The 144,179-nt window shown below is 31.2% G+C and overlaps 14 protein-coding genes and 2 long non-coding RNA genes across 21 annotated transcripts in view; 11 read left to right on the top strand and 5 right to left on the bottom strand.

Annotated features, from left to right (window-relative positions):
• LOC135953752 (motile sperm domain-containing protein 2-like) overlaps positions 1 to 868 on the top strand; it is a 36,603-nt gene extending 35,735 nt beyond the window's left edge. Inside the window, exon 7 of the mRNA XM_065503737.1 lies at positions 659 to 868. Within this exon, the coding sequence (XP_065359809.1) occupies positions 659 to 868 (210 nt within the window). The remainder of the gene's footprint in view (positions 1 to 658) is intronic.
• LOC135953753 (uncharacterized) lies at positions 782 to 1,617 on the top strand. Its single transcript, XM_065503738.1, has one exon. It carries the CDS (start codon positions 962 to 964, stop codon positions 1,331 to 1,333), a length of 372 nt encoding a protein of 123 aa, XP_065359810.1. The 5' UTR covers positions 782 to 961; the 3' UTR covers positions 1,334 to 1,617.
• Positions 1,618 to 5,105: 3,488 nt separating this feature from the next.
• Positions 5,106 to 7,906, bottom strand: Rcc1 (Regulator of chromosome condensation 1). The gene is made up of 2 exons (XM_065503408.1): positions 7,555 to 7,906; positions 5,106 to 7,475 (listed from the first exon to the last, which is right to left on the bottom strand). Exon 2 carries the CDS (start codon positions 7,440 to 7,442, stop codon positions 5,865 to 5,867), a length of 1,578 nt encoding a protein of 525 aa, XP_065359480.1. The 5' UTR covers positions 7,443 to 7,475; positions 7,555 to 7,906; the 3' UTR covers positions 5,106 to 5,864.
• A 2,334-nt stretch (positions 7,907 to 10,240) lies between these two features.
• Positions 10,241 to 12,650, top strand: LOC135955923 (uncharacterized). Its single transcript, XR_010576316.1, has 2 exons — positions 10,241 to 10,376; positions 12,314 to 12,650. It is a non-coding gene; the product is annotated as an uncharacterized LOC135955923 (long non-coding RNA).
• Positions 12,651 to 15,291: 2,641 nt separating this feature from the next.
• LOC135954480 (uncharacterized) lies at positions 15,292 to 21,335 on the top strand. Of its 2 annotated transcripts, none has more exons than XR_010576260.1 (3): positions 15,292 to 15,415; positions 19,937 to 20,240; positions 20,753 to 21,335. It is a non-coding gene; the product is annotated as an uncharacterized LOC135954480 (long non-coding RNA). The 2 variants fall into 2 exon arrangements; XR_010576261.1 differs by lacking the exon at positions 15,292 to 15,415 and adding an exon at positions 15,440 to 15,659.
• Positions 21,336 to 27,491: 6,156 nt separating this feature from the next.
• CTCF lies at positions 27,492 to 31,579 on the top strand. Its single transcript, XM_065505404.1, has 6 exons — positions 27,492 to 27,681; positions 27,924 to 28,224; positions 28,287 to 29,229; positions 30,214 to 31,070; positions 31,137 to 31,186; positions 31,253 to 31,579. The coding sequence occupies exons 2-6, from the start codon at positions 27,924 to 27,926 to the stop codon at positions 31,322 to 31,324; spliced, it is 2,223 nt and encodes a 740-aa protein (XP_065361476.1). The 5' UTR covers positions 27,492 to 27,681; the 3' UTR covers positions 31,325 to 31,579.
• Positions 31,580 to 69,284: 37,705 nt separating this feature from the next.
• Cralbp (Cellular retinaldehyde binding protein) lies at positions 69,285 to 70,508 on the top strand. Its single transcript, XM_065504054.1, has one exon. It carries the CDS (start codon positions 69,323 to 69,325, stop codon positions 70,295 to 70,297), a length of 975 nt encoding a protein of 324 aa, XP_065360126.1. The 5' UTR covers positions 69,285 to 69,322; the 3' UTR covers positions 70,298 to 70,508.
• Positions 70,509 to 73,849: 3,341 nt separating this feature from the next.
• Positions 73,850 to 82,030, bottom strand: LOC135954882 (peptidoglycan-recognition protein 3). Its single transcript, XM_065505125.1, has 5 exons — positions 81,967 to 82,030; positions 77,734 to 78,087; positions 74,626 to 74,807; positions 74,412 to 74,556; positions 73,850 to 74,339 (listed from the first exon to the last, which is right to left on the bottom strand). The coding sequence occupies exons 1-5, from the start codon at positions 81,971 to 81,973 to the stop codon at positions 74,134 to 74,136; spliced, it is 894 nt and encodes a 297-aa protein (XP_065361197.1). The 5' UTR covers positions 81,974 to 82,030; the 3' UTR covers positions 73,850 to 74,133.
• Positions 82,031 to 84,644: 2,614 nt separating this feature from the next.
• On the top strand, positions 84,645 to 87,234 carry LOC135954646 (uncharacterized). Its single transcript, XM_065504856.1, has 3 exons — positions 84,645 to 84,862; positions 84,923 to 85,109; positions 86,612 to 87,234. The coding sequence occupies exons 1-3, from the start codon at positions 84,840 to 84,842 to the stop codon at positions 87,182 to 87,184; spliced, it is 783 nt and encodes a 260-aa protein (XP_065360928.1). The 5' UTR covers positions 84,645 to 84,839; the 3' UTR covers positions 87,185 to 87,234.
• Positions 87,235 to 87,558: 324 nt separating this feature from the next.
• Pmi (Transmembrane protein Pmi) lies at positions 87,559 to 90,456 on the bottom strand. 2 transcript variants are annotated; one of them, XM_065504718.1, is made up of 3 exons: positions 90,273 to 90,456; positions 89,389 to 89,722; positions 87,559 to 88,653 (listed from the first exon to the last, which is right to left on the bottom strand). In XM_065504718.1, the coding sequence occupies exons 1-3, from the start codon at positions 90,293 to 90,295 to the stop codon at positions 88,489 to 88,491; spliced, it is 522 nt and encodes a 173-aa protein (XP_065360790.1). In that variant the 5' UTR covers positions 90,296 to 90,456; the 3' UTR covers positions 87,559 to 88,488. The 2 variants fall into 2 exon arrangements, with proteins under 2 accessions (XP_065360790.1, XP_065360789.1); XM_065504717.1 differs by having other exon boundaries at positions 89,383 to 89,722; positions 90,273 to 90,455.
• Positions 90,457 to 92,019: 1,563 nt separating this feature from the next.
• Positions 92,020 to 95,890, top strand: Sc2 (trans-2,3-enoyl-CoA reductase Sc2). Its single transcript, XM_065504786.1, has 5 exons — positions 92,020 to 92,179; positions 92,239 to 92,600; positions 93,004 to 93,220; positions 95,171 to 95,286; positions 95,370 to 95,890. The coding sequence occupies exons 1-5, from the start codon at positions 92,174 to 92,176 to the stop codon at positions 95,572 to 95,574; spliced, it is 906 nt and encodes a 301-aa protein (XP_065360858.1). The 5' UTR covers positions 92,020 to 92,173; the 3' UTR covers positions 95,575 to 95,890.
• Positions 95,891 to 99,204: 3,314 nt separating this feature from the next.
• Positions 99,205 to 100,116, top strand: LOC135955152 (uncharacterized). Its single transcript, XM_065505462.1, has 4 exons — positions 99,205 to 99,388; positions 99,454 to 99,571; positions 99,632 to 99,909; positions 99,977 to 100,116. Exons 1-4 carry the CDS (start codon positions 99,365 to 99,367, stop codon positions 100,076 to 100,078), a joined length of 522 nt encoding a protein of 173 aa, XP_065361534.1. The 5' UTR covers positions 99,205 to 99,364; the 3' UTR covers positions 100,079 to 100,116.
• Positions 100,117 to 101,517: 1,401 nt separating this feature from the next.
• LOC135955151 (myosin-11) lies at positions 101,518 to 104,220 on the bottom strand. The gene has a single exon (XM_065505460.1). It carries the CDS (start codon positions 104,138 to 104,140, stop codon positions 102,044 to 102,046), a length of 2,097 nt encoding a protein of 698 aa, XP_065361532.1. The 5' UTR covers positions 104,141 to 104,220; the 3' UTR covers positions 101,518 to 102,043.
• A 1,893-nt stretch (positions 104,221 to 106,113) lies between these two features.
• smid (nuclear valosin-containing protein-like smid) lies at positions 106,114 to 116,663 on the top strand. 4 transcript variants are annotated; one of them, XM_065503136.1, is made up of 11 exons: positions 106,114 to 106,261; positions 106,506 to 106,629; positions 106,707 to 106,795; positions 108,963 to 109,158; positions 109,228 to 109,470; positions 109,546 to 109,910; positions 109,980 to 110,485; positions 110,541 to 111,381; positions 111,449 to 111,778; positions 111,852 to 112,076; positions 116,145 to 116,663. In XM_065503136.1, exons 1-11 carry the CDS (start codon positions 106,205 to 106,207, stop codon positions 116,220 to 116,222), a joined length of 3,054 nt encoding a protein of 1,017 aa, XP_065359208.1. In that variant the 5' UTR covers positions 106,114 to 106,204; the 3' UTR covers positions 116,223 to 116,663. The 4 variants fall into 4 exon arrangements, with proteins under 4 accessions (XP_065359208.1, XP_065359207.1, XP_065359206.1 ...); XM_065503135.1 differs by having other exon boundaries at positions 109,225 to 109,470; XM_065503134.1 differs by having other exon boundaries at positions 109,228 to 109,910.
• Positions 116,547 to 122,713, bottom strand: LOC135953309 (carboxypeptidase B1). The gene is made up of 3 exons (XM_065503137.1): positions 121,989 to 122,713; positions 117,300 to 117,559; positions 116,547 to 117,203 (listed from the first exon to the last, which is right to left on the bottom strand). Exons 1-3 carry the CDS (start codon positions 122,658 to 122,660, stop codon positions 116,693 to 116,695), a joined length of 1,443 nt encoding a protein of 480 aa, XP_065359209.1. The 5' UTR covers positions 122,661 to 122,713; the 3' UTR covers positions 116,547 to 116,692.
• Positions 122,714 to 132,217: 9,504 nt separating this feature from the next.
• LOC135955478 (uncharacterized) lies at positions 132,218 to 132,913 on the top strand. Its single transcript, XM_065505827.1, has 2 exons — positions 132,218 to 132,431; positions 132,489 to 132,913. The coding sequence occupies exons 1-2, from the start codon at positions 132,299 to 132,301 to the stop codon at positions 132,911 to 132,913; spliced, it is 558 nt and encodes a 185-aa protein (XP_065361899.1). The 5' UTR covers positions 132,218 to 132,298.
• The last annotated feature ends 11,266 nt before the right edge of the window (positions 132,914 to 144,179 follow it).

Here is a 144,179-nt window from a genome sequence, read left to right as displayed (position 1 = left end):
TTTTTCGATTATTGCTGGTCGTATGTCACGAATAACATGAACAATGTTGTTTTCCAAGGCGCCAATTGTTGCTGGTTTATCAGCATAAACCAATGAATTCATGTGGTCCCACTTGAAATAATCGAGAGGTGTCAAATCGCCCGACCTTGGAGGCCAATTGCCAGGTCCATTTATCGAAAACATGTTATCGCCAAATTTCAATGAATCGATGGTTGCGGTCGCCATGGACCATATTTTCAAACAAAAAAAAATCATTGATCATGGTACGGTAACGATCTACATTGACCGTAACGCGAACTCCGACTGTCTACCGATTTTTGTGAAGATCGGTACATAATGGAAAATAACCTATCACATTAATTTCTTAAATATATTGGCATCATAATCATAGTCCCATCAAATAAAATAATAAAATTTCCGAATTTCATATTAACGGCCATAAATGAACCAAATATTTTTAATAGACGAAATTTTCTAAAAAGAAATCTCTGGCTGCTTGCGGAGGTACCTGGTTGTCAATGAAAAACGTTTAAAGATTAGTTTAATCTTTATTCAATATTGCCTAAAATTAATTGTGAAGAGAAATATTACAAATTAAAAAAAAAAAACTATTTTATAAATCATTTTTTAAAACACGTTTCTTTTCCCTATTTTACAGCTGTCCGAAGAAACACGACGTTTGGAGAAACAACTTAGGAACACACAAATCTTACAACTAGCCACCCTAATAATTGTCATCATACTGTCGGCGGCTGTTATTTATCTGCTAAAATTACAATTGTGCAACGATGATGGTTGCTTGAACAAGGAGGAGGCAGCAAACAATGTTGACTTTGGCTCATGTGCCAAAGGCAAAGCAGATCTATAATATTTACTTACGAAATGCAATCTGACCAAACAACGTCTTCTTAATGCCGCTGCAGCTGCCACAACCAAATGTCGCCACTTTAAAGCTGCCAACATGCACAAACTGATCAAACAATGCCAGTGTCCAGATGGCTATGTTGCCACACGCATAATGGAAGATGATGGTGATGGCGCCGGCGGCGGCGGTGGTGGCATATTAATGGACAATAACTTCAATTTTGATATGCAGTGCAAGAAAGATGGTGGTGTTTTGGGAGGCGGTTATTTGCTTGGTCTCATCGCATTCGCACGTAAATTTGCCCGTTGTATTCTAACGCTAACAATGCTCATTGGCATTGTTTGTGTAACATTTTATTTTTGTTCCATGTCCCGTGAATCCCCCTCGGCCATAACAACAACCAGTGCTTTGGTGCATGTGACCGAAGCCGAGTATACAATAACATCATTAAATTGGGATTCACCCTAACAAGGCGTTAAGAAACAAAACAGGGCAAATGTGGAGGAAGTCAACAAAATAAGAATTTAGAAATGAGAATTGTGAAAAAAAAAGAAATCCTTTAGAGACATAGAAACTGTGTTGTGTATGTGTATATTGAAGTACTGCAGTTTAGTTGGTAATTATTTCTTATTATCCCTTTTTGAAACGTTTTAAGTTCACATTGTACTCTAAATGTAAATAATATTATTTTTTTTTTTAGTTTTTATGCAATAATATTTATTAATAAAAAACATGATTAAAATTGTCGTCTATTTTTAGAGCATTTTGTTTTTATACAATATAATTCAACTACAATACTTTAATGTTTCCTTATCTCCTTGAGCCTTTTTTTTAATAAAATATAAAATAATTTCCCTCTTTCCTCTCCTTATAGTTTTTGTTTAACTATAGTTTATTATTTGTAAACTACTACTACGATTTCCTAATATGTAATTGAATTTGTTCGTTTTGCGGGTTTGTAATTATAAAGAAAAAAATCTCGCTTCAATTATTGTAACAGAAAAAATTAAATATTCTATTGTTTAAATACTTACATACATATTATATAAACTTATAAAATAAGAAATTACAAAATATGTTTAAATAATTTGCCTACATAATGGTTCAATCATTATTTATTTTCCTTTCGTTTAATTTAACTTTAAAATAAAAAAACAAAACAAATTTTTAAACTCCGTCTTCGAAAATTCTTATGTACACATCTATTCGCGTTTAGAAAGAGGTAAGGACAATTGTTACAACTTTATTATTTAACTTTCAGGAAAGTCGTAACCACAATGCGCAACTATTTTTTGCAAAATTATGTTTCCTAGTATGATGGGATAACACTAATCCCCATTAACACGAAGTCCGGTTATGCCTTAACTAATAGTTATACTATCGGTTAAAATTATTTTTGTATGAAAACTGTCAGTATAACTATTAGTTAAAACATAACCAGACTTCGTGTTACTGGGGGTAAATCGTGTAGCATAGGCTCGGAAGTTTGTATATGCAAAATTCCAATTTCTAATATTTGTAAATTTGGTTAAAGAAAACTGAATTTGTTAAAATTTTAAAATAAGGTTTTCTTTTGCAGTATTATAAGGGAAATCTGGGAGAATAAAAAAAGACCAAAACGTCTCACAATTTAGCCGTACTTGCGTTTGGAGTTCTGCGTATTTTAGGAAAATAAACGACTAATAGTTTTTACTCTTGTACAATTGTAATGAAATTGTTGCCTACAATATGACAATTCTAACCATTTAATTATTGAATTTTAGAATAAATAACACAAAATTAAATTTTATTTAAAAAACATTTTTTATTCGTAAGATCTATACTTGGCATATGACCACCCCAGCTGTTCTTGATTATGCGCATTCTGGACGTCCAATTTTTGCCCACTTTTTCGAAGATTGCTGGCCGTATGTCACGAATAACAAAGTTGGCTCAAAGGCGTCAGTTGTTGCTAGTTTAGCGGCGTAAACCAGTAACTTCACGTGGCCCCACTGGAAATAAAAATGAGATGTCAAATCCCACGACCTTGGAGACCCATTAACAGGTCCATTTCTCGAAATCATGTTATCGCCAAATTTTGATTTGGATCAATGTCATCCATATTTTCGAACAAAAAATCATTGACCAGCTCCCGTTACGGTCAATGTAGATTGTTACCTAACCAGCCCCCGTTATGGTCAATGTAGATTGTTACCTAACCAATCTACATTGACCATAATGCTCCGGCTTATTTTTTGAAGAAATAAATTCCGATGTTGCGGTGCAATTTTCTTGATGTAGGGTCTGTTGTGAATAGGTCTCACTCTATAGGCGGAAATTTTGTTTATTAAAAACCCCGTTAAGCTAAAAATAAATCTCATCGCTGAAGACAATTTTGCGATAAAACTATCGTCCATAAGTTTCGCGAACCGATGACTGATTTTTAAAGTGAATTTGGATAATTTGGTAGCGTTGTTCAAGCCTTAATCAATTCACGATGATTTGCCAGAGTATACTGATCATAAATATCTAAAAGAGAGCGCAGTATGACTGTTAACACTTCGTTAGTACTATCGGTCTTAAAAAAAAACACCCTATATATGTATGTAGGATTTTAATGAAACTTTTGAAAACAATTTCACTAATTTTATTGTTGACCATAAGGTGCATTGTGATTCCCTTCAAGAGTCCGATAAAAAGTATGCATTTCCTGAATAAGGGGGACAAGAAGAAGAGAAAGAAGAAGAAAGGTAATGTCTTTGAGATAGCTAAAGAAGAAACAAAAGGAAAAATCCAAATCTGCATAAAGATGAAAAAGTGGTTACGGATTTGAATTCACTGTAGAATATTCTTTAAATAGCCAACCTATTCCCCTGATAAAACCTAGTATGTTACTCCCAAGATCATCTAGAAATCTGTCTCGGGCAGCTGCACATAATGTGCTCTACTGTCTCCAACTCCTCTACATCCTCTACAAATACTGTGTGCTATTATCCCATTTTAGTGTTTTGGCTGGCTTTGCATTCAGTTTTGACCAAAAGGCCTTGGTCGCTTGAGAATCCATCCAACTATTTAAGGATTAGTTGGTGAAGTCACGGAATCTTCAAATATTAGCCTGTAGTTGTGACAAATCGGAGGTCTTACTCACCGTTCCCTAGTACCATGGTCTAGATCTGAGCAATGTCTAACCTAATTTTTGATATAGGATCCGAGGAAAAGACCTAAGCTCTCTTTTGAGAAAAAATGCCCATTTTAAAAAAAGTAAAAAAAAAGTTTTTGATTTTGGAAAAAAAAAAACTTCAAAATTTTTTTTTTTTTTTTTAATTTTTATTCGAAAGATTGAAGATAGCTATCTAAACTACATATTTGGGATACATTTTGCCAAAATGTCAACTCAGAGAGTTCTTGACCGGACTAACCTTGGTGTAAATTTCATTCCAATCGGAAGACATCGGTTTCAAAATTTTGTTCACTTGACATGAAATCCCACATATTTTTTCACCCAAATTTTTTTTACAAAAATATTTTTCAATCTTTTTCATAAAGTATATTTTAGTGAAGGGCATATAAAATTCGGCACAGCCTAATATAGCTCTCTTACTTGTTATTAATGAAATACTATAAAAGAAAAATTCTTAAGACTTTTGACCTAAATATATTTGAGGGATTCAAACGGTCTGCTATTATGTCGTATTGTTATTTATAAATTCTTGTGTTGCAAACAAAAAAAGTGTTATAATATGACAAACTAATAAACATAGTTCAAAAAGTCTTATTATTATTAGTTCACAACATTTTTGTTTGAAACCCAACAAAAAATTGTTTAAACTAAAAATTTATTTTATGACATTATGACAATACGAGCTAATAGGAGACCGTTTGAATCCCCCAATTGTAAAAGTTTTCATTGTATTGCCAACCACTGTATATTTTCTCGGTATCTATCCAAAGAATCCACAATGGGTATATTTAAAACAAGGAAATCTTTTCGAATTCCAATTATGAATAAAAAATTCCGCGGGAGTTTGTTCCCGAGGAATTTTTATTCATAATTGGGCTGAATGTTTTTAGCTTAGCCTACATTTTCGTTTTCGGATTGAGTTACGCAGTAACCGCCCAGGGCATGTTCTTTTACATGCTGTTTTTACTATTTTTACTAGCTTTCAAAATGTTCAATACCAAAAATATTGGAAAAATAGTAAATCAATTCTCCTTTTTCATCACCGATTTAAAAACCAATTAGATGTACACACATATAACATTTATTTTCAAACAATTTATTTTATTTCATCAAATCAAAAGGAGCAAAAATGTACACATGAAACGTGTATTGAATGCATATAAACTACATAAGAAATAAGATAAACTTAAAATTTAAATAGAAAGAGTCGTTTTAAGTAGCAATAGTTTTTATTTCAATACTTCAAAAAAAACTAAAGACGAAAATATTCAGCAAACAAAAGTTGCAAAAATATATAAAAAAAACAAATAAACAAACAAGAATTATAGGAAATGTTTCAGGAAAAGTTTGAAGAAGTTTAGGAAACAAAAAGCCAACAAACTTATACACAAACAACAAATTAAACATAAAAACAAGAGGAGATACGGTCTAGGTTGGTTTTATTTTGGATTTAAAAACAAGTTACAAAAGGTTCAATTTGTTTGAGGGTTAAAGTTTCTTTTAAAAAATGAAATACAAAATTACATACTATTTCAAAATGAAAAACCAAAGGATGATTTTGCATAAGCAAAAGTAAAACAAGTTTGATAATTAATAATAGTATGTATGTGTAAACACAAGTTGAGGTAAATCAATTCTTACAATCTCTTAATCAAATTTAATTTTAAATTTACAGATTAGATTGTGGTTAAAAACGTAACAAAACGAGTTATACAGGGGATTTGTTAAAGGATGATACTAGTAGTTAGTTAAAAAAAAAAGTTCAATAGCTACTTAAGTCGTATTATTTTGTATTAATAGTAGTAATTGTTACTGTGATGATTTGGTGTTTTAAATAACTTATTTTTTCTTGCGTCCTCTTTTAGCTGGTGGTGGTACTGCTGCTGAGGTCTTTGAATCTTCTTCTTTTTTATCGTCATCTGTCACATTTGATTTTGCATCATCCTCTGATGTTTTATCGCCATTTGTTGTGACCTTTGTTTCTTCTGCTTCCGGCTCTTCGGCAATATCTTCTTCCTTTGCAGTCTCTACTACTATATTTTTAGTAGAAGCTTCTTTAGCCGACTTTTTCTTGTCTTTTGTAGCAGGTTTCTCTGGTTTTTCTGTTTCCTTTTCCTTAACTTCTTCGAAGGCTGGTTGAGTTTCATCCTCCACTAAAAATATACTATGCTGGCCACCACTTGCTGCTCTTATAATACGTTTTCCTTCCGTCTGTTTGCTAACAATCAACACCGGCTCCAGAGCATCATCTTCAGATCCTGTGCCCAATTGATGATTCGAACCCATACCCCAGGAGTACAATTTTCCATCCTCGGTAAGGGCAAACGATTGAGCTTCACCGCACGAAACACTGATTATGTTTTTGCCTTTCAAGCTTGCTACGGGCTGCAAGTCGGTAATATCTTCTGGCACAGATCCCAAGCCAAGACGGCCATAATCCTTTCTACCAATTACATACACCGAGCCATCTTCCTTAAGTACTAATGTGTGATGTTGGCCACCAGCAATCTGTTTAACATTTTCAAATTTCGTATTAATGGGTTTGATAATGGTCGACATGTCTTTGGCGTAGGCCAATTGTTTGTAATTATTCAAACCAAATGCCCAGATGTTGCCAGTCTGCGATTCCCTTAAGAATGTACAATAGTTGGTGGCCCATATGGCTTCCATGCGTTTACCGCGTTTAACGATCACCAGACCGGGAAGCAACAATTCTGTTTTACCTCTGCGTCCCTCGCCGGAGGCTGATCTTAAGGAAACTCTACCAAGTTGTCCTTGTTCTGCACAGCCTACAGTATACACTTTGCCCTGGCAAGTTAAGATTACTAAGTGATCAGCTCCCGAGGCAATGTCACAGCATGTCAAACCGGGCAAAACGTCGATGGGTAAACGTTTGTTGCCCTCCAATGTCAAACCCATGTTGCCGTGCGAATCGCGGAATGAACCCCAGGCAAAAACTCGGCCATCTTCTAATAAACATGCTGAATGTGAATCGCCGGCCGAGATCTTCAACACTTTGCCGGGTAAATCTATGAGCCGAGGTTCAAATTCGGAGCCTTCTTCACTGCTGTCTCGGCCAAGAGCACCTTCATCATTGCAACCAAAGGAATAAACGCTACCATCAAGTGTCAATACCAAATTGTGCATGCCACCCGCCTTGACATCTACCACATTGGTGATTTTATCTATCAAAGCCGGTCTTTTGCGTTCAAATTTGGAATCGTCATCCCCCAAACCCAGTTGGCCCATGTCGCCCTGGCCACAAACTAAAGCCCGCCCCACAACACGTGGTCTCTCTGGCAAAGGCAATTGAAACGATAATCTTTGCATCTTTGATTTTGGCGCTTCATTTTCACCTTTATTATTGTTGTCGACATCTGTGGAATCAGCTTTTCTTCTTACAGCAAGGCGTGGCATTATGAATGTGTTTTTATATTTATTTTAATAAATCTAAAAAAAAATGCAACAAAATTAGCAACTATTCACGCAAATTTTCACTTTAATTTGTTAAACACAATCTACTACTCACCAACAATCTTTTTTAAAACTCTTCTGGTTATCTCTGTTCTTTTTCGTTTGTTCGCCTGAATCTTGAACTTATTGCTGTTTCACAACTTTAGCTTGTTTTTTCGGGGGAATTTTCTGTCGCGTAATATTTTTGGATGCAACTGCTTTCGTTGCAGTGTGTTAGCTTCGCAATCTGATTTCTTAATGATGCTTCGGAAAATATCTCAGCAGAATTATTTAATTTTTACCTTTTCTGTGCACAAACAAATTTTGTATGTTCAACTATTTCTTCCTTGTTTCTTCTTTCTACCTGCTTTCAAGAATAAATCGTGCGCGGGAAAAAGACCGGTGTGTGAAATGTGCACAAAAAATGCAGCTGTCAATTTATGTAAGCAAATGTTGCCAGATCGGCTGAATGCGTACAAAAAACATTAAAGAAAATGTCAAACAATTATCAATGCATGAGCGTAGCTATCCGAAAGATAAGAAGGGGGTTTGTTTAACAACTATAAAGTATAATAAATATAATAGATGTGGCTATGGTATTGCATAACTGTCCGGACTATACTATCTTAATTCTTTTATATTCAATGTAAGACTAATTTTATATAAAATATTCATATTTGTTCTTTATTTTTTACGTGTATTATTCGTTTCTAAACTTGGTTGAAATTAGCATCACTGTTTGAACGTGCCTACCAGACTTGTAGATTTGTTTTCAAAGCAAGGACAAAGTGATGAAAGACTTTAACCGTTAATTTCTTTGGAGAACAGGGGCTATTACGTTTTAAAATATTTCCTGAATTTTTCGAGAAGAAATAATTTACATATAATAATAATGTTGTATTTATTAACGAAATGTGATAAAACATTTTTTAATCTACTCATATTTTACATTTTGAAATGTCAAAAACTTGTTTTTAAAATTTGTTATAACCCCCTGTCTATACCTGATAAATTTTTATCATGATAAACGTCAAAATGTTTATCAAGATAAAAAAATATCAGGTATAGTCTACATTTATTAGTAATATTGCTTCGTTATGACAAAATTGTTAGTGCTTTTGCTCAGACAACTTTGTCTTGACAACAAACGTCATTAATTGTTATGATAAATATTTGTCAAGTATGGACAGGGAGTAAGAGTAAAAAGATCATTTTATAACATGGCAGAACAAGCAAGGTACAATTATTATAAAGTACGTTCTCAATTATACATTCCCTATAACATCAAACAAAAGAAAATTAGAAAAAACAAAACGAAATGTCTAAGTCAAAAATAAATTAATTAAACAAATGTTTGTGTATTTACTTTTTTTCGTGAAATATTCAATTCAAATTAAATTTTTTCCAAATAAATATGTGTTAGTTTTAATATAACGTGCAAAACATTGCGAAAACAAAATAAAAAGTGATGAGAGTAAATGCGTTATTTGACGTTGTAGGGGTAAATATTGAAAACTCTCCCTAATAATTGTACCTGGTTGGTTCTACCATGATTTTATAATTAAAAAAGTGATTTTTTGTCACCGCTTTAAAGTGCGTAAAATATTTGAAAGTGCTAGAAAAACCTATTTAATTTTAAAAAGTGCGTTTTTGTGAATTTTTTTGACAGTTTAGAAGGTTTTACACAAGGCGTATATGTTTGCATTTGTTACAGCACAGCTGATTATAGAAATAGCATGCAATAATGTCAAACTCCATATATAACAAGGCGAATTTATAAACAAAGTGGTGTCCAAGGCGAATTTATATACAAGGTGGTGTCCAAGGCGTATTTAACAAGGTGACAGCAGTGGCGAATTGAAATAAATACAGGCGAATTCACTTATTTTTTATATATAGAGTTTCACATACGGACGTACGGGCTAATATTTTTTATATATGTAGTTTGACATTTGTGCGTGCTATTTCTATAATCAGCTGTGCTGCCGATGGCACCTTATTAAATGCACCTTGGTGGTGTCGGTGGCGAATTCAGGAAAATACGAGCGAATAAATACGCCTTGGGTAGGTCTTCTGTCAAACTATGTTTATGTTTACATTTGTTATTGTAAATAACATAGGCGCATAGTTTTTAATAGCTTTATAAGCCTTTTAATTAATTACAGTATATATCGATCAAAATATTATCGACATTTTGTTTTCTGTACAGTTAGTTATGATTTATGAATATGCGCCATAGTAATATTTTAATTTTAGATTTTGACATTTGTTCTTCATTTTAATGAAACAAAATGCTTGTTGTTTTTGCATTGTTGTATTTGTTGCCGGGACGCACTCACCAAGGTGCATTTCAAGGTGCATTTAATAAGGTGCCATCGGCAGCACAGCTGATTATAGAAATAACTCGCACAAATGTCAAACTACATATATAAAAAATATTCGCCCGTACGTCCGTATGTCAAACTCTATATATAAAAAATAAGTGAATTCGCCTGTATTTATTTCAATTCGCCACTGCTGTCACCTTGTTAAATACGCCTTGGTGCATTTAATGTGTCATCGGGAGCACAGCTGATTATAGAAATAACACGATAATGTCAAACTACACATATAAAAAATATTCGCCGGTATCCATTTATGTCAAACTCCATATAAAAAAATTAGTGAATTCGCCTGTATTTATTTCAATTCGGCACTGCTGTCACCTTGTTAAATACGCCTTGGCACTCACCTTGTTAATACGCCTTGCTGTGTATGTTTATAAAAACATTTAGGAAAAAATATTAAAATCATTTGTTTCGTATGTACATTAATCCGCGATCAATAATATGGAGTAATTCATTGCGTGATAATTATTCAGTAAATTAATTGAAACTTATTTCTTTGCAAATTTTAATCGTACGTATGATTAATACATACATAAATACTATTGCGGTATTTCTATTGGTTATGGTTTTCTTCGAAACATTTAACATTAAAAGTTATTTAGTCATTTCTAAGAAAAGCAATTATGTATATTAGGGTGAGCCAATTTGTTAGGACAAAAATTTGTCGATATGTATTGTGCAATCGATTTTTCGATAGCTTTTGGCATGAAAACACTAGAGTTCTATAAGTCGATTGTTCGAACAATCGGCTTTCTCCTGAAAAAAGTCGATCAATTGATTATGTTATCTCGATAAGTCGAAAGTAGTCGACTTTTTCTGAAATTTGATCGAAAATTATTTTTTTGATATGTCGTAGTGGAAATTTTTTTTCCTCATGCTAAAAGCTATCGAAAAACCGTTGGCACAATATCGATTGCTAAATCGCCCCACCCTAATGTACATACATACACTGCATTCAAATGCACTGCTTTTAAAGAGTTTCAATCTTTTCTCGATTAGTGCAATTAATATTAAATATTATGAGTAACTTTAGTTAAAGCTGTATTTTGTAAGTTAATATACACAAATATCTGAAGATCCTAAACAAAAAAAATTAACTAGACGAAAAACAAAAGCAAAAGGCCGGTATAACGAATCTCATGAGTGCACTTTAACGAAAATCCCATATAACGTACAACCAATTTTTTAACATTAACTACCATGGCGTAATGATTATATTACACCATGTTAACTACCTTAACATATAACGAATGTTTAAAAAAATGTTGTGCTCGATATAACCCTAGGTCTCCACGTAGCTATTTTTATTGCTAAGCAATAAGCGTCAGTTCAGTTGTCATTAATGCAAAATTTCTTCTTTCTATGATTAAGTGCGTTTAATTCATACATATTTAATTACCAAAAGTAAAAAAGAAATTAGTGAAAAAATCATTCAACACAAAATATAAACGAAATAAACATCAGTTTTTCATAGAACTTCTCGCGTTGAAAATTTTGTATTTGTGACGAACGTTTTCTCCACCTAAAGCAATCACCAATCGCTGTGCTGTTGTTCTGCCGACGTTATTTTTTGTGTTTAGCAATAAAAATTGCTATGTGGAGACATAGGGTTAAGCAATATGGCAATTTGCCGTCTACACTCGCAAATTTCACTGACGCAATCTAATTTGACAATTGCAGCAATAAATATTGCTACGTGGTGACCTGGGGTTATATAATGTTTAACATTGACAATTATATTAAGCTATCAAGAATTATGTGTATACCCTGGTGGAAAAGGAGTTTTATCGTTGATTTCTCGACTAGAGGAATAAACACATTCCAGTTAATTGAATTGCTATAAAAACCAGAGTCATTGAAATACCTTGTGCAGAACTAACATATGTAACTAATGAGCGACACGGAATGTGACGACTGTTCATGCAATGATTGTGGCGATTGCGGTTGTGTGGGTGAGGCTGGAGACGTGGTGGATTATTGCTGTATTATTGATTGTTGCTATTGTCTAACATCCTCAACTAATACTACAAATTATAATACTACCAACGATAAAACTCCCGAGGATAATAAAGCTGATACAATCTGTGTGGCCTTAGTTATATCAATTCTATTGGTAACAGTTTTTATAGTTCTTTTTAGTCTTCAGCATAATCCAATTGTAGGCACGTAACATTATCCATAAATATAAATGTTTTTGCGGTAAGATTTTATATTTGTACATCCTTTCTGAATAAAAGCATTTAGACAACAATTGAATGGAATTTAAACACTTTTAATTGAACAAAATATTTGGCCAAAGTAATTTTATGTTCGACTTAAGAAAATAAACCCAAGGGTTAAGACTTAATTAAACTACATATGTAGTTTAATATTCTCAAAAATATATGTATACATATGTATCTAAATATGCACCCCAGGAATTATTATGTAAAATCTTTGTCTTTCTAGCAAAAAAATAATTGTTGCTCAAAATGTCGGATTGTGGATGCGATAGTGGCGGGGGATTTGACACAGTGTGTGATGTTGGCGGTGGTCACGATAGTGGTACTTGTGACACAGTGTGTGATGTTGGTGGCGATAGTGGTAATTGTCATAGTTATGATAATACAGGTACCGATAGTAGATCCAGTGATATTGCCAGCAATAATGATACCACCATTCATCACTTTCACAACGATAACACTTATGAATTACCTCCGAATCATATGGATTATTTTCACAATTTAAACGATAACTCATATTATGAAAGTAGTCCTAAATCAGATAAATGTAATCCCTGGATCAATTGTTTTGCAGCGTTTCTTTTATTTTTAATGGTTATGGGAATAATTGTATTTTTAATCAAAAACGATCAGGCATTTTAAATGACAATAAAATAATATACATACATACAAATTAAATTAGTTTTCTGAAATATGTGTGATCACATTAAAAAATCAAAATATTGGCCTAGTTACTAACGATTTTAGATATTTTGAGTTTTTATATAAAAAAATCGATTTTTGTTCACAAATATAAGTGATCACAAATCGAGCTTCTTTTCTTGATTAAAAGCTTATTGGCCAAGTTATTAGCGAATTTAGATATTTTGAGTTTTTATATAAAAAAAATCGATTTTTGGGACGAAATAAAGTGATCACCAAGGCGAATTTATATACAAGGTGGTGTCGGTGGAGAATTCAGGCAAATACGAGCGAATTCATGCATTTTTTATATATGGAGTTTGACATTCGAAACAATGAATGGTTTTGAATGTCAAACTCCATACAGTGACGGACAATACAATAGAATCTCTACATATGAATTTGATTAAAGCGGTAAAACTACAAAATTTGATTTTAAAATTTGTTCATTATATATTAATGCTCATAACGTAAACAATAAATAGAAAAAAATAAAATAAAAAAATAACACATTCTTATGTTAAAAACGATGTCAAATCTAAAAGACTAAATAAAATATGCGACATTCAAATAGAATCAGTCTTAAAATCAATGCGTATTTAACAAGGTGACAGCAGTGGCGAATTGAAATAAATACAGGCGAATTCACTTATTTTTTATATATAGAGTTTGACATACGGGCGTACGGGCGAATATTTTTTATATATGTAGTTTGACATTTGTGCGTACTATTTCTATAATCAGCTGTGCTGCCGATGGCACCTTATTAAATGCACCTTGCTTAAAATGATTTAAAATAAAAAATCATCATAAGAATTCGTTGTTTTCTTAATATTTTGTTACATATCAATTATTTCTAATAACAGCATCAAATCTTTTGGGGATTGAATTTAACAAACTTTCGCATGTAGATCGGGAAATTGCATACCATATTTGCTGAATTTTTTGCCAAAGTTCTTCCTTGTTTTTCAATTTTTCAGGTCCGAGTTTGTCTTTTACTATTTTCCATAGGATTTAAGTCTAGTTATTGAGATGGCCATTCCATAACATGAATTTTGTTATATAAAAACCATTTTTTGGCAAGACCTCACGTGTGCTTTGGGTCATTATCTTGCTGGAAGAGCCATTTTAAGGGCATATTGCACTCTGCATGTGGCTTTATAACATTCTCCAAAATATTTACATACAAGTGCTTATCCATATTTTCTTTAATCCAATAAATTGGACCAACGCAATACCAAGAAAAGCATCCCCATATAATAATATTTGCCCAACCATGTTTAAACGTTTTTGGTTTTTGCCATTTTTTGGACGTCTAACCCATGTCGTATCATCACTACCAATTAAATTAATGGTCGTTTCGTCCGTCCACTACACATTTTGCAACTTTTTTATATTTTCTGGCCCACACCAATCCTTATGATTGCTCCTGGTTTTAAATGAAATATTGGTAGTGATTCTATTGTAATGTCCGTCACTGTATATAAAAAATTAATGAATTCGCTCGTATTTTCCTGAATTCGCCACCGACACCACCAAGGTGTATTTAATAAGGTGCCATCGGCAGCACAGCTGATTATAGAAATAGCTCGCACAAATGTCAAACTACATATATAAAAAATATTCGCCCGTACGCCCGTATTTCAAACTCTATATATAAAAAATAAGTGAATTCGCCTGTATTTATTTCAATTCGCCACTGCTGTCACCTTGTTAAATACGCCTTGGACACCACCTTGTATATAAATTCGCCTTGGTGATCGCAGATCGAGGTCCTCTTCTTGATTAAACGCATATTGGCCAAGTTATTAGCGAATTTAGATATTTTGAGTTTTTATATAAAAAAATCGATTTTTGGGACGAAATATAAGTGATCACAGATCGAGGTCCTTTTCTTGATTAAACGCTTATTGGCCAAGTTATTATCTAATTTAGATATTTTGAGTTTTTATATAAAAAAATTATTTTTGTTCAGAAATATGAGTGATGATCACCTTTACTTACTTTTAAACAATTTAAATATGAAATATCGATTTTAAATTGTATGTTCTGGTTTTATTAATTGTCTGTGTCAACTGTTTATTAAGGCACTGTCAAGGCAAATTTATAGAAGGTGACGACAGAACAAATACAACATGTACAAAAACAACAGATACTTTGTTTTTGTTAAAAGATAATTAAACTATCAAAATTGCCTGCTGTTATTTTTGCTTTTGGGTTTGTTGTATATTTCACCACAACAAACACAAGTGCAAGGTGCATTTAATAAGGTGTCATCGGGAGCAGGGCACACTTAATTTTTTTTTTAATTTTTTTTGATAATTTTGAGATTTTTTTTGTGTAAAATTAAATCTCTGTTCCGGCAACACTGGATATTTAATTGAAAGCAGCATTCATTAGATGGTATCACGAGACCAGTTGATTATTGTTTATATATTGAATTAGTCCCAGGTACTGTCAAAATCCATATAAATAAAAACATTTAAGAAAAAATGCTATTATTAGCCCCCTTTGTCCGGTATGCATATTAATTCACAAAGTAAAACTTTACAATCAGTAGTATACAGTAATTCAATGCGCCATAATAATAATTCAGCAAATTAATTGAAACAAGTTTTCAATATTTTTTTTTTTGTAAATTTTAAATGTACGTATGATTAATACATACATAAATACTACTACGGTATTTCTATTGGTTATTAGTTTTTTTTTTCAAAACAATTAATATTAAAAGTTATTTCGTCATTTCTAAGAAACGTAATTATGTACATACTACACTGCATTCAAATGCATTGCTTTCAAATAGTTTCAGTCTTTTCTGGTTTGGTGCATCTAATAAGACACAGAATATAAAATATTTTGAGTGAATTTTGTTAAAGCTGCATTTTTTTGTAAGTTAATATCTGAAGATAGTATTGTGTGAAAATGTTAATACATTTATTTTGTGTGGTTACAAAGGGGTGCAAACGACGATTTATACATAAAGTCTTCCATGGTATTCTCCATGTCCAATTCTAACTGTGATTTCAATTCTCTATATTATCTATATACATACAGTCAAGGAAAAAAGTCTAAATACACTTTACGATTTTGAAGTTTTAGAGAATTAGTGGCGAAAATTAAAAAAAGATGTTATAGCAATATTTAAAGTATTCAATATTAAGACTGAAGTAAAAAAGAATATGAAACAAATTTAACATAGAAATTATTGGGGAAAACATAATAATTAGCGGGAAAAAATTCTACATACAACGTAGTATCTTCTAACATCAAATATAATATTTAAAACAAAGAAAAGAAAATAACAGTTAGTTTTGTTGATTTATTTAAATTTACAAGCATTACAATTATTAAAGTGATAATTAAAGATTTATTTGAATTTTTATCCTTGAAAATGGCAAATTGAAAAGAGATTCATATTCCAGCTCGGAATATGGTCGTAAATCTCCGAAACGAAAATAAATCTTATGGAAAAATTGCTAAGACAACAAAATTAATTCGGCTACCGTACAGATGATCATAAAAAAATATAATAACACCAATAGAGCCGAAAATAAGCCAATATCTGGCAGACCTAAGAAGCTTTCGAGACATGATGTTACCAGTATTTTGAAAGTAGTGAACCAACCAGGATCCGAAAATAACCGCCCCAAAATTGGCAGAACAGATCGAAAAATGTTCCAATAACATTGTTACTCCAAGATTTTACATGACAATGGATTTAGTAGCAGAACAGCAGCGAAGAATCCTAAACATTGGCTTGAGTTTGCTAAAGCTCATATGGACAAGGGTATGGATTTTTGGAATCGTGTTATATTTACCGACGAAAGTAAGTATAATATTTTCGTAAGTGATGTCAGATGGTTTGGGGTGCCATGGCGTAACCTGGAGTGGCTCGTTTGGTTTTTGTCGAGCGTAACATGGACCGCTATCAATATAAAAACATATTGGAACATATTGGATAGTTTGGGCCTGGGAAATCAATGGATTTTCCAGCAAGGTAATGACCGTAAGCATACTGCGCACGTTGTTCGAGATTGGCTTCTTTATTATGCCCAAAGACTGCTATATTAACCACCCCAGTCTCCAGAATTAAGCCCAATAGAGCACATATGGGACGTGTTATTTTATTTCTTTTCTTTGCAAGTCCTATAAATTGTGTTAATTTTCAACTCTTTTGTTTTGTTTACATTTGCAACAATATGTTTTAAACATATTTTTATGTTGGACATTTTTTGTCCAGTAAAAACTATAATTTTCTCTATCTACGAACTGTCACTTTTAACACTCTCTTGCTCTCTCGTTACAAGTTTTTAAAAGTAAACGAACGGAATCCCGTGATAATTTGTACAAATTATTACAAATTATCAAGTACGCGAACACAACTATAAACATTTTTTTTAATATTCTTCACGAACTATCTAAAACCCCTAAATCATAGGGTGTATGTAGACTTTTTTCCTTGACTGTATATACAAATGTAATGGTCCATTTATGTAATGGCATTACGTAAGAACGGCTAGAGCTTTTTGGCTGATTTTTTTTTAAGAAAAAAAATTCAAAAATTCCTGGTAAAACTCTGAAATTTTAAATTTTTTAATTTAATTCACTTCTCATTTTTTTAATAAGACACATTTTTTTCACATCTCATTTTTTAAGTCGGTATGTGAAAAATTTAGGAAAACTAAAAGAGCTAAATTTAACTGCCTCCCTTTTACAAGTTTTTTATAAAATATATGTATGTATAATAGGGTGGGTCGATTTTTTTCATGAAAAATCGTATAGTAGAAACGCAATCTACGGAAAATTCTAAGAAATTTTTCCCAAGAAACCATAGTCCTAAAATCAAATCCTATCTTGCGCATTTTGAGCTTGAAATTTATTATAAAACTAGTTTTCTAAAGAAAATAGTTCACCGAGTATTTTTAAAAACATTTTTCGACGAGTTTTTTTTATAGATGAATTTTCTATATAAATTTCTTTTTTAATAAATTTGAGATCTAAGCACTCACAATTTGTATAAAGCCAGCTTGTGCGAATTACACACAAAACATTTAAAGAAAGGGGTCTTAGAAACACTTAAGTTTAAACTGGCTTCATGCTACATTACATAGAATGTATAAATTAACCAATAGACTTCTGGTCTCGACATTGTATTAGCTAAATGACTGGGTCTTCTCCAAAAAATAAAAAAAAATTAAAGAGAGCTATATTCGGCTGTACTGAATCTTAAATGCTCTGCACCAAATTATATTTTAAAATAAAAATTTTAAATATTTTTAAGTAAGCAAAAATAAAAAAAAATTAAATTTTCATTTAACAAAAAAAATTTAATTTATTATTGAATAAAATTTGATGGCAAACTAATTTTTTTCAAAATTTATTTTTTAATAGTGACAAAAAAATATTTTTCCCGATTTTGACGCATTGTAATCCGACTTACTATTGCGTTATATACGTCGTTGCAAAGGTCTTTGGAAATGTCTATCATTAGATATCCATATTGTCTATATTAATGACATAGTAATCCATAGTAACAAATTTTAGGGTAAACATAAAAAGTGTTTTATCTTGTTGCCTACGTTCTGCACAGTACTGTACATATTTTTTATTAAATAAATTAAAAGTTAAGTTAATAAACTAAAATAAACGATACAACAGAACCGTATTGTTGAAGTCATTTTTTGTTATGTCTGATTGTATCTTTGAAATGATGTAAATAACTGAATACAGTAATTAATAGAAATACATACAGATTGCCTATTTGCGACAAAAGCGTCATAACTTAATAAACAATTTATAGAATAAAATTTATTTGAATATTTGTAGAGATTTAATAACATTGAACCTATTGGTTCAAAAGATTTGTATAGTTTTTTAGCGAATCTTTAAGCAAATTCACAGAAAACAAGTAAGAGTGTTATATTCGGCTGTGCCGACTCATGTATACCCACCATCAATATGTGACAATAAAATATTTTTCTGATATAAAAGTTGGTTGAAAACTCGTTTATGTCCAATATCATCACGATATTAATTATTATAAGACAATTATGAATTTTCAAGTCATTTTCTAATGGGGACCTTCTATGGGAATTAGGGACAAATGTTAGCCGATTTTGACATACTTTACTGTATAATTTTAGAGTACTTATAGCTAAGGTGTGCAAAATTGTATCAGGATTGCATCATAATCAACATATTTATAGCTGCTCTAACAGTTTTCTAGGGGGACTTTTGTATGGGGCTTAGGTGAACTCATGGACCGATATTGCCCATTTTCAATACCAAACAAACCTTAGCAACAGAAAGTATTTGTGGAAAATTTCATGTTTTCAACAGACAGACGGACGGAAGGACATACAGTGGTGGCCACGAATTTAAGACAAAAATTGTTTTCTAAATTCCACGTGATTGTCAATTATTTTTTCAAATATTTCCACAAATATGTATGCATGAGGACTGTTTTAACACACAAGTGTGTTTTATTCGACTGTGTCAATTCATACATATTCACCACGAACACATAAAATTGTTCTACAACTTGACCAAAAAAATTTTTTTTTAAATAAACATATTTTCTCACATTTATATCATTATATTTTTATTATTATAAAATATTCGGACCAAATTTCGTATTTTTAGTTCCATTAGTTTTGTTCATATCATGTTATTAACAGCGGATGTTCGCTGAGGTGGGTCAACGTATTTCCACATATCTTTGTCCATATATGTTTTACCGATTTTTCCAAACATTTTTCAGAAACTACAAACATTAATAATAAATTTCATACCCTTGAGGTCCTTTTATTTTGGCTCTATCGCACTTAAAATTCAGTTGATGAAAAAAATTCAAGTATTTGTCTTAAATTGGTGGCCACCACTGTATATATTCTTTTGTGGGTCTGCGATGAATATTTCGTTGTGTTCCAAACGCAATGACAAAATCAATATACCCCATCTTTTTTGATGGTGGGTATAAATACTGGTCTGAATGATTTTAGCGCTGGTAATATTTTGTAAAGCTCAGTTCAGAAAATTCAAATTTTGAGTTATATCACTCTTGTCGCAAATGAGTGATATGTAAAAAACTGAAAATGTATAATAATGGAAGGGAACATCATCAGTAAATATTATTTTATGAACTATTTAAATGATATTTTCCCAGAACTAACATACCTAATGAGCGATATCGAATGTGGCGACTGTTCATGCTGCATTGATTGTGGAGATTGCGGTTATGTGGGTGAAGCTGGAGACATGGCTAATTGCTGTATTGAATGTTGCTTTTGTCTAACATCCTCAAATAATACTACAAATTATAATACTCCCAATGACAAAACTTCCGAGGATAATAAAACTGATACAAACTGTGTGGTATTAGTTATATCAATTCTATTGGCAACAGTTTGTATAGTTGTTGTTACAGTCGTCAGCATAACCCACTTGTAGGCATATTACAGTATCCATATGTATGTATATTACTGCTACCCTTAGGGCATTGTTACACGTTCAGTATATATTGACAGCGATCCAGTATCGCTATATTTATTGAAAATTAAACAAATATGAAAGTAAAATATTTTACTAAATAATAATACATATTTAAATAATAGTTTGAAATTCGGATCGTAGATCACGCTATAAATATTAAACGTTTAGCATACTTCGTGATATCATCTCGCGATTCGTTGGTTTTCTAATCAACGAGCTATCAAAGCAGCTCAAAAATAATGTAAATACTGACGCGATAAACATTGAACAATCAATCCATTAAAATGGATCGCGATCCAAATATCACAATATATATTAAACGTGTAGCAGTGCCCTTAAAGCCTTTCTGAATAAAAGGATTTAAACAATTCAAAATTGATATTTAGAACTGAAACCCAAGGATTAAGTCTGAGTTATACTAATATATTAATTAATATTACATATTCATACATACTCATTGAATTGTTATGCAAAATCTTTGTATTTTTAGCAAAGGAATAATCGTCGCTCAATATGGATGGAGGATGCGATAGTGGCGGTGGATTTGATAGCGGCGGCTGTGACACAGTGTGTGATGTCGGTGGTGGTGGCGATAGTGGTACTTGTCATAGTTATGATAATACGGGTACCGATAGTAGAACTTGTGATATTACCAGCAATAATGATTCTATCAATTACCACTTTCACAACGATAGATCCTGTGAATTACCAAATAATATGGATAATGTGCATTATTTAAACAATTATAGTTCTAAACCAAAAGAATCCCTTTGCGGTTTATGCTGTATTGGAACATTTCTAATATTCTTTTTTGTAGTTGTGGTGGCAATTATAGTTTTAATCGCTACTAATGTTTAATCGCTACTAACTAATACTGTACTAATAACGGTGGTAAGCCCTTCCCTCCATTATATATATAAAAAAACTGTTATTTAGAAATTAATAAGTTTTTAAAATCTTATTTATACATATTACAAAGTAATACTTACATATATATCTATTATATTATTTTTAAACATTTTATATTATTTTTATACTAATTGTTTTTTATAATAAATTATGCGTTTAAATTATTTTTGTATTTTAATTATTTTTAAATATGAAAAGGTAATTAAGGTTATGTAATCTATCAGGCCTGTCAGAGAATTCCATTCCGTATTTTGCTTCTTCACGAAAATTTCTTTCGGAATGAAACCACTTTCAGTTTTCAATGTGGAATTAATTTTTCTTTGTAGTTATTTGTTTTTCCAAAATATGTAATCAATTTCTGTACCAAAAACTTCACTTTTGTTTTAATATAAAAAAACGCTGACAAAATAAAATCAGAAATACGGAATTATTAAATATTTTTGGAATAAATAAATTACACGGAATCTGAAGATCGTAATGCGAAATGGATCAGAATAAAAACTACGGAATTGAAACCATTCCGAACAAAATGTGTGACAGGCCTGTATATATGCATATAAAAATTAAATGGTCCATGTATGTAATAGCATCACGTGAGAACGGCTAGAGCGATTTGACTGACTTTTTTCTCGAGAACCCCCCCATGGTCGCATTCTTAATTGTATATATCGTCCCCTTAATAAAACAATAGTGTATAATTTTTTTTGGCATTTCGAAATAATTGAGTTTAAAATATTTGTGTTAGTAGACATCTAGAACAAAAGTAACATTTCAATTGATCTTTTGACTTTGATAATTGTGTATATGCACACTATTGTTTTATTGAGGTGACGATATGTACATATGTTTTTAATCGTGCAATGGCTCATATTTAAATAAAATCTTTCGAAAAATTAAAATGGTTTTTTTGAGGTATCCTTTGTTCTATACTAAACGGATTACTTAAAAAAATATATGAAGGCTTCAAAGGAATAAAGCGTGCTAATGATGGGTAAAAATATCAATTAAGTGCAAGTATATCCGAAAATGATAATTTAAAATAAAAATCGATAAATAAAGAAAAAATTCAGAATATGTAACAATTTCAAACTGAAATTATAGCGCGTGGAGACCCAATGTATAATAACTTGACTTCACAAGGATTACAACCGAGTGTTTACAATCCTTTGAATAGAACAGCCCAATCGCCAGATCTCAATCCCATAGAAAACCTATGGGAAATTATAGATCGCAAAATACGGACTAAAAATTATTATACGAAGGTTGCGTTTAAAGGGGAATGGCAAAATATTTCAAAGGAGGCAATTGAATCTTTAATTGATTTAATAACTTCGACAATGTGAAGCAGTAATAGAAAACCAGGACTAAAAAACGGACTAAAAATTATTATACGAAGGTTGCGTTTAAAGGAGAATGGCGAAATATTTCAAAGGAGGCAATTGAATCTTTAATTGGTTTAATAACATCGACAATGTCAAGCAGTAATAAAAAACCAGGGATACCCAACAAAATACAGAGTCGCTAAAAGGGCCAGACAATTTTTGTAAAAATTATACTTAAATTTCCATTACGGTTTAAGTAACCGAACTTTTGTTATTCCGAATAAAATAGTACAGACAATTTTTGTAAAAATTATACTTAAATTTCCATTACGGTTTAAGAAACCGAACTTTTGTCATTCAGAATAAAATAGTACAGACAATTTTATTTTGAATGACAAGAGTTCGGTTGCTTAAACGGGAATTTTTCTGTATCAACTGATTTTCTCTTCTTATCGAACAAATCTATGGATAGAATAAAATCATTCGATTAGCAATAAATCACAACTGTTCAGAAATAATACTCTCAATTTAAGAAGAATGCTATAAAGAAATTCGCGAAATATGAACCCTAGTTAGAATCTTTAAAGTGAAAGATTTTGTTTTCTAAATTTTAACAAAAAAAAAATTTTTTTCGAGAAAAACTTTTTTTTTTAAATTTTAAATTAATTTATAGCATCTCTTTCTGTATGTGCAGTTAATCGATTGTAAGAATATTATCGATATAATTTTGAATCCGTACTCACATCACTAAATGTGTGTACAGGGTTATTTTTAAAATTAAACAAACGCAAAGTTTACTAGTTTTCTCTTTCTCACACATTGTGTGAGTGAATATGAGCACATAGACTGTTGGGATTAAAAACTTGAGCGGTTAATTATTACATATACAAATTTAATAATACTACGGTTTTAATAGCAATTATACTTTATACTTAAACAATTCTATTTAAAAATATTGCTTGTGTTATACATAAGTTTATAGAAAAAAAATATTTTATGAAAAATATATACTATATGAATAAATAAAAAAGAAATGTCGGAAGATAATGAAACTATATTTGAAAATCCGGAGACGTTTAATTACATAAACTATGTCATGTCGGTTCAAAATTCCAATAATTATCATTGCATTGATGACATTGTTGACTATGATTTTTATTATACACGCAAGGAACAGGAGCAAATTGGTTGCTTAAAGTGTATTGTTTATATTATCATAATAATAATTGTAATTTATACGATCATCTTTATATGTGAAATTAGTAAAATTTGGAAATAAATCCTTACATATGAAATAATTGAGTGAACTTTTCTTTATTAATTTTATAAATGCTTTGCTTGTTATGTTTAAATTTTAATATTATTTTGCGGTTAATATACTTCATATTGTGGTGTGGTATTTAATAATAAATTAAAATTATTTGCATACATATAGTATACAATTAAACAATAATTTTGTTGCTATATATTTTGTTCTCTATATTCAAAAAATACACAAATTAATTATTACATTACATATAATTTTTAATACCAATAGTATTGAATATAGTTAATACTAGAGATTTTTGATTCGAAAAGTTTACAATTGAATACTTCGGATTAATTTGCTATTAATACATTTATGGTTTAAAACACAACAACTATTATAACATATTAGGACATTATAACAATATGACTAATAGCAGACCATGTGAATACCCCAAATGTTTTGAATGGACCCAAGTGAGCTGCTTGAGGAGCAGCAGCGCATGGAACCTAACATAATGAGTTCTAATTGACAGAAAAAAGTTAGATACCACAGGAAAACGTTACATAAAAATTGACAAGTTATCGTAGGAACATAATTGCGCCGTATGAAAGTAAAAGCGTACGAAGTATGAATGTTCTCAAATTAGAACGTTTACAAGTAATTCTTTGGTTTACAATTTATAGGGTCTAATTAGTCAACAACATTTCATGGTATACCCAACAACATGCAACATTTTCTTCTCCATAACTCGATCCTACCTCTGACAACAAAAAACATAAGAGATTTGCGCAACTAAATTGCCCATAATGAAAGGGGTCTTACTTAAAAAGTCTAATATTCGATAAGTCTATTTTTTTATTTTTAAATAAAATGTCTCGGCGGAAAGTGATTTGACTCCAAGGATGAAATCATCTCACAAAAAAACCTTTTTGGATAACCTTGAAAATCTTTTTTGGGAAGGGATAAACAAATTGGAGAAACGTTGGAAAAGTGCATAGAGCTCAAAGGAGACTATGTTAAAATGTTTGGTGATTCCAGTGTAACCATTAACTATCCATTTAACTATGTCCATCAGTTTGTGTAAAGGTAGGTTCACACATGGCAAATATTTGATCAAAAAAGCGTAACCACTTTTTTTAGTACAAATTTGTTTGACGTGTTTACTCTTACAAGAGTTTTGTAAGATCAAACAGCATCAAATAAAATAAAACAAATTTTTTTGTTTTGAATCATCCAAAGTAAAATAAGTTTTTTTAAATAAATAAAAGAATTCCAATGTATTTTATTTAGTGGTTACGTCTTTTTCGTCAAAAATTTGTCATGTGTGTCCCTACCTTAAAACTCTAGCAAATCCAAAATAGACGACCTAATTCTTGGTATTGAAAATCAGAATTTAGTTATAGGTACTTTGTGATTTAGTTATGTCTGTCTGTGTAAAATACTCGCAAGTCCTGAAGCTTCCTGTTATAAAACTGACTGCTACTCACCTGATTTTATTTAATACAAAATGTATTATTTAATTAGAACAAATTTATTTAAATAACTTTCAGTTTTTTTTATTATTTTCAATTTACATAATTGAAATGTCAACAAACAGTAAACAACATTTTGACAGTTTCAAACACAAAAATCACGCCTTTTCGAAAACATCTAAAGCCTACTATTCAAAAATATTAAAAAGTCGAAAAGCAGACTCTTTAGAAATCGAAGAAAGTCGAAATGTTTCAACCAATGCATATTTAAACTAGGGTTCTATAAGTCGAATGTTCGAACCAGAAAAAAGTCGAACTATTGATTATGTTAACTCAAAAGCCGAACAGTCGAAAATAGTCGATAAAAGTCGACTTTATAGATAGTTAAAAAAATATTTAATTGCAAAAATTTACTAAAACTATTGCAATTTGGTACACTTGCATTTTTTTTGTAGTGTACGCTAATATATGTAAATAATAAATAAATGTTTATAAAATAAAGCATTTTTTCTACATAAAGTTCTTACAACATTCTTCTAACTATTATTTATTTATTTATTTATTTATTTATTTATTTAATTCAAAAAAGATGCCGCAAGCCCATAGGGCCTAATTGGCTAGACTACAATACAATATATTTTTATTTAATTCATTAAATGTAATTATGTATATATAATATATTAACAAAAACTTAAACTAAATAGGAATACCTGAAATTTACACATACTTATTAGGTCTCTAAAACGAATGAATGAAATGAAGATATTAGGATAGCAAATAAGATGGCAAAAAAGTAATAAAACTACTATGAAACAAAATCCTAAATCAAAAAAAGAAATATCGAATTATAAAAGGAAAATGGAAATACAATCTAGGATCGTTTTAGCAGATTTCTTTGTCATCACATTCAAGATTATCGATATCAAAATTTTTATTTTTTTTCAAAAATAGAGTTACCATACATAAAGACATAAATGAGTAACAGAAAACATAAATATGCTGACTTCATAATCGCTGCATTGCAAACAGCCAATGTATTATGAATTCGATAAAAATATATTCTTAAAGGCCACTACAGAATGAGAGAATCTACGATCCTGGTAAGGAATAACCGTATTCCACAACCGAGTAATATGTATACTAAATGATCTGGCCATAATCAATGAAGTATGTACCGGACAGATTAAAGAGTGTGTTCGATTAGATATGGCAAAGTTAAATTTACTCAATAAGTAATCAGGCTTACCATATTTTATAGTTTTGTAAAAGAAAATCATTTGCCTCAATTGAACATACTTATCGAAACTACAACCTAGTAAATCCAAATAATATTGCGAAACATGATCACCAATACGAAGACCATATATGTAACGGATTACTTTATTGAAACACATTCTTAATCTTTCCATATTAATATTGGAAGTGCAGGAATAAACCTCAAGGCCATAAATTATCAATGGTAAACACAAAGACAAGGCAACACGTCGTTTTACCGACAAAGGCAAATAAAAAGCAATACTATATAACCTCCTTAATATCCAAGATATACGAGAAATCACAAAATTGATTTGATTATTATATGTTAACTTATCATCCAATATAAAACCAAGCGTTTTATAATGAGGAACTATTTCTAATAACTCATTATCAAGAACAATATTCAAAACAATGGGGTGTTTAGAAAATACCATAACTTTGCCTTGATAAATTTAATTTTTATTGCTAAACATTACAAAAGGCGCATCAATAAATGTATTTTTTACAAGAAATTTTAAAAAGTTGAAAAAAGTCGAAAGTTGGAAAAGTCGACTTTTAAAAAAACGGAAAAAGTCGAAAGGTGGACTTTTTGTATCAGCTATAGATCCCTATTTTAAACACCTTGGAACTCTAGGACCCATTTTCTCAATCTCTGATTAGCCTTGATGTAGATTTTGTAAACAATTCTTTAACCCAAATTTTTGTTGAATCTGGCATCTCCAATTTTGTCACTAGTCAGAGTTGCATTTAAGTGGAGTATAGAGTCAGTGGTGGTAGCTTTTTTGTTAAATTGCACTAAAAGTGTGCAATTTAAATCAAAGTAATAAATAGCTATACAAATTATTGTTTATTAATGTAGTGACCACAATTTTTTTTCGATTTGTTTTAAAATTAAAATGAACTTCTAAAATTAATTTCACAATCACGGCAATTAATGGAAAATCGCTAAATTATCATCACTGTTTAAGAGAAAAGGGGAAATTTTATTGAATATGCGCCATCTTGCAACGATATCTATAAACGCTGTTGTACTGAAAATATTTTTTTGTGTGTCATTTAATAGCTCTGACGGAAAAAGTCCATAGTGTAAAAATAATAATTGTATAGTAAATTAAATTGGCAGAAATTGCCAAGCTGCAAAAATTAAACACAACATTTAATAAACAATTGTTAATACATTAATATTTATAAACCATACACCTAATTTAAGGTATAAAATAATTAGCAAAATCAATAGAGAGACATCGTCAATTCGTGTTTTGTTGTTTTATTTAGCAAAGAACAAAAATTATGTATACGTCGATTGTCCGCATGGTGTCGCATTCTGTTTTGTCGGGGGAAGAGTTAAACAAAACAATTGATACGACATCTGGGAGCAATGTGTTGTCATGACTGTCTGACAAACATTTTTTTAAATTCAAATTTGAATTTTGTTTCGTTTTTTTTTTCCAGATGACATCCATTGCCAATGATCAGGACTATTTTCAAACATATATGGAAAAATTAGACGACGATGAAGATGAGGCGATAGATAATGAAACAATTCAAGTAGACATGGCAGAGAATGATTGTGTAGATGAGGAGAACGATGTAAAGCATAATGGTACTATCATTATGGATGCTGATGGCAACTATTATTTTGAAACATCGGAAAAAATGGTTAAGTTGGAGCCTTTAAAAAAAGTATCAGAGTATCCTGGGAAAAAGATTGCTGCAACAGTAACCGCTTCATCAAATAAGCGCAAAATTACAGGTAAGGAAAATATAAATGGTAAATTGGTATAGAAATAATTGATTTTTTTTTTTAAATTCCAGTACAAGATGCACCCGTTACCAGGAAGAAATCGAAATTTGCAGCCACTATTAATAAAGCAATAAAGAATGAAGAAATTGTGGTAAAACCTGTGAATGAAACAATTACCTCTGAAAACGGTTATAAAGATGAAGTGTACGAGTTCGATGAAAACGAACAGGATGTAGATGATCCTAGTGAAGAGGCTGATGCCGATTATGAGTCCAAGGGTTTATTGAAAAAAATTAAAAAGACCAAAGGAAATGAGCCACAATCGTTTGCATGTATGTTATGTCCTTATCAGTCTGGCAAAAAGTTCTTGCTGTCCAGACATTTGAAAACACACTCCGATGATCGTCCCTATAAATGTGCGGTATGCGAAAGAGGCTTCAAAACGAACGCCTCGCTATTGAATCATCGTAATACACATTTGGGCCTTAAGCCGCACGCATGCAAGGATTGCGATATGGCCTTCACTACCTCTGGAGAGTTGGTGCGACATGTGCGATATCGTCATACTCACATAAAACCCCACAAATGTAGCGAATGCGATTACAGCAGTGTAGAAATGAGTAAATTACGGCGTCATATGCGCTGTCACACCGGTGAACGGCCCTATCAATGTCCCCATTGTACATATGCCTCACCCGATACCTTCAAACTTAAGCGGCATATGCGTATACACACAGGCGAGAAGCCATATGAATGTGATATTTGTCATGCTCGTTTTACCCAGTCAAATTCTCTGAAACATCATCGTCTTATACATTCTGTCAACGAAAAACCTGTTTTTCAATGTCATCTATGTCCGACGACTTGTGGGCGTAAAACTGATTTACGTCTGCATATAAAGAAATTACACAGTTCTGATCAGCCAATAACCTGTAAACGTTGTGGCAAAGATTTGCCCGATCGTTATTCGTATAAGATGCATCTGAAGACACACGAGGGTGAAAAATGTTATCGGTAAGTTATAACTTCGTTTTAATAATTATTTAAGGAAATGGAATATTTGAAACAGCACTCAAAATTATTTTTATACCCTTCGCCATGAGTGGTAATTATACAGCCATTATAAAGCCAATTATAGGCCATTGTGTAGTTAACAACACAAAAAAGTCAGATTGGGACCATGAGTGGATCTCGAGATATTGGACATTTAGTAAAATCCATATCTTTGTAATTAGTTTTCCAATTTTTATAAACATAGGCCAATTTTTATAACCATTGATTACGCCTTAAATATGTTTAAAATATTGATAAGTTATCCGGCCTTAGTCATATGAAACGCAGTCAATTTACTGAGTATAAAACGAAAATTTGGATTTGTATTAACAAAAATTAAATCAATCAATCAAAGGATGAATGAATTTTTTTAATAAATGAATTATATTCAAATAATTGAAGCTAAAGAATTTGTTATGTTGGGAATGGTTATATGGAATGAATTTCTAAAATGTTTAATACTGAATAAAGATTTTAGTGCATTAAGCTTAAATTTAATTAAATAATTCAAAGTTCTGATATAAGATTCGTCACAGCCGAATATAGAACTCTTACTTGTTTTTGTTACTATTAGTAAATAAAAGTATATCTGCCCAATCATGAATAAAAAAATCCGCGGGAGTATTTACCCTCTTCCAATTTTAAACACTGAATTTTAATAGGAAAATGGAAAAAAACTGCCGCGGATTTTTTATTCAGGATTGGGCTGATTGTATTGTCAATCACTAAATATCGCGCTTTAAGTTTCTCGTGCAATTTAGTAGATATTCTTGTTCTTATAACAGCATAGACTTAGTTGCTAATTTAAAAAATATTGGTCGAAGTGTATTGTTTATCCTCTAGCATAGATAGTGTAGGCTATAAAAAGAAAGAAGGATGCTGCTTTTTCATAAAATTGTTAACGAACTGTTTTCTTTTTCACTACTTACATTTGTATGCTCACAGTTGTGAATATTGTCCATATGCCTCAATTTCGCAGCGGCACCTGGAATCGCACATGTTTATACATTTGGATGCCAAGCCATATGTATGTGAGATTTGTCTAAATCGTTTTCGACAGAAAGCACTGCTAAATCGTCATATAAAAATTTATCATACGGAAAATTATGAACGGCCACAACAACGCAAAAAAGATCACAAATGTCCACATTGCAATAAAATGTTTGCATTCAATGGGAATCTTATGCGGCATATGGAAATCCATGATCCCTCATCACGATTGTTTGAAAAGAAAGCAGAGTTGAAAATTGGACGCATGAAACGAGTTCAGCCGGATGGTAGCGTTGTAACAGTGCCAAAGAATGTACCGAATTTGTTCAAGAATTGTGATGACTACATGTATGAAGAAACTGGGGAACAACAACAAGTTGACGATGAGGAAATACCAGAAGAGGTATATGAGGAAGAAGAAGAAGAAGGAGAGTACACTGAAGACAATATTCAATATGTGTATGATGAATTGGAAGCTGATGAGTATGAAGAACAGGAAGAATACGAAGAGCAGCTGGAGGAAGGAAGTGATGAAATAAGCTCTATAGATGTTAAAATGGAAAAAATAGAAACAATTGTTTCACCGCAGCCAGCACTTAAGCAATCCACAACCGTTAAGGCTGAAGACAATGAGGCTGCCGAAGACTTCTCTTTGGAAGTACATGATGATCAAGGTTTTATGGTTATAGAAGTTCTACCAGAAGAAGATGATGAACAACCACAGCAAGTTGTACAACAGGTACAGCCACAGCCATCTCTAGTTAGATCTACAGCTATTAATAAAAAGGCTAAAAAAGACACAACAGTTATAAGTATGTTTTAAAAAGGTTTTATTTAAAAAAATCCTTTTTAATCTTTATTTTTTTCATATGTTTTAGAGTCGCAAAAAATCGCACAACCTTTAATTTCAGATTATTTTGGATTTGATGTAAGTTTTTAGTTCTTATTATTTTGTTGCTTTAACCATATTTTCTCATTTCTAATTCTTTTTAAGGTTGACGAAGAAGATGAGGACTTAGAACCCAAGGGAGCTATTAAAATATTGGATATGATTGAACAAGAGTAAATTGTTTGTTTCAATTGCAGTGTTTTTTCTTCTAATTACATACGTTTTGTTATAGTCTCAGGTTTTATTTATTAACGATTCAATATGGTTTTTAGTAATAAAAATTAATAAATGTGTGTCTAATACTCTTAAGCTTCAATATTTTTTATTTAATTTGTTTATAATTGAAACATTATATACATATAACGATGATAATCATTATTTGATCATTTCTACTATTATTTGAAATAAAAAGATTTAAATACCAGCATAAAATTGTTTTAATGGTTTGAATTTTGGGTTTACAGTTTAGCTTGCAACTTAACAAGACCTTAAATATCATGGTTTCTCCCTTAATACAATCAGGGTATCCATCTATACGGATGGGTCCAAAAAGGGGGATAGAGTGGGCGGTGGTGTATACATTCCTGAATTTGGGATAAGAATGTCCTTTAGACTCCCAAATGGATGCAGCATTCTTCAGGCAGAGGTATCGGTCATTAGGAGAGCGGCCAACTGGCTCAGATATTACAGGGTATCTGACAGAGATATCCGTATATATGACTGACTGCAAAGCCGCAATCCAATTGTGATTGGTGTTTATACAACATCGAATATAGTCCAGGAATGCCGGACATCCTTAAAAGAGATGGCGAGACATTCGACATTTGTACTCACTTGGGCACGTGGACACAGGGATAATGAAGGCAATTGTATTGCTGATAACTTGGCGGGAATAGGAGCCTCGATGTCGGAAGACGAAATAGACTTGCAAGCAACGGATAACTTGCCCAAACAAGGTGGAGTAATGAATCCACCTGTTCCATTACGAGAATGATATGGCCTGCGTTGGACTGTAAACGCACGTCGTATCTACTTCGCTTACAACAAATACGACTTAGCAATATGGTGGCGATGATCACCGGGCATTGCACTTTCGGTTCCCATGCTGCAAGACTTATGCTACCTCATCACGACTTCTGCAGAAGTTGTCAGAATGAGGAGTAGGAAAAGACCATCCTAAACTTCTTTTGTAATTGTACGGCACTGGGTGATCTATGTGCCAGGCTTTTAGGTGAGCGATCCTTTAGTAACCTCTCCGTGTTATTTGAGAAGGAACTAAGGTGTATAGATGCCTTTATTAGGGAAACCAGGTGGTTGATAAAGTGGTAATAACTGGTCCGATTCAAAAATGATGTATGAACAAATCATTGAGGAAGACATAGGCTTTAAGAAAATTAAATTTGTGACCACGCTGTTAAAATACAAGGCAATACAGTGTGTCAAAGTCGACCACCTCCGGTTAGGAAAACTATACAGCTTGTAACTTATACAAATATGGACAGATTTCAATGAATAAAATGAAATCGAGCCGGTAGTTTACACGATTCAGATTTAATAACCCTTTTTTGCGATTGACCACGCTGTGTGTCGCCATGATGCCTGTATGATTTCCCCCCACTCGCGATTTTCCGGGCATCACTCGACGCATTTTCCTTACCGACAATCCATTTTCAGTTAGTCGATGGAAATCTAGAGACGTTTTGAAGAATTCAGCTAAAATACGCGAAGTTTAGGCGGTAATTACTTACGGATTGAAGAAAGACAGATGAATGCGGAAATTATAGAGGTCTTAAAATTATCTGGTTAGTTTAGTTTGGAATGGGTGTGCACTTCCACTCGGAGACCATAAGGTCCTTTGTAATTTCCCTTCAAGAGTCCTATAGAAAAAAATGTATGCCCTTCCTGATAGAGGGGTTCATGAAGAAAAGAAAGAAGAAGAAAGGTAGTGGTTTAGAGTTAGCAAAAGGAGAAACAAAAAGAAAAATCCAAATCTGCATAAAGAGGAAATATTGGTTATGGATTATAGAATATCCTTTAAATAGCCAACATATTCTCCTGATAAAACCTAGTTCATCTAGAAATCAGTTATCTAGCCATTTAAATCAATGCCTCCGTAGTGTCGGGCAGTTGCACATAATGTGCTCTACTGTCTCAAACTCCTCTACATCCCCACAAAAATCCTGTGTGCTATTATCCCATTTACCTATGAAGGCCCAAATTGAGCAGTAGCCAGTTATCACTCCTACCAGAATTCTGAGACCCAATTAGTGTTTTGGTTGCCTTTGAATCTAGTTTTGGCCAAAAGGCCTTGGACATCTGACAATCCGGCCTTTTATTCCAGGATTGCTTGGTGGAGACAAGGTATCTTTCAAATATTAGCCTGTAGTAGTGACAAATCGAAGGTTACTCAACGCTCTTACCATGGTCTAGATCTGAGCCATATCTGGCCAGTTCGTCTGCTACCTCATTTCCCTATATGTTACAGCGCCCTGGTACCCAAAACGATCTGATTGAGTAGTGAGTAGTACTAAGCTAGAATGTATTAAATGACATTTTAAAGCTTTAAGTGCCGCCTGACTGTTCACATAAATTGTCACTAGAGACCCCTCTGTGACGTGTGCTTTTATGAACTCTGTGGCTTTCCAGATCGCGAAGATCTCTTCCTGGAAGACGCAGAGTCCATCTTGGATACATCAACAGTTCGGATCCAATCCATTCAGCCCTACTGGGGAACTCTACTGAGGGTGAGACACGGAATTTAAATGTTGCGACCCTATGATCAGAGATTCCCGTGGGAATAATGTCCTGACCGATATGACCTAACTCATACAATATCCTAGTGTTACCTACCCGCCTAAGTAAGTTCCTTGCCGCAATATAGTTCTCAATGGGTAGTAGATTTAAGATTATATCCAATGCCGCCTGTTGGTTGCTGCCAATGGCATTGTTGAGTATAATCCTATAACTACGTTTCCTCATTGCCTCCTCCACACTATACTGATCCAATTTACCATACTTGGTCGCAAACCCCAATTCATGGAAATGGAGTTTACCTGCATGTATTGTAGGAATTAAGGCCCTTCTTTAATCGCTTGTGTGTATTTTCCATGATAATTTGCTATTCAGGAAGGTCCCTAGATACTTGGCTCCCCTGATTAAATCAGCTCAATGCCGCATAATTTCGGCTAATTGAAACTCTCGACCATCTAGTATGTATAGATCCAATTTACCATACTTGGTAGCAAACCCCAATTCTTGGCAATGGAGTTTCTGCATGTATAGTAGAAATTAAGGTTCTTCTTTAATCTCTTCTGTGTATTTTCCATGATAATTTGCTTTTAAAGAAGTTCCCTAAACACTTGGTCCCCTTGATAAAATCAGCTCAACGCCATCTAATTTCGGCATATTGAAACTCGCCACCCTCTTCTTCTTTGCCTATGATGATGGATCACCAAGCGCTTCCTGCATGATGTCACTGATAGTGGAGAGAAACTTTCCCCAGTTTGTCCGCCTAGGATCCCTAAAGGGTGCCCTTGCAGACGGCTCAAAATTCAAGGTGAAGGTAATACGACTATGATTCGAAAAAGAACAGTTCGTGTATACCCTCCAATCTCTAACGAAATTATTCAGCCTTATCATGTAAGGCGTAGTCGTTTTACGACAACGACAGTTTCGTACTAGATTAAAGAAATTATTCAACCTGTTTCATTAATCTAGTACGAAACTGTCGTTGTCGTAAAACGTCTACGCCTTACATGATAAGGCTGATTATTACGGATCGTCAGTGGCATATCTATAACCGCTTGCCTATATTTGTTCCTGAACTTGAGCGTATTGCCGTTGTTACAAATTACAATATTATTAACAGTTATAATCAAGGTTGGCAACCGATACCGTTAAAAATACCGATACCGATTAAATACCGTTTAAAATTGAGTACCGGCATTGATACCGTTACCGAAATAATTATTTCGGTAAAATATCGGTATTCATATACCGTTTCCTCTAATACCGGTTCATACCGGTATCAATGCCGTTATCATAACGGTATCAATACCTTTATCATACCGGAATCAATTGCAAATCAATACCGGTATCATACCGGCATTATAATTAAATTTTGCAAAAGTGGTTACAATTATATACATAACTAGCTGTCCCGGCAAACGTTGTTCTGCAATAGGTCACACAAAGTTTGAAGACTCCAGATATGCAATAATAAATTTCTACTTTGTATGGGAGGTGCCATGCCCATTGTACTTATATAGGTCAATTGTGAATCTAAACCATCCAGAGACCCACTAAAACACACAGAACAAATTTCATCTAAATCGGCCCAGCCGTTAAGGAGGAGTTCAGTTACTAACACACGTACAGAAGAATTATATATATTGTTACGTTTTAACCTTTTCAAAACGCTGGTTTATTTCCTTTAAATAAACCGGATACTTTTGATTGCAAATAAAAGCCGTTTAGTAGTTTGAAAATTGTAACAACTCTTTATTTCTTTAAATGTACAACAACAACAGAATTAAATAGCCACTCAATGTTTTTTTTATACACGTTATAAATTCTCAGAATTACAGACACAATTTATAATGTACACGAATTTACTTGAAAAACACAACACACTTTAAGGCACTTAGATGATGTTTATTCGAAAAGCGTCTCTGATCAACTCACTCACGACTGCAACCTCTGCCACTATTTATAACACTGCATTACCATCTAGAAAGCTCTTTAACTGTCAAAGTTCGAATATTCTAGATCATACGCCATCTGTGGTGTACTTTCTACAATGTTCTTTAACTGAATATTCGAATACAGCGTTGCCAACTTACGATCAAATCAACTGAAAGCTTTTATTTAACAATGCCCACAGATATGTTACAGTCTGCCATTACAGCACTGTTATTTGAAAGCATTATGCTACTTTTAAATCAGCCCTTAAAATCGTTATATTTGAATTCAAGTACAATTTCGTAACAATATAAAGATTTAACAATTTTGTTGCTAGTAGAAAATATTATTTGAACCTTGACGACAGGGAAGGCAAAATTATTACGAATTATTACTTTCTTCATAATATGTATTTGATTTTCAATAGTAACTTGATACACCCGACACGAAAAAGATCGAGAAAAATTAAAAAAAAACAAGTAAGAGTGCTATATTCGGCTGTGCCTAATTATACTTCAAAATTTTAAATATTTTTAGGTAAAAAAAATTAAATTTTTTTCCAGTTATTTTAAATTTTTTTTTTTAAATTTAATTTTTTTTTTTTTAAATTTAAAATTTTTTTTTTAAATTTTAAAATTTTTTTTTATTGTTTTTTCAATTTTTTTTGTGAAAAAAAAAATTCGGGTTAAAATTTTTTATTTCCGATTTTGACCCATTGTAGGTCCATCTTACTATGGTCTTATGTAAGTCGTTGCAAATGTCTTTGAAATATCTATCATTAGATATCCATATTGTCTATATTAATGTCTTAGTAATCCAGATATTATAGGTCAAAAATCGAGGTTGTCTTGGTTTTTTCCTCATATCTCAGCCATTTGTGGACCGATTTTGCTGATTTTAAATATCAAAATTCTCGAAAGCATGTCTGACAGAATTATTGAAGATTTGGATCCTGAAGATATCTGGGGTCTTCAGAAAATTGATTTCAACAGACAGACGGACATGGCTTAATCGACTCCGCTATCTATAAGGATCCAGAATATATATACTTTATAGGGTCGGAAATGAAAAATGTAGAAATTACAAACGGAATGACAAACTTATATATACCCTTCTCACGATGGTGAGAAGGGTATATATAAGTTGCGTACATGTAAGCGTATTTTTTGTAGATCTTCTCAAGGACTATTTTGGATTTTTGGCGATTTTTTTTTTATAAATTTAAGACCCGAGGTGATCAAATTTGAGGGGCTACGCACTGGCCCCCATTAGCGCTAGGAAGCTGAACAAATGTAAATCAACTCGAAAACACCTCAGCTCCCATCATGTGAAACTTCGTAACAATATTTCCAATAGTTCCCTATGGATCGGTCCATAATTAGTCATAGTTCCCATATAATGTTTTTGCTCATTTACTTAGTGTATGGTATTATATGGACCATATATATTTCGATTTTTTAATCATTTTGTTATGTAATTTTAATACCGGTATAAATACCGATATATTAGTTTTATACCGGTATACCGATACCGATATAATTTAAATATCGTTACCGATACCGAAATAATAATAAAATTAATACTAATACCGATACCTTTATTCGTTTCGGTTGCCAATCTTGGTTATAATAATCAACTTATTGGACATTCTGCTCGGTGAATGGGTACGTCAACAAACAAAATTGTCGAATTTGGGACGATACCAATCTATATAGACAATATGGATATCAAAATCGGAAAAAATATTTTTTAACCCGAATTTTTTTTTCACCAAAAGTTTTTTTTCGCTAAAAATTAAAAAAAAATTTAAAAAACAAAAAAAAAATTTAAAAAAAACAATTCGAAATATTTTTTTTCCAAAAGATGAAAAAACAATTTTGAAAAAAAATAAATTTTGCTTATCGCAAAATATTTAAAATTTGTATTTTGAAGTATAATTTGGTGAAGGGTGTATACTAGGGTGGGTCAATTTTTTTGACTACTAAGCATATAGCAAATTCCTAATCTACGGAAAATTCTAAGAACATTTCCAGAAGAAACCATGGTTCTAAAATCAAAATCGAGCTTCCGGTTTTTTACGAGAAGATTTGGAGCTCAAGACCTCTTTTGCTAGGAGACCTCGGGTATGTTCAAATAATCAAATAATTGATAGCTACGAGATGTTATATGTAGTACTCGACGAGAAGATTCTATATATATGTAATTTTTTTGAAATCGGAACACAAACGAAGAAATATTATTATTTTTAAAATTGAACATACCCGAGGTCTCCTAGCAAAAGAGGTCTTGAGCTCCAAATCTTCTCGTAAAAAACCGGAAGCTCGATTTTGATTTTAGAACCATGGTTTCTTCTGAAAAAGTTCATAGAATTTTCCGTAGATTACGAATTTGCTATACGCTTTACCACGTTTTTTGGGCCCGAACAAATTGACCCACCCTAGTGTATAAGATTCTTTTACTTGTTTTAATTTCGTTGGTACAATTTGAGATTTTTATTTATCATCTCTGATATCAGAGTAAAAGAGTCTGCATAAAATATAAGAGAATTGAGGTAAATTAACATAAACAGTTTTTATGATCATACATATTTATGTAACTCTCTTTTAATGTTGAATAATACAAACAAATCTATGAAGTTGTGCTTGTTTAGTTTATACATATGTTTTAAATCTAAGTTTAGATTTATTTGCATTAACCCAAAAAGCCTGGTTTGTCTCGAATTGACTTGCCGTGGATTGGCTTTACCAATAAACAAACAAACAGATAAACAATCGTGCCCTAATGAGTGGGGTAGTACGAGTTTGTATGCTGGTATTTATGTACATAGTATGTATAAATGAATGTAGTATATAGTACCAGTTGTATGGTATGACTTTTAAAGTTTAGAAGAAGAAATACCATAGTTTTTGTCTGGAATCACCAAACAAGCAAAACATACATTAGACGTGTGATATTGTGGTTTTCTACCATTCAGCATCAAGCTACCGTACGGTTAAGTTTAAACGTCTTGGCCGTTTCTTCTTGAATTGTTTTTTTTTCTGGCGGTGTTGAAAATACAATCTTAAATTGAAAACTTTTAAGCAATAAACTACCTATATAAAAAGTTTAAGTAAAATATAATTGACTTAAACAAAAAATAATTATTTTTTTTCTGTTAATAGTTGTTGTGGTTAAACAGAAACAACAAAACTCCGCAAGGTAGGTTAAAGAAAACAAAAATAAATTTATTCAAAATTGATAAAAAAAAGAGACAAGAAATTAAAAAAAAAAAAACTTCAAAGTGTTGAATGGTGATTTTAAACAAATAATTTTAGTTCAACTGTGTGATAAAATTTAAAATATATGAATGAATGACTAAATGAATGCAAAACATCAGATACATTTAATTACAAATCATCATAAAGATGATTGATTATATACAAATATTTTCATAAAATATAAACCCGTAATAATTCGCACAAAGTTTGCTAATTTTAAATATTTAATGCATACAAATTTTCTGTTTCAAAAAAATCGTGATTTAACATTTAGTTTCAAAATGAAAATGGATTTTTCAATACATTTTTAAATGGACGGAAGTCCTTCAATCCTGTAATTCCACATAGCATTTAAATTAGTGCATAATTTATTTGAGAATAAATATGAATTCATGTTAAAATAATCAGACAAATTCCAGTGCGTATCCACGGGAGTGAAATAAGGGAAATCCCACCTCCAAAACCATTTTAATATAAAAAAAGGAAAAAAGAAAAATTGTAAAATAAATTTTTATTTATTTTTCCCCCCAAATGGTTGACCTCGACTTTGACCTGGTCAAATTTGTAATAATTTTAGATCATTTTTTATTGAAATTAATGCAAACATTTACTGTGTCGATTCCAGCTAAGTCAACATTTTTCAAAATTAATAAAGGACTTAAGAATTTCTATTGCGAATTCTGTTATGTAACAAGTAAGAGAGCTATATTCGGCTGTCCGAATCTTATATACCCTTCACCAAATTATACTTCAAAATAAAAATTTTAAATATTTTTAGGTAAACAAAATTTTTGTTTTTTCCAAATATGTTTTCTTCATTTTTTGTAAAAAAATTTTTTACATTTAAATTTTTTTTTTTAAATTTTAAATTTTTTTTTTTAAATTTAAAATATTTTTTTTAAATTTTAAATTTTTTTTTTTGTATTTTAATTTTTTTTTAATTTTTATCGAAAAAAAACTTTTGGCGAAAAAAAATTCGGGTTAAAAAATATTTTTTCCGATTTGGATCCATTATAGGTCCAACTTACTATGGTCTTATATACGTCATTGCAGAGGTCTTTGAAATATCTATCATTAGATATCCATATTGTCTATATTAATGACTTAGTAATCCAGATATAGGTCAAAAATCGAGGTTGTCCTGGTTTTTTCCTTATATCTCAGCTATTTGTTGATTTCTTTATTTTACATAGCAACCGAGCCGGAAGATATTGATGTATGAATCATGTATGTAAGTTATTTGGGGGCTTCGGAAAGTTGATTTCAACAGACAGACGGACGGACAGACAGACGGACATGGATTAATCGACTCCGATATCTATAAGGATCTATAGATTTTTATTCTATAGAATATATAGGTGCCTATTATGAACTAAATTCGATTTTCGACTGCAGTCGAAATAGCTGATCGAACAAATACTCATTTGGTATTATGTCGCACTTTCGTTGCTTACAACCTTAGAACTGCATAAAATTAACGAAAATATTTCAGTTAGTGGTATTTAGTCCACCAAAAACAAATAAAATTACAAATTCTTGCATTTTCAACAATATTTTTAATTTTATTTGAAGTGTCGAAAGCAAAATTGTGTTCGTTGAAAAATTCGATGCACAACGAAATTTTCGACAGCGATGCCAACTTATAATAAGAATTTTACATTCGATAGACGATATTCGATAGCCAACGAATATCGTTTGTCGAATGCAACTCATAATAGGGGCCATATACTTTATATGGTCGGAAAATTATATTGTTGAAATTACAAACGGAATGACAAACTTATATATACCCTTCTCATACTTTTAACAGCCAAAACATTTCGCTACTTTCTGCCTAAAGTCTGTTAATGTGTATGAAATATTAAAAATTTTCGGAAAATATATTAGTGCTTTTATTAAATAATTAAATAACATTTTTAAATTTCTAACTCGTGGTGGTGCTTAAGACATAATGTACTTTTTTAATTATGAAATATTAACAGGTGTTAATAAACTCATTTTATTATGTACACTAAATTAAAACATTTTGTTTTTAATAACAAAATAGTCTAAGGTCAGGGTCAAAATAACTTTGGTTTATCAAATATTTTAGTTGAAAAGAAGAATGGTACACATTTACAAAAAGGTAACAAGGTCAATTTTATTATTCTGAATTTTAAACTGCATGTTCTGTTAATAAAATCTTTGGTTTTATAAGGAGCCTGGGCCTGTTGTGGCTAAGGGCTTTACAAAAGATTATATCGTTAGCTAAGTGCGCAAAAGGTTATGAAAATTAAGATTTTAATACAAAACGCAATTTTTCATTTCCCGGGAAATTGGTATTAATTTTGAAATTTCCCGAAATTCTTGCCTAGAACAAATTAAAATCTTCTTCGTTAAAAATCTACAACATGTCTTAGATTTTAAAATGTAATTGGATACGAATAAAAAGGTCCAATCAAAATTTAATATAAAGAGATAAACTGACACGATTTCTAAAACTGGTTATATACAAACCTGTCACCATTTGTCATTTGTATCGGAATGGCTTCAATTTCCATTAGATTTTGTTCTACCTTCGTTAGATTCCAATTAATTCTGTTAATTTGCAAAGAATTTATATTTTATTTTTTTTTTAATTATGAATTGGCAATGTTTTGCTTATTAAGTCAAAAATTAAATAAAAATGTTAATTAAAACTTGAAGAAAATCCAACAATATTAAACAAAATTCAATTCCACGGAAGGTGTTTTATTCCAAACATTTTCGTTTTACTCTTTGTGACTAAAATAATTCCACTTTAGATCGGAATAAAATTCTGTGACAGCTCTGAACATTCACGAGTTTTTGGAATAATTTGAATAATGAACTTGTTATTGCTGTATTTGGGTTAAATATTTTTTGTTGTATGAATCTTCTGCATTTGTTATGGGGCATCTTTTAGTGAAAGTGAAGTTCAAAAAACATCACATAAAATAAAACTATGGAAAATAATTCCGGGAATTCTCGCACTATGTCCAGCGATTTCGGGATTGAAAATTTTGTGTAAAAGCTCTACTCCTGATTTACAAAAGATACTAAAATGGAATTAGAATAAAATTAATTGTTAAAGAAGAAAACGATTCAAATGGAATATTTCATTCGAGGGCATCTAAATTTAGATCCTACTATCAACAAATATTTCCTTTAGTCTTGTTTCGTTAATAAAACTACAAAAATCCGTATAATGCCAATAAATGGTATTACAAGAAGTAATGGTATAAATTGCATCAGAATGTGTTCTAAATTTTCCAAACAAGTTTATCATCGTTTAACAGTAGTCCGCCAATACTATGACGTAAGTAGTGCAGTGCCAGAATTTAGCATTTTAACTCATTACTTGGCAATGAAAGTTATTGCTGGGTGTGTAATTTCATTTGGTTGTATTTTATTGATTTGTTTTATAAGAAAATTTCGAAATATTATATATTTTTATGCCGATTTTAATGAAACTTGCACAAGTTTTTCAGGCTTTTTGCATGTGCTCTTAAGGGTTAATTTTAATTTTTGCACCTTAATATACCTTAAAGTCTAACATTTACAATAACAGTACTAAAATCGAAATTAAGAGCACTTGGCGTCTAAATTAAACTCATTTTTGCAGTGTTATTGTAAATGTTAGACCTTAAGGTATATTAAGGTGCAAAAATGGAAATTAACCCTTAATAGCACTTGCAAAAAGTCTGAAAAACTTACCCTGATTATAACTGTTGTGAGCACTATCAACTTCAAATTTTCTTTTCTACAATTTTGAGAAATGAATGACAGTAAAATTATTAAAAATTTAAAGTCACGTATTCTTTTAATCATTTTAATGAAGAAGAATACCGTAAAAGTAGCTCATATTCAGTCATATAAGAAAAACAAGTAAGAGAGCTATATTTGGCTGAAGGTGCAGAATCTTATATACCCTTCACCAAATTATACTTTAAAATAAAAATTTTAAATATTTTTAGGTAAACAAAATTAATTTTTTTCCCAAAGTTGTTTTTTCAATTTTTGAAAAAAAAAATTTCGAATTGAGTTTTTAATTTTTTAAATTTTAAAATTTTTTTTTGTTTTTTCAATTTTTTTTAATATTTAGCGAAAAAAAAATTTTGATGAAAAAGAAAATTCGGGTTAAAAAATATTTTTTCGATTTTGACCCATTGTAGGTCCAACTTACTATGGTCTTATATACGTCATTGCAAAGGTCTTTGTAATATCTATCATTAGATATAAATATTGTCTACATTAATGACTTAGTAATCCAGATATACATAAGTCAAAAAAACGAGATTGTCCTGGTTTTTTCCTTATATCTCAGCCATTTGTGGACCGATTTTCTCGATTTTAAATAGCAGAGATATTGATGTATGAATCGTGTATGTAAGTTATTTGGGGACATCGGGAAGTTGATTTCAACAGACAGACGGACATGGCTTAATCGACTCCGCTATCTATAAGGATCACAAATATATATACATTATAGAGTCGGAAATGAAAAATGTAGAAATTACAAACGGAATGACAAACTTATATATACCCTTCTCACGAAGGTGAAGGGTATAATAAAGAATGATTTAATAAAATATAGGTAATAATAAATAAAAATAATAAGAATACAAAGAACAACTTAGATTGATGATGACCCACATAAATAATTTTAAATATGTACGTTTATTATATGTTACAAAATTTATAAAATCATTAACCATTTCCAAACAAGATTTAATTAAAAACAATATATTTGGTTAAAATCATATAGCACGGTTCAAAAAGATCTATATACAAATGTCTGTAATTCGCAATCTATTAATAATCATAAAAAAACACAAAAAATATTAAATATGTTTTTAACTATAATGATTTGTTATTGTTTATACATAGTAAATACATGTTACAGGTATTTAATACGCCAGTAGGGTTAAATTAAAATAACTGAACCAAGGCTTTAGGGTAAATTCCCAAAAAATATATGTATGTAAACATGTGTGTATATAATGTATATAAAAACAATAATGGCAATAAACATACTTAAATCATTACATATTTACTTATTGAGTTATATACTGCTACATACGTTTATACATACATACTTATGGAAAAAGAGATACAAAACAATTAAAACAGTTTTACGAAAAATAAAACGCTTCATATACATATGTTTTATAATTGTTAAGTCATTTATGCAATTGTTACATATAAAAGATTCATAGACTCATATGAAATATTATTTAAAATAAATAGTAAGTACTACATATGATCTACAGTGTCGATCACAAGTATATGGCTCAAACATATTGTTACTGCAGTAATATTTGCTTACAACGAACACTAAGTAATTTCCGTACCGAAATAACATATGGATTAATGAACATGTTTCCCAATAAATAGATTTACTAAGACAGGAAGTTTTAAATATTCGCTCTATGGTACAACTAAATGGTATCAAACCGAAAACGGTTTACATAAGGGCCTAATAGGGTTCAAATTTGTACCGTTTGTATGAGACAAATTTGCCAAATACAGTACTATATATTGTTCCTTTTTCAACAATTTTTCACATTCAAAGTCTTATTTAACTTTTATAAGCATTTAAGTAATTTCTTCTTTTATTCGCACATTTACACTTATTTCTAACTGACTGTAAAGCAGATACTGTCTTATTTATATATTGATTCCTATGGTTCCAAGTTGGAACAAAGGGTCGTAACGAAATTCTTCAATCGGGTTCTGTCCTGTGCCATTAGTTTTATTTCAGACCAAGTATTTCCTGTTCCGCTAATTTCGGATTCTAGTTGCCTTCTTCAAGTGTTAGCCGGTCTACCTCTTCTTCTGCTGCCTTGAGGGTTCCAATCAATTGCCATCTTTGATATATCATCATGAGGTCTTCTAAAAATATAGCCAACCCAGCTCCATTTCCTCTTTGCAATTTCTATGCGGATTGGTGTTTCGCCTGCTCTTTGCCAGAGGTCTCTGATGGAAACTACGTTCGTCCAAAATATTCGCAATATTTTTAGCAAGTAACGGTTAATAAATACTTGCAGGGATTGTATTTCGCTTGCAGTAGAGTTCCAGGACTCACATCCATATAGCAGGGTGGAGCGAACATTTGAGGAGAAAAGGCGGAGCTAAGCATTCATATGTATTTGTGGTGACTTCCATACTCTTTGTAATGCCTCAAATGATTGTTTTGCCTTTCCTATGTCTTATTTACCATCGCCTTATTTAAACACCTAATTCTTCAATCTAGTTTCTCTTCCCCATAACTAGATATATTAAGAACATATGTATTATTGAAAACTCGCTGTAGGGTAATACCAAACGGTTATTTAAAAAAAGCCTTAAATTCTTCAGGTTGGTACCGTTTGTTGGACAATGTTAGCAAATACAAAACTATATTTTATAGCTTATTCAGTACTTATTATCACGTATTATGAAGTTCGTTTCTTCGTTTCAAACTTAAATAAATACAGACATAGTCTCCGATAAACCCATTAAAACTTTTAATCAAAGAACCACAAAATTATTTAAAAATCCTGTTTTTCAAATCCTGATTTTAGATATAAATTTCTCAATCTCCTTGTGGATCAAGACTGGTACTATAAAATCATTCACACTTTATTTTAGTAGCATAATAAACTTCAATGAACTCAGCCCTATTAATGTCCCTATTTTATGTGTTTTCAACTTCAAGGTTCTTTGAAATAAAAATACAAGTGTTAACACCATTAATGGCGAACGCGACCAAATTGTCCTATATTAAGATTCAGCAAGGGATATGTAATTGATAGAGACAATATAGCATCAGGGTCGGTTTTGGACACAGAGATGTCAAATTTGACATTTCAAAAATTCTAAATCAGATGATAGGGCAGTTCTCTTAAAAAGGGATAGCAAATATTTTGTACTACAATATCAGTGATGTGTTAAAGCAAAACGCTATACACAACGCGAATATGGTAGACAAAGTAATGTAATCAAAACAAGGAAATAAGCAAAACAAAACGATGAAAAGGGCAGTTTATAAAGAAAGAGACAAATAGAAAACGAGATTATTTTCTGTCTCGTGACGCCTCTGTATACTTTGTGGTTTTGGATATGGGAGATTGGTGTACCGATTACTTGTTCGTTTTTTCTCTAGTACAATTCAACTTAATTAGACAACATGGATTACTGTGTTGACATGTATGTTCTTATAGAAAGAGATATGGTAACATTATCTTACTTATAGTATCAACGCCAGTAATTGGGTTCCCAAGGGCACAACATACTTATATCGGTGATTACAGAACAATGCACCCTGGGCCAACTTACCAGAAGAATGGCTCTCGACTAAAATTATTACTGAATGAGTTGTCCGAATGAGGAAGGCGAGGAAACGGTGTCAGATTTAAGACACCTCCGATTTTAGACATATCAACTGATTCGCAATGGAATCATATGGGTTCTACGGCTATGATGTGACTGACCGGGTGCTTCCGTAGTCAAGTAAAAATAATTCATGTGTTTTTCCGATTATTTCCAAATCATTGGCGATGAAAATCTGTACTTTGGATTCTGATAGAGAATTTATTAAATCTATTATAACTCTACCTTTTAAAAACAATCCTAAGCCTGCTTTTACACAGGGCAAGTTTACTTGAAGCAAGTCTCATCGATTCCCTTTTAAACTTGCTCGTCTGTTTACACACAGCAAGTCTGTGAGCAATTTTGTATGTCAAAACCTAATAGACGCCATATTGAAAATGAGAAAACAAAAGAAATTTGAAGAGACTTGCCAGTAAAAGCAAGTGTGTACCCTTCTTCTTTCTTCTTGCCACTCTCTCCTATAAACTCTAGACTTGCGCAAGAAAAATTGCCCTGTGTAAAAGCAGACTAACAAAAATACATTAAATTACTTTGAATCCATTTTTTGGGGAGATTTTCACTAATTAATTGAAAAACTAACAAATTCAGAACCTCAGTGAGAAATCAAACTTAAAACCTACTATCTGATTGGGACATTATTTAAAAAGTTTTGCTCTTCACTATTTGCTCCAACTGACAAAGTGCACAACCCAAACATACGATGTACATATGTATAGTGTAGTGTAAATGTTTTACTGAACATTTTTAATGACACAGATGAACAGTGAAACGTAACTTGACTAGAGACTTACATACATACGAGTTCATACATCTGTAATTCAGTTAGCTGTCTTCGTCTGTCTTGTAACCATCATATAACTAAATTTTCATTTATTTAAGAAAGAAAACTGTCTATACGTACTATTATGAGCATTTACTAGTACATACGAATAAGACAATATTTATTTAGTTTTGGCTAAATTAGCAATTTTAACTTGCAACATATTCGTGCCATAAAATGTTTTATAACTGAATTTTCTTTTAACTTTTTCGTAGAAAACATTAAAATATTTTTGTTTTTTAGTATGGAAACATTTAGGAAACTATGCTGCTTATTTAAGATTTTATACAAAACTTTAAATATACAAAGAGTGACAATACAATGGAAACTTTTTTGAAAACTATGGCCCTAATTTTGTATATCACGTCACCAAAGTGATATTTATGTGGAAAGCAAAAACAAAATTTCAAAAATTTTAAAAATTTGTTTTTGTTTTATATACAAAATATTCAAATTATGAAAGGCAAAATCAACGCTTGAATTTTAGTGCGTTTGTTCTGTTCAGAATTTGTATATAAAACAAAAACAAATTTTTAAAATTTTTGAAATTTTCACTTTGGTGACGTGATTTCGCAATTTTAGTTTTGAAAAGCATAATATTTAAAAAAATATATATATGGGAGGAAGATTCATAAAACTACTCCAAAGAAAGGTAATTTAATGCAATTTAAAATTCCCCAAAATGAGGTTATCAATAATCTAAAATTGGAAATTATTTCTCGAACTATTAGCCGCAGGACAAATGGGTCAGTTCTTGGTTGCAAGGGATATCCAACACAATACTGAGCATTTTGTCAAAGCATATTATATAAATCAAAGTTGGCTACCGTTACTGAAATAACTGTAATAACCGTTATCGATCTAATCCAAAAGAGTGTTACCGTTACCTTTTAATCGTTTTGAATCGGTAGCCAACTTTGGGTATATGGCTTAAAAATGAGGGATTTTTTTATTTAAATTTTTAGCTTTTACTTTGAAACATTTATACAATATAAATTCATTCAAAGTATTGGCCATTGTTAGCTATGACCTTTTCAGATCTTTCTGGCAACATATGGATTCCGAGCCAAAGGAACTGCTCATCTTTTGAGGCTAAGTACGAATCAAGCCAATTTCGAATACTCTGTTTCATATTGAAGCGTATCCCACAGAGAGCATTCTGCTTCAATCGAAAAAAATAGTATTTTGACGGAACAAGTTCTGGACTATATAGCGGATGAGGCAAAACTTCCCAACCATTTCATTCTAAATACTTTTTAACAGGTATTGCAACATGTAGCCGAGTGTTGTCATGATGGACTATTACGGTTTCATGCGAATCGGTTGCGTTCTGTACAGGTTCCCTGTGATGGTCTGGTCAGATTTCAGCAGCTCATAATAGATAGGACTCTTTTGATCCCACCAGATCTTACCGCCATGGATATTTGCTTTTGGTATCGATTCAGCTGGTTGGTCGGGCTTCACATATGATCTATTGCGCTTTGGGTTTTCGAAATGGATCCATTTTTCATCGCAAGTAATAATTCGGTGCAAAAATGATTTTCTTTTATAGCGTTCAAACATCATTTCGGACATGCAAAATCTTCCTCCAAGGTCTCTCGGCTTCAATTCGTATGATACCCAATTCCCCTGCTTTTGGATGAATCCTGCTGCTCGAAAACGTTTTAAAATTGCTGCTTGAGTAGCTTGTTTACACTATAATGTTCAATAACTAATTGAGAATAAATGACAGATAGGTATCCTTCAAAATGACATTTAAGTTATTAAAAATAAAACCCGGGTTCAAAGATTCACCATCTACATATTCTACAGTTATACACTCAATATTTTAATATCCTACAATATGTCCCAAAGCAGACATATTGAATTGAGCTAAAACTAGAGTTTTTCACAGGAATTCCCCGGACGAGAAATCCTGGAAATTTCCCAAAATTTTCAATCCCGAAATCCCGGGAATTAGTTTTTTTGTGGAGATTTTTGAACTTGACATTCAAAAAATGCTCCAAAACAAATGCGTACGATAAAAAAAATATTTTACCAAAATAGACCAATAACAAGTTCATTATTCAAATTATTCCAAAAACTTGTGAATATTCAGGGCTGTCACAGAATTCTATTCCGATCGAAACTAAACCTATTTTAGTATTTTGCCTTTAATTTCACCTTTCGTGATAAGAAAATAAGAAAAACGTTGCCAATTCGAAATTAAAACATTTATTTTTTGCGAATTAATTGGAATCTAAGGAAGGTAGAACAAAATCTAATGGAAATTGATGCCATTCCGAGACAAATGACAAATGGTGACAGGTTGTATATAACCATAATTAGAAATCGGGTCAGTTTATCTCTTTATATTAAATGTTTATTGGAATTTTTTAATTGTATCCAATTACATTTTAAAACCAAAGACATTTTTTAGCTTTTTAACGAAGTCTACATTCATAAAATTAAATAAATTTTTCTTGGCGGGAATTCCGGGAAAAGAAACGATTTTTTATATAACATATAAGTATTTACACTAATTTACTTATGTTTTGAGTTGTTGCTTTCATTCTTTCAAACCAGACTTTTGGGCTTTCTAACGACCTTTTCACTCAAGGCTTTTAAATTATTAAATTAAACTTTATCGCTATTAAATGTTAATTAACAATTCATAAACAAGATATAACTAAATAAAAACTGATAAACGTACATATTACATTATATTATTTAATTTGTTTGTTGGTTAATAATCATGAATTCTCATAATAACCATAACACATTAATGGCAATTAACATACCAACTTACCAGCATAATTTTCTTGTATTTAGATACCATTAGACCCAACATACACATGAATATCCAAATATATTTACATACATACATATTTTTGACCTATGAAGTGTGCATCATAAACCTGATTAAAGGGCTTTAAATACAAGACCTCACAGACATAATGTTTTAATTGTATTTTTATTTAAAAAAACATTTTTTTTAAAACAAAACACACAAAATTGTTAAAACAAATGCAGTTTTATAAACATAAATATGTATGAAATAGTATATAATGAACTTACATACATTAACATATATCATATAGACAAATATTGCTCAATTCTCTAATAAAGACTGGTTGTTTGGACTCTATGTTTCAGGTTAATATTTATTAAAAAAATCTTAACTCTTTTATCTATTTACCACTGCCGGTAGTTATGTACGTAATATACCTTACATTAGTGGTAAAATAAAAACAAAATCATAAAGTTTCTTCTAATGTTTGCCAATGATTCAGAAATATTTGAATGTCCACAGTTTGTTTTTCATAGCTCCGTCCGTCATTGATTATAAAGTTAAACTCTGTTAGACATGGCATGTCGTAAAACAAAATGAAAATAACGAAAACTTGTTTTACGTTAAATGTAAAAAAATATATGTATGAACATTGTATGTAGTTTTTCTTGCATTTTAGGCTTGATGCTTAAACACAGTTTCAATATTTATTTCTATTTTACATTATGCACTCGAAAAAATCATGTTAGTAAAAGATACGTGAAATTATGCTATGACCTTTTCCCATCTTTCTGGCAACATATGGATTTCGAGCCAAAAGAACTGCTCGTCTTTTGAGGCGAAGAATGAATCATGCCAATTTCGGATACTCAGTTCCAAAGTGAAGCGTATTCCAGAGAGAGCGATCTGCATCAATCGAAACAAATAGTAGTTGGCCGGGGCAAGGTCTGGACTATAAGGCGGGTGAGGCGAAACTTACCAATTACTTCATTATAAATAGTTTTTATCTGGTAGTGCAACATGTGACCGAGTTTTGTCAGTTTGAATATTACGGTTTCATGTCTGGCCGCATATTATGGGCTCAAAATAGATACGACCCTTTTGCTCCCAACAAATACAAAGAATTACCTTAGCGCCATGGATGTTTGGCTTTGGTGTCGACGCTTCGAGTTATCATAGTGAATTGATTTTTTATTGCAAGTATCATTACGGTTCAAAAATTTGACTTTCAAGGTCTCTCGGCTTCAATTCGAATGGTTCCCGATTTCCCTGCTTTTGAATGAATCCAAAAGCAAGGAAATGAATCAAACGTTTTGCAATTGCTGCTTGAGTAGCTCCCAATGATTTAGCAAGGTCTTGTAATGCCTCTAATACTTGGTCTGCATACTTTTTTGGCTGGCCTGGGCGATCCGTGTCAATATCACTACTTCTGAACCGCAAAAAACATTTCTCGCACGTTGAAACATTCACCATTGGTGAGCAATTGGTTTTGTCGACGCCAAATTTGAATGTCTTATTTGTGTGTTACAAATGTTCACCCATCACTGCTTCTTAAATTGCATTTGAATTCATCCGAAAAGTGAACAGTATTCCATTTCTGTATTGACCGGTTTAAATGTTCTTATAAAAGCCGTACAGTTTTTTTAAAAATAAGAAGATTTTTTCGCGGGACGATAGCATTCAAGACCAGCCTCATTTGCCCAGTGGCTAAAAGTTTGAGAACTAATTTCCAATTTTAGTTTATTGATAACATCATGGGGTTTGTCAAGTTTGGGAATTTCATAAACTTGGAGTAATTTGACGAGGTCTTTCTCTTACGATTTTTTTTTAGAATTTTCGAAACTGCTGATTTATTAATTGAATACATTATTATTTTGGTTTTAAAATTTTCACAAATCTTGAGTCTTGTCTTTTTGAAAAAACTTTCGAAACAAGTTACAAAAATAAATTATAAAACTAAAATAACAATTGAAATAACTATAAAACATCATGATGTTTTTTACATAATTTTCTTTCTTGCAGGAGTTTAAAAGTTTCCATTGTTTTGTCACTTTCTATAAATGTATTTTTGTTAAACTTTAACGCAATGAAATTTATTATATTTGAATAGATAACCTAGTATATATGAATTGATCTTAAGAATATACTATTTGGTTTTGAAAATTGAAATTACGGAATAAGTTTTAAAAAAAGTTTCCATTGTCATTCACTATATGATCGAACATTGGTAATTTCGGTTGCAAATCTGCCATTACATTTAGTCAAGGCATATTAATAAGGTTATGTGATCACTTTATTAATATGCCTTGATCAGTTTTTCTTAATTATCCGTGGTTTAATGTTGGCCTTCTGTCAAACTTTGTTTATGTTTACATTTGTTATTGTAAATAACAATATTTTAATTCGCCTTGATTTTGACATTTCTTCTACATTTAATCAAAAACAAAATGCCTGTTGTTTTTGCATTGTTGTATTTGTTGCCGCGACTCACTCACTTTGTTACCTCTTTCAGCCACGCTTTTTTATACCCTTCACCATCGTGAGAAGGGTATATATAAGTTTGTCATTCCGTTTGTAATTTCTACATTTTTCATTTCCGACCCTATAAAGTATATATATTCTGGATCCTTATAGATAGCGGAGTCGATTAAGCCATGTCCGTCTGTCTGTTGAAATCAATTTTCTGAAGACCCCAGATATCTTCTGGATCCAAATTTTCAATAATTCTGTCAGACATGCTTTCGAGAATTTTGCTATTTAAATTCAGCAAAATCGGTCCACAAATGGCTGAGATATGAGGAAAAAACCAAGACAACCTCGATTTTTTACCTATTTTTGACCTATATCTGGATTACTAAGACATTAATATAGACAATATGGATATCTAATGTTAGATATTTCAAAGACATTTGCAACGACGTATATAAGACCATAGTAAGTTGGACCTACAATGATCGGAAAAAAAACCCGAATTTTTTTTTCACAAAATAAAAGTTGAAAAAACAAAAAAAAAATTTTTAAATTTAAAAAATTTAAAATAACAATCGAAAAAATTTTTTTCCAAAAAATTAAAAAAACAACTGGAAAAAAAATTAAATTTTGTTTACCTTAAAATATTTAAAATTTTGAAGTATAATTTGGTGAAGGGTATATAAGATTCGGCACAGCCGAATATAGCACTCTTACTTTTTTTTTGTGTATAAGTTTAAAATCAAAACAATTGCATTTTTACTTTAATCAAGGTTAGTTTATTATAAAAAGTAAGAAAAAATTAATCAAAACATGAAAAAACCACCCCATTCCAAGGTTTTTTGTGGAGTGAAGTGGTTAGTTTACTAACCACCGTGGCGGTTGGCATCAAAAATAACTAGATAAACAAACATTTTTATTTCGTATACATTTTTTTTAAATGGAATATTTTAGACTAAATTTTCTGACCAAACAACCGAAATATCAAATTAACACTGAATTCGATGAACAATAAACACTATGTGGTTTTTTTTATTGAATGCGTGAAAGTCTCTTAAAAAAACAGATTTTTACAATATTTTCAAATTAATATATTTATATAACCAGAGCACCCTGACGGCAAAGTTTTACAAAAAATCATAAACGATGACTTAAAAAAATATAATTGTTTAGCAAAATGTCAATAGATGACAATAAACTCTGTTTTAAAGACCATAGAAAATGTGGTTAGTAAACTAACCACCAAACCGCAAAGAGTTAATACGCCTTGCCTTTAGTGTTAAACTACAGAAAATCATGCAGTTTGTCTGAATTAATATAGTAGTTTGTCCAAAATACATTTTATTACATGAAAGCAAACAAATATAACAAATTCTATCTCGTGATTAGGTTTAATTGGATAGACTTATGTAATTAACTTTGTTTACGACTATTTCTTAAATGTTTTAATTAATTCTTCAAAGTATTTGTTTACAGTTTATGAAATCAATGTTCTTCTATTTCTTCTACGTCTTCTTTCTATAAGAAACTCATGACGAAAGTCATTCCACAACTTCGGTGAATTAAATCCTGATTAAATAAATCTAACTTACGATTCGTCATATAACTACTTACATTATTTGGTTTCAAATTTGAAAATAACGCAAAAACCATTTAAATTAATATCTACCTGTATATGTAAATGATAACGTAATATGTATTTAAACAGCTGAAAATCTCCCACAACTTTTACAATAATTTATTCAAACCTGTATACCAAGTAAAATGTATACATAATTTATTAACATATTATAACAAAAGCCACAATAAATGGTTATATTATAAATATATGGATAAATATTAAAGAAAGATGTTAGTTATGTACATATATGTAAATAGATTAAATTAAAACGATAGTTAATGTTTACATATTTTTTTAAAAACTTCATTGAACTTGAAAACTTTTATTTAAAATATAAACCTTTAATAAATATAAATTATTATATTATTAACCTTGTCAAAGTTGTAAAAATTATTTTCGCTTGTATCAAACCGTTTTTATGAGTGTAATAATTCAAATTTATTGTTTTCTCACGCTCAGATGTAGTTAACAGTAAATTAATTAACAGTTTAATTGCAAAATTTTCAAACAATTTTGCATAATAAAAATTATATGTTGGAAGTGATGGTTTTGCGAAATAGGCATATAAACTATATAATTTGTATACCCTACATTATCATGTTAATATGTTAAGATATATGAGTTAAAATTTAAACCAAATTAGATCTCAAAATATGGTGAATATCAGTCACAATTGGTCATATTAATTCGAAAGAAAACAGTTTTGTATTGCATTGTAGGAGGTCACGGACCCCCCGTGACTTTTTGAATGAAACACAGATTTTTGGATAAAAACTCATTTTATTTTTCAACCTAGTCTACTTTGAGATCTATAAAATTTGTCCAATGTTTCTCCAATTTTTTTATCTCATCTCAAAAATAAGATGTGTCGAGGTGATCAAAATAGTTTTTTGTTTGTGAAATGATTTCATCGTTGTAGTTAAATCTCTTTCCACAGGTCCATTTCTTTAGGTTTGGAAACAGGAAATAGTCCCTCGGGGCTGAATCCGAATGAGGGAGCAATTCGTAGTCTAATTCATGGATTTTTTCCATGGAAACTGCATCCTTGCATTGTCATGGTGAAGAAGAATTTTTATCTTGGCCAAATTCGGTAGTTTTTTCAAATCCTCATTAAATCGACGCAAAAAGCCCAATTCGGGGCTAAATCCGGAGAATAGGACGGATGAGGGAGCAATTGGTAGCCTAATTCATGGATTTTTGCCATGGAAACTGCACCCTTGCATTGTCATGGTGAAGAAGAACTTTTATATTGGCCAAATGCGGTCGTTTTTTCAAATCCTCATTAAATCGACGCAAAAAGCCCAATTCATGGCCTTCGGGGCTAAATCCGGAGAATAGAACGGATGAGGAGCAATTGGTAGCCTAATTCATGGATTTTTGCCATGGAAACTGCACCCTTGCATTGTCATGGTGAAGAAGAACTTTTATATTGGCCAAATGAGGTCGTTGTTTTTCAAATCCTCATTAAATCGACCATATAACTTGGCATAATATTCGCCATTGATTGTTTTACACTTCTGCGTGCATGCCAAAAAAACGGTCGCCATGATATTATTTGCTAACAACCCCATCTTGGTCTTATTTGGAGCCGATTCACAACGAGAAACCCACTACTTTGACTCCTGTTTGGTCTCTGGTATGTTATGGTGGTTCCACTTTTCGTCCACAGTTACGAAATGGCGCAAAAACTCCTCCAAATTGCGTTTGAATAACGCCAAACAGTCCTGTGAAGTAGTCATACGATTGCGTTTGTGGTCGATTGAGAGCTTTATCATACCCAAGAGATCATTCAAAATTTAAACCACTGAGGCATGTGAGATGGCAATGGTTTCTACAATCTTTCGAACTTTCAATCTCCGATCGGCCAAAACCATATCGTGATTTTTTTTCAATTGTTTCGGATTTAGAGACCTCAACTGGGTATCGGCATCCTCCGTGCTTGTACGACCACAACGAAATTCAGTAAACCACTTTTTAGCATTGAAATTCAGAGTTCCCATAGTAATTATTAAGATTAGCCTTGGTTTGAGTGATGATTTTTTTCCGCAGGTACCATTCTAGGGTGTTGGCAATTGAAAAAATTTAATCGTCACACATTTTTATAATTTTGTCCAGCTAGATTTTGATATTGGAACCACAATGAATCGAAATGTCCATTTAGGGTCTTGAGAGCGCCCCGCTATAAGTATATAGGGTCACTTTTATCGCTATCTTCTCATGAAAACGAAACGATCATAGCAAGTTTGATCCGCTTGATCTTGACAAGTTCATCTGATTTTTCGTTTACTGAGAACTAATTCATGGATTTGGCAATCACTGATCATCACTGACTAACTTAGACATAATGTTACTTCTAGGTAAGGTCATTAAATACCCTGGCTATTGATGTTTAAACAAATTTCTTGGTAACTTTGGCTGTCGCGTAAATTTGTTAAAATCGTCTCTTAGTCTGTAATAATTTGCAAAAGACTGATCGTCACAGTAAAGATCACTTTTGCAAATATCATTAAATTAATATGTGGAAAAAAGAGGTTCCGCTTATTTTGACAAATATGTGAAGGGACCTACATATTTAACGGCTTTGAAATTCAAGTTCATATGAGTTTGATGACTTGCCAAATATTCTAATATTACATACAGTATTATTCCTAATTCCAATATTCTTCAAAGCTTCATCAACATCACCTTATAACTATAAAACCTAGTGTATTAACTAGTTTTTCACTAGGTTTTCTTGCGATTTAAACTATGACTACGTAAATTGCGTTATACGACTGCCAATTTTGTATGTGGTTTTTGTATTGCAAATTACGTTATTATTATTTTGTATTTTTTGTGTGGTATTAAACTCGTTTCTAAGCAAACATTTTTGCGTTGTTTGTTTACACTTTTTATTCAGTTAAACAAATATCGAAAGTTCTTTTATTTCTGGTTTTCGAAATCAACTATGTAACTAATTTGGTCATAGACAAAATGAAATATGTTGTAATTTATTTAGTTTCTTTTTGTAACATTAATTTTTCGTGAATTTTTACATGGAATAGTTTGCAGAATTGTTTATAATAAGTATTTACGTAATACATTTAATTTGTTATGTACAAATTTGGCAAATAAAATGAAACTTCCGCCTTTGATTTAAGAAAACAACATTTTGCCAATGATGATACATTCCTTATAGGGCACATCAAAATATTCTATGATAATAACTACTTAGTATACTTAATCTACAGTTAATTATTCAAAAAATATATTTAAACACATAATAAGAGATAGTTTTGTATAGGAAAATTATGTTAATATAACAATAGAAGTTTTAGAAACCTCTCTCCTTATTGGGAATATAGGGGTTAGTATAAAAACATAACAATTAAATAAATACGTAGTTGATAGTATGTTTGATATTAATCATAACATTGTAAAATATTCTTTGAATGTATTATATTAGACGCTTTTAGAGAGTAATATTAATACAAATTAATAGGTTGTTTATAAGAGTAGGTGGGTGCCACGTGGCTAATGTATAATTCATGTCAATCTTGGCTTCTGGTTTCTGAACTCCTCTAGCAGTACATTTTTTCCACAAAACTTTTAATGCACAGTGGGGAATTTTCGAAAAAAATTCCAAATAAATTTTCAATTTCTAAACAGATAGTCAAAGTTTAATCAAATATTAATACTATAGACATATCGTGGTGGGCGTTATAATAACCAAAAGTAGGGCCATTGCTTAGGAAGCTCTGAAAATAAATATTTGTCGACTTTCTAGCTATAAAAATTTCGAATATAATAATCTTCTGTATAAAATAGATTTCAAATCCACCTTCAACAGGACAAAAAAGTTGGTACACAATGATGTAGCGAAATATTAAAATAAAAATATAAAGATTTGTTTAAAAAAAATATCTTAAGCTTAAATAAATATCAAAATAACAATTTTAAATATAGTTAATAAAAGCTAAAAGCTAAACCAATAGCCTTGTGATCGGTCCGCGTTATAGCTATATAAGGTTTCTTCTCTCGTTATCATTTCATGAAATCGAAAGGATCAATTCAAAATCTGTTTTACGTAGTAGGTAAAGTAAATCGTTAACTATTAGCTATTTCGTAGACACACATTTATATACCCTACACCACCATAGTGAGGAGGGTATATTGGGTTAGTGCTGATGTTTGTAACATGCAAAAATATTGTCCCAACACATATCTCAGGATCACTTTCGATGAAACGATGTCCGCCTGTCCGTCCGTCCATGTAAGTCTTGTAATGAATCTACATGTCGCAATTTCAAAGGTAATTCGATAAAAATTTCTAGCCCCCATACAACTGCGATATCTGAAAATTAAGCTCTCATAAATATCTTAGTTATATAGATATCCAAACCAAATTCAGCACAAATATGTTTAATATAAGCCGAACTCGCACCACCAAATTGTGTGAAGATATGTCCATAATTAGTCGTAGCTTCCATATAAGGTCCACTTCCGGAAATCATTTAACGAGTATAGATTTCTTAAAAATGTTGGTATCCAACACAAATAGGTTTCATATATACAGAAGACATGTCAACTAATTTTATGGCGATCGGTCCATAATTAGTCATAGCTTACATATTTTTTTATTTTTATTTTATTAATATTATATAATACAATAAATGACACTATATAATAAAGTTGGATGCGAGTTCTGGTAGCTGTGACCTTCGACTCCACTGATTATAATATAAATAGCTTACATATAAGTTTTAAAAGAAATCTGTTTATAATCATCTTCTCGGTGTAGGGTATCATATGGTCTGACCTCACCTACTATACCTTCTTAATTGTTATAATTATATCCAGCTAGATATGAGATTGGAGCCACAGTGATCAGATATACAAATTTGGGGCCTTGTGATCAATTCCGTTATGGTATGGTTTTAAAATCTACTGAAGTTATATAATGTTTCTTATTGTTCCTGGAAACACTTGGTTTTTTCAATAGACTTAAAACATTCTCTTAAAAATTTAATAATTGAAATTGTGAATAGTTATCACAATTTATTTTAACATGTTTTAGGAAAGGTGCAGAAAGGTGAAGATTTCCTCAGGGTACTGTTGCCGGTTGAGGTGTAAAACACAATAAGATGTAAACTTTAATTAGGATACGTTTTTATTGAAAAACTAATGAAAAAGATACAAAAAGTAAGAAAATATGTTTTACTTTCTACGAAGATACTCATATGCAGATATTCAAATGAAGATCGCATTTAGCATATTTTGAACCATCTTTTTCGCCTAAAAAGTGGTCGATATTGTCATAACGGACGTCATTAACTGGATGTTTTGCTCTTTCGCCAACTTTTGAACTTTCTGGATGTGGATCTTCTTCTGGAGTACCAACTGATCATGAGTCAATATCTGCCATTCCTATCATTTTTTTTATTTAACAAAAAATATAACAAAAAAGTAAAAAAACTATGAAATATAAACGCCGATAAATTTAGCCGCCGATAAATTTAGCCGCAACCCGCAACAGTGCCCTGAGGCACCCCTTAGTTTTTGCGTTCTCAACACGCTTTTAGTTAATTTGTTTAACATTATCAAATGCATAGAATGAAGAAAGAATATCTTACCTTTAAAAAAAAATCGAATAGATCGGGCGACTAAAAAAAAGTTAATAAAACATTGATTTAAAAAAAAAATCACACACAACATTTGATTTTGTTGATGAAAGGTGGAAGTGGAATGGAAAAGGGTACTCTGTTTCATGTACATGAAGTTTTTGTTACGTATGTCATTAACATTTATTCCTTCTGTACAGAAATGTCAAAAACTGAAAAGCAAAAACCTCACTGTGTGGACACGAATGCAGTTTCAAAAGAGAATTTAAAAATGTTTTACAGTGTGGACCGGGACTTATGCGTTCGGCGCATTGAGAAATATTAGAACATTATGATAATATGACATGATAGGATTTGACATGTGAATCGACCAATTATGTATATTAATATTAAAAATGTCAATATAATTGATTTTTCCAATGTTCCATAAATCGCACGATTTTGTACATTTATTTACTCGAAAGTAAAACCATTCGATTTACAGAACACTAAATATGTGAATTCGTTTTAAAAACGTTGGTCGAATTCGGTTTACAGAGAAGGAGGGATTGTTTCCCTTAATTATACGTTTTTTATTTAAAAAAAAAACCTTAAAGTATTGAGTAGTATTGAGGCAATACTTGAAAAGTATTGAGCAGTATCTAGTATTGAAAAGTAAGTAGCTTAGTGTATAATCTGGAAGAATTTGAATATTCTTTTAGTGTTCTACTGAAATGAAACATCCCAAATAAACACACATGTGTATATAAATGGGTTAGGAAGTCATTAGGGTTTGTATATAGTTAAGTAGGCAGCAGAAATATTTAAGCGATATATCATTAAGTAGCGACGCTAAATATTAAAATATAAGAAATTTCCAACTGTAACCATTATCTTTATTCTACAATATGACGTTAAAACTTTAATTTCCAAAACAAACAAACAAATATTTGCATAATTTTTTTTTGCCAAAAGGCACACTGATTAACCACAAAAATTTAAATATATAAATAATGCATGAGACAGGCAGGCATACACCCTTTTACAACCAAACTATATTAATATAAAGACATTTTATTTCTTTGGAGAAGATGATCTCAAAAATAAGTAAAAAACGACTTTTGTGGACAATGACCTTCTTGCATACAACAATAAATAGTTAATAATTTATTTATACACAAAAAATATACTTAAATACATATTTATTTTGTATTATTTATTTATGCATTCATTCCATTGTCTTGAAACAACAACAAATTAGTCAGTGTTACATTGATAAAAATTAATAAAAATATTAATTCAAGAAATTGTCTTAAAATTAAAATACTTTTAAATACAATACTATAAGTAGTATAGTATAAAATCAATTGTTTATTGACTCGATAACCGGTGAATGACTGGCTGATTATTTAAAAAGTGATTCTTTTTTTTTTTGAAGATTATGCATTTTCTGTTTTGGTTTCTGTTTAAAAATAATATTAAAATTAAATCTTTCAATGATTTTATGTAAAATAAAAAACAATTCATTGTTGGTTGGGTCTTCTTTTTTTCATCTTCTGTAGGTTAATTAACATGGTTTGTACTAAATTCAAAACAGATCGCTTAAATTCATCTAAGATCTTGAACCAAAATTTATTTATTTTAAATTTTTTTTTAATAACTATAGCACCATGCCTTTATTTTGTTTAGTTTTGAATACATTTAAATAATCATATCTATGTAATTCTCAAAATGTGTAAGACTGTGCTAGTGCCAGTGCTAGTATGTGTAGGTTAAGGTAAAAGAAAGAAGTTTAACCGAATAGTTTGTCTTAAATAAAAAAAAATTTAAATAAATTTTAGGTTTTTTATGTTATTGCTCATGTTTTTGGTGCTGTTTATATTGTCTCTATGTTGTGCAATCTTCCCATTCCAAAAAACAAAAAGATTTTTGGCTTTAATTTGTTTTTTCTTATAAATAAAACAAATACAGCTTTTTTGGTAGTTTTTAACATCTTTATGGACAATTGCGGTGCGCATACATCAATTGGAACAAAAAAAAAATAAAAAATACAGTCACTGGATGAGCTGTAAGAACGCCGATTGAAAAATGTTATATTTGTAATTAGCTCCTGTTTTTTAAAAGCAATTTTTTATAACCAGTAGGTTTGTCATATAAATAAAACAAAATATTCGAATAAACGAGTAAAAAATATATTTTTTATTCGAATAAATAAAATTTTTAATTTAGAATAAAAAATCATTCGATCAATAACTAGATTAACTAGTTTTAACGTACTCAATGCGACTTCCGGATAGGCAAGTTTTTCAGGCCGATATGTTGGTGATCAGGTGAACATGTATAGATCTATGCTAAAGGAACATTAATGGAAATACTTTTTGGCAGCATTTCTATATATATAAAAATGAAATGGTCCATATATGTAATGTCATCACGTGAGAACGGCTGGAGCGATTTGGCTGATATTTTTTTATGCCATTCGAAATTTTCAGGAGATGGTTTGTAAAGAAAAAAATAAATAAAATACGGAAATTCTTTTTTTTGTGAGACCAGTCAACTGTAATAAAAAAGCTCCCTAAAGTATGCAGTACAAATTTAGATATTTTATTTGCAAATAAATAAGAAGAGGCTGGTGTGAGTGGGTTGGAGAAACTTGAAGAACTAACATTAGTAAATGCTACCGTGCGAAGCCGGGGCGATCAATTAGTTGTCTTATAAAAACTTATACCACTGCTTCAGACTTTGTCAGTAGGGTTAACATTCGAATAAAAATTGTTGGAATAATCAAGGAAAAATATATCTTTTATTCGAATGAATGACATTTTTCAATTTATTATAATAATTTTTTCGATCAATAATTGTCGATCAATCGAATAGTCGAATAAATTCATTTTAAAGTTAAAATTAAATAAAACAATAGTTTATACAAACAACAATTTGGACAAAACTATCTCAAAGAAACAAGACCAAGTTTATTACTTTGAAAATTTTATTAGAAACGAATTTATATTCATTTTCCAATTGACTTTATATTAACACACCAAGATCACCATGACTAAAGTATCTGCCATAGAGTTAGAAGGATTCTCCAACAATATATGTAGATTAGAGCGACTCACTTCGTATGGAGAGACAAAAACTGATTTTGTTACCCTCCTCAAAATAAACCTTGGTTTGTTTTAGGATATCTCCACAAATATTTTGTTTCTAAGTAGTTCGTGAGCTGGACCGTTAAATTCTAAGGCGATCGAGCTATGTCTGTCTGTTGAATACACGATAGGGCTAGAGAGAAGTACCAGGGTGATGAAATGTTCCCCAAATATTCTTTGTTGATAGCAAAGGTTCCGTCCGTCTTTTAAAAACAATTAAACCAGGATTTAGGCCCTATTCTGGTTTCTAGACATTTTGTTGAACTGGTAAAATGTTGTGGATCATATATGAAACACTTTGTTCGGACTTACCACTATACATATGTATTTTGTTCCCGATAACATTTAAATGCATGAATGCAAGGTGAAATTTATCACTGATATTTTCTAGGAATTGAAAATACAAAATTATCCAAATAAATGTTTTTATACAAAATGCACAAATGTCGGTGCCTGTATTATATTGGTGGTAGGTAAATAAGAATCGACACAGCCGAATATAAGACTCTAACTTGTTTCAATCATCCATTAACACAGAATCCCTTTAATATAATTCAGAAAACTTTTTTTATATTCACAAATCGCAGTCCAAATAGATCGCTTCCATATAAGATTTTTCCATAATAATTACTTCAACGATTATAAATTATCCCGGATCTAAGAAATGTTGAAATCGGAAAAATTTCAGCACAACTAAGTTTTAAATCAATAGACCTAAATATTATGGGGATCGGTGAAATATAAGGAAAACTACCTTAGCTCTAAAAAATCTCGTAGATCTAAAATTCGGTTTATATTAACTTGGTAAATAGGCCTCTAATTCCAATATAACGCATATTTTTAAAATCTATTTATCATATAAAATACCTTAAAAATCTATTTAACATGTTTACGACATTTAAGTGGATATCGTATTGAAGTATTTGAAGTATAATTTGGTGAAGGGTATATAAGATTTGGCACAGCCGAATAATAGTAATCTGGATCTTTTATAAAGACATGGCAATAATTTTGTTTACGCCAAAAACAACACTTAGCGATTTTCCTAATTTCCCTGTTCCTCAATATATACTAATGCAGAATGCTTTGTGTTGCAGTATAATTCCACTTGTCATTACGTACTAAATTAAACGCCAAGGGTCGTAAATACTTCTTTTCGCGAGAGATACAAATCTAACTCTGAATTGTGTACATCGATATCCTAATCCTATTTTTCCTTATGGTAAGAATCCACCTTCCAAATAATTTAATAAATAATTAGAAAAATTCCTAATCCTTTGGATTTATTCATTTCTTTCGTTTCATATTGTTTGTTAAATTATTCTGAGTACAAAATCTAAACGATTTTGTTTCGGCTCAGAGAGTTTGAACATCTCTTCCAATTATCCAGCCTTTTCCCCCTTCACCCAGCTTTTCAGCTCAACAAATTTGAATAGTAATCGTGGATCTTTAATAAGGACAATTAAAGGCAATAATAGTTATCATGGATCTTTTATAGAGAAAATTAAAGACAATAACCGTGGATATTTTATATACAATTTGTTTGTGTCCAATTTCATTACAATATTAATTATTATAAGACAACTATGAATGTTCAAGTCCTTTTCTCAGGGGAACCTTGATAAACAGTAATCGGGAGGACATTTGTATGGGTTTTCAACATACAGACAGAGGGAAGGACATAGATAGATAATCTTAGAATCTTGTGAGGGAGGACCCAGGATATATATACTTTTTAGTTCTACGACCAATATTTCGATATGTTACAAACGGAATGACAAAATCAATATTCCCCTCATCTTTTTTGATGCTGGCTATAAAAATCCCATCACTGTTTAACATAACTTTTCTGAAACTTTAAATTTTACGCAGAGCCATAGAGGGCCATCTTACAGATTTGGGTACTATCTATAAACATTTCAAATAATAGATAGTTCAAAGTACAGTTTTGAACCAGTTTATTTATTTATTTGAAATTTACATCTGTCACTGTGCTAATGGTCATACCCAACAACTGCAAGCAAAGGGTTTTTAACACCTTTTTTTTTATTTCTTACTTAAAGATATTTGTTGCTACTTTGCTACCGCGGTACAATCAGACAATCGCATCAAACAATTGAGATGACGGACAAATACTTTGACCGTTTGTTTGCAGTTGCTATTGTTTTTCCATTATTGGGCGGTCAGGTATTTAGTGTCTGCATAAATTCAGTGCAAACAAAAACATGAAAAAAAAAACAAATCAAAACAAAAAATTTATCTGCTCTGCCATAAAATGTGTTGAACTTGAACTAATTTGAAATTGCCGTGTTATTATGAGCCAGCAGCAAGCGGCAAGCAGTTGGTAGCTGTGAGTAGTAGTACGAGTATCTTCAGTATTTAACTATTTGATGAATTCGTCAGTTGTATTCATACGTCTGTTAATTAAAAGTGCGTGTCTTGCAATAAATTTTAAAACTGAGTGCTTTAAACTCCACTTTTTTTTCTTAAATATTACTAACTGTGTTTTGGTTTGTCTGTTTCTATTTTAATAGTGTAGAAAACAAGTGTTTGATGAAAAAAAAAACGACAATTTGTTAATTTATGAAATTTACTTGTAGTATATAATGTAAACATCTCCATTGAGGCGAATTTAATTTCGGGCTCAATTGAACTTTAAATTTTATTATTACTTTTGGGTTTTTCGTTTTTGCTAATATTTAACTTTATTTTTTTTGTTTAAATGATGTGTAAATAATTGCTTAATTTTTTCGGGGTTTCATTAACAAATTTCAAAAATTATTTTTAGTATTAACTACAAGGGTAAAACTTTATGTATAACAGAAATTAAATAGCTTTATGAGAGATTTAGGTTTTGGAGCCTTTTTAATAAATGTTAAGATGTAAAAGTTTTTTCAGAATTTCTCAAGATCAAATCTAAATAATTCAAAAAATGTGTGTATAAGTGCGAGTGAAAACAGTTCTGACAGATCGATCATCAAAATACCTATCATTTGATAATCTGACACATGACACTTTAGGGTCCATTACAAACAAAACAAAAGTTCTTGAACTTCATTCAAGCCTTTCATTTGAATAGAATTCATTGATTGAAAATATTGGTCGTAGAACCAAAAAGTATATATATTAGGCAGGGTCGATTTGTATGGACGATCAAAAAGTAAAAAATCGTATAGCAGAAACGCAATCTACGGAAAATTCTAAGAAAGTTTCCTCAAGAAACTATAGGTCTAAAATCAAATCCTATCTTGCGCATTTCGTTTTTTATCCAATAAAAAAAAACTATTAAAAAAATTGGATAAAAGAAGAAATGCGCAATATATTTAGACCTATGGTTTCTTGGGGAAAATTTCTTAGAATTTTCCGTAGAATGCGTTTCTGCTATACGATTTTTCGTGAAAAAATTCGACCCACCCTAATATATATCCTGGGTTCTTATAAGATTCTAAGAAGATCTATAAAACTTGCTTATGTCCAATTTCTTCCCGATATTATTTATTATAAGACAATTATGAATGTTCAAGTCATTTTCTGAGGATGACATTTGTATGGGGGGAAATCATGGACAGATATTGCCCATTTTAAATACCATTGGTTTGGGTCCTATAATTTTTTCAGCAGACAGACAGAAAACGTTTGAAACGTAATGAAAAAATCAATATACCCCCATCTTTTTTGATGGTTGGTTTAACAAGTAAGGCAGTATAGCCCCACCATGTCGTGTATGAAATCTTATCAAAATATGATCATAATTGCGACCGGTACTTTGTGCACAAGTTTACATAAACAGCCAGGCAGACGGAAAGTGATTCCGAGTCGATCGGTATACTTTGAGGTAGGTGTTAACTAGGCTTCCTACACGGGAAAAATTTCCGGGAATTCCGATATTCATGACCAAATTTGTTGATAAATCAATTATTTTCACAATAGAAAAATTCGGTCATTAAGAATGAATCAAATTTTATGTTTTAAATGGAATTATTAAGATGCCTAACACTACAACTTTTAAGGATATTAATATTTAGAGAAAATAATAACAAATTTATATTTCGAAACAAATTTGGTATGTTTTAAAGATTTAACATAGTCGAAATTCTTAATTTGTATACCCTTCACCTTCGTGAGAAGGGTACCTATTAGGGTATTCATTCGACTAATGATCGTTCGATTAATCGAATAATTTTTTACGAATAATTGTTCGAACAATTTAAAAATGGCGAATAAATGTGCATATATATTTAAAGTTATTAAATTGCTTAAAATTGTTCATAATTTCAAATTTAAATAAGTAATAATGACTCACAAAAATTGTATTGTTTCTGAAATTCGACAAATACCTAAAGACAAATGGACTTTCCATCACTGTAGATGAGTGTTCCGATAGTTCCTTCTATAAATATATAAATATTACTGCAAGAAGTTACAATTCTAAAAACAAATCTTTCAACATTTTTAACTTAGGACTTGAACCAATGAAAATAAAAGGTACGGAATAAAATATTTGTTATTTAGCTGGCGAAATATTAGAAGAATCGCAAATAATAATCAAAATATTAACTTAGATTAAAGTGGAGTTGAATGTGATGGAGAATGCTATTTTGAAACGGTCGCCGAAAGTGATATTGAGGATGACATTTGTAATGATTACATTGAAATAGATTTAATAAATCGAATGATAAACACAAGAAAAGCATGGAGTTCGTCTTATACATGATTTTGAACATCGTTGAAGATCTTTGTCTAACATGGTAATAAACTTTTTGAGTATTTGTAAATGCATCAATCATGCACTGCCTGACTTCAAATTAGACACGTTCTCTGACAATGATATCAAACTTTGGACAGATTCCCTTAATTGTGTAATTCCCCAAGACCACTTTATTAAGCAAAGATTCGGCAACGTCGATAGAGCCTGATGTATAATGGGTTTGCTAGATAATTGTTTTGTAGATTGTTCGGGAGTTAATCTGATCAGAATATTTCTGTTCGAATGTTTTTTAACATTATCAATACTTGAATTGTTAACTTTAACGTTATTTTTTGTTTTTCTTTAACAATAAAAAACCTACATCAAAACTTCATTCTTTACTTTTTTAAAAAAAATTTAAATTATTCGAATAATTCGATTTATTTTAAACGTGTGATCGAATTATTCGAACAAGTTAAAATCTCTTATTGGAATTATTTGTTTTATTCGAACAAGAGAACAATCGAATAATTCGAATACCCTAGTATATATATTCTGGATCCTTATAGATAGCGGAGTCGATTAAGCCATGTCCGTATGTCTGTCTGTCCGTTTGTCTGTCTGTTGAAATCAATTTTCTGAAGACCCCAGATATCTTCGGGATCCAAATCTTCAATAATTCTGTCAGACATGCTTTCGAGAAGTTTGCTATTTAAAATCAGCAAAATCGGTCCACAAATGGCTGAGATATGAGGAAAAAACCAAGACATCCTCGATTTTTGACCTAGTATATCTGGATTACTAAGTCATTAATATAGACAATATGGATATCTTATGATAGACATTTCAAAGACCTTTGCAATGACGTATATAAAACCATAGTAAGTTGGACCTACAATGAGTCAAAATCGGAAAAAATATCTTTTAACCCGATTTTTTTTTCGCTAAATTAAAAAACAGAAATAAAATTTTAAATTTAAAAAAGAATTCGAAGAATGTTTTTTTCCAAAAAATTAAAAAACTGCAAAAAAAATATTGTTTACCTAAAAATATTTAAAATTTTTATTTTGAAGTATAATTTGGTGAAGGGTATATAACATTCGGCACACCCGAATATAGCTCTCTTACTTGTTTTAATTAAATTTTATACCGATTAAAACTACGAGTGTGTATTAAATTAGAAACCCTTAAAAAGGTTGGACCAACTTCTTTTAAAATCCTGGTAAAATTATTAGCGAACAACCTCCCCCCTATGGTGGTGTCGGGCACATTACATTTGAATTGAAGAAAAATTGCAATACATCAATATATTTTTAAAGCTTTTTAGGATTTGAATGATTCAAAAGAAATTAATTCCAAAATGAATGAATTCTCAAAGGAAATAATTCAACACATTTGAAGTATTAAGGAAACAAGCCTATGAATAAATTCGCAATGAATTTTGGAATGGTTAAGAGACGTAATTAAATTTATTTTGAAAATTTAATTAAGAATTAATACTTCCAAAACTCTGTTTACATTGCACGCATGAATTTTAATGTTTGTCCCAGAAACTAGTAATTTTTATTCGCCGGTATTTCTTTCGCTAGAAACAAATTTTCTGTTTTTCTAAAAATAAAGCAGCAGAGGAATATTAGTAAAAGATTTTAATATTAAGATTGAAGAGCTGCGTATTTAAAAATATACTTACATATTAAATAATGTTAACCAAAATGTTTATTTTTCCAGATTCTTAAATTCTTCATTTCTGAACATACTCACAAACACTCAATATGAAGCAAACTGTCGATCAAAATGAAGCTGTCCTATCTGAGGCTCTACTTAAGGTGGCGAAACGTGAATTGCGCGAAGATAAATGTACACGCGAACAAAGTCTGGAGCAATTTCGCAATTGGCTAACGAAAAACGAAGACATACGCAACATGCGAATGGACGATCATTTTCTGTTGCGTTTTTTGAGAGCTAAAAAATTCAGTGTCCCAATGGCTGAGCAGACTTTACTCAAGTACTTGAATGTCAGACGAACATTTCCCGAGTATTGTACACAGCTGGACTTGAATGATGAGAAAATCATTGATGTGCTAAACAGTGGTTATATCTTTGCCACGCCTAAGCGTGATAAGCATGGTCGTCGTGTGGTCATCATTAATGCCAAAGGTTTTAATGCCAAGAAATATACCAGCATGGATCAGGCCAAAGCTCACTTTTTAACCTATGAATATCTAATGGAAGATCCCCAGACCCAGGTTATGGGTTTGACACATGTTGGCGACTTTTCGGGTGTTACCACAGCCCACATTACTAATTGGAATCCCACCGAATTTGCCCGTCTCTTCAAATGGGGCGAACAGTCTTTGCCGCTGAGACACAAGGAAATCCATTTGGTCAATGTACCCTCCACTCTTAAATGGTTGATTGATTTTGTGAAAAATCGTGTCAGCTCCAAAATACGCAATCGTCTTACCGTCTATACCAACGACAAAGATTTAACCAAAGCTGTTGATACCGATTGTCTGCCCTTGGAACTGGGTGGCAAAATGCCTCTCAACGAAATGGTGGAATTATGGAAACAAGAACTGAAAGAAAAACGTGATGTTATTGCGAAATTAGATGAAATTAGCCTGCTAAGTGATCGCGGTATACAACGTAAAAGTTCTTACAATGCCGAGAAGAGCAATGGACAACCTACATTTGTGTCACAAATCGAATCGATACAAGGAAGTTTTCGAAAATTGGAATTCGATTAAAATTATTAATTGAATGAAATCTTATTTTATTATAAACTTTTTTTTAAAGCATACTAAATCAATATTAGTTTTAAGTTATAAAAGGAAATGTATTTCTGATTAGATTAAGAGGAATTTCTATTGAATTGAATACATGATTACATATATTTTCAAAACTATTGTTTTGCACTAAATTAATTTAAGAAATAAAGCATACAAATTAAAATGAAAAGATGTATTTATTTTTGTATATATGTATTAGAGTTCGTTTGTGACCAGGTCACTTCATTTGTTTTTCGGGTATCATTATTTTTCTGAAGGTTTTGCGTAAATAAAAATAATGGCGTCCTTTTTTTTGGAAAATTTTCACTCCTTGTGGTGGTTCAACACACCTAAAGACGCGGATTTTGAGCAAATTTTTCTGTAGAGCAAAAACGGTTGATTATATTGCAAATCTGATTTCACCAGTCGATTATGCATCAAAAATTAATACAATTGATATTTTTTGAATCCTTAAAAGCAGTTCCTAAAACCCACAACAGGGGGCGCAAATCTGAGAAAAAAAATAAAATAAAGAATTTTAGATTTTTTAAACATGCACGATCAAAAGGCATTTTAAGCTTATCAAAACGGTACCAATATTGCCTTTCTATCACAACTCGTTAAAAAGTTATGTTGCTTTAAAAATGTTTTGTTAAAGCAAACTAATAAAAAAATTTCTAAATTTTTTTTACCAGTTATTATTTTCTTGTTAAATAAATAACTTTGAAGCCTCATAACTTTTAAATGGTTAGTGATAGAAAGGAAATATTGGTGACGTTTTGCTAAACTTAAAATGGCTTTTCATCGTGCATGTTTGAAAAAACTAAAATCCATTTTTTTATTTTTTTCTCAGATTTGCGCCCCCTGTTGTGGGTTTTTTTTAACTATTTTTAAGGATTCAAAAAACGTCAATTGTATTAATTTCTGATGTAGAATCGACTGGTGAAATCAGATTTGCCATATATTCAACAGTTTTTGCTCTACAGAAAAATGTGCTCAAAATGCGCGCCTTTAGGTGCGTTGAACTACCACAAGGAGTGAACATTTTCCAAAAAAAATGAAGCCATTATTTTTATTTACGCAAAAACCTTCAGAAAAATGATGATACCCGCAAATCAAATTTTTGAAATTAACTCTAATATGTATATTGAAATAGTTATGGTTGGTTGCCTTGTTAGTCTGAGCTCCTGTAGTGCAGAACAGTCACTAGATGGTGTTGTACCGATTCCAGCTCTTTACCGTCCAACTTCTGGAATAGTTGTTGTCTGGATAACCCATACACTCTGTAATACCACACGTTTTTTTTTTGTGGTACTCTTTTCACTAATATTGATGGCTTAAAAGGTTATGTTCTCTAGATATGCACTATATACTTTTTTTTTCAAAATTCTTTCCATAAAAGTGGTAGAAAGCGTTTTAAAAGTGGTCGAATTTCGGCCACCGGGCTATCCTAGTATACATATATAAATACAAGGCCTGACTCACTCAGTGACTCATCAACGTCCAGCCCATACGGCATATGCTAGAGACTTGAAATTCGGTGCACATGTACTTCTTTCCAAGAACAGAATAAGAATCCCTAAAACGGTAAAAACGACTAAAATCTGTAACCTAATATTGCCGAAATTAAGACAGATGGAATCAAAATTCAAAAAGCAAATGAATGCCGTCAAAAAATAAGCGGACGAGTGTATAATACTTTTTCGATAATTGTATTTTTAAATGATAAAATGGGTAAAAATCTAATTTTGGTACTTTTTACACCCTTCACCTTCGTGAGAAGGGTATATTTAAATTTTTTCATTCCGTTTGTTTTTCATTTCCGACCCTATAAAGTATATATATTCTGGATCCTTATAGAGGAGTCGATTAAGCCATGTCCGTTTGTCTGTCCGTCTGTCTGTTGAAATCAATTTTCTGAAGACCCCAGATATGTTCGGGATCCAAATCATCAATAATTCTGTCAGACATGCTTACGAGAAGTTTCCTATTTAAAATCAGCAAAATAGGTCTACAAATGGCTGAGATATGAGGAAAAAAATTTTAAACTTTTAAATAACAATTCGAAAAAAAAAATTTTACAAAAAATTCAAAAACAACTGAAAAAAAAATAAATTTTGTTTACCTAAAAATATTTAAAATTTGTATTTTGAAGTATAATTTGGTGAAGGGCATATAAGATTCGGCACAGCCGAATATAGCTCTCTTACTTGTTTAATTATAATTTAATTTCTAAAGTATAAAATCGAATGTGTTTTGAAATTCGGACTAATAAGGGAACAAAATTTAACTGATTTTCGATATTTTTCTAAACAAAATTAAAATTTTTATACAAAATCTGTTCTCCTTAAAACTTATGGAATATGAAGTAGGCAATTTAATAAACAAACTTATAAATAGTTTCAATAGTTAGGTATTTTCAAAGGCGGGCAAAAGCTAGTCAATTATATTCGATACCCTATTGCTCCATATCCTTTATCCATATTAACTTCACACGGAGTTATCCAAGCTGGAGCATGGAATAAATACAATTGAAAATACCTTATTATTGGAAGGCCTTATTGATTGACGATAGGTTGTCCACGGGGATATCAAAGTTCGAAGTCTCGATATTTTATTCTCATATTCTTCTCTCGGCTGCATTGATGGCACACATTTTCGATAGAAAAACGATGCAGGTAACAAACAATCTGAGAAAAACCAAAAGGATAAATGCATCAGAGAAAATTGCCAGATATTTGCATATATTTGAACCTATAGACTGATATAGCGTCACTGAGGAGCAGACATAACTTTTATCATTTCGTATAGATATTATGATCATAAGGGTCCTATTAATATTCGGTGTAGGTCTGCTGCCCTTAAATTAGCCTGCCTACTTCGGTAAGATGTTACCGTGACCAATACTGTCATGCCGCGAGATGGATTTAATGTAGATCAAGAGAGCTATGTCTAGAAATTTATCCAGACTGGCACATCGAACCAGAAGTAGCAAGACTCCAAAAATATTCCAAGGTAATTTAAATTAAAGGATTTTATATGATCTGCAAAAAGTATCAATTTCCATTGGTCCATGATATAATACATCAAGGGCTCATTCTATGTTGTTAGATGCTTATTTTATTTAATAAGGAATCTTGGCATGATTCCCACTGAACTTGGAATTTATTCACTACAAAGTTACTCAAAAGTGTAGATATAAATTCTCTTTGGATTGTGCCTCTGATTAAAACTTACTTTTCTATCCATGAGCAAGCTAGAGGCATATTACACATGCAGTTTGTTATTCCTATTACTACCCTAGGTTTCCTCGATATTACCGACAATGATATACTGATTCCACTAAGCTTGTTATTAGTGTTGGGATCTGGACATGGGCATCAAATATTATTTACATAGTTTTTTTTTTTAAAAAAAAAATATGACTATAGACCTCACTATTCCTGTATTTCCATTGTTTCAATAAACATAATTCCTTTGCGATCTTGTAAACCAAAAATACCCACATTTCTTATTAAAATACTCCACACATTTCTTTTCCAAATTTTATTATAATTAATTTTGTTTGTTGCATTAATTGGATAAACTAATATCCCATATTCATAAACAGTTTTTAAATTTATCAAAGGTTTATAAACAAATTTTGTATAGAACCTTTTATAAATTTAAAAGTTTTTTTGAATATGGTGTAATTTCTTTAAGATAAACAATTTTAATAAATACTACTATTGTTTTTTTTATATTTCAAAAAAATATATGTATATAACTTTTGTACTTTTTGTTCTAGAGCATAATTTTATTTTCACTTAAATCTATTAGAATTTAGTAAGGAAACCATTAAATTCGGGCCATCCCTTTATTTCAGTGAAAAGTTGTTCGCCCTCTTTTCGGTCGTGGTCATTACGACGTAGTCCATAAATTTTATATTTTCTATTTACCATGCGACGTTTTGAGGATTCTTGTATCAGGGACTGAACAGTTTGTAATAGGATTTTCGATGGTGAACTATGGTCAAAATTACCTACATAATAAAATCAAATTATTTAATTTAGAATATACGAGTATTTAACAAAAATTATTCCAATTTGCTTACCAATTATTCCAATTACCAGTGATTGTTCTTGTGGTACGCCTTCTATACTACTCTGATATTTCCAGCCTCGTACTTCATATGCCTGACCATCTCCTCCAATTAAAAAGTTATATGGTAGTTCTTCTGGTTGTTTAAAATTCTTATTCTATTTTTAGGTAAATTATAGCATATTAGAATAGATTCATAAATATGAATTTAAAAAAAAAAATCTTACCTGCATTTCTTTTAAGACTTCCAAACACTCGCCAGATGTATCACAGTTTCTGTTTCCAGTTTGCATGAGTATTATGTGATCAACATTGTTGTGTTGAAGATGATTGAATTTTGGTATAGGTTTGTGACTCCAGATATCATGACTAACCAAGTCCAAGGATAATGTTATAGTTGGTAAACGTGCTGCAATAGAACAAATTTTTAGTTAATATTTAAATTCATATTTATGTTTATATTAAATATAAAAACACTTTTATTATCACAAAATTGTTAAATAAAAATAAAATATTTGAATTCCCCGATCATATTTAAAACCAGTTCTTTCTTGGATGTTTCATTATTGACAAATTTATTCGAATTTAAGAAGTGATGAAAATTACATTCATTTTGAACTAAGTACTTCCACATTTTTTAGATAGGAAGTTTTTTAAATACATAGTTAGTAAAACCAAGTAAGAGAGCTGTGCCGAATCTTATATACCCTTCACCAAATTATACTTCAAAATACAAATTTTAAATATTTTTAGATAAAAAAATTTTGTTTTCCTTACTATGGTCTTATATACGTCGTTGCAAAGGTCTTTGAAATATCTATCATTAGTTATCCATATTGTCTGTATTAATGACTTAGTAATCCAGATATAGGTCAAAAATCGAGGTTGTTCCGGATTTTTTCCTCATATATCAGCCATTTGTGGACCGATTTTGCTGATTTTAAATAGGAAACTTCTCGAAGGCATGTCTGACAGAATTATTAAAGATTTGGATCCCGAAGATATCTGGGGTATTCAGAAAATTGATTTCAACAGACAGACAGACGGACATGGCTTAATCGAATCCTCTATCTATAAGAATCCAGAATATATATACTTTATAGGGTCGGAAAATTATATTGTGAAAATTACAAACGGAATGACAAACTTATATATACCCTTCCACAAAGGTGAACGATTTGGAGCAGGATTGAAGCAAAAAAACTATTTTTATAAATATTTACTTAATAAATAAAAACTTCAGAAATTATAAAAATTTCGTGAAACAGTTACTGTAAAACTAATGCAAGACAAGATAATTTAATAGCAAGAGAGTTTTAGAAATTCCCAAAATAACTCACCGGGAGTTATCAATATTCTAAAATTGGAAATTAGTTCTCAAATTGTTAGTCGCAGGGGGTCTTAATTATAAACACATAAGAGAGCTGTGCCGAATCGTATATACCCTTCACCAAATTATACTTCAAAATAAAAATATTTTAAGGTAAACAAAATTTATTTTTTTTCCAAAGTTATTTTTTTAATTTTTTGAAAAAATTTTTTTTTTTAAATTTTTTTATATTTAGCGAAAAAAAACTTTTGGTGTAAAAAAAATTCGGGATAATATTTTTTCCAATTTTGTCCCATTGTAGGTCCAACTTACTATGGTCTTATATACATCGTTGCAAATAGTTTCAATAGTTAGGTATTTTCAAAGGCGGGCAAAAGCTAGTCAATTATATTCGATACCCTATTGCTCCATATCCTTTATCCATATTAACTTCACACGGAGTTATCCAAGCTGGAGCATGGAATAAATACAATTGAAAATACCTTATTATTGGAAGGCCTTATTGATTGACGAAAGGTTGTCCACGGGGATATCAAAGTTCGAAGTCTCGATATTTTATTCTCATATTCTTCTCGCGACTGCATTGATGGCACACATTTTCGATAGAAAAACGATGCAGGTAACAAACAATCTGAGAAAAACCAAAAGGATAAATGCATCAGAGAAAATTGCTAGATATTTGCATATATTTGAACCTATAGACTGATATAGCGTCACTGAGGAGGAGACATGACTTTTATCATTTCGTATAGATATTATGATCATAAGGGTCCTATTAATATTCGGTGTAGGTCTGCTGCCCTTAAATTAGCCTGCCTACTTCGGTAAGATGTAATATAATTTTTTTATATTTAGCGAAAAAAAACTTTTGGTGTAAAAAAAATTCGAGATAATATTTTTTCCAATTTTGTCCCATTGTAGGTCCAACTTACTATGGTCTTATATACGTCGTTGCAAAGGTCTTTGAAATATATATCATTAGATATCCATATTGTCTATATTAATGACTTAGTAATCCAGATATAGGTCAAAAATCGAGGTGGTCCTGGTTTTTTTCTTATATCTCAGCCATTTGTGGACCGATTTTTCTCGATTTAGCAACCGAGCCGGAAGAATTCCGGAGATATTAATGTATGAATCGTGTATGTTAGTTATTTGGAGGCTTCGGAAAGTTGATTTCAACAGACAGACAGACGGACATGTCTTAATCGACTCCGTTATCTATAAGGATCCAGAATATATATACTTTATAGGGTCGGAAAATTATGTATATTGTGGAAATGACAAGGGTATAAAAAAAAGTAGTACTCATATACAATTTGCCAAAGAACATTTAAACTGGTAGAGACAGAAATGGAATACCGTTCTCTTTTCGGATGAATCCAAATATAATTTAAGATGACCGAATGGAAAGAAACTAACCCCAAGTTTGGCGGTAGCAAAATTATAGTGTGGGGCTGTTTTTCATGGTTTGGAAGTTCATTACAATGACCCCAAATACACCTATGTAACCAAGTGGTTACAATCCAATGATGTACTACGTGTTTTCAAGTAACCTGTTCAATCGTACATCTCAATTCCATAGAAAACCAATGGGAAATTCTAGATTACAAAATACGAACCCAAATTTATAACACGAAGGAACCTTTATCAGGTGCGGTTATAAGGGAATGGCAAAATATTTCAAAGTAGACGATTGATTCTTTAATTGGTTCAATGCTTGCTATAACAATACTGAGTCACTAAAACGGTCTGACAATTATAAATTAAACCTAAGATCACCCAAAAACATATATATTACGAGAACATTTATATTCTGATAAACCTTGTTATCTGATCTACAAGTTGTAAACAAATATTTTTTTTAAATTATTATTAAACCATAAATAAATTATGTATCTTAATTTCATAACAAACTGTTTTATTATTATTTTTATTCTCTACAATTTTCTACATTATTTTATTTAAAATCTTTTACGGTTAGTACGTTTCTCACACAACTTACATTCAATTGCAAGTAGATAAATGGCAATGCTAAGAGCTGCTGCTAAGATCAGTGCAAATACCAATACTCTCAATTCAGTGAAATGGCTTTTAAACGATTTTGTACTGTAGGCACTGTAGTCACTGCCATTACTAGGATTGCTGCTGCCAAATGACCAAGATGATACACCATATTTTAAGGTTGGCTTCTCGGTGATGGACGACTCATTGTCACTATTATTATTATTGCTATTGTTGTTATTGTTGTCGTTAGGCCATATTAAATGATCCACCAACAGAGGTGTACTCTCATCGGCTTCGATCGTTATAATTGTATCATCCAATGATCCATAATACTTTCTGCGTTGTTGTATACCTTCAGGAGTTGACAAACGAAAAGATTTAAATAAATTTAATGCAAATACAAATTCAAACAATCTTCCCCCTAAATATTTAATCAAATTGCAATAGATCGCATACGGTTGATAATTATAATTATTGGTTTGAGTTCTTAAATTCCACACAAATATATCAATGCCTTTATTGGCTAATATTAATGGCATTTTACTTTTACTCCGATCTTAATATAGTTTTCTTGTACATAGAGAAATGTTTAAGTGTTGAAAGTTTGAGCAGAATATTGCAAAAGAAAAAATCTGTCATGAAGCTGTCCGATCGTAGACTTTAATTTGTTTTAATTAAAGCAAACATCTTATCTTGTATGGCAGAGAAAATACTTATCTGTTTCTTTTGTTAAATATATGTATATATTAATGAGATAGCGTCGGCAGATATTCGATAAAACACCTATAATATATTGTTAGGTTTGTGACCTAATTTACACAGTTCGTCACTTAAAATGTTTTTGAACATCATTGCAAATTTTAATTTGAAAAAGAAAGACTATATGGAGCACCTGGGGTATAAATCCAAAGAAACCGAAATGGCTATTTGACATGGTGATTAAGCAAATACTTGGATGGCACTTGGTAAATTCAATTATTGCTGGTCTATCGAAAGGATCATGCGAAGTACTCCATCGCGAGATCATGGCCAAACAGTTGTCGACTATTTTGGGATGAATCCGATACAATGGTTGAGGTGAGAATATCCGGATTTATACCGATAGTTAACCTGCAATTAAATCTGTCTCTGGAGTACACACCACTCCAGATTGGTACATGAATGCCGGGTGTTGAGTGGCCGGAAATTCTTATGTACCTGACTATAAAGTAAATATTTATTTTCGAATATCTGTGGTACTATTGTTGTGAACTTCTTCAAACTTTATATAAATCAATTTCATATCACGACATGAAGTTTAACAAAAAATGGTAAGGATCGGAACAGGGGCTGTGTCACCTCCCGTATAAAGTAAACAGTTATTTCAAAATATCATGAGAACTATTATTGCGAGAGTCATCAAATTTTGTCCTAATAGCTCTCTTATCATTTTAAATAGCATGGCTGAAAATGATCGGGATTGGATTAGTGGGCGAGGCACCTCCCATTCAAAGTAAATAGTTTACATATTTCAAATATCTGGGGAACTATAATTGTAATAGCATTTAAACTAACGTATCAATTTCTTATTACTGTATGGAGTTTAGCTGCAAATAGGCAGAATTAGATTAGCGGGTGTGGCACCTCCCATACAAAGTAGATAATCATTGCGAATATCAGAAGAACTATAATAGTACAAGTATTCAAACTTTACATGATTCAATTTCTTATTAGTGCATGAGGTTTAACCATAACTTGGAGGGATCGGAAGAGGGAGTGAGCCACCTATCATATAAACAAAATAGTTCTTTCTAAATATCTTGAGAACTATAATTGCAAGATTATTCAAAGTTTTTCCGAATAGTTCTCTTATCATTTTACATATGTAGATTGGCTGAAAATTGTCCGAATTGGCTTAGAGGGCGTGGAACCTTCCGTAGAAAGTAAATAGTTAATTTCGAATATCTGGGGATCTATAATTGTAATGTATTTTATCAGTGTACGGAATTAAGCTAAAAATTGTCTGGATACATACATACATAGTCACATTTGAATATCTGGATAATTAAAATTGTGAGGTTCTTCAAATTTCGTTTAAAATTTGGGCGGGTTATTGTTAGTATACATGGAACCTCACATGCAAAATAAATAAATATTATATTCTTATATTTCTACGATGTTTGGCTGAAATTGAGCGGGATCGACATAGTGGGAATGACCCCTCCCATTTAAAGAAAATTGTTATAATATTCATTATCAAATATTATGAGAACTACTATAGACAGAGTTTCGTACTTCGTTTTAATTGCTATGTTTTAAAGTGAGTTGGATTGAAATAGGATGACTAACGAGTTCCACATTCGGTTAATAGTTATTAATGGATATATAGAGATCTTTAATAGTGTGATTCTAAATATTTTGCATGTATTATTTTGTTGCAATAGTACTTTTTAACAAGTAAGAGAGATATATTCGACTGTACCGAATCTTATATACCCTTCACCAATTTATACTTCAAAATACAAATTTTAAATATTTTTAGGTAAATAAAATTTATTTTTTTTTATTTTCGGAAAAAAAAAATTTCGTATGTTACTTTGAAATTTTTTTTTTTAATTTTTTAAATTTTAAAATTGTTTTTTCAAAATTTTAAATTTTAATTTGTTCTTTAAATTTTTTTTAGTGAAAAAAAATTAGGGTTAAAAAATATTTTTGACCCATTGTAGGTCCTACTTACTATGGTCTTATATACGTCGTTGCAAAGGTCTTTGAAATATCTATCATTAGATATCCATATTGTCTATATTAATGACTTAGTAATCCAGGTATAGGTCAAAAATCGAGGTTGTCCTGGTTTTTTCCTCATATCTCAGCCATTTGTGGACCGATTTTGCTGATTTTAAATAGGAAACTTCTCGAAAGCATGTCTGACAGAATTATTGAAGATTTGGATCCCGAAGATATCTGGGGTCTTCAGAAAATTTATTTCAATTCGATTCCGCTATCAATAAGCATCCAGAATTTCAATAGGGTCGGAAAATTATATTGTTGAAATTACAAACAGAATGAGAAACTTATATATACTTCTCACGAAGGTGAAGGGTATAAAAATATGTGGTATCAGATAATACAAAGTAAATAATTATTTTCGAATATTTAAAGAACTGTTATATCAAGAGTCTTACAACTTTTTATAAATTACTTTCCTGTCAGTGTAAGTAGTTTGACTAAAAATAGGTTTGATCGAAACTTGCCCACTGTAAAAACTTTCGAAATTCTTAAGAAAAGTATCAAGATTTTTTAAAAACGTAGGATATTTGTTACTCTTTCAATGGCAAAAGCATGGTAAATATACATACAAATAAAAACTAACAAAAAATTCCGGTATTAATTATATTCATTTATCTTTATATATATAATTCTTCTGTACGTGTGTTAGTAACTGAACTCCTCCTTAACGGTTGGGCCAATTTCAATGAAATTTGTTGTGTGTGTTTGAGTGGGTCCCTGAATGGTTTAGATTCACAATTGACCTATATAGGCACAATGGGCATGGCACCTCCCATACAAAGTAAAAATTTATTATTGCATATCTGGAGTACTATTATAGCGGGAGTTTTCAAACTTTGTGTGAGCTATGGCAGAACAACGTTTGCCGGGACACCTAGTTTCTTATAAAATCTTTTCACATTTTTGTATTTTACTACGATAGGGGCTAAGTTAGCCTAGTATATTTTATTATAACTTCGCTATCGAACAAAAAATCTATACGAATAATCGTACGATCATGAATGCTGTAATGGATTGGATATATTAGGAGTACATATTCTATTAATGATTTAGTTGATGTTCGAACATCATATAAAAATAATAAATTTTAAAAAGGGATCAAAGATGAGATTCTTTATTTGAACAACATACATGAAAAGTAAACATATTACTGGTTTTGGACCGAAGTGAACAGACAGGTTCACACACATTTTCCTAGATTTGTACTCACAGTGTGCGATCAAATATTTTTAATCGGCATGTATTCATTAATAACAATCAGAGCAATGAAAAGCTTCTGTGATAAGTATATTTTGCGTTAATCAAACCATGACTTTAATGGATTGCGCCATACGATCTACTTTCAGACAAGAGAGTAAATAATATATTAACAATAATTGCTTACTCCTTGGTACATCTTCTGTTCTAAATACGTAAGTATTTCGCTTAATATAAAATAAATCGCTTGCAGTTTATGACTTACCTTTCATTATGGATAATAACAATATATTTTCTTTTAATATACTACTATATATATTTGAAAATACACTTTAAATATGCACATTTATTTCACTAATAACACTTGTTCCTTGAACTTGGTTGATCATAGAATATTTCGTTTTTTAGGCAGGAGGAGTAATTTTGTTTTTAATTTAGAAGCAAATCATTCAATTTGGTGCTACCAACACGCAAGTTGCGGTTTAGTTTTGAACACCAGCCAAAATTTATCATATTTTTTAAAGAAATTAATTCAAAATCTATTTAGGAAATTCAAATGCTCGATTTGAATTTCAATACTGTGAATGTGTGAAGAAGGGGAACGTGCGAAAGCAACTAAAAGTTGTCGTTGAAATTTAGGTCTATTTTATAATCTTGAATTTTGTTTTGTTTGGGTTTTTAAAATAATTGAATATTTGAAGATAATTTTTACAACAAAAATTCACTACAATGCAATCTTTTTGGTTTTCCTTTTATTGTATGCATCCATGTATGTATTGTTTTTGGTTTTTGTATTTGTTTGTTTTATGCCTTTTTGTTGTCGTAATTTCTGGTACAGATTGTAGAGCAAACAGACAAAGAAGTACGCTTTATGTAAATAAATATATAAGTAATGATTTCCTAGTCGATCTTTTTTAATCGTTTCTCGTTTCAGTTTTTTCTTGTTCTGTCTGCCGTGTGAAATAAATTCTTGATTAAATACACGTAGAGTATATCGAAAAATGCCAAGCCTTCTAAAGAACCGATAATATTTTATGTTTCGCTACAATTTTACAGATAAGAAAACCTTTCAAAAACTGTAGAGAGAGAGATCTGGAAAGCAATAGAGAGGTTTAAATGTACGTTAATGAAGTAAACAACGTTTTAAAAAGTACAGTAACAGTTACCAAATCTCTTTTACGAGAGCAGTGTAAAACTAAATAAATAAATAATCCATAATTACAGCTGTAGTCAGAAAAATTTGCACAGTATTGATGTGAAGCAAATAATTTTGTTTATAGAACAAATAAGTTTTAGGGGCCGAGAAACTCCTAACAAAAGTTGAGCTCGAATAGAAGCATAGTTTCCGTATACAATACGTATCGCTTATTTAATGAATCGATTTAAATCTTGTAGTAAATTTAATTTTCGTTCGGAATTTAAATAAAAAATTCAATGAAATTTTACACACTACAAAATATGGAGATTGGTTCATAAATGTCTTACAAATATTGAAATACTACTAAATTCAGATAAAATCATCTACACCTTTGTGGGTCACTTAGACTATTCTAAAACCGGTTAACGGGTTTTCTTTGAAAAACCAACCAGTTGCGAATATTTTATATTTTAGAATTATCCGACAGGCCGGTTATATAATTAACTGAAATAAAAATTAAATTAAAATTTAGATAAAACCATATTCGAAATATTGTCAAACAAATATTGTCCCAATACCCACCTTCTGCTCAGGATCACTTTCTGAGTCGATTAAGCGATGTCCGTCCGTCCATCTAAACCTTGTAATTAAAATACAGGTCACAATTAAAGATAATTCGACAAAATTTGGTACAAGCTTTTCTATTGTCCCAAGGAATTAGGTTAGAATCGGTTCATTATTTCTCCTAGCCCTCATACGAATGTCCTATCTGAAAATATTTAAGCTCTCATAAATACAATCTTAGTTATATAAATACCCAACCCAAATTCAACACTAATATGTTTTATATAAGCCGAATTCTCACCAACAAATATTGTGACCATAGGTCCATAGGTAGTCATAGCTCCCATATAAGGCCCACTTTTGAAAATCACTTTAACGAATCACTTTAACATGTCACCCATATACATTTAAAAAAACTGTTTATAACCATATTATCGGTGTAGGGTATCATATGGTATATAGTATTTTCATACTTCTTATAACCGAATTTGATAAAGCTTCCTTCGTGGTATAATTTTAAGTCCTTATTTTGTAATCTACGATTTCGCAAAGGTCATATTTTAATCAGCGTATGGATATGTATTTTATTCAAAATTTAATTGAGTTTGAATTTAATATTAAAATAACGTTACCGAAATAACGTCAAACACTGTATACGCTAAGCTACCGTTATCGAAATAACAGAAATTACCGTTACCGAATAATCCGTTTTGAATCGGTAGTCAGCTTGATTTTACCAGGGGGCTCGCATTCGTAATCGCAATAAATTTCGAATGCTTCTTAATCTTAATAAATTTCTATACATTTTATTCGATATCGAATAACGGAACCCAAAAAATACGAAAACTCGCACGTTCGAATAAGTATTCGCTCTTTTTGATATTTATAAAAGGTCGAAAGATCAACTTTTTAAAAATCAAAAAGTTGACTTATTGTTTCAACTCTACAACATTTATAAATTTCAGTGATGATAATAATTAGAAGAAAAAACGCTTGGAAAAACCATTAAATATTAGATCATTAAATATATAAAGAAATATATAATTTAGTAAAACTATTTGTAGAATGTTTAGAAAAATACAAATAACCTAAATTTGTTTTAATACTTTTTCAAAATATTCCATATAAATAAATTTTTAAACGTTAAAAGCATCTAAATGCACAAAAACAAGTGTGAAAAACAAAAAGTTAGCAACAATGATTTCAGGCTGTTTTTAACAAACGAAAATTGTACGAAAACGTCTTTAGACGACGAATACACAATAAAATTGGTTTTTATAAGTCAGTTGAATTTGTTTGTTCGTTCATACAATTTTTTGTGTCAAAAATTTAAATTTTCAAACTCATTTGTCAGTTTAACAATATTTTACCAAACGCCGGGAAAAGTTTTGGAACACAACTAATCATTTTAACCAAAGTTGTCATTAAAAATCAAAATGGATGCATCAGAGAAGAAGTGGTAAATTAGTATAATAGTAAATTGAAGAAAATTATTTGTATTAAAACAGAATCTCAATAGCTTCAAGGTAACGAACAGTCGTCAATTCCAAGTCTTGGTTAGTTTAATGGAAGGGAATTTACAATTGGCTAGATGCATACCATCTAATACAAGAGAAAAACTATCTGCGGAAGAGGCATGGAATGAAATAGCACGGGAAGTGAACTCATTTGGTCCACCAGAAAGGACGGGATTCGAATGGAAGAAGGTACACATTTGAATTATTCAAAACTGCAACATACTTATGAACATGTACATTAGAATGAGCCGAGGATTAGCTTTTTGGGAATACCACTATGAGTTGATAACGAACAAATCAGTAAATAGCAGAGGTGGAAAATGAAAAATTTTAACTTATTTTCATATTAGCGTAACTTTATGTTGCATATAGAGTCTTTTACCGCACATTTTCGTTTCCCGGGAAATCGGGATTTATTTTGAAATTTCCCGGGAATTCCGGCCTAGAACAAATTATTAAATTTTAAGGAGGTAGACTTCGTTAAAAAGCTAAAAAATGTGTTTGGTTTTAAAATGTAATTGGATACACATAAAAAATTCTTTAAAAATTTAATATAAGAAATAAACTAATGTTGTTTATATACAGACCTGTCACCCATTTATATCGGAATGGCTTCAATTTCCGTTAGATTTTGTTCTATCTTCGTTAGATTCCATTCCGGGAATTCCCGTGAAAATCTTTAATTGCATATCATCTGTAAAAATAGTGTTATATAGAAAATACTGGTATACTGAAAATTTTATATACAAATTACTGTTATAAACAAAATTGTGTATAGAAACTATTATTATAGACATGATTTTCTATAGAAAATTCAGTTATACGCAAGATTCTATGGAAAATACTTTTATTCACAAGATTTTCTATGGAGAATACAGTTATACACAAGATTTTCTATAGAAAATGATATTATACACAAGATTTTCCAGAGAAAATGTTATACAAGAGATTTTCTATAGAAAATATTGTTATACACAAGATTTTCTGTTGATAATACTGTTATGCACAAGATTTGCTATTGAAAATAATGTTATACTCAAGATTTTCTATTGAAAATACTGTTATACACAAGATTTTCTAAAGAAAATATTATTATGCTTAAGATTTTCTATTGAAAACACTATTATACATAAGATTTTCTATAGAAGATACTACTATATACAAGATTTTCTATAGAAATTACTGTTATACACAAGATTTTCTATAGGAAATACTGTTATACACATGATTTTCTATAGAAAATACTATTATACACAAGATTTTCCAAAGAAAATCTTATTGATTTGTTTCCAATATTGTGCAATCTATTAGGTTAGTTTAAAATGGGTGTGTACTTTAAAGGACACTTTCAATCGGAAACCATGGGATCCGTTGTGATATATACAATTCAGGATATACCCTAGAGTTGAAAGCCTTCCACAATAAAACAGTAAACAAATTAAAAAAATAAATATTTGCTGCAATATGTTTCTACCAAGATTTGACCAAGATAAATACCTATGATTTTCATTGACATTAATTTCGAACAAATTTGTGAAATTTTTTTTCAGGAATTAAATTCTCTGGTAGGGAACTAAAGAGCTAACTATCATTCTCTGATTTCCGTTTCCGTGGTATTCCTACAAATATGTGTTCTACGGAACACTCTAATGTACAGGTATTAATTTATATTATTTATAAGTTATCTTTAGATTTGGGGTGACTTAAAATGTCGTACTAAGAAAAAGGTACTCGAAAATACTAAAATTCTCAATGCCAGCGAGGATGGTTCCAGTCGCTTAATCTTCTTAAGTGATTTAGAGCAGTCTGTTGATAGAATATTGCAATTTTCAACTATGGCTACAGCGGATGAATCCGAGGAATTTGATACTGTTTTTAATGATTTGTTAACACCATATGATGTCAAAATTGAGACAGATGCCGCAGCAACAACGTCACAACATGATCGAGGAAACATCAATAAATGTAAAAACTCAAAAGCATTTGCGGCCAAAAGAAGCAAACAATTATATCAACAACAAATAGGAAAAAGAAAAATCGATAAGCAGGTAATCCAGTTTAAACTTTTACAGCAACAGGTCCAAACACAAGACAAAATGTTTAAGGTAATGAAAATGCAAGCAGCAGCCACAAAAGCTATCGCAGAAGCAACAAATAGGCAGGCTGAGGCTTTGGCCACAATAGCAGATTCAACAAAAGTAATAGCACAATCGGTACAGGAAGCATTAAAGCATTTGAAGAGCGATTCAAATATGTCTACTTAAAATGCAATAATAATTTAACATTTTAATAACTGGACAGAAGAAGCAAATTATAAGTAGAAATGAATTCTTCTAAATTATTTCTAAATAACGGAGAGTTTATTTATGCTCTAACTTTTTTAAAATTTTAATAGTTTTATAATTATGTATAAGATATATGTATGTATAATTAGCTAATTACTTAATAATAAAGTATTAGTTTGACAAACAAAAAAACACTGTAATTTAATTGTAATACCAATCAAAAACTAGCAGCTTTCACTTACCTTACTTATTCATAATCAATTTTTAAATTTACAAATTTTATTTTATAAACCTTTTGATTTTAAAAATTGATTATGAATAAGGCCATTAGAGTTTAACTATTTCCATACGCATTTTTTGCAATTATTTGTTTAATTTCTTTTTTATTTTGGTTTATATTTTTGTCTACAGAAAATTTTTGTGAATTTGTTTTTTTTTTTTTTTTAATATTCTATAACAATTTAAGATTTATAATTTTAAAATGCCTTAAAATTCACTAAATAATTTAAAATTTATGTTTACAAATCAATTTATTTAATATTCAATCAGACAGTATTTTTAAAGTTTTATGATACAGATATATAATTTACAAATGATATAAACTTTATAAGTTTGAAAATAAAACCTTAAAAATATTGCTGGTTCTCTTAGCATATGAAAAACAAAATAGTTTAACTACAATTCGTTCAAAATTAAAAACTATAATATAATTTAAATGAAACTTAAAAAACCAAAACTTTTTTGTATTATATTTTTAAATTTCCTAAATTGCAATCGATATTTGTATTTGTATATTTATTGTAGACACTAAACATTATCGAAACACTGGAAGGACGACATGTTTGTAAGTGTGTTAAAAAAAACAGCAAAAAAACAACCACAAGCAAAACGTACACAATTTAACAAATGTCTTCCTAGTTTATAATTAATAAAAAATGCATCTCATTTAATATAATTTAAAAAAGTTCTGTTTTATGAAACATATTAATGGATGGTATCTTGTTTGAAACAAAATACACTGGCTTGATTTTTTTAATTAAATTATAAAAAATAAACAAGTAGTATGTATAAAATAAAACTGAGATATTTTGGTTTTCTTTTTTTTGTTTGTTAATTTTTTCACTCTCACTTCTTCCTTTTTTAATATTAAAATACATTATTTTCGTTTTATTTTTTTTTTAAACCTTTAAGAAAGCTGCTTTAAATAAATGTGCAGGGGGAGTTCATTTCGAACAATATTTTTGTAGGTTTTTGTTTTTATTTTTAACATTTACTTATTTAAACTACTTGTACGAACGCCAGATTTGCCAAGCACAAAACGCAGCTGACAGAAGAGTAACACTGCGATGTAAATATTTGGTTTTCGTGTTGGGTTGGTAGCCCAAGATCACAGGCGAAGAAACATCAGCTAAGGGCAGTTTGTTGAGAACTTCTTCATTATTTTCCACCTGTTGACAAGAACAATATTAGGAAAATTAGTTACATTGCATAGGAAGTTTAGATTAGCATATCCGCTAAAATATATAAATTTTTAATGCATTTCGAAATTTATATTAAAATTTTTTGATATCATTAGTTGGAACAAATCAAGATCCCCAGCGCAACTTAATTTGAACAATATTTTTTATGTTTATAACTATTTTCAAAGATTGGCTACCGTTGTCGCTAAGCTATAGTTACCTTTCAGCTCAACTACCGTTACCCAAATAACTGTAATTACCGTTACCTATATTATCGCTAAAATACAGTTACACAATATGTTCTGGAAAACGCAGCGTTTTCATATCGCTTTCGTTTTGAAAAACGCATTTCAGCATGTTCAGTAAAACAATCAAATTTAACTAATGTAAAAAAAATTTACATTTATTCATAACTCATTTCGAGATATTCGAATGCAAAGACGCACATGCTCAACTTTTCTCATTTGGATATAACTATTGCACGTTTTGTTTTGATAAATGTTCATAAATGGGAACATTATGCATCGACTTTTGCTCTCTTTAACATCTTTCTGAGGGTATAGAAATGTGATTGTAACGTAACACATAGGTATGAGCGGACAAAAATATTTTCTTCTTAGAATATAAATACTTCCATTTCATTTAGGGACCTTGATTTAAGCCGAAACAAATAAATAAACAGAAATATTAAAAAATGTTCAAACTCTGCTAATTTACTAATACCTGGTATTGGCAGCAGGGATCATAATTCCATGAGACTGTATACAAACCGGTACAAAATAACGATACGGCACACATGGGACCAGCAATAACAGGACGGTTATGCCACAAAAGACTTGACAGCAATGATGCCATACCCGACACAACAGCTGTTTTATGCAAACAATTGCCCACTGTTATCCAACGGCCCGTTTCATCACCCAATCTTGGTGGCTCTATGATAATATAATCAACTTTGGCCTCCAGAGCCTTGTCGAGTTCGGCTTCGAAGCGTTGATGAGCATTGGTACTGTCGTATACCTCACGGATAATGTGAAATGTGGGGACTTTTTTTGAACTGAAATATTAAAAAAGAAAAAAAAAGAAATTCAATAAACAAGCCTTTAGAATTAAGATAAATTAATCTAGTTTCGAGTTCAAGGTCAGGATTACTTTTAAGATGTTACTGTTGATGTTGAGAATGTGATGATGCGTCGTAGTATGAAGTGGTAGACTTAAAATAAACAAACAATAACACCCCAAATACCTCCCACAAAGCGTTTGATAGATGGCGAATTTGAATGTAAAGACAGAATGTAAAGGAGAATAAGTTCAAGACTTAAGTAAAAATAAAAAAAAATAAACTGAAAAAAGCTCATTTAACACAAAGAAAATGTCCATCAAAAGTTAATTATAATTAATCGTTTTGCAATACATTTTCTAATAATTCCATTTCATAGGCAAGAAACTCTAAAATTAGCATTGCATAACAATTAATAAAACATCTAAGGAAAAATGCATTCATCATTCTTTCCCCCAGCCGAAGAGATGATGATATATAGTCAGTTGTCTTTGTACCACAGTACTTTTTCTCCATCAGTAACTCTATTCATAACACAAATACTAACCTTTCTTCTACGTTGCTAACCATTTTAAAGTCTTTTTCTTAAAATTTAAACATTTATTTACACACTTTTTAATTTTTTACTTGATTGAGTTGGTTTCTTTACGTTTTTTAACACAAAATTCCAATTTCGGCGAGTAGGTCTACGCAAAAAAAACATATATCTCACCGCGGAATTTGAAGGAAAGCAAAATAACAAAAAAATCACTTTAACATTAGGTTGCCACCCTACACATATTATGATTTTTACGATTTTTGATGCAAAAAGTACCATAATCACAATTTTTAAGGCCCCGACATTTCAATATTTTAAAAACTTCAGCATGTACCAAACAAAACTCATCTATAACAAGGCATATTTAACCAGGTGGCAGCGTAACGCCAGTTGACTATTTTTTGCTCTACTCGTGTTTTGCCTTGTGAAATGTCAAAAGCTTGTTTACAAAAAATTTTAAATTTGTTATAAGATTAAAAAGATTATTTTATATTTAAAAAAGTGAGTATTTGTCACCGCTTTATGTGTATAAAATATTTAAAAGTGTTAAAAAAAACTATGTGAATTTTTTTTTTGACACTACACGGTTTTGCACAAACAAAAGTGATTATTGTTCTTGTATTGTTGTAATTGTTGTAGTTACGCTGCCACCTTGTTAATACATCTTGATCTATAAACTCCTTGTTAAACACAGGACAAGTAAGAGTAAATCATCCTGTTAAAATCTGGGGTATTGAATTTTATTGAAGGCCATAAAATATGGAGATGGGTTTGTGAATTCCAGTTTGGTCTTGATTTGTTTCAATGAGATATGTGTTTTTTGAAAATTTAAGGCATTATTGGATTTTCATTTTATTGACTTAGTTTTGTCTTCTAATTTGCAAATTGTGTGGCATCTTTGCTCATCTATTGTTCTGATACTATTGTGAATGCTTGTAATACAATGACGTATTCAGGGATGGAAAATTAAATTTTTGTTAGGTAAAAAAATATTCAAATACCCAATTCAGACGAATATTTTTAGAACGGAATTAATTTGCGTTCGTACGATGAATTTTAGTTGAAATTTAGTTGCATTTTTTTAAATGTGGAATATTTAGAATTAAAAGTTTTAAGTTTAATTTTTGGTCGGAAAAAAGTCGAACTGTCGAAACTTGAGATGACAATACGATATCTCAAAAGTTCGATTAACTAAAAATGTTCGGAAAAAGTAGAATAGTTGATAAAAATCGAAAAAAGTCTACTTTTCTGGTGATTTGGCGGATTTGCTTGTCATAATTTTTGTTTATATTCGCTCGAGCTGTCAAAGTCCATATTAATGGACCTTGATTGTTGTGAACCCTTTGAAAATTAATTATTTATTTATCTCAAAAACCCATAAAAATAAATGGTTTTGTGTCATCCTATTGTCCTTATTAATTTTACTGCCAAGGCAGATTGATCAAGGTACAGCTGCTGGGTTTGTCATTCCGTTTGTAATTTCGATATTTTTTCATTTGCGACACCATAAAGTATATTTTCTGAATTGTTATAGACTTTGATTGGTACTTCACCAATTTTCCCCAATTTCTTTTTCACCAACATTTTTTGATAGTCACAAACAACATAATAATGAAAAACATTGAGCATGTTTCAATACTTTCAAGTTTCATTAATTTTATGGATGACTGTGAACACTTAAATCTACTTTTTATGTGCCACCCTGTCATATTGTTTCCTTCTCACTGTTCCGTTGACATGTAAATACACAAATGAAAAAAAACTTTCTCCCAAATTGAACTTTGAAATTTCTCCCTGTCATTTTATAAACTTCTTCAAGAGCAGACGCGTCCGTGAAAATCGGTCGTCAGTGTTGAATCAATTTGGAAATTCTTTGACTAGTGACCAATACTAAATTAATACAAAACGAAATGGAGGTAACTTATAAACTAATTTATGGTAATACAATCAAATTTAATTCGTTATTTCTTTGCAGCTAGAAATTTTAAATGCCAAAAACTCCAAACCCTATGGCAAAGTAACGGCACCGGCAGCCACTAACATTGGTGACTTAAGGGAGCTGATACACCAAAAGTTAAAATCAACACCAGATTCCAATAGACAATCGCTGCGTTTGGAACCCCGTGGTAAATCTGTAAAAGACACTGACACTTTGCAGTCATTAAATTTACGTGCCGGCGACCGTGTATACATTAAGGATTTGGGACCACAAATTGGCTGGAAGACTGTGTTCTTGGCAGAATATGCCGGACCACTTATTGTATATTTGCTCTTCTATACACGACCAGAATTAGTGTATGGCAAATCGGCTACACTTCCCATTACACTAACAACACAGTAAGTGGTTTATAAATATAATAGTGGAAGTTAAAATGTTATAAAAGAAAAAATGACAAAGATTAGCTAAAAACATAAAACATACTAAATTGTAACTTTCTTTTTCTGTCAAAGCATTAAGTTATTAATAGCAATAAACTTGAATTGAGTTAATTGCAACACAATGAAATAATCATCGCGCATAATGATGTTTAACAGCTTAAACAAAAATTTAACCCAATTTGACCTTTTCGATTTCGATTAGCGCATCGAAATGTCGTAACAAAAACTTCATCAACTAAACGCGCATAAATGTATAATTTTAGCTTTTTTCTTTTTAATTTTTTGAATTAATTATCTCCACCTGTTACTATGGTCAGTTGTATGTCATTAATTTTTTTTTGTTGTTTTAAATTTATTTTAGCATTGCTGCGGCTTGTTATACCGTGCACTATATGAAACGTTTGTTGGAAACAATATTTGTGCATCGTTTCTCTCATGCTACTATGCCCATGCGTAATCTCTTTAAGAATTGCTCTTATTACTGGGGATTTACCGCTTATGTATCCTATCATGTCAATCATCCATTGTTTACTGAACCCTGCATGTGCCAAGTTTGGGCTGCATTAGCTGGATTTGTGGTAAGTTAAAATTTAGGTCATAGACATTCATAGAAATCTAATTATAAATACAAATTGAGTAGAAAGAAAAAACCTGAAAATAATTAACATTTTCAAATGTTAATAATGAGGTCTCAGTAAACAAATTTACATTGTTCAGATTAAATATAGAAATAGACAATTTTACTACAAATCGTAGCCTAAAATACCTTTAGTACTAAAGGTATGCATACAGTTTTTTCATTTCAACTTAATAGACTTTGGAAAGAAAGAAACACACATTTGTATACCCTTCACCATGAGTGACAAGTTTGTAATTTCTAAATTTTTTATTTGCGACCCCACAAAGTATATATACTCTGGATCGATATAAATAGCTGACCCGATATAGCCATGTCCGTCTGTATGTTGAAATCAACTTTCCGTACCCCCTAAATAACTTACATACATTAATCATACATCAATATATCTCATATATACCCGGTTCGATTGCTATTAAAAATCGAGGAAATCGGCCCATAAATGGATTAAACCAGGGCAACCTCTATTTTTGATCTACATATATCAGGATTACAAGGTCATTAATATAGACAATATGGATATCTAAAAAATCTTTTGCAACGACTATATAAAGCCATAGTAAGTTGGTACTACAATGGGTCGAATAAAGAATTCAATATTTATCATAAATAAGCTTGTGTTTTCTAAGATAAAGGTTTTGAATATAGTCCCATGTTATTTATTTCATCGTTAATTATACCCTTCACCTTCGTGAGAAGGGTATATATAAGTTTGTCATTCCGTTTGCAATTTCCACAATATAGTTTTCCGACCCTATATAGTATAGTATATATTCTGGATCCTTATAGATAGCGGAGTCGATTAAGGCATGTCCGTCTGTCTGTCTGTTGAAATCAATTTTCTGAAGACCCCAGATATCTTCGGGATCCAAATCTTCAATAATTCTGTCAGACATGCTTTCGAAATGTTTCCTATTTATCAGCAAAATCGGTCCACAAACGGCTGAGATTGAGGAAAAAACCAGGACAACTTCGATTTTTTACCTATATCTGGATTACTAAGTCATTAATATACAGTGGTGGCCAGGAATTTAAGACAAAAATTGTTTGCTAAATTCCACGTGATTGTCAATTATTTTTTCAAATATTTCCACAAATATGTATGCATGAGGACTGTTTTAACACACAAGTGTGTTTTAGTCGACTGTGTCAATTCATACATATTCACCACGAACAAATACAATTTTTTACAACTTGAACAAAAAAATTTTTTTTTAAATAAACATATATTCTCACATTTATATCATTATATTTTTATTATTATAAAATATTCGGACCAAATTTCGTATTTTTAGTTCCATTAGTTTCGCTCATATCATGTTATTAACAGCGGATGTTCGCTGAGGTGGGTCAACGTATTTCCACATATCTTTGTCCATATATGTTTTACCGATTTTTCCAAACATTTTTCAGAAACTAGAAACATTAATAATAAATTTCATACCCTTAGAGGTTTTTTTTTGGCTCTATCGCACTTAAAATTCAGTTGGTGAAAAAAATCAAGTATTTGTCTTAAATTAGTGGCCACCACTGTAGATAATATGGATATCTAATGATAGATATTTCAAAGACCTTTGCAACGACGTATATAAGACCATAGTAAGTTGGACCTACAATGGGTCAAAATCGGAAAAAAAAAAATTGAAAAATAAATAAAAAAAATTTAAAATTTGAAGAAATGAAAAAAAACAACTTTGGAAAAAATAATTGTTGCTTACCTAAAAATATTTAAAATTTGTATTTTGAAGTATAATTTGGTGAAGGGTATATAAGATTCGGCACAGCCGAATATAGCTGCTCTCTTACTTGTTTTTATATAATATGTATAGATTAGATAAGTATTATGCAAAATAGGTTTTTAAAAATATATTTAATTTTGTTTTTTTTTTAGTTTTGCGAGTTGGGTAATTTCTCAATCCACATTGCTTTGCGTAACTTGAGACCACCCGGCACTAAAGTGCGCAGAATTCCTGTACCAGATGGCAATCCTCTAACCAACTTGTTCCAGTAAGTTATTTCCTATATATAGTAATTAATATTTTATCACAAATGTAACTATAACTTTGTTTTCTGTTTTTTATTATTTTTAGCTTGGTATCCTGCCCCAATTATACTTATGAAATTGGTGCCTGGGTTTCATTCTCCATTATGACTTCTTGTCTATCAGCTTTCTTGTTTGCCGTTGCTGGTGCCTATCAAATGACCGTTTGGGCCATGGGTAAACATCGTAACTATCGCAAGGAATTCAAAGACTATCCCAAACAAAGACGTGCCATTTTCCCATTTGTGCTCTAAGTTTTTAAAAAGTGTTTCTTGCTTTTCAAAGCATTTTCCCTACAAAAAACAACATTTCCACTTTTAACTTTAGCAAATTTACATGTAAGACAATCTTCCCTTTTATATATGAAGATTGTATGTATGATCTTTCATTTGACAAATTTTTGGTGTGTATTGGTTAATTGCAGTAGTCGGTAATTTTCTAGTGAGTTACTGTTAGCACTGTAACCTTTTAATTATTAATGTAATTTTAAATTGTACGTATTTATATGGCATATGTAAGTGTGAAATATTAAAATCAATAAATAAAACTGGTTTTGAGAAACTAATAAAATGGTGTGATGTTTAATTTTTATTTTATATAAATCTGGGTTTCTACTGAATTCTGTGTTATTTGAAAGGTTTTGTTTAGAACGCAATTAAATATCTTTGAGTTGTACGATGTAAACAACAACACAGTGTACCAAGACAAGCAGAAATTAATTCCATTATGTAATGTTCCAATAATAGTTAGTTTGAACAACTTATAGGTCGTGTTATTTAATACTATATTAAACTTTTTTTTTTAATTTTATGTGGATATCAACATTTTTAAGAGATTTGTGCTCGTTAAAGTGATTTTCGGAAATGGGTTTTATATGGAAGCTAGTCAATTATGGATTGATCCGCAAAAAATGTCCTTTTACATATCTACATATATGTATATAAAACAAGTAAGAGTGCTATATTCGGCTGTGCCGAATCTTATATACCCTTCACCAAATTATACTTCAAAATTTTAAATATTTTTAGGTAAACAAAATTTAATTTTGTTTCCAGTTGTTTTTTGAATTTTTTGAAAAAAAAAATTTTTCGATTGTTATTTTAAATTTAATTATTTTTTTTTTTAAATTTAAAATTTTTTTTTTTTAAATTTAAAATTTTTTTTTTTTTTAAATTTAAAATTTTTTTTTTTTTAAATTTTAAAATTTTTTTTTTGTTTTTTCAATTTTTTAGGTTCAAAATTTTTTTTCCCGATTTTGACCCATTGTAGGTCCAACTTACTATGGTCTTATATACGTCGTTGCAAATGTCTTTGAAGTATCTATCATTAGATATCCATATTGTCTATATTAATGTCTTAGTAATCCAGATATAGGTCAAAAATAGAGGTTGTCTTGGTTTTTTCCTCATATCTCAGCCATTTGTGGACCGATTTTGCTGATTTTAAATAGCAAAATTCTCGAAAGCATGTCTGACCGAATTATTGAAGATTTTGATCCCGAAGATATCTGGGGTCTTCAGAAAACTGATTTCAACAGACAGACAGACGGACAGACAGACAGACAGACAGACAGACAGACAGACAGACAGACAGACAGACAGACGGACATGGCTTAATCGACTCCGCTATCTATAAGGATCCAGAATATATATACTTTATAGGGTCGGAAATGAAAAATGTAGAAATTACAAACGGAATGACAAACTTATATATACCCTTCTCACGAAGCTGAAGGGTATAAAAATGAGAACAGCTGGAGCGATTTGGCTGATTTTTTTATTCGATTCGAAATTTTTAGGAAATGGTTTGTAAAGAAAAAAATCAGAAATTCTTGATAAAACTATGAAATTTTAAGTTTTTAATATAATACCTTCTTTTCACTTCTCTTTTTTCTTAATAACAGACATTTCTTGGAAAAACTTGAAGAGCTAAAATTTTTAATTTTACGAAATTTTAAAATATTAAAAAAAACAAGTAAGAGCTATATTCGGCTGTGCCGAATTTTATATGTATACCCTTCACCAAATTTTACTTCAAAATAATTTTTTTTTTAATTTTTTGGACAAAAAAATTTCGAATTGTTCTTTTTTTAAAAATTGTTGGCTTATTTCGGTAATGGTAGCTAAGCAGTAACTGCAATTTAAGTCTGACTTAAGGCCATTATAGTTTAAGGTAACTTTAAGCAATAGAAAAAGGTACCCTTAAAGTTAACTTTAATTATAAAGGCAAGTTGTAATAATGACCCTTAAATTATTAATGTTTATAAAAATTAAGAAGTAAGAGAGCTATATTCGGCTGTGCCGAATCTTATGTGCCCTTCACCAAATTATGTTTCAAAATTCAAATTTTAAATAAATGTTTTTTTAATTTTTTGGAAAAAAATTTTCGAATTGTTATTTAAAATTTTTTTTTTAAATTTTAAAAAGAAATTTTTTTTTTTTAAATCTTTTTTTTTGTGAAAAAAAAATCGGGTTAGAAAATTTTTTTTCCGATTTTGACCCATTGTAGGTCCAACATAATACTATGGTCTTATATACGTCGTTGTAAAGGTCTTTGAAATATCTATCATTAGATATCCATATTGTCTATATTAATGACTTAGTAATCCAGATATACATACATAGGTCAAAATCGAGGTTGTCCTGGTTTTTTCCTCATATCTCAGCCATTTGTGGACCGATTTTGCTGATTTTAAATAGAAAACTTATCGAAAGCATGTTTGACAGAATTATTGAAGATTTAGATGCCGAAGATTTCTGGGGTCTTCAAAAAATTTGATTTCAACAGAAAGACAGACGGACATGGCTTAATCGACTCCGCTATCTATAAGGATCCAGAATATATATACTTTATAGGGTCGGAAAATTATATTGTGGAAATAACAAACAGAATGACAAACTTATATGTATATACCCATCTCACGAAGGTGAAGGGTATAAAAATAAGATGACTAGTTGGTATTACATAGAAAAAAAGTTTCAACTTAAAAATAATGAACATGTTTTTATTCTGAATAAAAAAAAGTTTGGAAAAAAAAGTCATGTTCGATTAATATTTATTAAAAAATTCATTCCAATTATGAATTTCTGTTTTCCGGTAATATTATCAAAAAATTCACTGGTTTTTACTCACTTTTGACGCTCTCTGTAGGATATCGGTACGATAATTAAAATTATTTCGGTAACGGTTGCTTAGCGGTAACGATAGTAGAACTGAAAGACTATTTTAGGGGTAACTGACATGGGTGCACCAAAGAATCTGCGATTGTACGCTCTGTATAAGATCAATACTGGATCAATCACAGTTGTCTTTAAAATGGTTTTATACATGATGACTTTATATTCAAGTCTTACTTTTTTATTGGCCATTGATTAGGCATTTAACTTCATGAATTATTTATGGTGGGCCTCGTAACGCTAAAATTTAAATGTTCAATTTTTTGGAAATAAAGAAATTAAAGATTAATACCGTCACACTTTTACCACGCCATAGAATATTTACTTGTTTTGTAGATTACCGCCCTAAGACAATGAAAAACCGTTCTAATCGATGAAAGTTAACAAACAATTTTAAATTTAATTAACACTCTCATATAAGATAAACAACTATCAACCATAACAGTTAAGGAACTATAAAGCTTTTACATTAGGGTGGCGCTTATTGCTATCAGAACGAATATTAATTAATAAAATATATGTTAAAAATACAATTGATTCCAAATATAAAATCTATAATGACATATTTTATCCGGACAAGACTTTATATAGGTCTGTACATCTGCATGTTAAAGCCAATTAGATGTATACAATTTATTATAACTATTCTTTAATTTCATGCTAAATTTAATTCAACCCTAAAAACTATAGCACTTTTTGTGGGACCACCCTATTGCCCAAAAATATTATGGCTACTGAAAGTATGATGATGATCTATTAATGGAAACACATAAATCAATGGAATCAAATTTTGAAAATAAAATTTAGTCATCATTGTTAATGTTTAAACAATAGACGTTACAAAGTGCGAGCTCGTATTTTTACAAAAATGAAATTATTCCAAAGTGATATAGTAAGTGAATTAAAAAACTGATCTTTTAAATTATTATAACTGCCGAAAATTTATTTAAATTACAGTTGGGTGTTTTAATGTTTTGTTTCCTCACATACAATTCAGTAAATGCAGCCTGCAATGTATGCCAAGAGAATAATGTTGCCTGTGTTAATTTGACTTCATATCATATGTGTTTTGGAGGTAAATTCCCATGTTTTATAAATTTTGTGTCCATATATTAAAGCCTGCTAAAATATTTAGGTACCAAACCCAATACTGAGCAATTATTCTCCTGTCCGGAGGGTTTAGTTTGCACGAATTTGCCAAATATCTGTTTTCAACGCAGCACTTTACCAGCTAGTTGTGGTGATACTTCCAGTTGTGGCAAATGCAATTCAAATCAAGTTTTTGCTTGTACTACACGCACAACATTTGCCTTCTGTTTTGGCTCCACAATACCTTCGGAAGTGGTGGGATCTTGTCCTGGTGGTAAAATATGTGATGCTTCCAGTGCCGATTTTTGTGTAGATGAATTAACGGTAATATCGTGTGTTCGAGTTTAAGTTAAAATTATGTTATTATATTTTATTTTTATATATTTTTTAGCCGAATTCTATTGTATGTGATTTGGAACAACCACCAGCTTCATCATTTCTACGAAAATTATTTTACTATGCACAACATTTTGATAATCATACTGAAAACTAAATTGTATGTGTGTTGTTACTTATAATAAATAATCCCCACTGAAAATATTCAGAGTACTCGGAATTGTAATCAATTTTATATGCTGTACTTGGTGTTGCTTACTATGTATTTGTTTTACTTGTAAGGGTATAGCAATAGACTAGTACTCGGTTGTAAAATATCATTTATTAAAGTGATAAAAAATAAGAATCCATTAAATACAAATCAAATTTCAATTTCTTTATACAGAAAAGATATTTTAAAACAAAGTATACCAAGTAGTCCGACTCTCAATTTTTTTAAATTACTCTCTCACATATACGGGTACCGTGTGAGTTCAGAGAAATGTTAACCAATGAAATGTCTTGAAATTTTAACTTTTAAATTTTGATAAAAATAACGTTTTTTACACATTATTACACTAACACATGTTATTCTTTATTTTTTTAAATCACTTTTTGCACATTTTCATTGTTAAAACGTTTATATTTTGCACAAATCAAGAAAAAATATTTTTGGAATTTCTGACATGTAATTTTTTGTTATTGTAGAATTTAAATTATAGGACAGAGTTCCAATTTTTGGTATTGAAAATTCATACAAATTAAAATTTAAAACATTTTTATAGAACTCTGTTGCCTGGAGAAAATTTAAAAGGTACCAACACATGTGTAATTTTGTTACTAACACATGTATAGAGTTAGGTACTTTTTCACTAATACATGCTTATAGTTAGGTACTGCTGTCAAAGAGTTGGACTACTTGTTATACTTTGTTTTAAAATATAATTTTTTTTTTATTTCATTCAATAAAACTTAAGATATTTACAGACGACAATACTATTACAATTACAATAGTACTAACATTTGTCAAAAACTCTAGTATCATAATACTAGTATACTAAACAAAATACAAATGATTTTTTTGATTTATCGATATTCAAACACTTTTTAAAACAATTCAAAACATAGGGTTCAACATCTGAGAATATCACTGAAAATTTATTTTTGACAATTGGCAAATTGGAATTCAACAATCTTTATTGTCAAGAGAATTGCATTCCAATTTGCCTAAAATTAATTTTCAGTGATATTCTTTGAATTATTACAGAGTAATTATAATAAATGAACTTAAACCAAATTAAAATTTACTTTCAAATTATATAAAATATATAAATTCAAATAATTACCAAAAAATCACTAAATTATATTAAAAAGAAGATTTACTCTCTCTCAAATTTGATGGCTGACATAACGAAATATATAGATTTACATGAATTTGTTTTTGCAAGACATTCACCCTAACTATGAAAGAAATTTTAAAGTTAATTTTTGTAAAAGTCGACTTTATTTTAAAATAGAACTTTTGTTTTTATTTGAAAAAATTTTTCAATGAATGTAAATAAAAAAAATGAAATTTCAAAAAGTTAAAAAAACAAAATGTGCATAAAGGTTCAAAACAAAAAGCTTTCTTTTTAAATAATAAAACAATTTAAATTATATTTGATATTTGTTTTATGGTACGAAATTTAAAATAATAGTCAACTTTATGGACTTAAAATCGACTTTAATTCTTTTGTAGTTAGGCTGTTAGGTTTTTTGTATCACAGTAACGCTTCTATGTGTGTATATGTATTTTTATCTATGATTCAAAAACTTTGTATTTTCATATGTATCGGGTATGTACATATTTATAAATATAAATAAGTCAAACAATAAATATGAAGAAAATATAAAAAATAAATAAAAATTGCAGAAACAATCAGATATTTTGAATACTATCGTGTAAAAAAGTATTGCATTTTTTCAAAACGATTTCTTGACAAACCGGATGGATTTGATATTTTAAAATTGTAAAAGTGTTAATACAAAGTATTATCGTCTCTAAATATCGTTAATGAAAAATCAATAATTATTTAATATTTGTTCCCATACTTGCCAAGTAAAGAAACCGAACTGACCAAGTTCAAAATTATATGATATTCAATTAAAGATCTTCTTCATCGTCCATCAGTTCCTGGGATTGGCTCAACCAATTACGTACATCACGTAATCCCGGTAAACGAAAACGCCATTCGTCAGTGAAATACTTATAGACGGTCTCTCCTAAACGCAAAATATCCGTAGCAACTTGACGTTCATCCGGTTTCCATTCTCTTTCTGAATTGCCAAACATTTCCATGCGTAAGAGTGACACCATTGAGGCGCTAATGTAACGTTTAATGCCATTGAATAGTTGAGCTTTTGTTAGTGAATTTGATGAGATCGGTGGCGGTTGAGAAGTCGACTTTTTATTGTTATTTTCTAAAGATGTAGATACTGTAGCTTCTTGATTTTGCAGTGCTTGTAATTTCCAATATTTTTGTTCCAAAACAATGAATTTTTGTTGTACACTGTCGTGTTCTGTTTTTAATATTCTATAATCATTTTGTTTGTCATCAAAATTATTTTGTATACGATCAAGTGATTGTTGCAATTCTTCATGCCGTTGGATATGTCTATCTTTTTCATTTTTCATACTGTTTAAATCAGTTTTAACTTCTTTCAGTTCAGTTTCTGTAAATTCTAACTGTTGCTGTGTCGATTCTAATTTTCTTTTCAAATGTGTTATTTCGTCTTTTAATTTCATTTCATTAGCTAAATTATTAGACCGCACATTTTCCAACTCCAAATTTAATTGTTTTAGGTTTTGTTCTTTTGTCTCATAATCTTTAAAAGATTCCAAAAGCTTTTTCAACTCTTTTGTTTCTTGTTCTCTAAATATAAGTTTTGCTTTTATACACTCAAAACTGGCAGCCTGTTCCTTTAATTTCCTGTTTTCTTCACAATATTCCTGTAATTTATCACTAATATTTTTATTTTCATTCAATGTTCTTCTAATACTATTATTTTCCTTTTGCAGGGAAAGTAATCTCGTTTTGATTTGCTCATTTTCTTTGCAAGTTTCATTGAGTTTTGCGTTTTCAGTTTCTAATATAGACAGTTTGGCTTGCAAAATAGTACAATCTTGACTTGATTTCTTAAGTTCGGCCAGTTCATTTTGTACTATTTCAAGTTGGCCACTTATTGCTTCCGATACAGAAGTCCTCGTTTTATATGTTTTTAATTGAACTATGGTTGAATCTGGATCCTTTGATGACAAATCGTAATGCAAATTGTTTTCATCATCTTTATGTACTTCAACAAACTCTATTTCATCGTCTTCGGCTTCAACGTTATTGGTATTTATAAAATCATCATCCGTCAGTAATAAGTTGCCATCATCATTAACTAATTCATGTATATTTTCAATTTCATCCTCCTCTACAAAATGAATATCATCGCTGTTGACTAACTCACAACTATCTCTTTGAATCGACTCTGAAGCCAAAACAACTGCCGATACATCTTGCATTTCGTTTGCTGCCACATAATTTGTTATATTTAAAATTCTGCATTTTTTATTATTTACACTCGCACCAGCATGTTGTCCTTCATCATCGGAAATTTCTCTTGCTCGTTTCGAGTTTGGCGCTGTTACTTGTATAGTCTCAAGAATTTCCACAGAATTAACTAAAGGCTTTTCTGGATTCTCCATAATCACCTCTTCATATTCTACTGTATTATCAGAAACTTCATACTCCATATCTCCTGGTACATTTTCACAGTATTGTTGACGTTGCACCTCATTCAGTTTCTCAAATAAGATGTTATCATCCTCCAAATATAAAGGGCACTGGAAATTATTGGGCGGAATTAAATGTTTGAATTTAGTTTGTTCCAGCCTCACCAAAATACCATTTTCAATGTCTAATTCATAGTCAAGCGCCTGGTCTTTTGATAGTCGCATTAGTGTGGGTATTGCATTTGGAGCTAAACGATCCATTCGATAATTCATAAAACATTCTGGCCGAAAGTGCCGTGCACAGATGCTAGTATTTTTACGACGCACTTCAGAGAAATCCACCATATGTTCCATATTGGCATACAGGCGCCATTTCTTGTAGCGCACAGAGTCTTTAAGGGGAAAACGAAAGAAATGCATTCGTTCGAATTTCGCGTTACCTACATGGCAATTTCGGAAATTACAGCGGCAACCACCCATAATTGCATTGATGGCAGTAATTTATTATTTAATTTTTTAAATAAATCTCCTCCAGAAATTATGTTTTTTTGTTTACAATTTTTGACTTGTTCAGTGTGTATAAACAAATACATATAATACAACGTCGATCAGCCGGCGATAAATTTAAAAGACGCCGCCGCCAAAAATAATTCAGCCTAACTTTTATTTCTGCACCAGGGTTGGCAAATTTATTTTTTTATTTGTTAGACAATTCTACGCTCATATTTTTGTTACAAAATTTCTAACAAATTTATTTATGTTTAGCTTCATTTGTTTTAGCATATAGAAACCCATAGTTTAAATCTTATATACACATTTAAATTAACTTTTATTAAGTTTATTTTTTAAAGTTGAGTCTCAAATAAAAAATATTTAAAAAAATTTAATAACGTTCTATAGCTTGCCAAAACCAAAGAATACCGAAGCTAGTCTAATAACTGTTTTAAATAATGTGTTTCTAAAAAAACTCATTCCATACTTTTATTTAATTTCTAATTTTAATTATATTGAAAATGTATGACAAAATGTCGACTGAATAAATCTTTAATTTACATCGCTGGTGAATATGTAGTATAAAGTTTCCGCAGCTATGCCATATAATTTTGTTTATAGCAAGGTTCAATAATTAATTATTAATGGACCTTGGCTTAAGCTACGTGTACACGGTTGAAAGATTTTATAAATTTGTCACAAAAATGCTCAGAAAATGGTTAACACAACCATGTGAACTTATGTTGAAACATATGGCTGTTAACCATTTATTGAACATTTTTCTGACAACGTTGTAAGATCTGACAACCGTGTATTATTATGCGCCATCTATTGGTATTTGTTAGATATAATTTTGTATAGTTTTATTGTTGAAATTACTGCCCTCTGTATAGCACAAAGAAAACAAAAAATTTCAAACTAAGGATGCCAAACAAAACTTTATTATCAATCCCGGGATTTGGGATTTTATAAATACAAGCAATTTATTTCATATATACATTTTAATATAAATATAAAATACAATTACTAAGGACCTAATTATTTAAATCCGAGTGCCGAGAGATAGAAAAATAATTGTTTTTGTTTTCAGTACAAATAAAAAATATAATCAACGCCAGAATTTTAACTTGTTTAGAATCCCGAAAAATCCGGGAATTTTTGAGATCGCAATTGGCATCCGTAGTTCTCACTGACCAGTGTTGCTGTACAAATATTTATCATCACTAAAAATTATGTCGTTACGAAGCAATAATAAATGGGGACCTGATTCTTTTTTATCATGCCGAAAATGTATCAGGTCCCGAATCATAACGGTAACAATAATTTGGATTATTAAGGTAATAGTATTTTGGCTTATGTCGGTAACGGTATTTCCAAGGTGCATTTAATAAGGTGCCATCGGCAGCACAGCTGATTATAGAAATAACACGCACAAATTTCAAACTACATATATAAAAAAAATATTCGCCCGTACGCCCGTATGTCAAACTCTATATATAAAAAATAAGTGAATTCGCCTGTATTTATTTCAATTCGCCACTGCTGTCGCCTTGGGTATTTCAGTATTTTAGTGATAACAGTAATTTCATTCTGAGTTAAATTATTAATAAAAATATAAAACTAATAAAAATAAATTGACTAAGGTTGTATTTTATAATACTTTAAAGTTAAATTTTGTATTGACAAAGTTTTATTACTTTTGTTATTGGTTTCTGTGATATATGGATTATAAAAAATTCCCTTGAAATTCCCATAAAAATAATATTTACCCAACCTAAAAATCGCATAATCTAGGGATAAATTCCTCGAACTGACAGCACTGGTTTTCTTTTAACAAAAAATCGCTAGAATTTCCTCTAAATAGTAGCAACACTATTCCCCCGCTAAATTTGTGCTAAAATCACTGAATTTTATGCAAAATCGCTCAAGTACAATCACTGATAGACGCGTTTGTTGAAGCATTCCTTAAGTGTAACAGATTTTATATTGTAGAAAAAAGAAAACTATTTTTAAGCCAGTAATTTGTGAAATACTTGAGAATTTAATTGCAAAATGAAGAAAACCAAGCCCGTGCTGTATGATCCACTAATTATTAATCGAGTAAAACAGGTAAGTGGAAAGGAAATATTTCGCAATATTGTGAAGCCACAAATTAATTGTGTCTGTAAAAAAATGCAGTCGCTCGCCGGTGTAGCAGCTTTCGCGCTACCCGCTGCATTATTAAATGAAAAAAACGAGGTTAAGTTTTGTTTGATAATAATCTCATGTATGTACAACAAATTGTTGTATACTTTTTGCTACAATTTCCGCTTGCCGCAACAAATTCATGGAACCTTTTTTTTATGGATAAAAGTATTTGGAAGAGAATATTGATAAAACATACTTGGATGTGGGTGTAATGACCAAACATTTGCAAGATCGCTATCCCGAATACACAAGACGTAAAGTAGCACCATTTCGGGCATTAGTGGAACAAGGTAAGCCAGTTTTTTTTTTAGTTGTACCACAATTCAATTAAAATGTATTTGAATATTTGTTTAATTTTTAATTACAGCTTATCACGTGGTTTCTCAAAGTTATGGTTTAAATGATCCTACAGGTAGTGGAGATGAATCTGATGCCTCAGATCTAGAAGTTATGGATGTAAGTAATAAAATAAATAATATATGTATTATTTTTGCACCATATTTGTTAGATTTGAAGGTTGTATGTTTATATACTCTTGGGTTTTTGAAAACTGCATGTTCACTTTATTATGCTATATAAATGAATCAATTTGGAGTAATTAAATCGATTAATGTGCATGTCTGTACAAAGAGACTGTTTAAGTGAAATTAATACGTACTTTTTCTTAAGTTACTTGTTTATGCTTATCAGCAATTTTAATATTGTTTCTATATACAAATCTTTTGACCACACTAAAAAAAACCGATGTACTATTAAATTTTCGCCTTATACAAAACCATTATGACTCAAAAATATATTTTATAAACAAGTGGTCTGGAATTTTATACATTATTTGTATATTCTTTCAATTTAAAAAGTTTTATCAAACCCCCGTGCGATTCGAAAAATAACTTCTTATATTTTTAAAAGAATTTAAATCAGAGACATAACTGTTATAAAAAATATTTAAAAAAATTTATCCGTAATTGTTAAATTGTATAAATAAAATTTTGTTTCTTTAAATAATAGTTCACCCTTATCGTGGTTGGCGTAAACGTCTTACGCCTACGACTGTTTCGTAATAGAATAAAGATAAAATGAAAACTGTTTCTTTAATCTATTACGAAACTGTCGTAGGCGTATGAAGTTTACGCCAACCACGATAAGGGTGAATATTTTTTTTCATTGCTCATATATACAGGTAAGCCTCCATTTACGCGGTACTTTATTTAAGCGAATTCGATATAACGGGAACTGAAATTAGCAACCATTTTTTTCAAATACGCGACTTTTTTTACACTATTTTTATGTAACGCGACAACAAACAACAAGCGAATAACATATATCTTTTTTGAAAACTTCGTAATTTTTATGAATTTTTTGTTATGTTTTAGCTCTTTTATGTATTAGAATATTTTGTTTTTTTAATTGACATTTTTTCCTTAATTTTTGATAAGAAATAATTTTTTAGTTGAGGTTTTTTACCCGATTTTTGGGTCCCAATTTCATTTTTGTTATGTGACTGATGTATTGTTTTACGCGAAATAAAAAATTATTGGCCCCACAAAAGCATTTCGTTCTAAATTAGAACCACGTTTAACGCGAATTTGATTTATTTGCTATTTTTTTGGTCCCAACAAACCGCGTCCCAACAAACCGCGTCCCAACAAACCTACCTGTATATATATATTTTTTTTCCGTTGCTCATAATTTTTATTTTCGATTTATATGTTTTTACGTTGCTTAATAAGAGTTATTCTAAAGAATATTTTTTTTCGTTACTCCTAGGACTTATTTTCGATTTATATGTTTTTCAAAGGACTAAAGCAACAAAGTGCAAAGTAAAAAAACTTTGTTTACTTTCAAATTTCTTTTTCAGGGGAAAATATTTCGGTATGTTCTCCTAAAGTATCTCCACTTCAACCAATATCCGATTTTCTGGTTGACGAATCTAAATACGTCATCGTTGCTCAGAACATCAATTAAAGAACTTGAAGTGAATTTATCTTCAGAAGATGACGAAGACAATACATCGCGAGAGTTATTAGTTAGAAGCTATAGCTGAAATATACAGCTTTAAGTCTGTGAGACTGGACGTAGAAGCCAATTTGTTTGCAATATTGGGAAGAGAAAAAGTATACTTTTCCGTTTTTACGTAAATTGATTCATATTTTCCATGCAGTGCTGGCTACAAAGGATTCTGTGGAAAGAGTATTTTCTGTATTTTACCTTTTTGAAAAAATAAAAAATTTATTTTTGAAAAAACAAAAAAATATTTTTTAGTACATTACGCTCTATGTGTGAAAATGTAATAAAGAGCGTAAGCGTTATTCCCAATAAAGATATTGCACTTTCAATTACTTTTAGAAAACATTTTAGGTCGTTATCGATGGTTATTTCCAAGTTTGGCTACCGTTACTCTTATGCTACCATTAAACCTAAAATACCCTTTTCGCTCAAATACCGTTACCCTAAACTACAACTAATCTACAGTTACCCCAAAAATATACTTTCATCTCAACTATCCGTTAACTCTAAAATACCGTTACCGTTTTAGGTTTTTAACAACTGAGTTGGGTCTTTGACAGCAGAATTTTCGATCTATGTGTATTTATCTTTGACTAAACAAAAATTTATTTTCCAGGACTCATCATCTAACAACATAATGAGCAATATGATGAGCAGTTTATATAATAATGGTCCAAAGACCAAATCGACTGCCGCTACTTCGTCGAATACCACCGCCAAACAACAATCTGGCGAAGCCATTGACATTAGCAGTGATGAGAGTGGGGATGAAGGTAATCCTACTAAATCAAATGGCAAATCTTTAGCAAAAAGTATAATTACACTATTATGTACTCTACTTCAGTTAAACTAAATAACATTTTGTTCTTTTTATTAAGTAGCGGTGGCTAATTTGCCGTTGGTAAAGAATTCGGCAATAACTGTGACAAAGTTACCACTAAATCCTGAACGGCCATCAAACAAGGGATCATCGTCCACAGCCTCAACTACAACAGATTCCAATTCTTTGCCGCCATTACAGCCACTCCAACAACAACAACAGCAGCAACAGCAGTCGGGCCATAAGCGCCATGAGAATGTATCGGGAACGGCAACAAGCGGTGGAGGACAGCCGACGAAAAAACGTAAGTTGGATGAAACTGGTAAACATACGACTATCTATACGAAAAATCCTATGTCAAATCAATTCCACAAATTAGACAAGCACGACAATGGCAGTAACCCCTATATACTGCAGCAGATGCTGCGGCACAATCAGCAGCAACGTCATCACCAATTAGACAATCACCGGGAGAATAGCAATGATCCCGAACGTCCCTTTCCCAATCATGGCAGTGGTCAACGTTCTCGCAAATACAAGAAAGAGGTACAATTGCGCAAATCACGAGAATCTTTCCAGGATATTGGTGGCATGGAAAAAACTCTCAAGGAGTTGTGTGAACTCTTAATGCATATTAAGTCGCCAGATATATACTTTGTGTTGGGCCTAATGCCGCCAAGAGGAATTTTGTTGCATGGTCCACCGGGCTGTGGTAAAACTTTATTGGCCCATGCCATAGCAGGGGTAAGTTCTTGGAAGCATTGTGCAAATTAACTCAATATAAACTAATAAAAATTCTCGTTGTTTTTCCAGCAATTAAATCTACCTCTTATTGAGATACCAGCTACCGAATTAATTGCTGGAGTTTCTGGTGAATCTGAAGAACGCATACGCGATGTATTTGATCAGGCGGCCACCAGTGCACCTTGTGTTTTGTTTATTGATGAAATCGATGCTATATCCTCGAATCGTTCAATGGCCCAAAGAGATATGGAGCGTCGCATTGTTTCTCAACTGATTAGCAGTTTGGACAATTTAAAACTGAGCGAGGGTGGTCAGTCGGTGTTGGTCATTGGAGCCACTACACGACCGGATGTACTTGATCCCGCTTTAAGACGTGTGGGTCGTTTTGATCATGAAATTGCTATAGGTATACCCACACGTAAAGATCGTAAAGACATTTTGACAATAATATGCGAGGGTTTGTCGGTGGAACCAAAATGCGATTTTGACAAAATTGCCGAATTGACACCAGGTTATGTAGGAGCTGATCTATTGGCCCTAGTATCTCGCGCAGCCACCATAGCTGTTAAAAGGAAGTAAGTATGATTAAGTTTATCGGTTAAGAAATGCGCTCACATTATCTCTTTTTAGGTGCTCTGAACAAATGCGTGCTTTCCAGCTTAAGACCCAGCGTAATATAACCATTGTTGATTTGGATGATGACACTGAGGAAGCTGAGAACAAAACTGAAAAAGACAAGGAAAAGGAGAAGGACAAAGAAACCGAAAAGGATAATACCAAAGAGGCTGATGTAGCTGATGAAGCTGCCTCTAAGGCAGACGAACAAACTAAAGAAACTAAAAAAACTGAAAAAACTGATGAGGCAGCCGAACCAATGGCGGTTGATACTACCACAGATGAGGCAGCAAAACCTGATGCAGAGAAACCTGCTGAATCTGAGGCCACATCCAGCAAAGACAAATCCGATGATGTCGAAATGAATGATACCACCAAGTCATCAGATGCTGTTGTTGAGCCGGCTGAAAAATCGAAAGATGACAGTATTACAAATAAAAATGAAGAAACTGAGAAACTTAAACTGCATGATCCCACTTTGTTTGAGCTGCTAAACTGGTTGGACAATCCTCCCGAAGATATCACTTTTGTTTCTGAATTTTGCATAACTTTGGATGATTTCTGTGATGCTGTGAAAGTTGTGCAACCCTCGGCCAAACGTGAAGGTTTTATTACTGTACCCGATGTTACCTGGGACGATGTGGGCTCTCTACAAGACATAAGAGAAGAATTAAAATTGGCTGTTTTGGCTCCAGTTAAGTTTCCAGAGAAATTGGCACGTTTGGGTCTTTCGGCACCCTCGGGTGTCTTATTGTGTGGTCCACCCGGTTGTGGCAAAACTCTTTTGGCCAAGGCAATAGCCAATGAGGCAGGCATTAATTTCATTTCCGTTAAAGGTCCCGAATTAATGAATATGGTAAGGTTAATCTCAAGTTTTTTTAATTTAATTATTAATTTAACTGTTAATTTTCTTTCCTATACAGTATGTGGGTGAGAGTGAACGTGCCGTCAGGGCATGCTTTCAGAGAGCTCGTAATTCTTCACCTTGTGTTATATTCTTTGATGAATTTGATTCTCTGTGTCCCAAACGTTCCGATGGCAATGAAGGTGGTTCGGGTACTCGCGTGGTTAATCAATTGTTGACTGAAATGGACGGTGTCGAAGATCGCCAAGGAGTATATATATTAGCCGCTACTAATCGTCCTGACATCATTGATCCCGCCATCTTACGTCCCGGACGTTTGGATACTATTTTATATGTGGGCTTGCCAGAGCTGCAAGATCGTGTTGAAATCTTAAAAGCCAATACAAAGGTAGTATTTTATATTTTTTGGTATTTGTTAATGGGTGTTTGTTTACTAATTGCGGTTTGTTTTTATTTTTCAGAGCGGCACCAAACCTGTTTTGGCTGCAGACGTTAGCTTCGACGAGTTGGCTTGTTTGACAGATGGCTATACCGGCGCCGATTTGGCTGGTCTTGTACGCCAGGCTTCTATGTTGGCTCTTAAAGAGTCTATAAATAATACCGAATTAAAATTGGATGATTTGTGTGTGAATCAAAGCCACTTTAGAAAAGCTATTCATATGTTAAGACCATCAGTTAGTGCGCAGGTAGGTTTTTCTTTTAAATATTTTTCCTATGCATTAAAAATTTGTCATTCCATTTTTAATCTATAAAATATTAAAATATTACTGGAGTTTTTAAGCCTTTCCAATGCAGGGGGAAAATTCAATTGAAGAATTTAGGGTCCATTAGGATTTAAAGTGCTGAATTCATAAAGTAATAAATATTAAAACAAGTAAGAGAGTGTATTCAGCTGGGCCAAAGTATATTTAAGGGTAAATATTGAAAGCAATTTTTGGTGAAAATTAGTTCACGTTTTAGCGAGTTCATGTCAAAATTTAGGTAAAAAATTTTGCATAAAAATATTTTGGTGAAAAAAAAAATGGATGAAAAAATTTTCGTTGTCGTTATTGTTGTTTATATATCAGCTTTTTCTCTCTATAATTTACTAAAAATTAATAACAAAATATATTATGGTAACAGATGGAAACTTTTCCAAATGTTCAATTAATAGGTCACAATCCAAAAAATTCTTAAGAAATTTTTATTTTTTTTTACTATTTCATTATTAGGTATATTAGGGTGGGTAGATTTATTTGACAACAAAATTATAGGGGGAAATGTTTCTAAGATGGTCAAAAATGGATTTCGACATGGCTTAAATTCTATATATTGTATATATTGCTAGTGTTGAAACAGCAAATACATAAAATAAAATTAAAAAAATACAAAAGTTTTCTTCTGAAGTTAATAAAGTTAATTGCAGCCGAATTGAAAAATTAAAGAAATAAGCCAAGAAAGCAGTGAATCACTACTTACGAAATATTTTTGAATTTTCGCAAAGAAATTCATATTTTCCTCAGCGTATAGATACCAGAGCTGTAAATGAATCATTAATTTATGAGTTAATTCGCGAATCATTTACACAAAAAAATTAATTGAATGAAATTTCAGACAATTCAAATTAGTTTGGTAAAAATGAAATGCAATTAATTTCCAATTCAAATGAATTGCAATACGTTTTCAATTCATATGAATTTTTCAAAGTGAGTTGCAATTCATTTTCAGTTCATTTGAATTGAATTGATTTTGAAATCAATTAATTACAGATTCATTTAAATTAAAAACGAATTGCAACTCTTTTTAAAAATTCATTTGAATTGGAAATGAATTGAAATTTATTTCTGCCTAATTCGTTTGAATTGATTCAAATTTCATTCAATTATTTTTTGTTGTGAAAAGAATTAATTCAAAATTTAGCTAATACGTAACGAATAGAGTGTCCAAAAAACCGGCAAATTTGAAAAACCGGTTTCCGGTTTAACCGAAAAAGTGTGTTTTTGAAAAAACCGGTTTTGATTATAGTATTTTAATTCTTAATAATCTATCTTTATGTAATTATTTTATATCTTTTACGAAATATTGTCAAAGAAAATATATTTCATTAAAACCGGTTAACCGTCTTACAAAAACCGGTTTGTAAAAAAACCGAAAAGTTAAAAAAAACCGAAACCGGTGGAGTTTACAATGATGAAAAAACCGGTTGACCGGTTTTCGGTTTCGGTTTCGGTTTTGGATACTCTAGTAACGAATTAAAATCAAGCAAGTAAGAGAACTATATTCGGCTGTGCCGAATCTTATATGTATGTCTTCACCAAACTAAACTTATTTTTTTTTCAAAATTGTTTTTAAAAATTAAAAAAAAAAATTTTTTTATTTTTTTTAAAATTTTTTTAAAAAAATTTATGACAAAAAAATTTTTTTTGGTAAAAAAAACGGATTAAAAAATATTTTTCCCGATTTTGACCCATTGTACGACCAAATTACTATAGCCTTATATGGTATGGTATTCAGGCAGCCGTCCAAAACCTTGATTTCGTTCAGCTCACTTGGGTCCAATAAACGTTCCCTTTGTGATACCTGAAAGGAGAATGAACCAGAAAAGAAGAAAAAGGGAAACAGAAGTTTAAGAAAAGGGAAATCTATAGATTGAGTTATAGTGAAGTTAACAAGAGTAGAGTATATGAAAGAGTGAAGAGGGGGGGAGATGGGTTAAGAATTCATAGAATTCGAAAAACGCAGACCATCATTGGATGGTTGCTGGGTCCCTAAGAGGTAAAGTTTGCGTGGCCGGTCTTATCAACCATCCGCTTTCACCGATAAAGGCGTCTATACACCTTAGTTCCTTCACAGATAACCCGGAGAGGGTACTGAAGAATCTCTCACCTAAGAGCCTAGCACGTAGATCACCCAGTGCCGGGCAGTTACAAAAGAAGTGTAGGATGGTTTCTTCCTCTTCCTCGTTCTGACAACTTCTACAGAAGTCATGATAAGGTAACCCAAGTCTTGCGGCATGAGTAGCCTTATATACATCGTTGCAATGGACTTTGAAATATCTATCTTAGATATCCATATTTTCTATATTAATGACTTATAGTAATTCAGATATAGATAAAAAATAGGCCATTTTAAATAGCAAACGAACCGGACGAATTCGCGATATACATATTGATGTATCAATCATGTTTGTATGTTATTTGGGGGCTACGGAAAGTATCAACATACAGACGGACATGGCTATATCGACTTCGCTATCTATAACTATCCAGAATATACATATATACTTTGTAGGGTCGCAAATGAAAAATGTAGAAATTACAAACGGAATGACAAACTTATATATACGCTTGCCACTAATGGTGAAGGGTATAAAAAGAATGATTCATTTACAGCATTGATAGATACATAATAACATCGTTTAAAATCTGTATTCGACTGTAGTCATGGGCTCAAGTCTATTTCCCTTCGACCGCCTTACAAATGTTCTCCTATTCAATTCTTTCTCGACAAGTTTAAATGTTCTTTGTAAAATTGTATACGTGTAGGATACCTATTCGATATAGCCATGTCCTTCTGTATGTTGAAATTACCTTTCCGAAACCCCCGAATAAGTTATGATTTACACACCAATATATACGTTATAATCCGCTTAGGTTGCTATTTAAATTTGGGAAAATAGGGAAATTCACCTATTTTTAATCATATCTAGATTACTAAGTCATTAACGTAGACAATATGAATATCTAATGATAGACATTTCAAATATGCCATAGAAATTCGGAGCGACAAAATTGTGGAAAATAATAACAAAACTTGTTATACCCTACACCACCATAGTGGGGAGGGTATTATGCGTTTGTGCAGATGTTTGTAACGCCCAAAAATATTAGTCTAACACCCACCTTAAAGTATACCGATCGACTTAGAATCACTTTCTGAGTCGATTAAGCGATGTCCGTCCGTCCGTCTGGTCGGCTGGCTGGCTGGCTGTCCATGTAAACCTTGTGCGCAGAGTACAGGTCGCAATTTTGAAGATATTTCGATGAAATTTGATACATATTATTTTTTCGGCTCAAGGACCAAGCCTATTGAAACTGGCTGAAATCGGTCCATTATTTCACCTAGCCCCCATACAAATGTCCTCCCGAAATTGGACTTTTTCGGTCATAAATGTTTAATTTATATATGTATCTCCACAAATTCCGCTCCAAATAAGTTTTATATACACAAAATGCATGTCACCAATTTTTGTTACGATCGGTCCATAATTAGTCATAGCTCCCATATAGACCCGCTTCCGAAAATCACTTTAACGTGCATAAATCGCTTAAAAATGTTGGTAAACACACAAAATTCAACATAGTTAACTTTAATATAGACATAAATCACACGACCTAATTTCATGGTGATCGGTCCATAATTGGTCATAGCACCCATATAAGGCCCACTTCCGAAAATCACTCAAAAATATAAATTATTAAATTTTAAAAGAAATTTTTTTTTTTGCTCTTTTACTTAGTGTAGGGTATTATATGGTCGGGCTTGACCGACCATACTTTCTTACTTGTTTTTAATCTTTATCTAAAAGTATATTTTGGAAAAGGTATATAATATTCAGCACCGCCGAGTATAGCTGCTATATTACTTGTTTTTGTTGTAGTCTCCATTTTTGCAGAATGGAATTTATCTTATATCTTATATCGGCCATACCCCAATAGATAGATATACGTATTTCATAAACAAAATATTTTACAAAAATTTTTTTTCTATTTCAGGATCGCAAAGTTTATGATAAACTTCGTTTAAAATATGCCGCACCCCGAGTACCGATAGCTGATGAAAGTGTTGTTTAAATATTAAGTTTTGTTTTTTTTTATAAATTAATTTTTACTGTAAAATTCTTCTTAATAAATAATTTAGTTTTAGAACTAACATGCAAACAAATCAACCAACCAACCAATCAAGCAACTAATAATTTCTAAAGTGTAAAACATTTTTTAAAACATAATTTTCATTTTTATTTGATAAACTTCATTATTTCTACAGAAAAAAAAAACAAAATACAGCAACCGCACTTCACATACATCATACGTGTATTGTTAAATGTGAATACATATAGTTTTAATTTAGTTTGTAATGAAAAGAAAAAGAAAAATAAGAAAAACAGGAAACAAACATTTATTTCATCAAAACATTTGATTGGATTTTGTGAAATAATCACATCTCATTTATGTATGTATTTACCATTATATTATTTACAAATTAAACTATTAATTGAAATTAAAACACAACAAGCCTTTGGTTTTTAATTATTTTCTGTTCTCTAAAATTTCACATCCAGCATTGAAGTGATAATGCCCTCAGACATACGATTTTTGGTAACTTTTAATTTATTACTTTTGATACTTAATTGTGGTTTAATAACTTTTTCTATTTTAAGCAACTCTTTCTTATTCGGTTCACAGTCCTCTACACATGATATTAAATCTTTTGTTTCATTTTGAGCGGCTTCCTTCTCTTCCTCCTCAATTTGGTTCTTAAGACTGTAGGCTTTTTTACACATTTCTCTTATGCCATGCCAACTTTCCATACCCAAAGGATGTATTTTATCTGGCGGCGGCTGAAAACCATACTCACTTGAAGGCAATTCCATGACCAGGGTCAATGGTATTTTAACCGCACCATAAGCATAATCTACCACCGAACCAGCTATGTTACGTTTGGTTATATGCGCTATACTGCCAACACGATAATAACGACCACTTAATGCCTTGATTGCATTGCGTCCAGCAATCGCCACACTTTCCATTAGTTTGGAATTTTTTGCTAAAATTCTGCTTAAGAATAAACCAAAAATAAATAAACCATCATAAAACAAAGAGAAACACAATTTATACATTAAACTTTTGTGTACGAAATACCACACTTACTTGCTATAGCCCCAGGGATACATTATGCATTGAGCATATGAGTGCAGCGACAAAAAGAACAATAGTTTTGGTGCCAAACTGTGCAACATTGTTGCTAAAGCTTTGGTTTCATGCTCCGAAAAGGGTTTATCTCCTTGGTATGTATTTCGTTGGGCTTTTGTTCGGCTTGCATCCCAGTGAAAATCAAAATTACGATTGCAATCGGTTCCAATGTTTTCGCCATTTATGCAGGGACGACGATTTTTACGCCAACGTGGATTCTGGATTATATGTAAGTATTGAAATAACAATTGTATTTTTTTTGGTAGTTTTAAAGAAATATTTAATGAAATATTTAATTTTACGTAATTTTCCGTAAAAACGGATATGGATATAAATAAAAATATTCTTAATAAAAATTTTAAGAAAAGGTTACTAGCCTGAGTCAAATAAAATATATTTAATTAAATTTATTCATAACTTGATCGCTTCTTTAAAGTATGGTTTAGTCTAAATACATCATTTCACTTCACTCTAGCGATTTTAACTCGAAACGAGTCTTTCGATTCCGATTGAAAGAACACCTCTAATGAGAGTTCAAGTTACATTCGCAAATGTTATGCGAGATGTGAGTGTCAGAAGAATGTTTAAATATGATTTCATTTGCAAATGTTGTTCAGTGATGAAGCACTATGTTGGTTAAATGGATATGTCAATAAACAGAATTGCCACATTTGCAACAGCGATGTTAACCTTCAAGCCATTTTCGGGCACGTGGAATCATTGGTCCATAAATATGTCTTCACAAATAATGAAGGTCGAAAGGCATTAGTATTGCAAATATGTGGTTTCAGCAGGATGGTACCACATATCACACAGCGCGCGTTATAATCAATTTACAGAGAAACATTTGGCGAACGAATATTTTCTTTGATGATATGTAATGTCCTAGTCTATGCAGATAAAACAGAAACGATCGAGCTGTTGGAAGCCAATATTCGACGCGTTATTGACGAAATATAAATAGATTTCCTGCGAAGGATGTGTGAAATTTTCACATCCAGGTTACCGCAGTTGCGCGCTAGGCGCGGCGGCCACAAGCCCGAAATCATATTTAAACATTAATGTCATAAAATTATCTAATTACCAAAGCCAATTGGATAAATATTAAAAACGTTTTTCTCTGTTTTATTTCATTATAAAAAAACACCTTTTACACGCATTTGAAAATTCAAATTTTAAAATTCCACCACATCATGGTCTGTTTTTATCAACATATCGGACACACAAAATTTCCGATTGTTTTTAAAATATTTCTGTTAATTAAGCAATAAATAAAAAATCATATGAAAAAGTTTTCAAGCCAAAATGGTTTTGAATTTGAAAGTTGAGAAACATAAAATGGTTTTATATTCTTTTGAAAGCCATCTTAATAGGGATAGCTTTAAAATATAAAATGACTAAAATATACTAAAAATTGTTTAATCTCGGGTTCCCGAATTTAAACAATTTTTTGTATCGAAATTTTTAATTTAGGCTAAGTGTTCTAAAGTCCCAATGCTGAGATTTCAAAATGGGAAATAGTTTTAGTTACTATCCTATATTCCAAATCATTCATATAATTATTTTATCAGCCCCGGACCAAATGTGGACTTTAAAGTCGGAATTCTAAAAACTGAAAACATTATTTTTTTTTTGGGAATTTTTTTTTTACAATTATAAATTATTGGTTTTGTTTTTTTGATGGAGGTCCTTAGGACACTCCCCTGTGAAACTGCAACAGTAAGCTGTCATCATATGTTCATCCCAGCGACCTTGGTATATACAGTGGTTGACAAAACAATGGAAACTTTTCCAAATATTTCATTAGTGGCCTAAAATCTGAAATAATTTTTTAAAAAATTTTAACATTTTTGTAGTATTTTATTTGTATACTTTTATTAACTTAATTTAACAAAAACCAAAGGACATAATTAATTAAATTCTAAAAATTAGAAAACAAAATTAAAAGACATTGACAAAACAATGGAAACTTAGGTATTATTTTAACAAATATGGTCTAAATTTTGCAATAACTCAATATTTTGTTGGGTATCCCTTATTTTTTATAACTGCTACACATCGACGATGCATTGAACCAATTAAAGAGTCAATGGTCTCCTTTGAAATATTTTGCCATTCCCTTATAACCGCCTCCGATAACTGTTTCTTCCTGGTGTAATTTTGGGTCCTTATTTTACGATCTACAATTTCCCATAGATTTTCTATGGGATTGAGATCTGGCGATTGGGCAGGCCACTTCAAAACACGTACCTCGTTGGATTGTAACCACTCGGTTACAACCCTAGAGGTGTGTTTCGGGTCGTTGTCGTGTTGGAATCTCCAAACTAGGGGCATATTTTCCTCAGCGTTTAATATGGTTCTGTATCCTATACCTGTCATGGTATCTTTTATAATATGAATTGGGCCCATACCTTGCCCTGAAAAACATCCCCATACCATAATATTGCCACCGCCAAACTTTACAGTCTTATTTGTGTACTTTGGATCTAATCTTTTTCCCTTTGGTCGTCTTACAAATTTTCTCCCATCACTGCCTCTTAAATTGCATTTGGATTCGTCGGAAAAGAGGACAGTATTCCATTTCTGTATCGACCAGTTTAAATGATCCCTGGCAAATTGTAGACGAGCAGAACGGTTCTTATTAGAAATGAGTGGTTTTTTCACAGGACGATAGCAACCAAGACCAGCCTCATTTGCCCTGCGACTAACTGTTCGGGTACTTATTTCTAATTTTAGGCCATTAACAACCTCTCGAGGAGTTATTTTTGGGAATTTCTTGAACTCTCTCGCTATTAAATTATCTTGTCTAGGAGTAGTCTTACGAGGTCTTCCACCTAAATGTTGAGTTTTTACAGAACCGGTCTCACGAAATTTCTTTATAATTTTTGAAACTGCTGATTTATTTATTGAATATTTGTCACAGATACTTTTTTGTTTTAAACCAGCTTTAAAATCGTTAATTATTTTATTTTTTAAGTCTTCACAAATCTTAACTTTAGCCATTTTCGTTAACTTTGAAAAAAAAAACAATTATGCGAAAAACTTAGAAAAAGAAATTGTGAAAAATTACCAGAATGCTTACCATGATGCTTTTTACATCGTTCTTTAAAATATTATTTTCGTTTTACACTTCTTTCTTGCTGAAGTTTAAAAGTTTCCATTGTTTTTTCAGTAGCGAAATAGTGAATATTTTTAATTTTGTTCCCTTTTTTCAGAATATAATTAATTATGTTGTTTGTTTTTCAGTTAATTTATATAAAGTAAAATACTAAAAAAAAAATTTTTATTTTAAAAAAATGTTTTAAATTTTGGGCTACATATGGAATATTTGGAAAAGTTTCCATTGTTTTGTCAACCACTGTATCTTCCATCACTTTTAAATCTTGATGAAAACCGTTCTTATTGTTCTTCGTTATACAATCCAAGAATTTCACGAAACTTGTCTAAATGACTATGCAGAAAGTTAACTTTTGTGATTATTTTACAAGAATTTTAAAGCTTATTAAAAATTGTAGAACTAATTTCTAGTAATTTCCATCATTCTGATTTCGAACGGCAACAAAAGATTTAATTGAATGTATGAAATTAAAATACCTGCTTTTAGTTTTGCTGTACTCAAACCTGGAAACATTCTTGAAAGAAAGGCAAAACGTGGACCAGTATTATTTAATGCTGTCATGTTCATTCGAAAAAACTTCCACCATCACTGTGTCCGACAAATCTGATAGATGTTTATTCATAGGAGATGGTACGTCGTCTGAGTAAAGTAGAGAGAGGCCTTTTTGGAGACAGTAAATCAGGATATGTAATTTTCCTTTTATTCATACCATGTAATTTAACAACACGAAAATAGCAGTCATCAATGGGTTGTTTCGGTTCAAATGACTATGTTTACAGCTTTCCCACTGTCTTAAATCTTCAATACACACTTGCACACAATGTCTGGGCCATAGAGAATTATACATATAGACGAGACACTCTCTTTTGTCAAACAAAAAAACAACAAATCATATGTTTGATACAACAAAATACATTGACTAACATGTACATATTTTGTTGTTGCATGAGTTAGGTTTTTGACAACAGACTTAGGTTTTTGACAATTCTGTCTCGTCAGGGCCTTAAAGTAATTGAAATACGCGTTTCTAATGCCCAATATAACAACCACCTTAAAGTATACTGATCGACCAAGGATCACTTTCTGTGTAGTCAAAGGACGAAACCTAATGAAATTGGTTGAAATCGGTCCATTATTTCACCTAGCGCCCATTAATAAGGAAGTCATGTCACCTACAATAATTTTATGACGATCGGTGTATAATTAGTCGTAACTGCCATATACATAAGTTCCACTTCCGAAAATCACTTTAACGAGCATAAATGTCTTAAATTTGAAGTTTCAAGAAGTTTCATATAAACAAATTGTGCCGTCTAATTATATGAGGATTAGTCCGTAATTAGAACTAGCTCCATATAAGGCTCACATCCGGAAATCAGCACAAATCTTTTGCAAGTATTAATATCGAGAAAAAAATTAACTCCAATAAATTTTAATTTGTTTGTAATCGGCCCATAATTTCCTCATATCGGCATGTAGGGTATTATATGATTGGGCTTGACTGAAACATTTAATACAATTTTACTTACAACATTCCTTGCATATTCATAGCCATCTGGATTGACCACCGGTACAATATAGAATTTTAATTTACGCAGTAAATCTCGATGTCTTACATTTTTCTCCGTCAACTGATGAATGCAATTCAAAGCCACCGTTACCGATAGCCATTCTCGAGCATGGGTGCCACCCTCAATGAACACAATATTACGATCATTGTTCGGTGTTCTATCCTCCAGTTGTTTAAGCTCAACATAATTAATAGGCGCCGAACGTGCACGATTTTCTTTGGCCTTTTCACTATTCCAATTGATCTCAATGCATTTAATGGTTCGGCGTTCAAATGTTGTGCCCAGAGTGTGGACTTTTACAAAATCCATAAAACGTACGTTGATGTAATCCAAATATTGCATTATTTCATTGTAGGACAAATAGTTGTGCAAAATATCGGGACGGGAAATTGTGGCTAGCTTCATGAAAACTGAAGTTTTCTTTCTTTTGAGTTTACTCTTAGAAGGTGATAGTTTTAAGCAGGTTTTGGAGCGGACACGTGTGTGTCCGTTTAGGATAATTGGCCATTTGCTAGTTTCAAAATTTGATGTAGCCTGATAGCTTTTAATTTCCGGCAATAGAGACGAAAGATCAAATTCTTGGTGCAATGGCGCTTTGGGATTCACAAAATGTCCAGGGGCTTTTAACATATTTTTTAATATTTTTTTTAAATTAAATTACAATAATTTTGAAAACCGACACTCATATTTTAAATTAGATTTTTAATAATTTTCAAATGTCTTTGTTGTATATCCGTTGTGAATGATTTTTTTTGTTGTTTTGGAGTGGTATTTCCGCTTTGCTTTGGTTTGGTTATTGCAAGAGTTATGCTGTGTTTTAAACTAAATTATAGTTTTTGTTATAAATCCACAATTGTCGTAACGCGATTGACAAAATCAAAGCATAAAGTAGTAGTTTATTTTTGAGTTCCTTTAAAGGAGACCGTAAAAGACTGTCTGTGGCAATATTTTTCATGTTGGGTATGGGTATGGCCGTGGCCTCTGTGTTCATTTTCTGGGTAATTTGTTTCTGTTTGTTTTTTAAATAAAAAAAAGGGCAAAAATATGATCCAAATTCATAATAACAACTCACGCAAACATTTCTCCTTATAGGAAGTACTATAGTTGGCATTAAACTCTTTAGGCATACCAGGAGTTGTGGGTCTTCGTTTTTATTTGTCATTTAAGTATGCGTGTTTATCTATGTATGTTAACAACATATTGACTCTAGGATTCATAATGTTTTGTCTTGTTGAAATAATTATTGCATAAAAGTAATAAAAAAGTTAATAAAAACTTTTAATCGCTTTATAAATAATTAAAATCAGGTTAGTAGGAAACAGTACACAGCTGTTGTTTACCAGGAAGTAACATTTGTGGGAGCATCATCGTTATTGATTGCTGGAAAATATGTGGGATTATTTTATGAATAACTTTTTGTTATATTTAGTTACAGTTGTTCTAGGACATTTAGTTCGGCTAAGGAAGCTTAAAATAACAAAACATTTTGTAAAGATCAACAAGTACATTTTGCAAACAAACCTCTTACTTTGCCTAGAGTTTTTTTTTTTTGAAAAGTGTAAAACTTATTTGCAGGATTGCCGTAATGTGGGCTGTGCTTCATAGTTTGTATTATCGCTCAATATCATGACAACCGATAATCTTTAAATATATCCTTTTAGGTATTTACAGACGACAATACTGAGTATTTATATTTGTCAAAAACGTATGTATCATGCTACTGTTACGTTTTTACCTTTTAAAAACGGTGGTTTATTTCCTTTAAATAAACCGAATGCTTTTGATTTCAAATAAAAGCTGTTTAGTAGTTTAAACTTGTAACAACTCATTATTTAATTATTCAAATTTACATAACAATAGTTTAAATAGTCACTATGACTATTCACCACCATAAGTGGTGAATGAGGGTATATATAAGTTTGTCATTCCGTGTGTAACATTGAGAAATATTCATCTGAGACCCAACAAAGTATATATATTATTGATCCTTATGAAATTCTAAGTCGATTGAGCCATGTCCGTCTGTCTGTCCGTCCGTCCGTCTGTCTGTGTGTCTGTTTGTGTAAAACACGCTCTCGTTTAAAATAGGCAAACAAAATTGGTAGACTTGCAAAAAAATGTTTATTGTTCTTCTAAGCAGTTTGGTATTGAAAATCAGCAAAATCGGTTCAGTGGAACCAGAGTTATGAACCAAAATGTGAGACAACCTAAAAAAAAAAACTTGATAATTTTAACATAGTTTTCGTTATTTGTGCAAATATATTGCAGATAATACCATAAAATTGTACACACGTTATTTTTATGTCAAAGGGACTAACTCTGGCGAAAATTATAAGAATCGGTCCATGATTTCTCCTAGCCCCCATATAAATTTCTTCCCGAAATATGGTTATATGGTCTGTAAATGCCTACAAAATTGCAGTATCCACACAAAATTCAGGAAAAATAAGTTTCGTGCTTAAAAAAGTTACAACACCAAATTTTTTGTGGATCGGCCCATATTTGACCGTAGCCCCCATATAAAGTTCATTTTCGAAATCACTTAAATAAGCATAAATGTCTTATATATATCGCTATTAAGTTGAAATTCGTCATAAATAGTCCCCATTAATACCAAAATAGCTGTACCTAATTCTATGAAGATCGGCCGATAATTGGTCATAGCTCCCCTATAAGGCCCATTTCCGAAAAAGATATTCACCTTAAAAAATATTTAAAACATATCGATATCAAAATAAAATAACGCACAGGTCAGTAATTTGTATCCAGTAATCATACTTCTGAATTTTTTGAACATCGATCCTTATTTAACCATAGCTCCCATATAAGGTCCACTCCCGAAAATCACTAAAATCCTCATAAATTTCTTACAAATATAGTTATCAATTTGAAATTCGAATCAAATTTATTCAATATATACAAAAATCAAATGTACCAAATTTTATGATGATAGGCCCATAATTAATTGGTCATAGCCTCCATATAAGAACCACTTCAGGAAAACACATTAACCTGCACAAATATCCGAAAAAATCTGTACTGAACCAAAATTTTACACCGATCAGTAATTTTTATCCAAGAGTCGTACTACAGGTTTTTTAAATATTGGTCCATAATTCGGCATAGCTCCCATATAAGGTCCACTTTTGTTAATAGCGTTGTTTATATGAAATTCTACAAAAATAGCCCTCAAATACTTAGGACCATAATAGGTCATAGCATCCATATATTAAACCAAAATAGTACACAGATCAGTAATTTGTATTCAAAAATCATGAATTTTGTGAATATCGGTACATAATTGGCCACAGCACCCATATAAGTACATAAAAATTACGTTAAAATATTTTATGATAATCAAATCATAATAGGTCATAGCTCCCACATAAGTCCCACAACCAAATATTTTGAAATTTGTCTAAATATATTTGTATACCCTTTTTTATACTCTGTTTCTTAACTTGAGGTTAACAGGGAAAAATGTTGATCCAAACGTATTAACTAATTATTAAGTATAGGAATTGTTAAATTTCATACGTTCTAATAGGAATTTCAATTGTAAATTTCTGAATTAGATAAAATTTTTTGTACATTTGAAATAAAATATCTTCTGCGTAAACTAGTCTTTCTAACAATTGTCATATTATTTCAGTTGTTATACCATCATATTTAGGTGGAGGGTATTTAAGATTCGGCACGGCCGAATATAGTACTCTTATTATACCCTACACCACCATAGTGGGGAGGGTATTATGTGTTTGTGCAGATGTTTGTAACGCCCAAAAATATTAGTCTAACACCCACCTTAAATTATACCGATCGACTTAGAATCACTTCCGTAAGTCCGTCTGGTTGGCTGGCTGGCTGTCCATGTAAACCTTGTGCGCAGAGTACAGGTCGCAATTTTCAAGATATTTCGATCGAATTTGGTACATATTATTTTTTCGGCCCAAGGACCAAGCCTATTGAAACTGGCTGAAATCGGTCCATTATTTCACCTAGCCCCCATACAAATGACCTTCCGAAATTGTACTTTATCGGTCATAAATGTTTAATTTATAAATGTATCTCCACAAATTGAGCTCCAAATAAGTTTTATATATACAAAATTCACCAAATTTTGTTACAATCGGTCCATAATTCGTCATAGCTCCCATATAGACCCGCTTCCGAAAATCACTTTAACGTGCATAAATCGCTTAAAAATTTTGGTATACTCACAAAATTCAACATAGTAAACTTTCATATAGACATAAATCACACTACCTAATTTTATGGTGATCGGTCCATAATTGGTCATAGCCCCCATATAAGGCCCACTTCCGAAAATCTCTCAAAAATATAAATTATTGAAATTTTAAATGAAAAATGTTTTTGCTGTTTTACTTAGTGTAGGGTATTATATGGCCGGGCTTGACCGACCATACTTTCTTACTTGTTTTATTTTAGTTTGTGTTTGACAGTTTTTGATAGCAGAATACAGTGTGACTTGAGGAGAAAATGAAAAAATTGTGATTTTTATGTGTTCATTGAGGATTATTTACAGCAGAAAAAAATATCACTCAAATCAAGGCTACGCTTGATACATGCTTTTTTTTGGAAATAATTCGGTGTCTTGGGAACTATTGGAGATATTGTTACGAAATTTCATTGGTTTAAGCTGAGGTGTTTTCGAGTTTATTTGCATTTGTTCAGCTTCCTACCGCTAATGGGGGCCAGTGCGTAGTACAAATTTGTCAAAAGGGGCAAGGTTTGTGGAACTTCTGAGGAGTAAATAAAGGTTTTCTATGTAAGTATTTGATATTGAAAACCTTAGGACTTGAGGATTGATATTTTACTAAAATTAAATAAATTTATAAAATTTTGGGACGTCATTTAGCTTAAAAACTAAAAAATTATAATATGGTTATTTTTCACGAATAAAAATATAAAATTTGAATTAATGTAAAATTTTAACAGTTAATAATATCATAACAAATTTTGGAACCAATATAGACTCAAATGTCCTTAAATCAATGACATTAGACTTTTTGACATATTTTATTTTCAAATACCGAAATTCCTAAAAAGAGGAAAATGTGTTCCAAAAACTGAGTTTTTTTTAGAAAAGTGAAGTTACTTATCGTGAGAGTTATCGTGAAGTTATTTACCGTGTGATAGTAAAAACACTTAGTAAATATTTAAGAAACATATGGGGTTATACAAATATGGAGCTTTTTTGTGGATTGGTGCTTTGCCTTTTTAGAATTTTTTACCCAAACCGAATTTTTTTGTGTTAAAATTGTCCAAGTTTGGTTAAATCTGGGGGGTGATATATCCGCTTAAGTGAGCTAAATTTTTTTTTACTCGCTTTTGCATTAAGTTATCTTTCCGGATCATATAAAAATTCTATAAAGTCCCGAAGAAAATTTTTTTCTAAAAAAGAAAAAATAAATGCCTACATAAAAAAATACGACCCTTTTTACAAGTTAGAACTTTGGATGCGTATAACTTTTTATAGGGTCGAGATAACTGTTAGCAAGTTGTTTTTATTTTATTTAGAATTTTAGCCAATATAGCTGATATTATAAAAATAAATTTCGATACTCCGTAAGCCCGCCATATCTAAAAAACCATAAAACATCGAGCAAAATGAAAAAAATAAATCAATAAACCTCAATATCCCTTCAACTAATAGAGATAACCTACACTTGTAAGCGTATTTTTTGTAAATATTCTCGAGGACTATTTATATTTAAAATTTCAGCTCATTCGGATCATAAATGGATTTTTGGATACCCGAGGTGACCAACTTTGAGGGGCTACGCACTGGTCCCCATTAGCGGTAGGAAGCTGAACAACTGTAAATCAACTCGAAAACACCTCAGCTCAAACCATATGAAATTTCGTAAGAATATCTCCAATAGTTCCCAACATATCGAATTATTTCCAAAAAAAGTTTCTAAACCACTGTGCGACCCCATTTGGCCAAGAAACATATATTTTTCACCAGAAAAATGCAAGGGTGCTGTTTCCATGTCTACGAATTGCTCCCTCATTCGCCCTATTCACCGAATTTAGCCTTGAGTGACTATTTCTTGTTTCCAACCCTGAAGAAATGGCTAGGCACAGCGGCGTAAAGATTTTACAAAAAAATACCTATTTTAATGACCTCTACAAATCATACAAATTGAAGAAACAATGTGTATAGAGCTCAAAGGAGCCAAAAACCTGTGTTTAATATCAATTTATTGTCAGACCTCGTATATTATGGGTACCATAAGATTCTAAGACGATATAGCTATGTACTTCCGTCTGTCTGTTAAAAACACGATAGGGCCCAAACGAAAGGAGCCCTATCGTTTTTCTTGAGGGGTTTTCTGAAGTCGCAGGTCATCGATCTAATTCTGTCGGAACTATGAGGCTGAGCCTTTGAAAATTGGAAATTTCGAAGCCGCGGCTAACATTTAAACCAGTGGTGGGCATAGACTTGCCAACCGTCCCGTTTTCGACGGGACAGACCAGTTTTAGAGTCGAATGTCCCGTGTCCCGGCGATACTCTGAACGGGACGCCATTTGTCCCGTTTAAAAAAAAAAACAACTTTTTCATTAATTACCACAAAAAATATAAAAAAATCAAAAATTGGAAATACCGATAGACAAGGATGCTTTATTTTCTGAAATATAGTATTTTCTAAAAACTGAATATCACTATTTAACAATATACATAGGTACTTAGTGCATTAACTTCTATGAGTTTCAATAAACTCATTAGTAAACATTATTAAACTTTTATGAAAAATAAATGGCACGATACTCGCTCTAGGATGCTTGTACCTTTAGTTAAAGGTGAGTTGTTGGTCCATTGAAATGGACTGAGTTTGTTGAATTTATTACTTCAAATAATAATAAAAAAGCTGATAAAAGCGATTAAAAATATAAATTTTAAATTATGGACTGAAATAGGTAAACTTTATTAAATAACCCGCTGCTTTATTAAATAACTCGTTACTCCTACGTAGTAAAATAAAACAATTTTAAAGATTTTATAAACTATTTTTTTAATGAGGAGAAACAAATTAGGTAAAATTATAAAAAATAAATTTTCAGACAAAGTTTGAAGAATCTCGCAATTTTAATTATCCAGATATTCAAAATTTACTATGTACTTTGAATGGAAAGTTTCAGTGATAAGAATTTGATTCATACAAAGTTTAAATACATTACAATTATAGTACTCCAGATAATCGAAATTAACTATATACTTTGTATGGGAGGTGTCACTCCCACTAATCCAATCCCGACCATTTTACAGCCAAACTATGTAAAATGATAAGTGAGCTATCGGACAAGTTGGAGGAATCTCGCAATTATAGTTCTGAAAATATTTATTTTCCTTTGTGTGGTAGGTGACTTAAACCTTGTTCCGATTCTTCCCATTTTGGTTAAACTTCATGTCGTGATATGAAATTGATTCATATAAAGTTTGAAGAATTTCACAATTATAGTACTCCAGATATTTGAAAATAACTATTTACTTTAAAAAATTCAGTCTCGCCCATTTTCAGCCAATCTCCGTATAGTGACAAGAATTTGATTCATACAAAGTTTAAATACTTTACAATTATAGTACTCCAGATATTCGAAATTAACTATTTACTTTGTATGAGAGATGTCACGCCCACTAACACAATAACATTTTCACCCCAAAAATGTAGAATAGTAAAGGTGATATTAGGGCAAAATTTTAAGACTTCCACAATTATAGTTCTCCAGATATTCGAAAATTACTATTTACTCCTGTATAAAGTTCGAAGACTTTCACAGTAATAGTTCTCCAGATTTTACACAATTAAAATTAATGTGTTATTGTTGATTTTATTAAATAAAATAGGATAATAACACTGCTTCAAAATAACACTTTTTGTCAGAACTTGAAAAGCGTCCTAATGGAGGTTGTATGCCTAGGTGAGGACATGCTAAAACCGTTTTCAAAGATTTTGAACACCCTCAAAATTTTGAGTTATTTTGAAACAAGTGTTTTAGGCTAGGTAGTACTTCAATATCTCTAACTCAGACATTTTAAAACCGATTTCAAAATTTTAAAAAATAATCTAAGAAATTGTTTAAGTTATTAAAAAAGTTAAATTTTTTTTTTATTTTTTTCGTAATTTTTCAAATTCAACAATAGTTATTTTAATTTTTTTCTATGAAAACCTACTTTTTTTTGCACAGTGCTTTAAAGGCAATTTTATATAGACAAAAAGGAGATATTACTTATTAAAATCGGTTTATATTTGCAAAAGTTATTAAACTTTTTCGGAAAAAGTTCGAAAATATTTACCCTGTTTTTTTTACATTTATATGCGCTGGGGGAGAAAATACTCAAAAAGGTATTAATGAAAAGTTGAATAACTTTTACAGTTTTCATCCGATTTGAAAAATTAAAACCATATTTTATTAAGAACTTTTCTTTATACATTGATATAAATTTTTATAAGCTTTCATATCAAAATAAGCAATAAAAAGCGACTAAAATCAAAAAAGATCGTAACAAAAACAATACTTATAACTTACAAATGTATCAATAAATGCATGTCATTTTGAAGCGTAATAAGATTTATTTCCCAACACGTTAAAAAAAATAAAAATTGAACAAAAACTGACTGAGTTACAGATCGATAAGTTGAAAAACATCACTGTAAAGGTTTTTTCAGAATAACTTCTGAATTTGAAAGTGTTTCTGAAATTTTTTGACACAATTTGTAATGTACTCAGCAAGTCCTATAACCCACGCTAGCTCATTTTCCATGTTTTTTTCCATCGTTCTCTGATCATTTAGTGGTGTCCCGTTTTGGAAATTTCAAAAGGTGGCAAGTCTAGGTGGGCATAAAGATAACATACGGATCATGGATTATAATAAAATGTTATTCAGTGTATTCATGTTTTGTAATCTGATTTATTGATTGTGATTTTGGTTTATTATTCGAAATTTTTTATGGGCACTGCTACACCTTCATTATATATTGACCGCGAACCAGTATCGCGATATTTATTGAACGTGTAGCATGCAGTATTGATGGATCGCGATCCAAATCGCAGAATATTCTGCGATAACTGAATAACATTTTATTATAATCCATGATCCATATGTTATCTTTATGTCCACCACTGGTTTATTACAATGGATCGCAATGGATCGCGATCCAAATATCACAATATATATTGAACGTGTAGCAGTGCCTTATGAACTCCCTTGATACTCGTTCAATAGTAGCCTTTATAAAAAAGTAGATAGCAGTGGTATCAAACTAATTAATTAATAATCAATGTCTCAACTAATGTAGTTAAGTCATTTTATACGTCATCTACCTCTTGCTGTTTATACCAAATACTTTCTAATAAATACTAATGTGTTTAAAGTTCTTTGACTTGAAACGAGTGTTGGTGCTTCTAAAAACAAACATTCAAAAATGTTTAATAATTTGATAAAAAAAACCATCATACATAAATAATTAATTAATTAGTTTTAAAACATGTAAAACCACAATAGGAATTTTTTATTTGGGAATATTATTAACAACCATTTAAGAACATAATCTCATTTGATATTTGTTTTATTTTCATATTCTTAGAAATATTTATATAAGACATACACATCACTGGGGCTTCTTAATCAAATTTCATGGTCAAGGTAAAACGCGTGACTTCTTTCATTTTCATTTAAATTTTTTTAGTTTCTATTCTATGATTATTGCTTTTAATGTTTTAATTATAATATAATATAAATTAAATTTTATTATTTTAATAGGAGATTTGTGTTTAATGAGTGTTAGTCCATGAATGATTTGAAAGTTAAATTGTTGTTGCACTATTTATGGATTTGTACATTGAGAGAGAAATAGCGAATTGATTTTCTGAAAGCTATTTGAATTATTTTAATAACTAGTTTAAGCAATGAGTTCTCTAAAAGAAATTGTGCACAGAAGACCTTTCAGGGGTATTGGACAACAGGGAATGGCTCTTAATCGTGTCTTAAGTGAAACATTCCCAATATCTTACCCAAATATGTAATTTTAAAATTCACAAACTCTAGTTGCTGAGAAACCCTGATCCTAAACAAGGCGAATTTATTTTACAGTAAATTCGCCTTGATCCTAAATTTAATTTGTCAAATTTACTTCAGTCATAAATGAACATTCTTTTTAAATACAAGTACACAAAACATTTTTGTAATAATTAAATAAAATACATAAATATATTTTCCTCAATATTATTGCAATTACAAAATGATTCTAACCACACAAATAACTATAACTTTGATGGGAATTAATATTTTGTCATTTATACCGAACCCAATTCAAGGAAGATGTTTAAGTTTATCGAAAACTGATACCCAAGATTTTTGTCAAAATAACGAAAGTAAGTCTGGCTATAAAATTAGATTAAAATTACAATACATTTATTTAATTTCTTCAGGTTTTGATAAAATGGACCATAATATATCAAATGCCTATGAAAATGATGCTAAAACTACTACTATATCGCAAATTTCACCCAAAACAAATGTCAAAACTGATTTAAATGACACAGAATCTTGCTCTTCTTCCACAGCAAATAATTTGCAGGATCAATTAATTAGTTTGGCAATTGAAAATCTCTTGGATCTTTATGGCTTAAACAGAAAATTATCTCAATCTCCCAAAGGCATAAACAACTCAATTCGGGATGTAACAAGAATTAATAATGAAGATCAAGATAATATAGAGGATATAAATAAGAGAATTGTGAAACGTTCGACTAGGGAACGAAAAGCTCCAACCTATAAGGAGAATATTGAACAAAATATAAACTCGAAACATCGCATTTCTCATGGGAAACATCGCAAATCTTTTAAATATTAATTAATGTTTATATTGTAATTAATTTTATTGAATATATTTTTTAAAAGAAACCCATTAGTTTAGGACCATTTTATGTTGTTATATAGCTCATCCGAGGAAGAATTAAGAAGAGCACTTGTAAGCTGGAGAACTATAATTGTAAAAGTATTTATACTCTTTGGCGCTGCGAATTATGGCCCCAAAGTTGAAAACAAAAAATTACCCCAATTTTGGGACCATTATTCATTATGAAATATCACCCAATTTTTTTAATGAAATATCACCCCAAAATTATGAAGAATTACACCAATGCTGAAATGAAAGATGACCCTAAATGCTGGGGTAATTCTTCTTTATGAAAAATTGGCCCAAATATTCACAAATAAAGTTTATCTGCTTGACGGCCTGTGGTCGCTCTTTGGTGCTATCTCCTCCAAAGAACGCGGCAGGCGGCTTCGTTAAATAATGCCTTTCTTGTAAATAAATTATTAAAAAATATTGTTTTTTTAAGAATTGAAAAATAGCCCTAAAGTAAAATTAAAAAAAATTGTTGGGACCTTTTTGCATTTCCCAGCAAAAACTTTACTTACAAATAAGCCGAAAAATAATGGGAATTTGACGATTCGACTACTTATTTTTCTACTGAAAGAAGTCATTATTTTTGTTCGCGATGTCCCACAAGTAATCCTTTATATTTTGGCCGGAAATAAGTTGTTTTGTTAGTAGAGTTATTTATAGAATTATGTATTTGCAAACAAAAAATAAAAAAAAATAAGTCGTAAACCATCCGTTTGCTAGTCTGTTGCTGTACTCACTACACCACTGCTTAGTTATTTTATTGTGCGTCAAATAATGGTTTTCACACAGTAATGCAAAAAGTTTGGGCCAAAAAAAGGCCCTAAACTTTCGTGTTGTTGTTCCCTGTGTTATTTTTTGGGGTTATTTTTCGTTTTCCACATTGGGGTCATAATTCGCAGCGCCAACTCTTTACAAATCAATATAATATTATTGTAGGGAGTTTAGCGGAAAAAAGTTTAGCATTAGTGGGCATGGCACCTCCCATGCAAAGTACAAATAGTAATTTCGAATATCTGGAGAACTATAACTGAAAGTCTTTACATGATTTAATTTCTTATCAGTGCATGAGGTCTAACCAAAAATGTGAGGGATCGTAACAGGGATATAATTGCAAGATTCTTCAAACTTTTTTCAAATTTTACATAATTTGGTTGAAAATGGTGGGGGTTGGGTTGGTGGTCATGGCACATCCCATATAAAGTAATTAGTTAATTTCTAATATTTAGAGGGCATCCCTCTATCATACAAAGTAAATATTTGTTATCAACGTAGTTCGGAACAAGGAATATGTTCTCTCCCATTCAAGGAAAATTTTCATTATAGAATATTCTGGGAACTACTGTTTTGTTTCCAGTATCCGTTGTTTGTCTTAAAGTGGGGTTGGGTAACCTGTCCCATATTCGTTTAATTGTTATTAATGAATAGCTGGAGATCTATAATAGTTATAAGTAGTTTGACTAAAATAAGGCTGGAACGAAACTTGCCCATATTAGAACTAACGTCTTAAGAAAAGTATCATAGGGGTCCTACACAGGAGCTGTTATTAAGATATTGACCAGGAATACTTGTGTTTGGTATCGTCAATAAGTAAGTATAAGGGAGATCTTAAAAGAGCGAAACGAATTCATGGAGGTCGTATTGTGAATCCGTTGATAGCGTAAATGAGTTGCTCAGGTTTCGGCGAATTTTAGCCAAAGGCCCTAAAGTCATAGGCAATATTCAAAGAGAGGAGAACTCATGGACGGAATCCAGCTTTCTATGCTTATGGAAACACACTTTCCTGGTTGTGTAGGGACGGAACCCAGGAGAACATTGTGACTGAGTGTATTAGTCATAATTCTAGGCGAATTGAGGAAATAGTTACTAGAGAGAAACAAGTTTGGGCGGTTAACATTTTCGATACGTAGAAATCACCGGGTCTGGACTGTGTATTTCCGGCTATGCATAGCCGGAAATACTATGGTATGCTATGTAACATCCCGGAGATAGCTCTATTTGTTTTTGTGGATATCTTTAAGAGTTGTCTCAGTAGGAGATATCTGTCAAGAGTTGGATGGAGGTTAAGGTAGTTTTCATACATAAGGCCGGTAAGGCCAGTCACTCGAAACCAAAGGATTTTAGACATAGAGCACAGTTTGAAGCATAGGGAATAAATGTACTTTAGCTGCGTTTTTAAATATAGAAGGATCCTTTAATAACATAAAGATGGAGGCAATTAGGGATTCGTTAGTGAAACTTAGTGTTAACGACATCCTGGTGAATTTAATATTTTCAATGCTGGATAGCAGGATTATCAACTTAACCCTAGGATACGATAAGATCAGAAAACCAGTTACCAGAGGCACACCATGGAATTCATTCTCCTCTTTTGTGGTTACTGACGGTAAACTCTATTCTCAAAATCTTTGAGTCTAAAGGTAGAAAGATAGTTGCCTGTGCTGATGACGTGGTGATCCTGATTAAATAAAAGTTTCTCTCCACTATCAGTTACATCATGCAGGATCTCTCGTCGGCAAAAACTAACATGTTGGGTGTAAACCAACATCGTCCTTACAGACGTCCTTGGATATAATCTTAAACCATTGAGATTTAAGTTGAGAGTGTGATGGCAAAGAACTTCCCAGCAAAAATTTTGTGAATTTTTGTAATGACAACTAGTTATTTCATGCATTCTTTTGTAAGGAGTGGTGGTTACCCAGCACATTATTTTATTTACTAGAATAAGTACTTATTTTTATACAGGCTGGTAATGAACTTTTGCATTTAGCACAGCTATCTAGTGTGTTTGACTGGAAAACGGGAGGTTAGTGGTCCGCCACCTGTCAAAGCCATTAATTGTTTTGTTCATATCATATTCATTTATATGTTGATGTTAAAACTATTGTTAACTTCCAATAAAATAACTCGTACATGGAGCAGTGAGTTAGCAGCTTGACTATCAAAAACAAGCAAATAATGTGACTGTTCGATTCCCACACAAGGCAAAATTTTTTGTGTTTTTTTTTAGCTACATATTCTTGTTGTGAATTTACTACTTATTTCTCAACTGATTGTAAGTACATTTGTAAGCTTGACCCCTGAATTTTTTAAAAATCTCGAACAACGGTAAGTAGTGTTTCAGTCAAATAATAAGTAGTTATCGCTTTGCTCCAATTATACTTGCTGGCTTACTAGGTAAGTAAAGTTTTTGCTGGGTTACTTAGTTTATTTGAGTCCTCGCTAGTGAAATCATTGCGTGTAGGTCACACTATGATATTGTATGAGGAAGGTTTAACTTCGGTGTCTCTCCCCCAGTAGAGTTTCCCAGTATTGATGAATATGTTGGATCCGATAAACTGTTCGATGGGGGTGCAGTTTTTACTGATGGATCCAAGATGGAGATATTCGCGATATGGAAAGCCACAAAGTTGATAAAAGCACACGTCACTAAGGGTTCTGTAGTGTCTATTTATGTGGACGTCAGGTGGCATTTAAGTCTTTGAAATGTAACTCAATATATTCAAGCTTAGTGGAAGACTGCAGGAGAGCTCTTGAAATGTTATTGGTATACTACTCAATCAGATTGTGTTGGGTACCAGGACACTGTAACATACGGCGAAATGAGGTAGCAGATGGACTGGCCAGACATGGCTCAGATCTGGACCAGGGTACTAGAGACGGGGAGTAAGACCTTCGATCTGTCCCTGATTCCGTGACTCCACCAACCAATTCTGGAATAGTAGGACGGATTGTCAAGTGTCCAAAGCCTTTTTTCCAAAACTGCATGCAAAGGCAACCAAAACATTAATTGGGTTGGATAGGTGTAGTCTCAGAATACTAGTAGGAGTGTTAACCGGTCACTGCTCAATTGGGGCCTTCATAGGTAAATTGGTGAAGAGTACACAGAATTTGTGTAGGGAGTGCGGTGATGTAGAGGAGTTGGAGTCAGTACAGCACTACAGAGTCATAGATTTAAGTGGCTTATTAGATGTTCTATGATCTAATAATAATTTTGTAACTAAAATTCGATTTTACAAAAAATTTCGAAATTGTTCGATTTACCAATTCAATCTGCATCAGTGTAATTAAAAATAATATACATACATCCTGAACTACAATATAAACGTATTAAGAACATTTTTATGTCGTTCATAGTAAATGAATTATTCACTTTTTTGAAATTATTTATAACAAATTGCTTAATCCAAAATTTGGTATCATTGTCAGTGAACGTGGCTAATTTAAAGTCAGACAGTGCATGATTGACGCATTAATAAATACGTAAAAAGATTATTATTACCATGTTAAACAAAGATGTCCAACGATATTTAACATCATGTATAGACGAACTCCATGTTTTTCTTGCAACACAACGTAAGTTTGCAATATTTGTGTTTATCATTTATTAAAACATCACTTATATGGGGCATTACATGTCAAGTGAACCAGCTTTTGAAATCGATGTCTTCCGATCAGGCACCAAGGTTAGTTCTATTGGATAGTAATTCAGACACAATTTTTCAACAAGATCGGTCGAGAACTCTCTGAGTTAGAGGGGGTCTAAGTTTGACATTTTGGTCAAGCCGGTGTTTTTTTTCGTATCCATGCAACTTATTACCTATTGTTCTTAGAAAAATGTGTCCCAAATAGTTTAGATAGCTCTTTCTTCAATCTTTCGAAAAAAATATTTAAAAAAAAAAATAAAAAAAATTTTAATATTTTTTTTCGAAATCAAAAACTTTTTTGACTTTTTTTTTCAAAATGGGCCCTTTTTTTCTTAAAATAAAGATATTTTCCTTGAGGACCTATTTGATCGCTTAGTAGGATGCGAGTGTGATATCTATCAAAATAAATGTTTTGCAACTCAAAATATGCAATTTTTGATTTTTTTTTTGCAAAATCTAACTTTTTTTTAAAATTGGCCCTTTTTTTGTTCAAAAGAAAGCTTGGGTCTATTCCTTAAAGACCTATTTGGTTGCTTAGTGGGATGCGAGTGGGATATCTATCAAAATAAATATTTTGTAACTCAAGACATACAATTTTTGTGTTAAAACATTTATTTTGATACTATCCCATTCGCATTCCACTAAGAGATCAAAAGGCTCTTAAAGGAATGGACCTAAGCTATCATTTGTGTAAAACAAAATTTAAAAAATTGTATATCTTGAGTTACAAAACATGTATTTTGCTATATATCCCACTCGCATCCCACTAAGCAACCAAATAGGTGTTAAAGGAATAGACCCAAGCTTTGTTATAATTTTAAATATAGTCTGAAAGTTTTCCTAAAATCGGATAACGTTAACCCTTAAATCGTGAAGGTCAAAGGTAAAATTTTTCAATATTTCGAATTTCTAATGGAAATATGCGAAATGTTATATATTTTTGGGCCGATTTTAATGAAATACTACAGTTTTTGAGTCATTTTGACCCAAATCAGATACAGGGTTAATTTCCAAAATTTGTTTTATGTAATATTCATTAATATAAATAAATTTAGATATTTCTAGAAAACTTTTTGATCTCGATGCGCGACCAGAAATTGTTGCCCGAATTGGCTCAAATTCTCAGCACTTAACTTTTAGGACTAGTGTCACAATATTCCACCCAGCACTCTTCAAAATTTTAACAAACTTTTTTTCCCATACAACTGATTGTCACTCTAATGTATATATGTCTATATGTTCAACCTTAATCCCCCTAAGTTGTTATTACAAATTTTAACTAAATTGATGCCCTAATTTCCGTTGTACCAAATTTTGACCGGAGGCTCTGATTTATCACACTTGTTTGTTTTTATTAACTATAACTCATAAATACAATTGAATTACTTTTTAAATAAACCTACCACAGATTTACACTTAAAATCTTTATTTTAGTATCCCACACACATACAAAATATACAAACATAATTTTTTTTTTTTAACTTCCGGCCCTGATAACAACTCAAAAAAAAACACTTACAATACGCAACTTCTGCCAAACAACTTTCAACATCTTGTCTTTATAATTAGATCAAAATTTAAACCATTGAGAATAAGATTAATTAAGACACCTTTACCACTAAATTAAAACGACTATTTATTGATGTGAGATATTTGGCCAAAAGTCTTTTGTGTTTGACAGACTGTTAACAATTTGCATTTCAGATCCACCATCATATCTCAGATCAAGATTTGTGTTCTTAATGAATGATTGTTTTATTCAAAAGCTTCCGCTAACAAATTAATAAAAATTAACAAAATATTATTTTTATAATTTGAAATATTTATTTAATTGGCAACAAAAGATAAATTATAAATTCTAATAGGTATAAGTAACAAGAAGAAGTAATTATTTTAATGAGGATGTTCACCTTTTATCTTTGTTCTTTTTTGAAGAACAAGAACTTTAATAAAAAAAACGTATTGTTTTATGATGATAAATGATTTATTAACTAAATAAATCATAACAGTTCGTATTAATAATTTTGAACAATAGATTTAGGAGAATTACTTCCTTTAATATCCATTCTCTTAGTACTTTTAGATAATGCCAAGCATTATTTATTTAATAAATTATAGATACTAATAAGATAATTTCATTATTTTGTTGTGTTGTACTTAAATATATCTCACAACACATTGAAACCAAGAAATCAAAGGCATTGACCTTTAATTTCTTCTCAAACAAAATTCTTCAAACTTGCTACCATAGGGAACACATTTGACCTTGACAAGGCGATAATTTTCATCGACGAAAAATACAGTCACTTATGGATCCAATACTTATTGACAAAGCCATTAAGCAATAATTAGAAAGGAAGAGCTCTTAAAGTTATATTCACAGACAAACAATTTCGGTACATGTTTTTACAAATTTCCAAACTCACATGATATAATACAGACTCTGACTGAGGCCAGAATATACATAAAAATAGTATTGTAATAACAACTAAGATTTCTTCGAAAGTGATTGATTTTGTTGATATCAATTCGTAGTGATTTATATTATTTGTCCTTCCCCAGGTCAATTATTCGCGTTATTGTACGGATTCAATTAATTAAGGTGCACCGCAATGCTCCAGTTTTTATACCCTTTACCTTTGTGAGAAGGGTATATATAAGTTTGTCATTCCGTTTGTAATTTCCACAATATAATTTTCCGACCCTATAAAGTATATATTATGGATCCTTATAGATCCTTATCGATTATGCCATGTCCGTCTGTCTGACCATCCGTCTGTCTATCTGTCTGTTGAAATCAACTTTCCGAAGCCCCCAAATAACTTAAATACACGATTCATACATCAATATCCCCGATATTCTTCCAGCTCGGTAGTTAATTAAAATCGAGAAAATCGGTAGGACAACCTCGATTTTTTACCTATATCTGGATTACTAATATGGATATCTAATGATAGATATTTCAAAGACCTTTGCAACGACGTATATAAGACCATAGCAAGTTGGACCTACAATGGGTCAAAATCGGAAAAAATAATTTTTAAACCGAATTTTTTTTTCAGCAAAAGATTTTTTCACAAAAAAAAAAAAAAATTAAAAAAAAATTTAAAAAACAATTCGAAAACATTTTTTTTCCAAAAAATTAAAAAAATAAATTTTGTTTGCTAAAAATATTTAAAATTTTTATTTTGAAGTATAATTTGGTAAAGGGTATAAAGATTCGGCACAGCAAAATATAGATCTCTTACTGGCCTACCTAAACAAAAGCGTATTGAACGTGTAGCAGTACCCTTTAAGTATATTACAGTACATACTTAAAATCTTTAACATTTGATGGGATATTTGAAATTTCATTTGATATCAAATTAAAAAGGGGAAGATTCATGTGAAAGCGGACAGCAGTCGGATTTACCATTCCCGATTTTATTGAAATTTACCACATACATAATATATCCAATATGTTTCTCATATCAGTGAATTTTTCAATGGAAACTCATTCCGATATAAAATTATCGCGATTTGAAAATTTAAAAATTTTATTTTTGAAATGGAAAGGGTTTCCGATGAAAAAGTCATTGATTTGAGGAACCCTTTGGAACCGTAATAAGTGTGGTAAATTTCATTAAAATCGAAGATGTCAAATCCGAAAATAAAAGTTTTCAGTCCGTTTTGGTATGGATTCTCCCAAAGATATAATTTTTTCAAATGTTTCACTTTGTGTTTTCTGGGAATATGAAGTAATCACAAGTTCGTGATGCTTTGGACATGAGATGTCTATAGAAGAGGGTACTTCACTTCACCTGAACGTATTGCTAAGGAAGTAAGCAACTTCCTTGCTGATGGTGGCTTCCAAGTTTTGAATAGAAAATGCCTTATCGACGATTTTTTTTGACTTCACTTAACCCCAAAGAGAAAATACAGCGGATTGATATCACATAAATAAAAATAAATGACAGTGTGACACCAGTTACGCTTGATCTTTGAAATAAAAACAATGCAAAAAACTGTAAATGAACCACCATACCCGACAGATCCGTCAGGTCGTGAAAAAAAGTAGTCTTCCAGACTTTCGAATCTTTTTTCAGCCAGAGGAGATGCTTCGCCACTTTCTCTTCATCAGCAATTTCTACATAAGTCATTATATAAGAGATTCTCGGATCAGAGAAAGATCTGTGATCACAGCAAGTATATGTCTATCAATGTTGTGGTTTAGTGGCACTTAGCTATCGACAGACTAATTTGCCGTCGATGAGAGAAGTAAATCCAAAAGTGAGGTTCGCAGCCATATTTTAGTGTTCCGGTATCCTGAAAAGTCCAACTGAAGAATGTCTTGCCATTTCTTTCATTTTAGGACCATAGGACGAATATTATCAGTGTAAATCCGAATATCCACCGCGTATACTGGGTAAAATCTCAGCCAGTTCACAGTCTTATCCGCGGCTGAGATCGCAGCCTGAAGAACAGGACAATGGTCCGGTAGCCTTAAAGACAAATGCGTACCAGGCAGTGTAATACAAAAACCTTCTGTGAATATTCTCGGAGGGATAAGAGATATTGGTATTGCAGTACAAAGTGGGGCAGAATCAAAATTTTGTGGAAATAAATCTGGTATTTCTAAACGGCTAGTCCGATCAGGATAAAATCTGACGTGGGTGTAGCCAAGGAGTATTCGAGTTTAAGTTATTAAAATCGTCAAAGGGAATCCCGCAATTCCTAAAAATTGGAGCGAAAATCCCAAAAATGGTATTTTGCCCATAGGGTCTACATTTTATTCGGGCCGGAAATATTTTGGGGATAAATAGGGAACAGATTAGGGTTTCAAAAGCTGTTCTACACCCTTCGAAATGGGTCACATTTCGAAATGGTATTTTTAATAAAAAAGAGTTAAGTCACCTTTTCGGCCAAAAAACAGCAAAAATTAATTATTTTTTGAATATATAAATTGAAAATCGTTTATTTTTGGATCCATAATTGATATTGCTCTGAAATCGTTTGTATGTTATTCGTAATTTAGTTGTCTAACTAACAGAAAAATTCGAGTCCAATCTATTCAAAAGTACGACCTACATATATTTTGTAAAAAACCGGACTAAAGTTTGGCAATATTTTAAAATTTCAATTTTGAAATGCCTATAACTTGGAAATTATAAGAGATAAATAACACACGCAAGCATAGTTTTTCAAGACCTAGCCGAGCGGTTTCAAAAAATATAAATTTTTGTAATTTTGTAATCGGATGGAAAACAAAAAAATTGCACGTGTTTAAAAATTTTACATGTCGAAGGTACCCTACTTTGAGCCGCCCCTGGATCAGTTGTAGGGAACATTTAAATAACTTAAACTCGAATACTCCTTGGCTACTCCCACGTCAAATTTTATCCCCATCAGATGAGCCATTTAGAAATGCCAGATTTATTTCCAAACAATTTTGATTCTGCTCCACTGTGTAGTAGTCAATGTTGTCCTATAGCAATGATGTCCATTTCATATTGATACGAAATTGTACTTGAATTCAAATATAACGATTTTGACGGCTGATTTAAAGTTGCATAATGCTATTTGAAAGCAGTGCCTTTCAAACTGTAGCATATCTGTGGGCATTATTAACATTAAATAAAAGCTTTGAGTTGATCATTTATCGTAAGTATGGCAACGCTGAATATATTCGAATTAGAATATTCGAGTTTTGACAGTTAAAGAACATTTTAGAAAGTTCAGCAGAGATGGCGTGTGTATTCGAAAGCTCTAGGCTTCGAATATACGAGCTTTGACAGTTAAAGAACAATCTAGAGTGCAGATGGCAGTGTTATAAATAGTGCCAGAGGTTGCAGTCGTGAGAGAGTTTATCATATACGCTATTCGAATAAACATCAACTGAGTGCCTTAAAGTGTGCTGTATTTTCAAGTGAATTCGTGTACATTATAAAGTGTGTCTGTATTTCTGCGAATTTATAAACGTGTAAAAAAAACACCGAGTGACTATTTAATTCTGTTGTTGTACATTTTAAATAAATAAAGAGTTGTTTCAATTTGTAAACTACTAAACGGCTTTTATTTGCTTTTATTTAAAAGTATCCGGTTTATTTATAGGAAATAAACAAAAGTTTTGAAAAGATTAAAACGTAATAATATTCATATTCTCTTTAGTTTTGTTGTCACTGATACAACGACACAGATGTGACAATTTTGACGTTTCAAAAGCAAAATTTTGGATCAAAAATAAACCTGCATTTGGACCACCCTGTATATTTGCTTTTACTAATTGTTGTTTTTTAGTTAAAAATACAGTATTATTTATGCTTATACATACCAAACAGTATAAAAACATCTTGAGAACTTCTGAAATCGAATACATTGAATCTAATATTAATAGTATTGATTTCCTATAATTTGTGTATTAATCACACGATGAATTTATTTAAATAAATAAATATTTGTATCAAGTATTTTATTGTTTTTGTTTTTGTTTTTGCTTTTGATTTTTATTTTATTTTTTTTTCTAAAGTAAAAGTATGAATATATTTAATTTCAAATTCGATGACCTTCAACGGACATATGGGATGTTCAAGCATTAGCATGGCATGTACTTGTATGAAGGCGACTCTAAGAGAAGCTGTTAAAGTCATCAGAAAGAAGTGTTTTTTTTTAAATTTTTATATAAGTATATTTTAACCCCCATCGCTGGCGATAATAACTAAAGATGATTGTAATTAAGAAATGTTAAAAATATAAATATTACATAAAATTAAAACAAAAAAGTATACAGAGATGTGTGCTCATACCTC

This window comes from Calliphora vicina, chromosome 3 (genome assembly GCF_958450345.1).
Source record: "Calliphora vicina chromosome 3, idCalVici1.1, whole genome shotgun sequence".
Classification (NCBI taxonomy): Eukaryota; Metazoa; Arthropoda; class Insecta; order Diptera; family Calliphoridae; genus Calliphora; species Calliphora vicina.
Note: the sequence above shows the minus strand (reverse complement) of the source record. Positions and strands in the feature narration are given on the sequence as shown.

Bases quoted from the DNA above. Each gene is read 5' to 3' on its own strand.
- LOC135953753 (XM_065503738.1), top strand. From the start codon at position 962: ATGCACAAACTGATCAAACAATGCCAGTGTCCAGATGGCTATGTTGCC.
- Rcc1 (XM_065503408.1), bottom strand. From the start codon at position 7,442: ATGCCACGCCTTGCTGTAAGAAGAAAAGCTGATTCCACAGATGTCGAC.
- CTCF (XM_065505404.1), top strand. From the start codon at position 27,924: ATGACATCCATTGCCAATGATCAGGACTATTTTCAAACATATATGGAA. The intron at 31,071-31,136 runs GTATGTTTTAAA...CATATGTTTTAG, and splicing joins AAAAGACACAACAGTTATAA to AGTCGCAAAAAATCGCACAA. The intron at 31,187-31,252 runs GTAAGTTTTTAG...ATTCTTTTTAAG, and splicing joins CAGATTATTTTGGATTTGAT to GTTGACGAAGAAGATGAGGA.
- Cralbp (XM_065504054.1), top strand. From the start codon at position 69,323: ATGAAGCAAACTGTCGATCAAAATGAAGCTGTCCTATCTGAGGCTCTA.
- LOC135954882 (XM_065505125.1), bottom strand. The intron at 74,557-74,625 runs GTAAGATTTTTT...ACCTAAAAATAG, and splicing joins AAGTCTTAAAAGAAATGCAG to AATAAGAATTTTAAACAACC. The intron at 74,340-74,411 runs GTAAGCAAATTG...TTTATTATGTAG, and splicing joins ACTGGTAATTGGAATAATTG to GTAATTTTGACCATAGTTCA.
- LOC135954646 (XM_065504856.1), top strand. From the start codon at position 84,840: ATGGATGCATCAGAGAAGAAGTG. The intron at 84,863-84,922 runs GTAAATTAGTAT...GAATCTCAATAG, and splicing joins GATGCATCAGAGAAGAAGTG to CTTCAAGGTAACGAACAGTC. The intron at 85,110-86,611 runs GTACACATTTGA...AGTTATCTTTAG, and splicing joins CGGGATTCGAATGGAAGAAG to ATTTGGGGTGACTTAAAATG.
- Pmi (XM_065504717.1), bottom strand. From the start codon at position 90,295: ATGGTTAGCAACGTAGAAGAAAG. The intron at 89,723-90,272 runs GTTAGTATTTGT...TTAATATTTCAG, and splicing joins GTTAGCAACGTAGAAGAAAG to TTCAAAAAAAGTCCCCACAT. The intron at 88,654-89,382 runs GTAAATTAGCAG...TCTTGTCAACAG, and splicing joins GCTGCCAATACCAGGTATTA to GTGGAAAATAATGAAGAAGT.
- Sc2 (XM_065504786.1), top strand. The intron at 92,601-93,003 runs GTAAGTGGTTTA...AATTTATTTTAG, and splicing joins CCCATTACACTAACAACACA to CATTGCTGCGGCTTGTTATA. The intron at 95,287-95,369 runs GTAAGTTATTTC...TATTATTTTTAG, and splicing joins CCTCTAACCAACTTGTTCCA to CTTGGTATCCTGCCCCAATT.
- LOC135955152 (XM_065505462.1), top strand. From the start codon at position 99,365: ATGAAATTATTCCAAAGTGATATA. The intron at 99,389-99,453 runs GTAAGTGAATTA...TTTAAATTACAG, and splicing joins AATTATTCCAAAGTGATATA to TTGGGTGTTTTAATGTTTTG. The intron at 99,910-99,976 runs GTAATATCGTGT...TATATTTTTTAG, and splicing joins TTTGTGTAGATGAATTAACG to CCGAATTCTATTGTATGTGA.
- LOC135955151 (XM_065505460.1), bottom strand. From the start codon at position 104,140: ATGGGTGGTTGCCGCTGTAATTTCCGAAATTGCCATGTAGGTAACGCG.
- smid (XM_065503133.1), top strand. From the start codon at position 106,205: ATGAAGAAAACCAAGCCCGTGCTGTATGATCCACTAATTATTAATCGA. The intron at 109,159-109,224 runs GTATAATTACAC...CTTTTTATTAAG, and splicing joins TGGCAAATCTTTAGCAAAAA to TAGCGGTGGCTAATTTGCCG. The intron at 111,382-111,448 runs GTAAGGTTAATC...TTTCCTATACAG, and splicing joins GTCCCGAATTAATGAATATG to TATGTGGGTGAGAGTGAACG.
- LOC135953309 (XM_065503137.1), bottom strand. From the start codon at position 122,660: ATGTTAAAAGCCCCTGGACATTTTGTGAATCCCAAAGCGCCATTGCAC. The intron at 117,560-121,988 runs GTAAGTAAAATT...CATATAATCCAG, and splicing joins ATGAATATGCAAGGAATGTT to AATCCACGTTGGCGTAAAAA. The intron at 117,204-117,299 runs GTAAGTGTGGTA...ATTCTTAAGCAG, and splicing joins TATCCCTGGGGCTATAGCAA to AATTTTAGCAAAAAATTCCA.
- LOC135955478 (XM_065505827.1), top strand. From the start codon at position 132,299: ATGATTCTAACCACACAAATAACTATAACTTTGATGGGAATTAATATT. The intron at 132,432-132,488 runs GTAAGTCTGGCT...TAATTTCTTCAG, and splicing joins TTTTTGTCAAAATAACGAAA to GTTTTGATAAAATGGACCAT.